Source organism: Cricetulus griseus (genome assembly GCF_003668045.3).
Source record: "Cricetulus griseus strain 17A/GY chromosome 1 unlocalized genomic scaffold, alternate assembly CriGri-PICRH-1.0 chr1_1, whole genome shotgun sequence".
Classification (NCBI taxonomy): Eukaryota; Metazoa; Chordata; class Mammalia; order Rodentia; family Cricetidae; genus Cricetulus; species Cricetulus griseus.
In genome coordinates, this window is record NW_023276807.1 from 85,344,876 (window position 1) to 85,489,054 (window position 144,179).

Below are 144,179 nucleotides of genomic sequence, written 5' to 3' on the forward strand. Positions count from 1 at the left end.
CCATTTGGTTGTTTGGTGCCTTTCATGTGATGTATGATCTACAAGCAACCTCTATAGCCACTTTGTTCTCATTCTAGCATGGTCACTTTGGTGGTTAATCTGTCGATTTGCTTAGATTTGGAGTCACCTAGGAGCCACACCTCTAGGCATAGCTGTTAAAGGTGTTTCAAGGAATTTTAGTTGAGGGAAACCCTGCACTGAATGTGAGCAGTACCATCCATGGGCTGGAAGCCCAGGAGGAATAAAAGGGGGAAAGAGGAAGCCAGCTGAGCATCAGCTTTCATCTCTCTTTGCTTCCTGTGACATGCTGTGATCAGCCACCTCACCTTCTAACCATGCCTTCCTTGCCAAGACTGATTGTAGCCTCACAGACTTCGGGACTGAATAAACCCTTCCTTCTGTAATATACTTTTGTGAGACATCCTTTTTTTTTTATAGCAATGAGAGAAATAACTAATAAAGCCACCTTCCCCCAGAATTCCTTGTAATCTTTCTTCTTTCAGGCTCTGACCTGATGGCCTTTTGGCAATGCCTAGGACTCTATATGCTAGTCTTTCTTCCTGAAGTAGATGATGGGGACAATGAGAAAGGAATCAAAGCTCTGATGAATGGCTCTTCACTCCAGCCTATATGTTCCAGCCCAAGTGAATTAAACTCCTTGGAAATGGAGAAACTAGGTTATCAGGGTTTTGTTTATAGTTTATGTTTTCCAGGTGACTAAATTGATTGTGCAACATCACTGCTCAGACATTTTGCTTTTCGCCAAAACTGAAATGACAATGGTTCTCCACGATGTTAAGACATTAGAATCAGGTCTGGGGTTTTCTATGGCCCACCTATGGAGATTCTGATTTGGAAGAACCAGGCAAGGTCCAATACTTGCCTTTTTTAAACAAGACAATTAAACATACACAATTCTGAATCAAGGAGGTCAAAGAGCATGACAAACTCTAAAACAAGTTCCCAGAAGCCTGTGCATGCTAGGTAAGCATTGTACCAACTATATCCCCAAGCCTCGGGAATGGTTTAAATAAAATCTACTTGAAAACAGAGGTGGCTCTGAGTTGCTATGAATACTTAGCTTATATTTAAAACATTTCATAATGCATTAGACTTTTTTGAAATCTGGGCTATACTATTAAGAATGTTTTAATAGTATCAGACAAATTAAAGTTATAGAAGGCTGCTTGCTATCTATATATCATTTATTATTAGTAGTAGTAGTATTGTTGTGTGTGTGTGTGTGTGTGTGTGTGTGTGTGTGTGTGTGTGTGTGTGTACACCTGAGGAAGTCAAATGACAACTTTTGGGAGTTGGGCAACCAGGGCTGGAACTCAGGTCATCAGGAGTGTGTGGCAAGCACTTTTATCAGCAGAGCCATCTCACTGGCTCTGCATATCATCTTTATATTCATGTTTTAAAAATTTGCATTGGAGACTGGAGAGATGACTCAGAGGCTAAGAACTCTGACTGCTCTTCAAGAGGTCCTGAGTTCAATTCCCAGCACCCATGTGGTGACTCACAACCATCTGTAATGGGGTTCCGTGCCCTCTTCGGGCCTGCAGGCATACATACAGACAGAACACCATACATAATAAATAAATACATCTTAAAAAAATTCAATATAGGGTTTTAAAAAATTGCGTTGGGCTTCATTCCTGGCAACAGCAGTTTCACTGTCTACAGCATTGCTTTTCAATGTGCCTAAAAATTACCTGGAGCTCTTGATAAAATGTAGATTTTGTTTCAGCAAATCTGGGATGAAGCCTCGGATTCTCATTTCTTGGGAACTCTCTGGGGAAGCGAGGACAACTGTCTGGGGGCAGCTGAAATGCTGCCTCCTGTGTTTACTCCTCTTCAGCCCACCTTTTGCCTTATGTCCTACTTCCGTATTTTAGCCTAAAATAGACAAGTCAAGACTTGGGTGGTTAACTGATCTCCTCAAGTTAGAACGAGGACTTAGAGAAATGAAAATTTAAACAGAGTCAAGTGTAGACTTTGAAAACAACTAAAAACATGACCCAGACTTTCCATGACCTTTCATTTCTACAACATTGTCACATCTTCAGCTCTTGTTAATTAACAAGATGTAAAAACATGTTATCACTGGAAAAGATGTGTTATCTGACGTGGCACATAAGTAAAATTCCCTTCCAACGCTATTTAGTAATCTGCATCACTAGATAGCTTACTTATACCAGACTTGTTCTAATGTTTAATCTATAATATAGTTCTTGATAACTGATTATAAATAACTTAGATGTTTTGTATAATATTTGTTAAAGGAGCCATGGGTCCCTCACTATAAAGGATAATAAATTACTGAAGGGAGAGGTGCTTGCTACAAAGACGTCTATTAACTGTTAGCTAAAATGAACAGCTAAGAAATTAAATTTTTATCAGCGGGGTAAGTTTTGACATAATAAAAACATAGTTCAAGGTACTAAAAATACTGAGTGGATTATAACATTGTGTGTAAAACAAATACAATGGAAAATCACAGAGGCAGAAAATGAAATAGAAGTGGAATTCTAAATGTTCAGTGTTACTACATGATATTTTGACCAATAAAATGTTGATGGATAGAATGGTGGTACATGTTGCAATCCCAACATCATGAGGAGAATTCAGAGGTTGAGGTTAGCCTGAACTACACGATCAGACTGTGTCTCAAAAGCAAAGCAAACAACTGAAAAAAAATCACACACACACACACACACACACACACACACACACACACACACACACACACACACACGCTCACACGCACGCACGAGATGTACTGTTAGACCAGACCCCCTGAGGGTTCACTTTGTTTCTTTGCTATAGAGGACACTCTAAAAAGCCTTCCTTACCCCAAGCCCATCTTGTCCTCTGCTGCCTGTGTGACTTACTTTACTTCCTGTCCCTGCACCTGCAAGTGGAGGATGGTGAGCAGCAATCTACAGCTGTTTTCAGAGATGAAACTAACGCAGTTTCCTCCAGAGGCTGCCAAATACCACATTCGGAATAAAAGTGTCAGTCATGTTGTTGTCCCAAACTCAGAAAGATTAAAACCAGGCATCAGGGTATTTAAAAAATATATTGGGGGGAGGGGGTTGGAGAGATGGCTCAGTGATTAAGAGCACTTCCCAAGGACCCAGGTTAAATTCCCAGCACCTGCTTGGCAGCTCACACCTCTCTGTTCCAGAGGATCTGGCACCCTCACACAGATGCAATGCAGGCAAAACACCAATGCACATAAAATAAAATAAAAAAATCTTTAAAAAAGATTTTTATTTATTATGCATACAATGTTCTGCCTGCATGTATGCCTGCAGGCCGGAATAGGGCACCAGATCTCATTATAGATGGTTGTGAGCCACCATGTAGTTGCTGGGAATTGAACTCAGGACCTCTGGAAGAGCAGTCAGTGCTCTTAACCTCTGAGCCATTTCTCCAGCCCAAAATAAAAAATCTTAAAAGAAAAGAAAACAACCAAAACCCTTTTCTTTTTGAGAATATAATTTAATTACATCATTCCCCCTTCCCATTACTCCTCCAAACCCTCCCATGTACCCTCCTTTGTTGTCTTTCAAACTCATGGCCTCCTTTTCATTACTTGTTATTGAATGCATATTGTTGTTTTTGTTTGTTTGGTTGGGTGATTGGTTTTGTTTGTTTGTTTGGTTGGTTGATTTTTTTTGTTTGATTTTTTTTTTTTTTTGAGGCAGGGTTTCTCTATATAGTCTTAGCTATCCCAGAACTCACTCTGTAGACCAGGCTGGCCTTGAACTCACAGAGATCCATCTGCCTCTGCCTCCCAAGTGCTGGTATTAAAGGTGTGTGCCACCACACCAGGTTACATATATCCCTAAATACAGCCTTCCCTGTTTGTATCATGTTACTTGTATGTATGTTTTCAGGGCTGACCGCTGACCATTTGGTGTTGGAAGACTATTTCCCCCACTTTAACACTTCCTTTTTAAAGCTGTTTTTTTTTTTTTTTTGAAGTTTTGGTATTTATTCCTAGGGTTTTTTTTTTTTTTCTTTTTTTGGTTTTTTGAGACAGGGTTTCTCTGTGGCTTTGGAGGCTGTCCTGGAACTAGCTCTTGTAGACCAGGCTGGGCTCGAACTCACAGAGATCCGCCTGCCTCTGCCTCCCAAGTGCTGGAATTAAAGGCATGCGCCACCAATGCCCGGCCTTTATTCCTAGTTTTTAATTGTAAAGTTATTTGGAAGCTTGATATTTCTTTGTAAACACCACTTCACTAATATTTGAGTCTACTCAACACTGACATCAATAAGTTCCTCAGTTTTCCAAGTTCCTAGAACTGTTGCTAAGTTAAGACAGAAGGGGGTTGGAGTGGGAAATGATGTGGACAAGAACTTGGTGAGACACACCTGTTCTTTACCTTTGTTGTGTGGCAGGAGGCCATGACACTGGCAGGTGATGAACTGACCCAGGATGGAGGTGGAGAGTGAAGAAGAGGGGAAGGGATTCTGGAGACCACGATGATGGATGCAGCACCCTGTTCCGACCTCTGTAAGAAGGACATGTTCTCTCTACCTGTCAAACTTTTTTTAAAAAGTGCCTTGCTGCCTGCTTTTAGTCTTTTTGTGTTTGGGTCAGCAACATGGATGGTCCTTTTATTAAATGCCCACATAGTATCTGGCAGCCTCTGGAGGAAACTGTGTTAGTTTCTTCTCTGAAAACAGCTAGGTCTGTGTAGTGGACTGTAGGTGGAGAACAGGAGAAAAGCCATTCAAGTGAATTGCGTGTATACAACTGTCAGATCAAAAGATAAACCATCGGATAGCCAATGAAAGGAGGCGGCGTTCACAGTCCATTGTCATGAGGAAGATCTGAGTAAGATGGATGAGTTATTGGAGAGTGAGCGATTTGGGGGAAAGATGAAGAGAACAGAGGAGAATGGTCTGTGACAACCTTTGTGTGGGTGTGGATACATGTCTTGTTTCCTTTCCGACAAGTATCAGTCTTTCCAAGTTGCTGAGATTCCCAAGAGGGACCTACTACCCCTGAATTCCTTTCAGAAGACTATCTTATGGCAGATATGGAAGTCTAGAGAAAGTCTTTCCCCGAATTTGCTGATTTTCAGATGATTTCACCTTAAGATCATTGGCATACCCAAACAGCATCTTTGGGGGGTGGCATGTTCTTAACTCCTTTACTTTTGCTCTTCTCAACCATGCAAACTTCCTTTTCTTGGACACACTGACCCCAGAAAACACTGGCAGCAAAATATTTATATAATGAGAAAGGCACTGTGCTAGGTCCGGCCTCCAAGGGGCAGCCTGGTATTCCTGTAGGAAGTCAGGATTAGGGCTTAGAGATGCCCTTCCCTCTAGTCATCAACCTTCATATTATCTTTCAGTTTTCTCACCCATCAAAACCTTGCTGGGGCTGTGGAGAGTAATGACACGCAGAACTAGAACAGCTAAGGAAGAAGAATCTGGTGAATATTTGCTCGGATGACTATGCACTAACGTGAGTTACACTGTAAAGAAGGGATGCTCTTGATTCAGTGTTCTGGAGGTGCTGATTTCTCCTGGGTACTATTCATATGGGTTGATTTCCCTTTTAAGGCTACTCAGTGCCTCCTCCTAACTTGCATTCCTGTTTCCACTCCTGGCCCAGGGATTGGAAGGCAGTGAGGTTGTGCATACATTAATTTCCAATGGAGGAAGTGGATGTTCAGTGATCTTGCTGGGAAAACTGAATGCTAATGTGTTACAGCAGGTGGCAGCCTTTCCCTGAGAGAGGGGAAGAGCTGACGCAAGATTGGCTTCTGCTTTAATACTTCAGTTTTGTGCTTTTTTTCTTTGATACAAGCATCCAGACTTGAAGTGATGGATTTATTACCGAAGGAAGGGGAGCAGACACCTGGACCCTGGCGTGGTGGGTGTGGGCATCTTCCAGTGATGGCCCCAGAGCTGCTGTCTCTAAGGAGTTTGTGGCTGCTGGGGCAACAGTGTCAGCATGAGGTTCCGAATGGGACTCTGAGCAGGAGTTCACAGGACAACACAGAATTGCCCCAGAGACACCAGTAGAACCTGAATCACTGGCTGGAGAGGCATTTGATGAGCGGCAGAACCCCCAGATCTTCAATGGCCTTTAAGCTAATCTCAAGTTGCATCAGGTTACGTGGGCACAAATCTGCAAGGTTCTTAGTGGAAAGGCAGACTTGGTGGAGAAACTTGACACTGGAATCCTGTCTGCTGTTTTCTTACTGTACTTACATTTGTGATGGTTGCTATTGTCAACGTGACAGGATCTCTAACCCCTAGGAGAGAAACTTCTGGGCATATCTGTGCTAGACTTTCTAGTTTGGTTTAATTTAAGTGGGAAGACCCTCCAACCCTTCACGTGGCAGCAACATGACATGGGTTTATATCCAAGATGGGATAAGCAGGAGAAAGTAAGCTGATCACCAGCGATTCTCTCTCCTGTTACCAGCTATGGATACATTGTGAGTAGCTGCCTTGAGACTTCTCTGCTATGCTGGACTGTATCTTCAACCAAGAGCCCAAAGGCATTCTCTCTCCCTCAAGTTGCTTGTGTCATGAATTTTGCTGCAACAATAAGAAAAACAATGTGTAGCTGTAAGCTTTTTTGCTATCCAGCCCGTCCCCCAGCTGCTTATAACACAATCAGTCAGAGGCTTAATATTAATTATAATTGTTTGGCCATTGGCACAGGCTTATTATTGCCTAGTTTATACATTTAAATTAACCCATTTCTACTATTAATCTGTGTATTACCACATGGCCATGGCACTACATGTCTTGCTTTCTCAGAGGCTGCTGGCATCTCTCGGCTCTGCCCTTCTCCTCCCTGTATCTCTGCTTGGATTTCCTGCCTGGCTCTATTCTGCCTGGCTATTGGCCAAAACAGCTTCTTTATTAACCAGTGGTAATATTCTGTATTCACAGCATACAGAAAGGCATCCCACATCAGTAATGAGTTTTCTATCTCTCTCTATATATATATATATAAAAAATGTGCTAGGTTGTGGTGGTGCACACCTTTAATCACAGCACTCAGGGGGCAGAGGCAAGTTGGTCTCTGTGAGTTTGAGGCCAGCCTGGTCTACAGAGTGAGTTGCAGGACAGCTAGAGCTACACAGAGAGCCCCTGACTCAAAAAACAAAAACAAAAAGGTAATGTTGTGACTAGATTAGAAAAGGAACTGAGCTGGGGGCTGGTGCAGATTAGTGAAATTTGTATGAATTAAAGAAAATTAAAACTAAAACTTCAGTTCCTCAGTTATGACAACCATACTTCAAAAGCTCAGTAATCACGTGTATCTGTCACATAGCGTAGAAAACCATTTCTGTCATCAAAGACAGTTCTACTGAATAGCAATGGCCTAGGATGGATGACCATAAAGTGTTGCTGAGTTAGTGAAAAGACAAAGTTGTTCAGAACAGCCCCTCTATACAGTACTGATCATTATAGTAAAAGTTCCCGAGCATGGCAGGAGATTCAAACAGGGCCTTGCACCAGCCCACACCACAGTAACACTGCAGACACAGAGAAAGCCTTCTGATACAGGCCAGACAAAGACTCTATTGCCACAGCTCACTGATGTTTGCATGGAAGCACCAAGAATGTTACTACTATTTCCTCTCCATTTATTAGATGAAGAAACCAAGGCAGAGAAGGGCTTTGGTGATATATCCATGGATACTTGGTTTACAAGAACAGCTGAAATACGAAGCTACATCATTCTGGGCTATAATAGAAAGAAGGCCCAGCTTGTTGCTTGTGAGAGAATTTTGCTTTTAAACCACTTTCCCTAAGGCAGGCCCAACTCTTAGGTTTTCTGACATCTGCCATGTTTCTGCCTGGAGGCTTCTTACCAATACTATAGGGTAACCACAATTTCCTCCTAGCCAGCTTGTGAGCCACTTCTGGCCCCACAGCTGACTGCTGTCTGCACTCCTCAGGGAAGTTGGCTTCTCAGAAGCTCAGCTTTGGAGAAACAAGTCTATTTATTGGGGTGAAAATTCCAAAGTAAAATATTCTTAAGGAGAAAATGAAGACAAAGTATATATGAAAACTGCCCTTTCTCTAGGAAGTAAAATTATGAGAAATATTTTCCTATTAGCATTTGTTTTAAAACTTTTATAAGGATAAAAAAATCTCAAAGCCAGACATTGTATCATTATAAAAATTGTGCATTGTTGTTTATCATTGAACTTTCAACAATAGAGTAAATGCTTTAATGCAAATCTCAAAAATTGCTCTGAGTACTAAATACTTTAATCCACTGCTAAGGAGCTATAGAATTTAATTATAAGGGACATCAATGGGGTGGGGCAGATGGTGGCTAAAGTGCTCACTATACAGTGTGAGGACCCAAGTTCTGATCCCCAACAACCCACAGAAAACAATCCCAGAGTGGTGGTGCATACCTATGGCTCTCTGATCAGCCAATGTCTACAAAGCAATGACCCCCAGGTCCAATGAACAGCCAGACCAAAAATGATGGTGGACAAGAAACTGAAGAAGACATTCTGACATCAATCTATACACACACACACACACACACACACACACACACACACACACACACACGGGGCAGGGCACCAAGCAACGTCTAGGAACTCAGATGTGAACTCTGCTGTTTTGTGCCCATGGCCCTGTGTTATATCATTACTTCAAAGATAAAAGAGGAGAAAGTCTGTGAATCACCCTATTATCATCAGTTAGCATGGTGCAGTCTCTAAACACAAATAAACCTGGCATGGAGATAAAGGGGGGGTACCTTTGGAGCTGTGACATGTCTATTCTTTCAAGATAAGACTCCTTAGACAGAAGCACTCACCGCTCTTGAGGATGCTTGCGCACTTGAATGTCATGGAAAATGTTCACACTCAAATTACCTGGTCTTTTTCTCCTATGAAATTCTAAGATTTTTCAAAACCCAAAATCAAAAGTCGAAACTGTGGTAGTTTTCCATTAGTAGTGTGCCTTCATATGCTTTTAGAAAGATACAAATTTCAGGGTATACATTTTTATTTTATGTTTGAGAGGAGTGCTCAATATTTGGTTGGGCTGGCCTCCAACTCTCCATCCTCCTGCCTCAACCTCTAGAGTTCTGGGATTACAGGTATGCCTAGCTCTTTTTGAAGTTCATATACATTTAAAGTTAGTTTTTCCATAGTTAAATTTGGTGTACTTTTAAAGAATTTCTTGATATTCTTCTAGTTAAGTCCTTAGGTGACTTCACCATAGCCAAACATTCTCAAACATCTAAGTACCCTGAGTACCATTTATAGAATCAGTCACTTTAATGTGCAAAGAAAGGGATTTTGAATACAAAAGGCAGCTCAAAGGAAGTAACAAAGATAATAGAACTCCAAAGAGCCAGGCTCCGCCCCTCACTCCCCAACCCTGCCTCTTAGACTTCCTTTTCAAACCACCGCTTCCTGTTTGGAGCCCTTGAGGTGAGGCTGCTATAGTCTTACAGCTGAGAAAAACAATAGGCATGTGACTTCCGGCAGCCTGGAGGTGAGGAAGAGCGAACTACATCAGGGCAGCACGCTCACACTACAGGTGGTGTGAGGACTGGGTCAAACAGGCCTTCTGAGAAACAAGGCCCGCAGCTTTGCTCATAGCACCTTTGCTGCTAGAGGGTAGGCAGGGCAGCCTCAAAAAGGAAGAGCCCTGTAATCAAACCTGACCCTTGTGCTTCTTGTTTGCCTGAGACTTAACTTGAAACAAGTAAATCCTAGATCAGTTCATTTGAAAGAAAGAAAGAGAGAGAGGGAGGGAGGGAGAGAGGAGAGAGAGAGAGAGAGAGAGAGAGAGAGAGAGAGAGCAACAAACCTGAGACCATGCCAACTAATGACCTCTGTATATGCTCTGGAGCTACCCATTTGTTTTCTGTATCTTTTTTTTCATAGTAAATATTATTTTAAATGACACTTACAAGCATTTCGATGGATCAGAAGGGATGGACAGGGAAAGATTCTGGCACTCGGGAGCCAAAGAATACTGGGTGTCACAGATGGGTATTTCAGCACTCGGGAGCCAAGGAATATCACATATCACACAGTAAGCATAGCAGCTCACAGCTCTGCTTCAGAGAAAGACTTCCCCAGTGTATCAGCTCTACTCCTGCAGGGGAGAGGGTTTCCCTGGCGAAGTTGTTACAGTTCCATCTCTCAGAGAATCAGTGTAACAACTTCAGTTAGCCAGGGGAAGGTTTCCCCAGTGAAAAGTGTTACACCCCTGCTCCCTCCGCTCAGTCCAGGGTCGTCTCTGCTCCAAAAAAAGAAGGTGTTACTCAAACCTCATTCAAGAGATTTATTGGGAGGGAAGAATCCAGGAGAATGGCAGAAGATGAACACACATGGGGCTTCTTAGGGGGTGGAGTTTCTCCAGGAAGAATTCCAGAGTGGGGATTGGTCAGATTTCAATCCCGGATTTCAGAATGGCTTGATCTCATGCTCAGGGATTGGTTGGTTTCCTGCACAGGTTTAGGGTCAGGTTTGGCTCTGCTTTCAGGGTCAAAGTGTGTTTCTTTCACTGGTCCTTTTTAGCCTTTTGGCTCTAGTTTTAGAGCCAGGGTGTATTTCTTACACTGGCTCTGATTCCAGCTACAAAGTGTGTTTCTTTGGCATTGGTTTCAGGGTCACCGTGCATTTCTTTGGTTCTTGTTGCAGGGCCAAAGTGTGTTTCTTTGGCTCTGCTCAGGGTGTGTTTCTTTAGCTGTCCCTTTTTCCTTACATTCCCTCCTTTTTCATTTTTAATAAAACTACTGGGGGTTGGAAAAGGGATGGCATTATCATTTAGACTACTTCCTATCCTGAAACTCAGTAAGTGCGGATCACGAAGGAGTCAGAGCAAGTTTGATGAGCAGATGTTTATTAGGAAAATACTCATGTGACAGAGTCAGTCTTGCACCACCAGGCAGGTCAGGGAACAGAGCGAGCCGCCATGTGTGCAACCCTCGTATTTAAAGTCTTGCTATATCACTCTGACCACACCCAAGTGTGCATGGTCTGTGTCACCTGTGCCAACCTCCAAGTGGGCATGGCCGACATTTCCTCCTACAATTCCCCTTTTTCTCTAAAAGAGGATTAAAACTTAACAGTGTAAATTATCTATCATTAACAATCATAAGGGTGAATTACAAGAAGTTATAATAATCTACTAACGTCACACCTTAACTATAACTATTCCAACTAAATCCAAAGATGGATGCCCCAACATTACAGAGGAACTTTGAGTGACTGTCCAAGTAGCAAGATGTCTCTGTCAATTCTAGAGCTTATATATTATCCTTCTGTGGTCTTTGATGGAGTTGAAGACAGATAGTTATGGTTATAGTTTTCTTCAGTTATTATAAAAGATAAGTTACCCTTCTTTTTCTTTAGTCAGAAAAGAGGAGATGATGGGGGACATTCTTCTGTGTATATGTTTGTCTTATTGGTTGGTAAACAAAGTACTGTTGGCCATTAGGAAACCAAAATAGGTGGGACTAGGAGTAAAGGAGGATTCTGGGAAATGTAGTAAAAGGATCCAGGCAGGAAGTGACATAGCAGGCAGACTCAGAATATAAGCAGGAAATCACTCTCTTGCTCTCTCTTCCTCCTGCTCTCTGCTCTGGAGCCTCCATGTGAGCCTGCCAGGAAGACAGGAAGCATTCCGCCAGCGTCCACCATAAGTCTTATGCTTATGGTTGATAATTAAGACTGAGCTAGTAGATGAGAAATCCTAGTCGTTGGCCAAGCAGCATTTGTAAACTAATATAAGACTCTGTGTTATTCTGGGTGCCCACATGGTGGCAGGGCTCCGGGGGATGGAGTGAAGACTTATATTTCTGTAATATATAAGTAGGGACAAACAGGAAGTCGTCCCTTTTCTCTTGCTCTTCCTCCTGGTCTCTGCTCTGGAGACGCCACGTGATCCGCCGTCAAGAGAGGGTGCTTACCACCAGCGTCCTCCATATGTCTTATAAGATATATAGATTTATGATAATTAAGACTGAGCTAGCATATAAGAAATCCTAGTTGATTGGCCAAGCAGCATTTGTACTTAATATAAGTCTCTGTGTGTTACTTGGGACCTTAACGTGGCAGTGGTAGGCAGAACTTGGGTGGCCTGGCAGAAAGCGCCCATGTGGCTTCAGCAGAAAGACTTATCACTACAACTTCCTGCTGAATTGGGACAATCGAGGTTCATGGGACAGTCTTCATCTTCATTGTCCAGTTGTGTCCAGGTGTTGCAGACCTCTGGTTCCTTAGCTAGGGACTGGTAATCCTGCAACAGCAACTGGTTGAAAGTCTGGTTAGAAACACTTTGAACTTATTGGAATCTAGACAAGAAGTTTGTAAGGCAGGGTGCCACTAGTAGGATTAAGAAAAGAGAGAGAAGAGGGGTCCAGTTCTATATTGGACTGTCAGTGATCCACTGGCCAGAGGCATCAAGCTGTTCCTTTTGCTTTTGAAGGTCTGTCTGATGTTGCTGAATCTTATCTTTTACTGTGCCTGATTGGTTAACATAGAAGCAACATTCTGGATAGACTGAAGGATGAGGATAGTCTGAGCTACTTGTTGGATGAAATCCTGGATGAATTGTGAGGAAAGCCTATGGTACACATTCAGGAAAAGTAGTCGGTCCTGCTGCTCCAGTGGCTATACCTGCAGCTATGCCCAGGGCTGCCAGAAAGGGGTATGACCTGGATTAATTGTTTGTCATGCTGTGCTGCTATAAATTCAGTGATGGGAATTGACAAGGGCTTTTCAACAGGTACCACCCCTAATTTAGGGAAAAGGAACACCAGGGTGTTACATCCCTGACCATCTAGCAGGTAGGCAGTGGTATACTTGTGTGCCACAGAGAACTGAAAAGTGTTGTGAATGTCTGAACATAGGGACTGTGTGGTAGTACTAAGTGTTATCATATCATTGCAGTCTGCAGAATCCAGAGTGCCCACAAGGTGTGTTCCTGAGGAGTTAAAGCAGTCTGTGATACTGAAGAGAGAGATGTGAGAGAGACAAGGGGTGGTAGTGATGGTTGGCTCAGAGCAGTTTATGAGTGGCAAGGTAGGGGAGTCTTATAAGACAATGGGTGAGGCTACAAATGGTGGTTGTGAGTTTGACTCAGGAGGGACACACAACCAGCTTTTTTCAAAGTCATCAGGCAAGGCATAACTCAATAGCTGATATGCAGAGATTAATGTGTAAAATAAGAGATGGTATGACAGGAAGGTGGAATCAGTATCATCAAAAAGAGGTGATATTAGGGAAGTAAGAACCTTTGAGGAGCTTCTACCGTGTCTATGCCTAGGGTTTGAAAGAGTGGGATATGCACCCTCTGTGTTTTGAGCATGCCTGATTTTGAGCTGTAATAATTGCTATAGTAAAGTTTACCAATGACCTGTCTCCCATTTGGGGTTCCATGAGTCTTCAACCAGAATACAAAAATTCCCCATTCTGCATAAAAGGTAGAGTGTGTTCCTGAATATGCATTGTGTCTCTTACAGGACCAATAAGGGCAACCTCAATAAATGTCTGGCCAGTGTTGACAGTAATCTCTAATCTGGTCATAGAGAAAACAAGCATATGGGGCAGGTGTTTCAGAAATGGATTTAGGAGCTCTAGGGATAAGTACCTCCTTTTTGCAACCAGCTAGTGGGCAGGCTTCAGATCCCACCATGTGAGTGGTCCGTTTGGACTGCTGGGTATAGGTTTCCTGAACCTCAAATCTCCATACAGAGAGTTCACTACTGATGGGGGTGAGCAAAGGGAGTATAAGAAAAGGCATGACCCAATAGGGTCGGCTTTGGGTCTTGGCAGATGTCTAATGTCTCATTCTTCTGAGACCGGAGGCAGGCTGATTGACCTTGGTATCTTCTGAAACTTAAGAGAACAGGGTCCTGTTGGGGTTGAAATGTAAGGAGAATTATTTTGAGCTGATAATATGGAAGGTTTGGGATGAGAAAGATGAATCAAGTGAGGGAGTCCCTTGAGCTCAGCAGCAGTTGGGGTGGTAAGGATGACCCTGAAAGGGCCTGTCCATTTGGAAGAAAGAGGAGGGGGATTGTGACCTGGAGGAGAGAGGAGAACTAAGCCTCCCATGTTGATTGGAGAGGGAAAGGGATTAGGATGGGACTGAGGCAGATGATGGTGGGAGAAGTTCCAAAGAAGAGTGAGAAGACAGTGTAACGGGGGGGGGGGGGGGTGTGAGAAGATGATCCGGGAGAGGTAACAGTTGAGACATGAGGCCAGGAGGCATAATTGGCCATCCATACATGAGCTCAAAACGGGAGACGAGTCGGTGCAGGGAGACACCCTAGCCCCGCCCAATAGTCCTGGGACAGGTGCCAGGTGGACCATAAGGGCGTGGTGAAAAAAAAGCCGGGGTGACGTGACGTGACGGCTGCACGTGGAGAGCCTAGCCCCTTCTTTCTGGCCGCGCTAGCTGGGTTCCTGTGACCTCGCTCTGGCCTGCGTTTTGCCCTGGTGCTTTCTTGAATAAAGAAATCTTACCATCACAGACTACAGTTCATCTTTGAGCGCACGCTGCACACTATAATCTTCAAGTCGGGGCTTCTTTGGAAGTGCCGTTAGTCACAGGAGAGCCAATGGCAGGAGTTTTATTCAATCTGTATGAAGTTCTTAGGAGAGTTTGATAAGAATATTTTTGAGAGAATGATTAGTTCATTCATTGTTGTCTGAAGACTGGGAATGGCGGGGGATATGGAAATGACATGGGATGTTAAGGGCTCTGGTTAAAGTTTTCAGAATTTGAAAGGTAAATTCAGAGTCATTATCTGATTGAAGAGAGGCTGGAACTCTGAAACAGGAGATGATCTCCCTAAAAAGGAGACCAGAAACCATCTGTGATCTTTTATTAGTGGTGAGAAAAGCTTCTACCCATCCTGAGAAGGTATCCACTATAGTATGAAATTACCAATATGGAGTCAGGTAGAAATATAAGGGTATTTAATAGGGAAAAGCCTTACTTACAGAGTGAACCAGCCAACCGGTGGTAGTCTGTACAGCAAGAAGCAGAGAGAAACCGAAACCGAAAACGCAGTCCCCCTACTCACTCTGACCACGCCCTCACAAGCCCTCAGGTACTCCTGTAGCCAGCCCCTAAGAAGGCGTGGCTACAGCTTCCCCTACATATCCACTAGGAAAAATGGTATCTGAAGTGTTAAACTGTAGGCATGTGGGAGAAGTTGAGTTGAGCTGCCAGTCTGATCTGGGGAGGGATCCCCTGGCTTGATGAGTGGGGAAAGGCTGACTCTGATGCCTGGAGGTGGGCTTAGAATTGACAAAATTTTATAAGAGACAGTTATAGTCTTTAGATAGGATAGATCCTCAGAAGTAGGCTGTAAATGGGTTTAATGAAATGGGACAAAGCCTGACTGTTAGGGTGAAAGATCTGGTGCAGATAGGATAAAGTTTATTGAGTATCTAGAGATGGTGATGGAGGCGTGGGTTGTGAAATGAAATGAGAGTGCCTTATGGTGTGTGTGAGAGGGACCCAGGTCCCCGAGAGTCACAGCTCTAGCTTCCTCATCAGTTTATTTTCCCTTGGAAACAGGACTGCCCAAGTGAGTTGGGTAAAAGTGTGTGTGTGTGTGTGTGTGTGTGTGTGTCCAAGTAAAGGTAGAGATACTCTGTGACTGGGGGTCCAGAGGAATAGAAAAGGCATCCTTGAGGTCACTGACAGAGAAATTAGAGGTTTCTGAGGGGATGGTGAAGAGGAGAGTTTAAGGATGAAGGGCAACTACTGCTGAGTTGATAAGTCAGAGATCCTGAACCAGGAAGTAGGCTCCACTGGTTTAACTGCATTAAAGGGGGAAGAGCCGGGGTGCAGAAGATTGTTTCTTAGAAAGTCAGAGCAGAGAGGTTTAAGTCCCCTGAGACTTTGGAGTGAAAGTGGGTATTGAGCCTTGGTTATACATGTGGGGGCGGGGTTTGTAGTCAAACGATGAGAGGGAAGTGCTGTTTGGCTATAGAGGGGTTTTGAGTGTCCCGTAGCTGAGGATCTACCTGAGAGGATGGTAAGGGAAGAAGTGTGTCAGATTCTGTGGTTTGGAGAAGGAGAAGGGGAACGGTTGGCGAGCTTGGGGTCAAGCAGATGGGGGGAGCAAAAGAAATAGAGGCTCCCATTTTGGCTAGAAGGTCCCTTCCCAGAAATGGTGTGGGACAGGTTGGTATCTCTAGGAAGGAATGAGTAAGGGGGATACCCTTAAAGATACAGCTAAGTGGTGGGGTTTGGTGAGCCTGATTAGGCTGTCCTCCTATTCTGACAATAGAGGAACAAGAAATGTAGGGGGAAATGCTGACCATACCTACTTGAGGGCTGGCACAGGTGACACTGACCATGCATACTTGGGTGTGGTCAGAGTGATATAGCAAGGCTTTAAATATGAGGGACACACACATGTGGCTCTCTGTTCCCTCTCTCACCTGGCTGTACAGGACTGGCTCTGTCATGTGAGTACTTCCTAATAAACCATCTGTTTTTCAAACTAGTTCGGACTCCATTGTGATCCGAATTAATTGGGTTCCACTTGAAGAAGGAGTGGTGGGGATCTCTGTGAGTTCGAGGCCAGCCTGGTCTCCAGAGCCAGTGCCAGGATAGGCTCCAAAGCTACAAAGAGAAACCCTGTCTCGAAAAACCAAAAAAAAAAAAAAAAAAAAAAAAAAAAAAAAAGGAGTGGTGGATCCTAAGAACTGCATCAGGACTGAAAAAGTGGCTCTGGTATCCAGAAGGAAGGAGATGAATTGCCCTGATATTGTGAAAATTACCTGAGGCTCCCTGTCAGAGATGGTGGTGGTCAGGCCAAGGGAGCCCAGGCCCCTTCAGTCATTAATGGCGAGACCAAAGAGGTCAGATGAAAGGTGATCTAGGGTTGATATCCTCATGCCACGAGGGACATGGGGGCAATCAACACTCCAGTCCCCTTCTTGATGGCACCTTGGACATGGTCTATGTGTTTTATGAAGGTTCTGACAGGCCTGGGCCCAGTGACCCTCTCAACCACACTGGAAACAAGGATACAGAGGTCCTTGGGCTTTAGGAGACCAGGGAGCCTGGTTTTTTGAATTAGCCAGCTGAGAGGCCTTAGCCATCATCAGGTATTTTTGTTTTGGGGGTTTTTCTCCTATGGTACACCTTGAAGGCCACAGCCAAGACAGACTTCTGCCTGTGGAGTCAGGGGCCCTTTTTCTAGACATTTAAGTTTGGCCCTGATATCAGTATAACTTTTGGAAAAAAGGTAAGTCATAAGGAGTTATTGTAAGAGGGCCTTTGTAAGGTGGTCTAGGAATTGAGATGGATTTTCATACTTTTTCTTGATGACCTCTGGGGCTTTTTCATAATTTACCACCTTAAGGGCAGTGTTGGAGAGACCAGCCAGGAAGTGAGTTAAAAATCACTTCCTAGCTAGGATTCCCTCTGGGGTATTATATTCCCATTCAGGGTCCTGGTCAGGGACTGCCATAGCCCCAACTGGGTAGGTATTGTCAGTTTGATGGATTTCGTCTGCATGGGCCCTCGCCTGATCCCAGACTCATCTGTGCTCCTCCAGGAGGAAATTGTTGTAAGAATCATATAAGATGAGGTTATATGATTGAGTAATATATTGGATACCTAATTGGTATTTATAGAGAAAGGCCTTATAGGTGACAGTGGAGTACTCTGCTTTAATGTTGTATACTCAGCCCTGTCTGAGTGAGCAGCCTGTTGCTGAGGAGGGAGAAATAGAAACCAGAGAGGCTGGAGAGAAAGAGAAGGGACTGCAGGTTGAGGCTGATGGGGGTGGGGGAGGGTTCACTAGTATGATAGAAAACAGTGGAGGAATCATCTGGTTTGGGCTTCATAGCTAGGAGTTGTTTCCTCCTTGGTAGGTTTATCCAAAAATGACATCATACCACATGGTTCCTTTAAGATACCTTAGCAAAAGGTTTAGAGAACAAAACCAAAAGCATATGACATGAGTAGCAATAGTCCCCATTGGGAATATTCTGTCCCTTTATTTTGTCTTACTCTCCTTTCTGTCACATAGTGGTGGCTCACCTGATACAGGTCAGAGATATTTGGAGGAAACCTTTTAAATAAGCATGCATGGGTCTAGAGGAGGGGGAGCCATACCCCAACTCCAGAAGGCGTCCTCCATAAGAGAAGTCTTATAAAAATATAGATTTATGATAATTAAGACTGAACTAGCAGATGAGAAATCCTAGTCTCGGGCCAAACAGCATTTGTACCTAATATAAGTATCTGTATGTTACTTGGGAACTTAATGTGGCAGCGGGCAGAACTTGGGTGGCCTGGCAGAAAGCACCCATGTGGAAGCAAGACTCGGGCAGCTTTGGCGGAGGTGGATGGAGGAAAGATTTATTGTTACAGGCCTTCTCCTTGTTTTGGGGACAGGATCTCTCACTTGGGACCTGGGGCTCCCCTCATAGGCTAAGCTAGCTAACTGTTGAGTCCCAGAGAACTGTTTGCTGCCTATCCAGTGTTGGAATTTTAAGTGTGCACCACTCTGCCCAACTTTTAGCATGTGTTCTGGGGAATGAACTCAGGTACTCCGTCCTCATGGTTGCATGTGGAGTACTTTACTTACTAAACTATTGCCCCAGTACTCTGTATTTTTTAAAAGTGTAGTGTTTATGAATGTAGATATTAAAATTATATGCCCTTCAATGGCTCCCATTTTATTCATTTATTTGAGATAATGAAATTACTCTGAGGCTAGGCAGGTTTGAAACTAAGAAGTCCATGCTGACCTTGAATTTATAGTGACTCCCCTGCTTCAGCCTCCTGAGTGCTGAGATTCTAGATGTGAGCCACCAGACCTGGCCCTGTTTCGTTCGTGTGTGTGTGTGTGTGTGTGTGTGTGTGTGTGTGTGTGTGTGTGTGTGTGCGCGCGCGTGTGTTCATGGTTCATGCTGTGCATTAGTCAAAGGCTGCTCAGAAAAACTTGCTTCAACTTCAGAATGATTTAGATCAGCTGACTGTCTTTGGCCATTTTGTGCCTACATGGTCCCATGAGCCCCATGCTGACCACAAAACACAGTCCGAGGTGCAGGTAGCTGGGGATTGATTTCCACACACCCTATGAAGTGTCCTGGAATTTTTTTAAAAAATTGGCTTCCCGATTTTACAGTAATTTCAGTGATTATTTTTCTTCTTGTCATGGAAGTTAAGTGTCCTGTATCTGTCCAGGTTGGGCCTGAAGACAGCAACAGAGACCTAAGGGTGTAGTTCCACAGTAGAGCCAGAAGATAGCAACAGAGACCTAGAGTGTAGTTCCACAATAGAGCACCCTCCCACATTAATTAGCAATCAAGGAATGTCCTGAAAGACACACCCACGGACCAGTCTCATGGAGGCAATTCTCAGTCAAGGTTTCCTCATGCCAAGCATGTCAAGTTGACCACCAAGATCTGCCATTTCAGATCCTGTTTCAAGCTAACTTAACAAACTGATAAAGTCCTTGTTGCCGTTTTGTCCATTATTTGGGACTTTTCAGTGTACCTATCAGTCATTCAAAATGTTAAATGACATATCAAGGAGAGCTCAGTTTCTAGACTTGAAAAAGCAAGAAATACCCAGAATTACCAGTGACTGTTCTGAGGTATCTAGATATCACTAATAATGCCAGTGTTTACTACTTGTTTCTCATCAGCTTTGCCTCCTCAGCATTGCTCAAAATGAAAGAAATCAAGCAATAAATTTCAGTAACTAGGGAACCTAAAAACCTTGTTTAGTCCACCAACAAACCACTCAGATTTTACCCGGGCAAAGAACGTTGACAGCTACAATGACCAACATCTACTTGATCTGCGCTGATTGTTAAAAAGCTGCCATATAGATTACTAGCTGTCTCCCAGCTAAGTCTCTTGCTAGAAGGAAGACATCATCCCCACGATCCCTTTACACAGAGATTAGTGTATCTGAACGTAGAAATGAAGGGACCAGTTCCCCATTTCAGCAGCCATAACAGCCAAACACGTACTTGCCTGACCTTGCCTTGGTCACTAGGAGGTCAGATGCCTACCTCGTGGCAAGGAACCAATCAGAAGTTAGCTGGTGGGGCTATGCTTTACGGCTCTGGGTGTGCTTTATGGACAACTGCACAGCAATGACACGCAGAGCATAGCAACAACCTTGGGAGGGCTTATGGGCCATAACAACCAGTTGACCAATCAACACAGGGCAAACCCTCCAAGCCTGGAGGCACACCAATCCTGAGCCTGTGCGTACCCCTAGATACTCCCCTTACGCTGCCCTATAAGATCTCTATGCAGATGCTTCACAGCATCTTTCCTAGCCATCCACCATGGTGGGTGGATGAAAGACCCAAGCTAACATGGGTTTAGCTCGTTAAACAACAGTAAAGCCTCATGCTGTTTGCATCAAGTTTCCGACTCTGCTTGGTGATTGGAGTGGCTGAGGTCCTGGGCTGAGATCCTGGGGGCCTGAGCCTCCTGGGGTCTTTTAGAAATAAAACACTGTGACACATGCCTTTGATCCCAGTACTCGGGAAGCAGAGACAGGTGGATCTCTGTGAGTTCAAGGCCAGTCTGGTCTAAAGAGCTAGTTCTGTTACAGAGAAACCCTGCCTCAAAAAACCAAAAAAAAAAAAAAAAAAAAAAAAAAATCAATCAGTTGCTGGCCATTTGTCTTATGGGATTGAAAAACATTGTCTTCTAGTAGGGCTATTACTCAGAGGTGGAGTTTTGGCATATACTAGGCCCTGGGTTCAATTTCTAGTACAATAGATAAATCTGTTGTCACCCTTCTCCACTGCTTGTAATTAGTGTCAGTTCAAAGCATTTACTGAGTGTTTACTATGTGCCAGGCTAGGAATACAGCATGGAAAAGACAGAGCCAAGGCCCCAAGAAGATTGCATTTCAAGTGCTTAAGTGACAGCCAACAAAAGCCTAAACAGATAAAGCAATCTAGTAACTAAGGGCTACCGAGGAGATAACATGGGACAAAATAGCAGATGGTACCTCTGGTAGGGTGTGGCTGACCAGTGACTTTGGAGTTGAGACCTGAAGCCTGATAAGGATATGGCAGGGTGACAATCTGAGGAAGTGCTTCATCGGTGCAGACACAGTGAGTGTAAAGGGCTTGGGGTAGAAATGAGTCTGGTGTTTGACAGGCTGTGTGGCTGCAGCAGAGTGAGAGGGAAAACTTGGCGGGTGACAGGGAGATGAGGAAATGAGGCTGAAAGGAATGAGAGGCAGAACCACACCAGAGGAAGAGGAGATGACTAGGGAGCAGGATGAAAGCAGGGAAACTTCAAAGTGACAGACATGGAATCGTGTTTTACAATGAGAACTTTGGTACTCTGTAGATTGTAGGAGGTCAAGCAAAGATGCAGAAGGTCAGAGAAGCAACTGGGGCAGAAGTCCATGTGACAGGTAGTCTGGCCTAGGGCTGCAGTAGCAAGGTTAACATTGGCCCCGATGGTGGCTTTGTGAAAATTAGAAAGGGCCCTTTAGCGGCACTGACAGCTAATAGGTGGGATGTGAAGGCAAGAGCCACGCAGCCTGACTAGCCTGTACCAGAGTAGCTGGGTTGAGAGAGGTAGACTCAGGGCCTGCATTCTCACCAAGTTCACATGGAGTCCACTTTGCCCTCGCAGTCAGTGTGGCTCTCTGTCCCTGAAAACAAAGCAGCAGTTACCATACCGATGCTGGCTTCCCCTCTTCTGGCACTGGAAATGCGCCTATGCATGGAGATAGCATGTGTGACATATTAAGCCAATGTGTTTACTTTCCCAGTAAACTCTTGTCCCCATGGTTCCCCGACTCACTGAGTCAGTGGTATGTACTGAGAGAAAACCAGCCAAGTGGTAAGTCATCACTTAGCTGGATTTCAAAACAGTACATTTTTTTTTTTTTTTTTTAAATTTAGGGGAAGACAATAGCTTGAAATCAAGTGATTTTGATCAACAAAAACCAGGCTGTTGAAACAAAGTGTTTTTCTATGCCCCAGCAAGGCAGAACTTGAAGGATTTTTCCCTGTATCACCATGGGTAGAGTCAAGACAGACAAGCTATGATGCTGGTACCAACCCCCACCCCTCTGCTGGAAAGAGATGAAAGTCTGAGCAACAGGCAGGAAGTCAGGGGATTAAGAATGAGTTACCCCCAGAGGAGGGGAGGAGGGGAGGGGGGGAAGAAGGAAGGAGAGGAGGAGGGGCCCTTGATCAGAGGACTGTGGAGTCCCCCTCCACAGAAGTAGGCAACTACAGAGCAACGGAAAGTTGTGAGTTGGCAACCAAGGCCTTGCATGGTGTTTCCAGTTCCTGGGGCCAGTCCTTAGTCTGAGAAGGCCCAGAGGGTGAAGGATGGAGACAGACAGGATACATGGGAGGAGAGTAAGCAAGACTCACACTCTACCACAGAAGTCTGTAACTGTGGTGGTTGCAGCTGGAAGGAACTGAACTCATGAAGGTCAAAAGCAAAGAGAGAACCATTTTCTCAATAAGGTCAGTGAGAGAAAGATCAGCAAATTTTTACTAATCCTGTATGACATTTTGGAAAAGAGAAGAGGAATGCTTTCCTAAAAGGAAATATTCCCCAGCTTCTTAAGAACCTAAGATCTTTAACTGGGCAGATCAAGCATTTCCAACTGCTTTCCAGAAGGAAGTCTTATAAGTCAGTTGTCTTCTATCTATCTATTTATCCACCTACCATGTATCTACCTATCTATCCATCTACCTATCATCTATCTATCTATCTATCTATCTATCTATCTATCTATCTATCTACCCATCCATCATCTACCTTTGCTTTTTAATGTGCATATTCAATCCTGATATGTATGTATGTATCATCTATCTTTGATTTTATTATGCATATTTCAATTCTGCTATATTAGGAAGGCCTACATTATTACTAGGCAGAGAGAGTTCAGCCTGAACTCCCTCTGTCTGTAACATGGTGAGAAGCAAAAAGTGAGAGCAGAGGGATAGATTTTGTCAACTGCAATCACCTCAAGAAAGGTAACTGGGGGACAGAGCATGGAGAACAGACTTGTTACTGTACGCCTTGCGTGTCTTTTATTCTACATGCATGCATGCATGAACTATCCAAAAAGCTAAAGTGGGAAAGGTAAATTTCTGCAATAAAAATAGGCAGATGAATGGAAACTGGCATCTGCTGTTGGACAAGGAACATTACATTCTTTCTATCTCACTAGAATCTTTGTCACTGCTCTGCAGTGTACCATTTGGTCATTCCGTTCCCCTGTGTCGGTAATTCTGTGAGCTATTTCTCCCTTCCAGCTAACTGTGACCCATCTGTGTTGGGTATTCTAACACAACTCCATCCAGCCTTCTCTAAAGGAAAACTTTCCTGCTGGCCCTTGCCTGCTGCAGTGGAAGAAGGTATGGGAGGGACTGATAAGGGTGCATGTCCCTACTCTGGTCATGTACACCCCTTTGATATCACAGAGTAATGGGGAGGTAGAGGAAAGAACTTAGGCCTGGGAGCCAAACTCAACAGGGTTTATGTCTGCAAACTACTCATTGTAGGACCAGAGTTTCAGGTTTCTTCTTTTGCACACTGAACTAATATAAACTTCACTGAGCTAGCCTAGAACAATGCTAGAGCTGTTCTGATTGCCCTGCCCCTAGTCCAAAAGAACAGAGACTAATTTTTGTGAAATGTTAGATCTGCTCATCTCAGCACACTTCTCCCTGATTTCATCAGAGACATATCCGCCTTCTTGCATCAATCAGACCTCTTGCTCTCACTTCCACACTTCCCTGTATGTATTTCACTCCTTTGATTCAACTTTGCCTCTTCTAGTAATTAACTATTAAACTCAAGTCCAACTGCTTTAAATATTAAGGTGGCTTATCAGCTTAAATAACTAACCCTTTTGTGGCAGTAGCTGTTTGGTATCTCTTATATAGGACTCCCTTGATAAAAGGGTCCAAAAACTTAAACTAGGAACATGGACATGTATAATAAAGACTAGATTTGCTGACTTCTGTAGTAGCATCTCTTTGTCAGCGAATGTTAGTAGCCACACCCCCCTTTGGGTGTGGCTTCAGGTGCGAGCGCAGAAGCATGGGGCTGGCTCTCGCTGGCTCTTGCTGTCTTCTTCGGAAGGGCAGAGACTGTGCTGTTTCTTTATTATTATCTGTGTAAGTTGTTCCTCAATAAAACACCATTTATCATTTATCTTGTGTCTAGTGAACTCATTACTACACTGCCTTCAGACTTCCCTTGTAGCTAGCTAGCTGTGGCACAGGACTAAGCTATGGCCAATCGATTCTAGACCCAGCCAAACCTCTTCTCTTGACGCTTCATTCTGCTTGCTAGAATGCAAACAAAATGGATGGGGCTAAAAAAAACACACTGAACCATCACATGTAAACCAAATCCTAAACATGGTTTAAAAAAAAAAAAGTGCTACAAAGAATTTGGGTTCCTGAGACCATGGAACTCTGTTATGGCCTTATTATCATCTACATAGACTTTGACTGAAGAGGGAAATTAACTTCTTTCATGTTTAAGCAATTGGTTTTTTTTGGGGGGGGTTCTTATTTTCAGGCAAAAATAACTGATGTAACATTATTAGACTAATCTACGTCCTGCTGATGGTCAAAGCACATGATAAAATGTCAGTACCAATATCCAGCTTTCTCTTCAACCTCCGTGGGCCTCATTCCTGCCCAACAGTCTCTCTCATCCTTCTCCATGCATGTCACTAGCCCTAACCCCTTCTCTCTCAACAGATGGACCCCTGTTAATCCCAGAAACCCTTAAATGCAACTCCCAACTCCACATCTCCAGGATTACTGTGTTGTCATCATTTCTCTCCTCTGCTTCAGGTTTAGTGGACATAGGCTAAGGTTAATTCCTCCTCTTGCTTCTCATCTATCTCCTGGGTCCTATTCAGGGGCGCTCCTTCCTTTTAGCCTTTACATTTCCTTAAATAGATCTAATCTGAAAAAGGCATGGCCAATATCACCTCTGCCGCCGCCTCCAACCTTGCATCTACCCCCACTCAACCTCACATCCATCCTTCCAACCTGTGTCTGTCCCCTTCCAACCTCCTGTTGTCTTTCAGCTCTTGTATACCCTCCTCTGTTTCCTCTCTATCCTCTCACCCTTCTTTTCATCACATTTCTTGGTTTGCTGAGTCTCCTTTCCTTGCCTAAAGGTCTTCTCAGAACCTCTGGGAAATGTCTTCTGTTTAACATCGTCACACCACTTCTCAACCCTCAACTTTGTCTGTTCCATAATATGATGTGGTTGCAGACCACATCCCCTCACTGTCTTCTCTTGGCCTCTCTGCCACTGATCTTGTCTAGTTTTTTTTTTTTTTTAACCCTGATTTTTCCTTCTGTATTTATTGGGGGGCTCTTACCTCCCATATCACCCTTCACATGCCAATGTTCTCAGTCCATTTAGAAGATGGCTGCCAGGAGCTTTTCCTTGTTTGCAGGACCTTAGGCTGGTGAACCCTTGTCCTAGATAGTTTCTTCTGAACACAGCCTGGAGTTACCAAGAAATTGAGGGATTGCTCAAGTCAGATGGGCCTGTGGGATTGCCTTAATTGATGCAGGAGGGCCTAGCTACTGTGGGCAGCACCATGTCACAGGCAGGTGGCCTTGGACTGTGTAAGAAACCTAGTTAAGCTTGAGCTTGTGAACCAGCCAGAAAATAGCGTTCCTTCCTGTTTTCAGGCTTCAGTTCCTGCCCTGCCCTCCCTCGAGGGTAGACTATGACCTGGAAGTCTAGGCCAAATAAATCCTTTCCTCTCCTAAGTTCACTTTTGGTCAGAGTGGGTTTTTTTTTGTTTGTTTGTTTTGTTTTGTTGTTTTTTTAATCACAACAGAAAGGAAACCAGAACATCCTAAATCCGTATCTCTAAGGTGGGCTCTTTTTGGGGGGGACTCCAGTCTTGGGTATCAGGTACCAGCAGAGTCCCATTCACCCTCTTCTCTCTTCCTGTGAACTTCCCACTGGTTGCCCAAGCCAGTTGTAGCTTCTTTACCACTCATTCACAAACCCCTGCCTTCAAGCTGTTAAAAGAAGCTTCAGATGCCCCACCTCCCTCGAGCCACTCAGACTAGACTACAACCTGCCATCTCTGCCTTCAGTCTGCCAGTGATTTCCTACAATGCCGTCAAAGTGAGCTTCCAAAAGCAGCAAGCTGATTGTTCCTAGGGCCATTGAGACAGGACTCAAATTCCTGCAGGTAGTAAGAACTGGTGTCTGCTGGGCCATAAACTCAGCCCTTAGCTCCTAACCACTTCCCTGATTGGATGAGTAGAACAGCTCTTGACAGGGCCAAGGGAATATGCGCTGGGCATGTGGGCCCTCACTGGCTCAAGAGCTCTGTTTAAAGGAACTGATTCTACTAAGATTCACCTCCATCTCCATATGGTTCCTGCCAAGACCCCTCTTTAAGACCCCTCCCTCTCTCAAGACCTTTCTGTTTGCTTGTTTTTGGTTTGGCACTTTTTTAAAAAAATGCTTTATTTTTATTTTATGTGCTTTGGTGTTTTTTCTGAATTCATGTCTCGTGAGGGTATTGGATCCCTTGGAACTGTAATTACAGACATCTGTGAGCTGCTATGTGGGTGCTGGGAATTGAACCCAGGTCCTCTGGAAGAACAGCCAGTGCTCTTAACCATTTTAACTGCGTTTTTTGAGACAGGGTCTAACTATATAGATCAGGCTGACCTTGAATTCAGAGATCCACCTGCCTCTGTCTTCCAAGTGTTGGGATCACCGTCTTGCATCACCATGGCTTTCTCAACCTAGATCTCTCTGCTCACCTTTTGTACACATTATCTTATTCTTCTTGGGTGTGTGTGACACAGTATGAGACACTGACTTTGGAAGCTCCTGGAATTTAGCTCACTAAGAGCTAAGAAAGGCTCTATCGATCTCAGGAACCCACATCCTTTAGGACAAGTTCAAAATTTTGCACATGGCTATCAGAAGCCACATCTGATGTCTTTTGCTTGTATCTTTGGAATCTTCTCCTGCCACCTTACTTTCATTCTTTGCTTAACCTCATTCAATTTGATTCCCAAATAAGTGGGGCTGTTGAGGCACAAAACCTCTGCAGGGCTATGTAGGCTGTTGAGGCAGGAAGCTTCTGTCCGGCTATGCTGGTGCTTCTTCAGTTGGGATGCTCTTGGGCTCTCCTCTTGGCCACCTCTTCCTTTGGGTCCCTGACTCCTGCTAATTCTGTCAGTGTCTTCTCTGATCTCCACAGTCCAGCCTAGTGCTCAGGTATGTGCTTCCAAAGGATGTTTACTTCTGTCTGGCCCTTACAGAATATTGTATCTACTAATTGACCCCTCCCATGTTGTCAGCACTATGGGGGTGCTGGCAATTCTATTTTACTAACTTTCCCATCTCCAGGGCTTTTCACTAGCTCTATGTTATTTTTATTGAATCTGTGTTTGATGCATCCACTTTCTTTCTCGGGACTCAACATGTCTGACCAGTCAGGCAATGAGGGATGTTCAGTGAGCAAGCACTTCCTGGTGGATGAAAGATGAGAGACCTCATCTAGATAACTTGGCCGTTTAAGTCAGTAATCTCCACAGAGCACTCTAAATTGTCATACTCAGAAAAAGAATGAAAATGAACTCTTGCTTTCTGGGTTAAGTTGAAAAAGCTCCTTGCTTGAGGTTTGCCCAAGTAAAGGAGAGAGAACTGGTCCGGAATGTCTGTGGAGACATGGCTTCCTTCTTTTCTGCTGTCTCCTTTGACCTCAAGGTTGCTAGGAAATTAAAAACAGTTCAACACACCAAGGATGAAAGGTTCAGTTCTTATCTTTTCTGCTCAAGTATTTGATGAATATTTAACTGCAGGCTAATAAGCAAGATACCCTCTTTCCATTATCCCTTTGTATCCCCCTACCCACCCCCCCAACCCATGTGTGTGTGTGTTCATGTATGAGGGTGAGTATGTATCATGGTGCTCACGTGGAGGTCACAGGTCATTTTTGGCTGTTGTTACTCACTTCCGCTTTTAGACAGGCCTCTGTCACTGCATATGCTGGCTAGCTGGCCTGCAGGGCCTTGGCAGTTTTCCTGTGTCTCCCATGAGTACTGGATTACAGCTGCATAGTTCAGTACCTAGATTGTCAGGGCTCTGGGGACTGAAACTCAGGTCCCCACCCTGAGTCTTAACCCGCTACCCACTGATCCATCTCCCTAGACTGTGGCTTACTTCTGCACAGACCTCTCCTCAAGAAACAAGAAACCTTTACTCTCTTGCTAAAGGCTCAGAGCCTTTAAGTGTCATAATAAAATTAAACTGTTTCCGTTCTAGTTTTATAGGATCAGATCACATTCCTGAGATCCCAAAGGGACTTTGCTCTGAGCTGTCATAACTGTGTAGTACTGATAGACATACAGCACACCAATCCCACTGTCTTAACCTTTCCATGTATCTGAGTCCCTGAACACGCCTGCGAGACTGCAGGTCATAGAGAAAATAACTGGCCAAGGAACAGCATCAAATCTTAATGTTATGACAGACCAACAAAATAACTTTCAACTCTATTTATCATCTAGATATTAAAAAAACCCCATGAGATCATGTCATAGGCATTCAAGATGAGTTGTTTGCTTAGATACAACAGTTGGAAACAAGAAGGAAATACTGGTATTTCAGAAATGCTGTCTTAGCTAGAAATAAACCAGCCAGAGGAGCACACAATCAGGCCCTTACAGACTGACTCGCTCTCTACACCCAGGAGGATGCTGGGGCTGCTTTGTAAAAGCCTCCAATTACACTTCTCTACAGTCTCCATCACCAGTCCATAGAAAGAGAAGCTTTTAATTTATTTTACTTGGAGACAAGATCTCACTCTATAGTTCAGTCTGGCTTAAAACAAATCACACATACAGACTTTTTCTTACTTGTAAATGCCTGGCCTTAGTTTGGTTTGTTTCTAGTCAGCTTTTCTTAAATTATCCATCTATCTTTTGACTCTGGGCTTTAACCTTTCTCTATTTCTGGATACCTTCTTTTACCTTACTCCATGGCTTGCGGTGTGGCTGTGTGACTGGCCCCTGGAGTCCTCCTCTCCTCCTTTCTTTCATACCTGAATCTTTTCTTCCCAGATTTCCCACCTATTTATTCTGCTGCCTGCCAGCCCTGCCTATTCTTTCTCCTGCCTTGCTATTGGCTGTTCAGTTCTTTATTAGACCAATCAGATGTTTTAGATAGGCAAAGTAACATAGCTTCACACAGTTAAACAAATACAACGTAAAAGAATGCAACACATCTTTGCATCATTAAGCAAATGTTCCACAGCATAAACAAATGTAATGCATCTTAAACTAATATTCTACAATCATCTGTAGGAGCCTCCTGCATGCTGGGATTACAGGTGTGAACCACTATAAAGAGAAGAAAAATTAGAGAAACAAAATGGGTTTCTGGCTTGTGCTTGCCCTATTGTCACTCAGAGGTGAGAACTTCTTGTTTATGTGCACACTTTCCCTTGGAGATATTAACTAACTCAGGCTCCAGGTATTTGGGAATCCATGTTAACTGGAGGCCTCAAATGCTGGTGATAGTGACGTACGATAATGACCAAGGTCAGCTTACTAATATTCTCAAGTGCAAGAACACTCTGCATTTATATCTTATTTTACTCATGACTCTTCCATTTCATGGTGTGTCTGCTTGGTATGTAGGCTTAATTCACCACAACAAAGTCATTCACAGGAATGTGAGGAACAATTTTGCCTAAGTATAAAACCTTTTTTTTTTTTTTTTTTTTAAGATCAAGAAACTATTCAAGGCCTGACTCACAGATAAAGTGCCTGCCACAAAGGTGTAAGGCTCCACATAAAGGCTGAGCAGGCCTGGCAGCCCACCTGCAATCTCAGCATTGGGAATCAGAGATGATTCTCAGAGCAAGCTGGCTAGCTACATTAGCCAAATAGGCCAGCTCTAGGCTCAGAGAAAATACTCAGTGTCAATCTCTGGTTTACACACACACACACACACACACACCCCTCTGCACATATGTACACTTACACACATGTGAACACACATACACATGCATGCGCATCTCACACACAAAGATACAAAGATGTTCATACTGGTACAATACAAGCTATTAGGGGTGGGTACTTGACTTAGGTACTAGGGTCACTGCTCTGTGCTGTCCCCCCAAACTTTCTTGTACTCTTTCCCATTAACCATTAAATGATTCAAAGATTCAATAGATTAAGGACACAGTTGTAACACATTTAAAATACTCTGACTTTGCTGTATCAAAGAGATGCTGGAACACCTGAAATAAAAAGCTGTAAAGGTGTTAGCTGGGGACCATCTGCTGCACTTTGAAAAAAATCACTAATTGTACAGTAATGTAATAGAAGTTCAGGTACATCTAAAATGATACAATCTTAATTTTTCTTACAAGCATTGGTTGCTTTCTGTGCTTTTCCTCATCTGGGCACGAAACATCTTAGTTACATTTCTGGTTTGCTCTCCGGTTGCTGTTGTAAAACCTTAGGTAGGAATGTGCAGTTCAGCTTACTGGTTACAGCCCATTACAGAGGGAAGTCAGGGCGGGAGAGCTCAAGGCAGGATACTGGAGACAGGAACTAAAGTGGAGACCACGAAGACCACGAAGGCTCACTCTCCCTGGCTCGCTCACAGAGGACTGGGTCTCCTACATCAACAAGCAATTAAGAAAATGCTTCACAGACATGGCCACAGGCCAATATTATCTGGTTAAATCTTCAGCAGAAGTTCCCCTTTCCCAGGTGACTCTAGGTTTGTGTCAAGTTGACAGCTGAGGCCGAGTATCCATGACACTTGGTGTTCTTTTCCCCAGGCTATAGTTCTCTTGAAGCACTCCTCATGGGTTTTCTCTTGTTATCCTGCCAAACTTCAAGTCAGTGCCATGCTGTCTAGGTAGCCTGTTCAGCCAAGGTAAACAGGTTTTCTGATAGAATCAATGGCTTCTGTAGCCTTCATGATTTTGGTTATTTTTATTAGTGTTTTTTACAAGTATGTGACAATAGCTTAAGAGGTATTAGTTTTCTCTGATTGAGATAGTTTTTGAACATTTACCTTGTGTCCTAAATGTACTGTGACCATAATTACTTAGTTCATCAACTTGCATTGATAAATAAGAATAAATGTGTTCTCACTAAAATTGGGAAACACTTGCAAACTGAGAAGTTCAAGTTGTGAATCCTTCAGTTAAACCATGTGAACCTTGGGCAAGTTGCTGTGATGGGTTTCCAAATTATAGTTCCTGCCATGTATGGTGGATTTGAGCAGTAATATTTTCTCAATACTGTGCTTGTAATGACGACTGGCAGACAGCAAACACTCTGTAGCTTGCCTCGGACCACACAGCTTTTACAATCTGACACAAGAACCTGGTTTGCCCATCACTGCGTCCAGACCAGTGTCCCCACACTGGGCTCTCTGACAGTTACTGGGAAAGCTCTTTTGATTTTATACTTACTCGACTTTCTGTGGACAATTACAAGAGAGATCCATACTTCCTTCAGGGAGGCAGATTTTAAAATCTAGATTCATGAAAGAAGCTTCAGGTCTTTGCTCTCCAAATGTGTCACTTGAGTGAAATTTTTAAGCTTTATGGAAAATGAAATGATAGGAAGCAGACAATTTTTGCTAACACGTAAGAAAATGGCATTTTTTAAACTTAAAAGTACAATTTACTTACTGTGTCCTTGTGTGTTGGGAGTGCGTGTGCTATGTTACATGATGTGCCTGTGAAGGTCAGAAGACAACTTATGGGAGTTGGTTCTGTTTCTAACCTTGGGGATCTTGGGGGACCAGCTCAGGTCATCAGGCTTCATAGTATATGTATGCCTTTACTCGATAATCCACCTAGCTGACCTCTGAGGACTTTTTTTTTTTTTTTTTCTTTTTTTCTTAAGCACCAAGTTTAAAAAAAAGTGTATGAGTTGGGTAAGAAAATTCTTAAGAACAGGAAGTCATTACCATCGAAAAAAACGAATTTCCTCAGAGGGTAGCCAAAGCAGACACACCAAGAGCTGAGCCAACTCTACTTCAGTAAAAGGAAGTCCATATTCATGAAGAGGAATACTTTTTCTCTCAGTTTGTTTCTAAGTTAGTGTGGGATGAGCAGACAACACTGGTTATAATGGTTGAGAACTTCAGTGGCAATATAAAAAAAAAGCTGGAAAGCTGGGTGTGGTGGCACATGCCCATGATCCCACCCTGGGAGGGAGAGATAGGAGGACCATGAATTCAAGGCCAGCCTGGACTACAAAGTGAGCTCCTGATGAAAATACAGAACTGTTTGCCTAGCATCAGTGAGATTGCACACACGATTCCCAGTACCATGAGCAAAGTGGAAACATCCATCTTCGACAAAAATCTTATCTAGACTGACTTAATGCCCAGGCTTAAGAGTCCTTCTCTACTATCAGCATGCCTTTCTAAGCCCCATAATATCTGGTTTTTGATTAATAGCAACTCCATCCCTCCAGGGACTGGGGCTGATGGAATCGAGCCATTTTGTGCACATGAGCATGTGTGTGCACTCGCATGCATGCCCACATGCTAGGGACTGAGCCCATGACATCTCTACCACCCAGCAACTCACTCTCTGCAGCAGTTACTCTTCATACCCCCTTCCATTCATTCTATATCATCCAGCAAGTTGTCAGCTGTGCCTTCAAAACCATACCCAAGCCATCTTCACTACAACCACAGACACCAACCTCCCTGCTCTCCCTTCTGTCTGTTCAGGTGTTTAAGGACCAGATTTCTTTACTCCCATCTCACAGAGAATTGAGCCCCTAGGTCAGGAGCCATTCATGGTCTAGTTTTAACCTCTTACCCCTAAATATCTGGCTTTGTTCTCTTACCGACTGCTCTCCTCTTTCTCATACCATGTAGGGATACTGACCTCCTTTACTTTCACAGATGATCCAGGCACACTCCCATTTTCAGGGCCCTTGAAAACTGTATTTTCTGTTCATTCTGCACAGTACCAACAGCTTCCAGCTCCTTCAAGCCCTCCTTTCCAGCAGGACTTCCTCTACTCCCAGAGCACATCCGACACTCTCTACCTCTTCTCTGCTGCTTTGTCCTGTCAGTATGGTTCGCTTCACAATGCTGCAATCCACACTGCTGCAGCTTTTACTTTTTCTCGCTCACATCTGCCTCTCCTACTAGATTACAAATCCCACCAAGGTAGGGAATCTTGTTTCTTTGCTACATCACTCAACATTTAGAATACAGCTTATGTTTACAGGCATTCAAGTATATGTTCTGCAATAATGAGCGATGGGAGTGGAAAAAGACTTAGAGCATGCTCACTCCAGGGACTCTGAAAGAGTGTGGGAGGTACAGGGATGCAGTGTGGATATACAGAGTCCTGCCAGTCTGATTTGCCACAGGGCTAATGCTTCAAGCATAAAGAAAAAGCAACGGGAAATGACCAGTGGTCTCTAAAGTTGGCAGCACAAGATGTACCAAGGTGAAGTGACACAGTTCTAAATGTTGTTTATAAATTTAAAGGGAAATTGAACAGATACCTACTGGTGCCCTCCGTCTTTGTCAGAAAGTCATTATCACTCATGGGTCCCAAGATATCCTGAGGGGAACATTCAAATGTTAGATACAATTATTTATTTGCATAATTATTTGTTTACCCTGTTCTAAAAGATTTTTCTAAGAGCAAAGCAAGTAATTGTAGCTTCAAAAGGAGTTGGTAAGATACAAGTTCTGATAGAATGCTTGTCAGGCACATGTAGGCCTTAACTTTTGATCTCCAGTTTCACCTGGAATAGGGAGGACGGGGTAACCTGGCATGGGGAGGATGGGGTAACCTGGAATGGGGAGGATGGGGTAATCTGGAATGGGGAGGATGGGGTAACCTGGAATGGGGAGGATGGGGTAACCTGGAATAGGCAGGACGGGGTAACCTGGAATAGGCAGGATGGGGTAACCTGGTATGTGGAGGATGGGGTAACCTGGAATGGGGAGGATGGGGTAACCTGGAATGGGGAGGATGGGGTAACCTGGAATAGGCAGGACGGGGTAACCTGGAATAGGCAGGACTGGGTAACCTAGCATGTGGAGGATGGGGTAACCTGGAATGTGGAGGATGGGGTAACCTGGAATGGGGAGGATGGGGTAACCTGGAATAGGCAGGACGGGGTAACCTGGAATAGGCAGGACTGGGTAACCTAGCATGTGGAGGATGGGGTAACCTGGAATGTGGAGGATGGGGTAACCTGGTTTGGGGAGGAATGGGGTAACCTGGTGTGGGTAGGATGGGGTAACCTGGTCTGGGGAGGACAGGGTGACCTGATACTGGCAGGATGAGTGAATCTGGAACAGGTAGGACAAGGTAATGTGGCATAGATACTTATGACTGTCTGACTGCCTTCATGACTCAGAGCATGTGGCATGAATAGGAATGGAATTCCTTTCAGATCAAGGGCCTTCTAAATATGGAGGTCAGTTTGATGTAAAAAGGACGTACAGATTACCCTCCTTGAGAGTTCATTTAGGAAAAGTACATATAACTTTTTTCCTTGCCCAAAATATGGACATTTCTTTACTTCTTCTTCTTCTTCTTCTTCATCATCATCATCATCATCATCATCATCATCATCATCATCATCATCATTATGACACGGTTTCTCTGTGTAGCCTTGGCTGTCCTGGAACTTGCTCTGTAGATCAGGCTGGCCTCAAACTCAGAGAACCGCCTGTCTCTGCCTCCTGTCTGCTGGCCAGATTTATTTTTATGTGTCTGCACATGTGCAAGCGTCTGCACATGTACAGGTGCAGGCCACAAAGGTCAGAAGAGGCAGTCAAAGGCAGTGAAAGCCACTTGCCGTGGAGGCTGGATGAAACTCCCTTCCTCTGCAAGAGCAGCAAGCACTCTTAACTGCTGAGCCACCTGTCCAGTCCCTGAAATTCCTTTAATACAGACCAGTAAGTATAAAACAGAACTACCTCTCAATGTACTTACACAAAAACACCTGACTAATGATTTTTATCTCTTGAGTCTAAAAACTTGAGTTTCATAGAAAATGAGCCATGTTTTATTTCTTAGCTGATAGGAGAGAAAATTCAGGGCTTCTGGGAACATAGAACCTTTATCATCATAAGCATGATTCAGGTAGCTCAGTTGCCAGCTCTCTAACAGGCCTAATTTAGAGGACCAGAGACATTAGTGTTCCATTAAATGCAAACTCCTATGTATTTAACATGATGACTACGTCAGCAGAGTGAGGCAGATCTAGTTAGTCTGGGGTAGAATTATCACTTCTGGCTTCCCATTCTCAATTGTGCAAAAAGGAACCCACAGAGACAAATTCAAATATCTATTTTGAAAAGTATTTACTTAGTTTGAATAAATTAATTGCAAATAAAAATTAAGCTACAATATATAGCCTCAACAGAAATGACAAGAACAAACACAACACAGGACTCGATTTCCTTGCATTAGTCACAAATCATGTGACCAGAAAACTTCAAAATCAACTAAATCTCTTTGAAAAAAGGGTAATAACCAGCAGTTACTGATACATCACAGCTAACTTATAATACAAATTTCTTGACATGCATTTCCTGAGTGAACCCAAATGATCATTTTCAAAACAAAGAATTTGACAATCAAGTAAAATAAAATAGTTCATGGCTTCTAAGTGACTTTTTTGTTTTACTTAAAAAAAAATCAAAACACTGATGTAGTAAGATGAAGTAAAGCTATACTACCACATATAAGAATTTGACAACAGTCGATTAAGTATTATACAGTTTTTCAAACTAAAGGAAAGGAAACCAAAGATTGAAAGATGACTCTATCTAATCTAAATGTATGCTGATTTCTAGAAGTGTTAAAAGGGTTTGGTGTAGTGCAACTGTTTGTATGTCTGGTGCATTTTAAAAAAGGCTAGGGTGAGAAGAAACTGTCTTGCAAAGCACATACTGGAATTAGAGAACTAAGAGACCCTGCGGTGTGTCCTCCTCTGCTGTCACTCCCCTCCATCCGCCAACCAGACATTTCACAAGTCACACTGAGGCCACTGTCCTTAGGAGTCAAGACCACAGTTAAGGCTGGTCTGCTGGATTAAAAGGGAGGTACTACTGTCATTCAACCCTTTGTAGTTTTAGATTTCTACTGCTTGGAATAACCCAAATACAGAATAATTTACAAAACGCTTTTTATTTCTTTTTTTCTAAAAGCAAATCAAGTAATTTTCTTTTATTGTTAATTTCTTGTTAATTTATGTACTTTCTCATAGGATTTTTTTCTTTTTTCTTTTTCTTTTTTTTAGAAACAGTGAACAGATGAACCACAGTTTATATCCAAAAAAATAAACTTGCCAAATGTCGCTGGCACTAAAAACAGATCAGTTACCATGGGAGAAAAATAGATCATCTAGATTAGATTGCATATTCAAAGGAGCATATAAAATGTCTCTTAGCATTAGCTTTTGTTATAGTACTACACTTGAGAGAAACATTAAGGAAAAAAATGTTTTCCGATTAACTTCAATGTGGTTAAAAAACAAACACCTCTTAGACAATGGTAATTAATGTGAATCTGGTTTTATGAAATACTCTAATTCATCAAATTCCCTACTTATACAGGCCTGGGGGAAGGAAGATCTCTTGTCTTTCTCCTTAACTTTGCAAATCCTTGAGCTATGTGCCCACTAAACTACCATTCACACCCAAAGTGTGTGACACCATCATTACCATGCTACTCTATCACGACATTCTAAGGTATTTTCTATGATAAAGATAAATAGAAAAAAATTAATATACATGTTGCTATATTTTACAATGTTTGCAACAAATTGTAAACTAACGTAGTTTGAACCAACAAACCCTCAGTTATACAGAACAACTCAACACTGAGTATGGGTGGTGATTCAAAACACTAAAACGAAGGCATCAAATTAGACTATGTCTTTTTCTCCTCAAAATATATTTTCAAAACTCAGAATTCAGAAGTCTGGAACTTTCAAAATTTCCTTTGCTTGATTTTCTCAGATTTTTTTCAGAAATTGCTATTATAAATATTTAAAAAATTCTTCATCTTAATGCAATGACCAGAGCAGAGAAACTTACGTGGACAACTGGTTGGAATACCCAACTCACTTAGCTTATAAACTTATAATGCAGTCCTAGAGACAGCTGTTAGTCTAGAGGTCCTTGGAAAATAAGTCTGATATAGCCTTGTTCACCAGCCAACTGATGTGCACAAAAGGGACAGGCTGCGTGAAAAGTGTGAGTACCATGAGGAAGTGGGATCTGTGACCAATAGGCCGTTGTCTTTTCTGAACACACGTGCCCACAAGGGCTAAAGGCATGGGTGGGAGGGCCGGCGTCCACATAAAATCCAGCTTCACATCCAAGCCACAGAGGGACATAGGGACCAACAGACCTACACATAGGACATTCACGATCTTTTCCGTCACGTTCTTCTTTGTTTCCCCAGTTATGATAACCATGAACATGGCCGCAGTTTAGATATACCCACGGTTGTTTTTCATCTACAACGTCTTTCCTCTTCATACTGGGAAAGGCTAGTGTGTTGAACCCTACAGGGCACTGAGGTCGGGCTGCATTGATTTCCTGTCTTAAAGCTTCTAAGTGCTTCACAGTAGGAGTGTGGGAAAGGCCTTCCGCAGTACGCCAAAGCAAGGTTGCACCACAAAGGTCAATTAAGGAGCCATCTTGTAGCTGATTGGTTTCGATTTCCACCTGAAGGAGAAAAGAATCAAAACCGTATTTACCATTGTGTTTACACTAGGTCTTCAGTGAGTCCTAATAAGACAGAGAACCTTCCAGGATTACCTGCTAGACTTAAGGAAGTTTCTATTTGTGTGTAATGTGGAAGTAGAAATTTTAGAAGTTTGAAAAATGCTAAATTTGAAAATCAACAATAACACATTGAATAGCAACTTCTGTCTTTCAAGCCAAAAGACAACTTATGATTTAATTATCTGGCTAATCAACAAACTTAGTTATTTTTAATTAGTTAAGTATAGTCAAAGATATGTACAAAAAAATAGATGCTTAACCTTTTCTAGCTGAAACAAACACCATCCTCTAGAATTAGTGTTTGGAGGTCAGTGTTTGATGGTCTTAGTTTTTGTGTGTCAGGAATATGTCTAAGAGCTGCAAAAACCAATCAACTGACAATCTCTCTCTCTCTCTCTCTCTCTCTCTCTCTCTCTCTCTCTCTCTCTCTCTACTTCTCTCTCTCTCTCTCTCCAGTTCAACTTACCCTATGTTTATTGTTGTAAAAAGAAGCTACACAGTACTTACCATCTTTCCTCTCTGTTGAGCTGATCTGGTTTCTCGAAGACTGAACACATTCCCACAAACTGATATTTCTCTCCATATTCCAGGCTTGGAGTCTTCTGTGAACCCATTTCGTGGATGCATCACAAGAACACCATTAGTGGTCAAGCCATCCATCTGCCCATCAGATGTCTTCCATTTGGCAGCTTTTTCCTATAAAAATAGTGAGTTTCTACTTATGTGCAATTTGGAAATAGAAATTGTATAAAAGAATACATTAGGAAAAAAGGCTTTTTACCCCAAGAAAGATGTTTTTTGATGAATCAAATCCTGCAGCATAAATCCGAGCTGTAAAGGGGGGATTGCGCTCACATATGATCCTACAGGCAAATCTTGAGATAGTGCTTTGTACTGACTGTGTGTCAGAATTACTCTGACTTCCAGGAACTGTGTCAGTTACTACAAAATCAATAGGACTTTCAGTTGACCGACCAATCTAAAGGGGAAAAAAAGAACATATGACTTCATTCAAAGACCACAGTAGAATCCATTAAGAAAGAGATACGGTAAAAGTATTAGGCCTCTGAAATTTCTAAATCTCACACTTAACAATACTTAACTATCTCCATCTACACCTTTGAAACCTAATCTGTCACACTGATACAGCAGTCACTTGGAGCATAGAATTAAGTGGGAACTACAATGGAATTTCCAAGATCCTTAGGGAATAAAGACTCTAATGTGATGAGGTTCTTAGATGGCCTTAGGCTTTAACCCTTTTAAGGTAGAAATATATCTACCATATACTACCCCACCTTAACAGAATACACTGAAGGTGAGTAAATCTTTTATGACAACTCTAGAACATCATTGAAATAAAGCTAACCTGCTGCTGTGTTCCCAAGCTGTACACAAACACTGATCCTCACTGATGGCTGTAGATACAGCCTTGCTCTGAGTCTCTGAAACAGATCTCCACCTCTTTGCATTAGGTTATTAGCAGCTGTCAGTTTTTGCTTTTGGTTGTGCTTGTTTTTAGCAACAAGCCTCTCCTCCAACCACTTACTCTGATAAGGATTGAGACATCAAATAACTAAACTTCAAAGAACAGTACTTCAAAGGTACTTTGTTCCAGGGTCCCCAAGGAAGCACAGAAAAAGAATTCTCTATGTAGGCTGTAGGATTTGTCATACACCTTGGTATTTTTTTTTCATTTCTGAGCAGTAAGGTTTCTAGCTGGAGTCCTTGGTGAGGCAGGTATCAGGGTAAACTATCTTTAAAGTACTAGCTAGTAAGAAAGTTTCTTGCATCTTGAAAGTTGAAGGGGGAAAAAAGAAATGAAACAGACGACAAAAGTGACATGTGTCACTGGTTTTAGTGGAAACGTTTAGAAATCATAGGTTCTATAACATATTAATGATGGCACATAGAAAATATCAACTCTCTACAAACAGGATTCCTTTGGGGGGGGATGTCTAGCTATATAGTCCAAGATGGCCTAGAATTCTACCTCCTTCTGCCTCAGTTTAACCAAGTAGCTGGAAACACAACTTTGTGCCTCGGTGCATGGTTTTTACTTTTCCAGAGGAGACAGAAGTGAACCCAAGGGCTGCCTTAAAAAAAGTCAACCTAAACCAATTTTCTGTTACTTCTATGTACCATGTTCTAGCTATAAGTAGAATTGTCAATTTTCTACCATACTTTATACTATTTCTGACATCCTTTATTTTAGAATCCCTTTCACTGGCTATTGTCAGAAGTCCTATTAAATCTGGTTAGTAGGTATAGATTTGTTTTGTCTCTCTGAGACAGGGTTTCTCTGTGCAGCCCTGGTTGTCCTGGAACTTGTTCTGTAGACAAGTCTGGCCACAAACTCACAGAAATTTGCCTGCCTCTGCCTCCCAAGTGCTAGGATTAAAGGCCTGAAGGTACAGATTAAAAAAAAAAAAAAAAAAGACTATGACGTCTTTTACCTGTCCTTCCTCCCCATCAGAAGTCTGCACTTCTCACTGAGACACTGGAGAGCACCTCCACATGTTAACTGGACTGGAATCTGAATTTTTACCTGACAGACTCAGCATGAATGTTCTTACTCAGTTTGGAATGCAGATAAATCATCCTTCAATAATGAAGTAATTTACTAGACTGGTTTCTGATTTTTCCTAGACTTTATAGTACAGATATCTTTAATTTTCCACAGGGATAATGCCCACAGAAAATTAACTTAGGAAAACAAAGCCAACTACAAAGGACAAGATAAACATATAAATACAAGTTTTATTTTTTGAAGTTAAATTTCAAATATGTGAGCAAACAGCTACTTGTCATTTTGACTTTTAAAAAACTAATCACATTTATTTTAAATATTGCTTGTTGATAAGGATGTGGGAAAACACTGTTACTATTATGTTTTATCGTGATCCAATCTTTCATCACTAAGGATGTTGTTTATTTAGTTTAGCAAAAACAAGGAAGAGAAACAAACATCCATACTCTAATAATAACTGTGAAGATACAATTCTTAAGAAATAATCATACATCTTACAGAGCTAGATGAGAGATCAGCCTCAAACATATTTTGCTAATGATCAAAATTAAATAGATCTCTCAGTCCTTTCATTTAGCATTATAAAAAAGATGAAAACACTAATTGGACAATAATTTTAATTGACTGATAACAGTCAATTCTAGTTAAGTTTCTTTAGAAAACCAAATATTAAGAGAGAAAATATTAAGAATTTCATGTCTCTGGGCTTAACTGCTCTATAATCTATCAGCATATAAAAATAAGTATCAGCATCAGATTGATGCAGAGAATGGGAACCAGAGGGAGAGATTTTTATTATACCAGTAGCCTTGACCAGTTGTGTGCTGAAAACCAAATTCCTCTAACTGATGTAAATAGTTAGAAACTGCCTGTACTCTTTGTTGCTTAGAGAGGAAGGTAGGAGGTGGGTAACAAGAAGTCTAAACTATGTGTAGAATGTTTCTGGTTTTCTGTTTGGAATAGCAACAACCACTATTTACTATGAGTTTACTCTCAGCTGGCTCGGATCTGCATCTGCTCCATGCACGCACCCCCTTAAGCCTCTAACAGTCCTGAGGGAGAGACTATTCTCTGCACTTTACAGAGGAGGAGGAGGCACAGAGTAGCTAAGACATGTTTACCAGGCCAGAAGAGACACTAGATCCCCTGGAACCGGAGTTACAGGCTGTTATGAGCCACTTTAAGGTGGGGCTAGGAATCAAACCTGGGTCCTCTGCAAGAGTAGCAAGTGCTCTTAACCCTCAAGTCAACTCTCTAGCTTCAGAGCCCATCTTTAAACAATACTATGACGACTTTTAAATATGAGGCTTCAAAAATCAACACATATTTTAAACAGATACAATATGAAAGTATATTTAATCTGATCATAGCAAAGTCACTGACAATAGATTTTTAAACCTTTTCATTTTTAAAGAAAAAATTTATGTTATAATACCTGAAACATATCAGTGTTGCTGTCATGAGTATATTCAACCACCACTGTCTGGGCTCGAGATAATGTGTATGATATGCTATGCTGGTCCTTGTTGCTTATTGCCTATGAATGAAAAGGTTAACAGCAAAAATTAGCAGTCAATCAAATCAGACAATCTCTTCAACTAAAGGAAGGTAAAATATTTGTCACATACATGTATACATGATATATCACATACATGATATATCAAAAATTTAAAAAATTGACACTCATCAATTTTTAATCCCTGAGATTTTTCTTGCTTAAAAAGGAGCTATCAATGAAAGCATGAAGGGCAGGATAATGAGAAAGTAGGGCTGGGAGGTATATCAGTGCTAGGGACACAAAGACAGGACGACACCTCGAGCTCACTGGCCAGCCAGCCCACAGTGATTAAAGACCTCCAGGTTCAGTGAGACCCTGACTCAAAAAACAAGATGGAGAATGACTGAGGAAGCCACCAGATGTTGACCTCTGGCCTTCACAGGCACACACACAAACATGCTTCCATATACATACAAGCATGCACATACACAAAATGAGAAAGTAGATTATATGCATTTCCCTTGACAGTGGTCCCTCAACCAGAGGTATTATATAGTTAAGAGGCATCTGAAAATATTTAAATGCTTTTGGCTGTCACAATGATGTTAGTGATTAAATGACTTTTAGTGCACATGGAACCAAGGACTTAAATATCTTGTAACACATGGGATAGTCCTCATAATGAAGAACTGGTAAATTCCAAATTCCGAGACACTTCCATGGGTAAACATTACAAAGAGCACCTCAGAATGAGCTGCCACCATCTACTAAACACATTCCTTCTCTACAAAGAAGCAAGAGGAAACACTGTAGGAAGACAGTCCTCCCACACACTCATCGGCTCTTAAACAGTGAGCAAGGAGAGGCCAAATCAAGGCTTGATATCCAAGCTGCATATAAAACAAGGCTGAAATATAAATAACTTCAGGGACCAAACACCTAAAACAAGCAATATATACCAACTGTAATGTGCCTCATTTATTTAATCATACATTTAAGCACAGACTCTCTAATGTTCATGCACACCCTAAGGCTACTTAGCTCCTGATACCTCTAAAAGTCAAGGAACTCTGTAATGGCTTTTATCTGGATACCACATTACTGAATTCAGTTTGTTTTATAAACTGGAAAAACAGGAATTCCAAGGCAAAATGAAGATTCAAAACTTCCTCCACTTTCACCAGTCTAAAAAGGCACAAGGAAATAAAAGGGGCTCGGAGGATGAACATGGCCTGGAGGGTGAGAAGTGTTAGGTCCAGCTGAGAACCTGCTTCCACTGTTTTCATTCCATCCAGTAATTGTTCAGGTCTAGTGTGAGCAAGGGACTGGGGCAGAATCTATGGATGGCATAAGCCAAGAACCAAATCAAAACCAGAGGACCCACAGAGCTTAGGGACTTGGAAATAGTTTCTTCTAATTTCTACCTGCCCCTGTCATTATGGGCAGTTGGGGTGGGGGTGGGGGTTCCATTCAACAGCCTTTCAAATAGCATGTTTCCATAGTCTCCTCCTCAATCCAAACAAAAGGAGAAATATGAAACAGAAATGCAAAGCACTAGAGAATATAGACCACACATAAGAATAGTTCAATTTTCCAATTAACTTCTTTGGAACTTTATCTTACCTTGGCAGCCTGAGGAGTACATGCAATATGCACAGTGCTGGGCTTCACCCCATTTGCCTTAGGTCTTTTAAACAAAGCAAACCTACTTTTCCTCCTTCCTCTATCACCGTTTGGGAGAGACCCATTATACCTGGTAGGAAAGAAAAGCAGTTTAGTTGATCTCTTTTAAGGATTACACAATCATGAAACAAAAGTTATAGTTTGCCTTACATGTATATTGAATTCTCAATTAATTACCTCAAATTCCTTTCTAGCACCTGCTGATTTTCAGTCCAGCTGCTTGGGGTGAAACAAAATGAGACTCTTTCTGGCTAAGTTTTGAGCTACAGAGAAGTATCATACACCACTTTGAGTTATCCATATGAGCAAGAACTGAGTAACGGGGTACCAGATTCCTTGTGACTATACTTTTTAAGGTAAAATTTTTGCAGCAGTAATTGAAACTCTAAGTGTGAACCCAACACTTTAAAAGCTCAACTTTTGCAATAAGGAGTGTCTGCACTTGATAAATCCTAGCTACCTGAATAGAACAGTGATGTGTTGCCATCTCTGTCCAACTAAGTTTTCCCAATTAGTGCTTAAACCTACTTCTGCTGCTTCAATCTTCCAACCACTTCTCTACAACACATGTAAACCTCAAGGGCAAGCAAGCAACAAATATAAATAAAACAACTTGGAAAAAAATGAAAAATAAGCATATCTGGGTATATACCACAATCAGGCACTACTGAATACATTTTAATCTTATACTCAAAAACAAAAAAAAATCTGGTAGATTAAACAGGCCTAAAGCAGTCCATTTTTTAAAAGTTGTAATACTGTGGCTACTATATGAACTTTATGCTGGGTTGCTGGCATGTGCCATCACATCCCACATTAAGTTTGGTTTGGGCTTGGTCAGTACAGCTGACTTGCTCTCAGCAATCTCACTAGCACTGCTGGGAGAAACAACGGAGCCTAGAACCTATGACCTCCAGTCAGAAGCCACAGATTGGAGATGTGAGGTTGTTCAGCAGTTAAGAGCACTGGTTATTTTTCCCCGAGAACTCAGGTTTGCTCGATTCCTACCACTCACATGGTGGCTCACAACTTTCTGTAACTCCAGTCCTAAGGAACCCAAAGATGCCTTCAGGCCTCTATGAGCCTCAGGAATAAGGTTAACTGTGATGCAAATGGATACTTACATGCTGTGTTTGAGATCATTTGACTACTCCCATAGGTCTGTAAACCTGGTCCTTATGCACAAATTTACACTACCCCAGAAGGCAAAGGAACAAATAAATGCGTACTAAGGTGCACAAATGATCTAAAGCAGGAAAGGGGAAGGGGACTTTTGGTAAAGTTGACCAAGTAGCTAAAGTAAAATTTTCAAAAGGATAGGACAGAAAATACAAACTCCTTTTCTAGGGTAGAACAAGGTAAAGTTTACTCGGTATTTTAATGATAGATTTTATAGTGTGGCTGCTTGCAGGCCAGAGAGGGTGTTGGATCGTTTGGATCTGGAGTTACAGGCCACTGTGGGCTTTTTGATGTGGTTGCTAGAAGCTGAATTCAGATTCACTAGAAGTTAAGAGCAGCAAGTGCTGTGACTGTTAGTCTCTGAGCCATCTCTCTAGCCCCTTATTTAGTATTTCAACACTTACAAAAGTGGCATAAACATGGGCATTAAGAATTTCTTACACTGGTATCAAACAGTATTAGCTTTAAATTCTTCTGCAAGTGTTAAGGCACAAATTCTTAAACACAAATTAATAACAATTCTAACCTAGAGACCAAAATCACCACATCATGCTGTTTTATGTCTTACCACACAGAGATCTTACCCTAAGACAATGAGTTCACCATATTTCACTGGGGCTTTGGAAGGATGGTTTTCTTGATCAGGAGAAAACATGAGCTTGGCTGTCTTTCTCAAATCTTTGTTCACTGCTCAGGAGCCTTGAGACACCTTTTGCATTATTTCCTAGAGAGAAATAGCTTTTGTTAATAACATGAACAAAGATTCCAGCTTAAATAAAGACATTATTTTCCAACAGTCTTTGTGAGCACATTATGGAAATCATATGAAATACACAGTATGTAATGTTTCCTCTGATAATGGTTCTGTATTTGATACCAACAGATCAAATGTACATCTGGCTACCTGCCACTTTACAGAAAGCACTTGTATATTTCCCTATATTTCTACAAAGTATAATTAAAGACCCTGGATATAGTAATATTTAAGGGAGTGGGCTCATAAGATAGCTTAGCTGGTAAAGGTGCTTGCCAGCAAGCCTGAACGACCTGCGTTTGATCTAGGACCTCATATGGTAAAGGGAAAGAAGCAACTGCTGCAAACTGTCCTTTGACCTCTACGTGCACACCATGGCACATGCAAGCACATGATAAAAAAAACAAAACCTATCATCCATCCATCCATCTATCTATGAAGATATGAAAAGCCAAGAGAGGCAGAACAACAAGGACTTTGGGATCCAAAGAACAATATGATAGTGAATTCCCTGTGTTCTCTTTGGCTGATATATGCCAGATGTGGAACCGAGGAAGTCAGCAACCTGGAAATATGAACTAGTATAGACAAAACAAACAAAAGTTTGTTTTCTGTTTAAAGGAACAATAAAGTGGCAGCTTGGTAAGATAGAAAGCTTTGATCATAACTGTTCTACTTTAGCCAAATCCTACTGAAACTTCTCTATTCTCACTGGCCAGTGCTCAGTGTGGAGCCTTGACAACCACTGTAACCACAAAAGAGACAGAAAGTCCCAGGAGGATAGTGTTAATGCAGGCTTAGGAAGACAAGACTCTTACTATGGTGGACAAGCACCCTCTCACTCAATCCCTGTGACAACAGTGGAGACTACAAGGATGAAGCTCAGAAGCACTCAGCAGTAAGAAGCGTCCTTCCCCCGACCTGCCAACAGAGACAGAGTAGGGAACCTAGACTTTATCTGCTGTCAGTAACAGGAAGACACCCACCGCCCTGACAAAGCAGTGCCAGGAAATGGCAGTACAAACAGAAGGTTTAGATAATATACAGTTTCAAAACACAATTTGAAAATGTCCAGGTTTCAACATATCAAGAACCAAAAGATTTAAAAAATAGAAGAGGTGACAAAACTGAGATAACAAACCCAAGACTTACCCAACAAAAAGTTAGATGCAGCCATGATAAAATACTCCAAAATAAGCAATTACAAGCATATCTGGGACAGCGGGCATAAAGCATGAAGTCTTGGTGAACAAACAGAAGGTACAAAGTGGAACTTTAAACACATTAAATCACAATAAAAAAGCTTATTAGGCAGGCTGGACAAGAGTGGGACAGTGCCTTCTGTGTCTGTAGATTACAGCAAAAGGCCTTATATTTGCATCACTGGAACTCAAGAAGAAAAAGCGCAGACCTGACACAATACTCAAAGAAGCAATGTCTGAAGACACAACAAGTTTGAGGTGAAAAATAAACTACAGATTCAAGAAACTAAACAATCCTGTCTCAAGATAGTCCAGATATCCACACCAAGATAAAATTTCTAAAGCCTGAAGTCTAAGAAAAGATCTTTAAAACAAACAAAAAGAAACTTTTATCTACAGCGAAGAAACTATTAGAATGATAGTGTACGTGTCACCAGAAACCACACGATCCATAAAAAGTGACTTAATATATTTTTAAAAATTATTTATTGGGTTTATAATATAATAGATCATTTTCCCTCCTTCCCTTTCTCCCCTCTAATTCTTCCCACACACCCCCTTGCAGCTCTCAAATTCATGGGCTCTATTTCTCTAATTCTTGATATCTGTATCTATATATATATATACATCACACACACATAAAAATATTACATACACAACATAATCCTAAACATAAATAATAAAAAAGCAACCTGTTCAGTCTATAAAATGCTGTTTGTACGTATAGTAAGAAATGTCAACTTAAAAATCTGTATCCAATAGAATCAGAGGGAAATAGTCAAGACATTCTCAGTGGAGAAAAACTGAAAAAGAATTTGCTGGTGGCATATCACAAAGAAATGATTAGAGAGAGTTCTTTCAACAGAAAGAACAGCTAACAGGGTAGCAAAAATATAGGTAAATTAAAAAAATAAACACCTCTCCCTTTATATTTTCCAAATTATAGTATTAGTAATGCATGGCTACTCCTAAAGTCTGAAACTATTATTTGAATGCCCGTATTTGACTGACATTAGTGTGTCACAGAGCTAGCAAGTGTTAGCCTGTGTTCTAGTTGCAGCTCTTTAAACAAGCAATCTGTTTTCTCTATCTCTAAAAATGAAAGGACTAAAGTAGAATGAAGGGAATTTTGGAGCTGGAAAAATTATAAGCAGCCATCTGGCCTGAGAATTTACAATTAATGTATATATACTATATTATTCAGGAAAACTCTGCAGCAGTGCTTCTCAGCCTTCCTAATGCTGTGGTGACCTTTTAATACAGTTCCTATGTTGTGGTGACACCCAACCATGACATTATTTTCATTTCTACTTCATAACTGTCAAGTTTGCTACTGTTATGAGTTGTAATGTAAATATCTGATATGCAATGTGACCCCTTGAAAGGGTCATTGGATTCCCAAAGGGGTCAATACCCACAGGTTGAGAACCACTGGTCTACAGACAGCTTAGACAGAAATTCAGGAATAAAAGCAAGCCTAGCATATGTCTCCCACTTTACATTTTTTAGGATCATTGGACAAATTAGATGGGGAAAAAAGTTTTTTTCAATCATACATATTCTTAAATCTGCTTTTGACCCCTTAGAAGTCCTGATTTTGCGAATTTTTTTACCAGTGACAGTAAAGCTGCAGTCACAGGAAGAAGCTCAAACTCAACCTCTACTCCTATTTCTAATGTTCTAAAGCCCAAAACAATTCAGTACCATCAGCTATTTACATACTTAAATGATCCAAAATTAAGTTTTCTGAAATATAGCCAACCGACATGGCATTAGCATTATTAAGATACAAATAAAATGTGGCATGGCAGCTATTTCTCTTTCCCTGCATTCTCACACATATTGAGTGATGGTTGTAATAGAAGTTGCTAGAATCTTTACACGAAGGCCATTGTCTATACAATGGATCAGCATTTTTTAACACAAGTCCAGTTGCTAGACAGTATTTTTGTATCCACTTCCTTCAAATATTATCTATGTATTCTTAAATCTGAGTAAGATATATAATTCTTCAAAATAAATTCCTGAGTTAAACATTTGAATATCTGAAATGGATACCTATACAAAAATGTTTGAACGTCTCAATTATCAGTTCTATCCCAATGTGATCTAGCACTAAGGATCTGAAACAGCACCATTAATTCCAAGTCAGGAAAACAATGCTAAAAATCTTGCTAAGATAATAAAGCTCTTTGCTGCATCAGCTGTTATACTAAGCTCTGCTTAACTGTTGGAAATCATGCATGTGGCTCTCAATGGGAGGAACTAACCTTCCAGAGAAAATGACCCCACCCCAAAACCCCATACTCTAGCATGGTATCATTTTTTGGGTGTGGTTGGGAGAAAATTAAAATAAAGCCATAAATAAATTAAATTATAGTTTGACTGCTAAAAGTCTATAGCCATTTGTTCTATAAAATGCAATAAAGGACATTTGCTTTCATATTAAGTCTTCCAAAAGACAGACTTTTTTTGTAATGTGAAGCTGTTGGGTATCTACTAAAGAGAAATTGGAAAAATGATCTTTGTCCTTTAATATTTCAGTTATTTTTCCATTCACATTGGGTACAACCCTTTGCTCATCACCTACTAAACAGCTACAAATCCTGTTCTGAAAGAGAAGTAGGACAAACACTAAGTCAGGAACAAAACAAGCGTGGCTGTTTTTACAGTTTTTTGATCACTTCTATTTTAGCAGGCAAATAGGCATTAAAGTGGTGCTGAGACAAAGCATGCTTTAAAACATGAAAACATCATAATTCTTTATAATGAAAGATTGTGGGTTGAATATATTACCTCTGATGGGACAGATTTCTATTCTTCACTATTGCTCCACTGTGCGTGATTCCAGCAGGATGGCTCAAAAAAACTGTTTAGGTAGATGTGTGGTGGAGCCATCTTAGGAAACCAGTGTAGCTGATAACCCAAAAGTGTACTTTCAATCACCTCTGCTCTTATATCAGGGTTACTAAGCAGCTTTTTTACACCAAAGAGAGGAGGTTAGGATCTCTGCTTTTTCAGCTTATTGTAGCAGTAGAGGAAAAGAAAAGTCCACAGTTCCCTTCCCAAAATAAAGGGCACCACCATGCACACTTCCACTCCCTTCTAGATTAGCCAAATGACGTGCTGAGTCTTATCACAAGGGTCACTTATTTCATCCTGACAGAAAAGCAGTTAACATTTTCCCCAAAGATGTCATTTATTTCTCACAACCAGGTTTTTTTTTTTTTTTTTTAGCCTCGGTACCACCAACACATTGATACTGTAGTAGCCTGGCCTGTATCTTAGGAATTTCAGGAGCATCCCTAGATGTCAGTAATACACATAATTATGATAATCAAAAAAATCTCTACGGTTCTGGGCATGGTGGTTAGAGAGCGAAGGGCAGAAGGATGACTAGTTGGGAGCTATACTGGGTTTCATGAGTGCCAAAACACAGAAAACCAACCAACCAACGTCTCATATTTCACTTCATCCACATGAGAATTACCTCTCAAATCTTGAACTAGGAGTAAGAGAATTTATCCTAACAAAGGAACTTTCCCTATTTTGGTATGTATTTTTTAGAACACAGAAAGGTATTAAAGAAAGACATTTGCTTATTAATACAGAGATAACCACTGTCCTTAAAGTTTTTATATTAAGCCTTGTGCTAATAAAGAGAATGGTTTTGAAGGTAGCTGTGTTTCAATGTTTGACTAGAACTGATGGCTGAGTGAGAATGGGAGAATCTCTTGTCTTGATAGAAATTAATCATCATTTCTATGCATTTGGAATATTTTGACAGTGTCTCTTCAAATGTTTGAAACAAAGGAAGTAGAGTTCAGTGACCACAAAAGGAGTTCAACGAAATGCTTCAGGCAGATAAGGAGGGATCCTCTGGACCTAGACTCACATTTGTAAAAATTTGAAGCAAACTTTGTTAAAAACATGAAAACCCTTTTAAGTAAAAACAAATATCAATTTGAATCAGCTATGGGTTAAGGTCTATTTGCACTTGCACAGAGTACTAATGAACAAAATCCTTTTACATAACATCATTTCATTTGACCCTTAAAACAGCTATCTGAAAAGAATATAAAAATCTTACTAATTTCCATTTCCTAGGAAAGGAACTGAGTGGGTCAGCAAGGTGATGGGGGCCATTTACGTTCAAACAGCTCTGGAAGAGCATGGATTAAAATCTACACACTAACTCAAGATACATCAACTTGGCTAATTTCTACCAGAACTATGTAAGAGCAGTCATTCCCATTTTATGAATGGAGAAAGGGAGGCTCCCAGAGGGAAGGCAGTCTTACACTTTCTAATACCACTGTTAAGGTTGAATGGACTAGTTCTCACCTGAGAACCAAGACAACCCATTATGGTGTCACCTGGGAAACTAGAATGCATACTGTGTAAAACAAACCCCAAACAATTACAATTCAGTGTGAACTAGTGATGGACATACAACCATAACTAGTGCTTTTTGAGACCATCTGAACCTTTGTCACTTCCTCAATTTTCAGTATATTTGCCAACCCTATTTCCTGGTAGTGACCACCAATAAGAACTTCAGTAAATGAATGGACTTTGTTATTTTTTAAACAATGGAGGGAAGAAAGGAACCCAAGGGAAAAGCAGGGTATCACAAAAAGCAAATTTTTGGTAGAAAGAAAAACATGTATTAGAAAATGAGTCCAGACAGCTTAGGAAGAAAGTTCAAGTCAAGAAGAAACTGCAAGGCAGTCTTCCTGACTGGGGGGAGCAGGGTCTGCTTAAATGTTCATCATACTGACTCCAAATCACAGTTTTTCTCGTGTTACTGGAATAAGTATTTTTAAAACTTGGAACTCAAATATGTTTATTATTCTGTCTTCATTTCTAGCCTGTATTCAACAATTTTGGATTACCTAAATTGCTGAAATGAGTATGTTTCTAAGAAGCAAGTTGGAAATTCCCCTAATAACCATTAAAGTAACAAAATTTTACAGAAAGCAGCAAGTTCGGTGGGACTTAGCTGCTATACAGAACACAAGCATAGGAAAAGTGCAGGGAATTCTAGCTCCTAAGTCAACACACAACACCATTAGCCCTCCACCACCACCCTTCATAATGGCTGATAGTGGGTTCTGTCTCTGTGCCAACTACTGTTCTAAGTGTTTTGCATGTATGAGATTTAGATTTCACAGTAGCTACCACGACGTTCAATTAATAGGTAATAACATTGAATGACAGCTCACATTCCACCAACTGCTGAAATATGATGTATTGAAGGACACGAGGAGGTTACACTTGGAAAATAATTTAAGCATTAAGCCAGAAACATCCCAACTCTGTACTATGGAGCACACACAAGAGAGCCTGTGTAACTGGTTCCATCGTCCTACCAGGCACAATCTAAAGAATACATTTCTATAACAAGAAATCATTTGAATTTTCTCAGTAAAGTGATCAATTGCTTAAAGCTGAGTTTTACTGTACCAGTAATAAAATTCAAACTTGGGGAAATGAATAAAATGGATTTCTCCCCAACTACTTCAAAGCATTATCAACTTAAGAAATTTAAAAAGCGGAATACCAAGTAACGGTCATTGTTGTGCTTCTAGGAGTAAGGAATATCAATTTTAAATGGGCCATGATAGAAAGTACTACTAAATGATAATGCTGTGCAGTTAAATTATTCCTAGAAATAGAATATTCTCTAGTCTTATTAAAACACTGAACAAAATTACATACATTTGCTTAGAAAAGCAACAACAGCCAAATTATGTAAGTGAACAGAGAAATAAGGAAAACATTACATAGGCACAATGCAGTTTCTCTCAGTTATAATGAAGAATGAAGTTATATCATCTACAGGATAATGGATGGCTCTGGAGATCATGCTACATGAAATAAGCCACCCTTTCTCTCATATATGGAACCTAGATTAAAAAGACACAAATGTGAAAGTAGAAGGGAGAACTGGAGAGATGGCTCAGAGGTTAAGAGCACTGCTGCTCTTCCAGAGGGCCTGGGTTTGATTCCCAGCACCCACATGGTGGCTCACAACCATCTGTAGTGAGATCGGGTGCCCTCTTCCGGCCTGCAGGAATACATGCAGGCAGAACACTGTATGCATAATAAGTTAATAAATCTTTAAAAAAAAGTAGAAGGGGTACTATTGGGGGAAAGATAGAAAAGAGGGACATGGGAAGGGGTAGATACGAGCAAAGTACAGGACTATACATGCATGAAAAGCCATAACAAAACCATTATTTTGCACAAAGAAGATGTGCTAACAATAAAACAAATTAAGATTTGTGAGATAGCTCAGCAGAGAAAGGTGCTTGTGGCACAGGCCTGGCAACCTGAATTCAATCCCTGAAACCCACTTAAATGTCTAAGGAGAGAACTGACTTACAAATTGTCCTTTACAAACATGCCCCCCCACACCATACACAAAAGAGTAGAACTATGTAAAATGCATACTTTTCTTCTTCTAATTCCTTACTAAAAATTTCCTAAGATATGCTTAACTGCTCTCCATCTTCAGCAACAGTACTGGTGAATCAAGTGTCTTCTCATCTAAAAGATAAAATGTTCTATTTGCCTGTGAAGTGCATAAAATATTTATCAGGCATTCTCAATGTATGTATATAAGCTGTTCAACAAAGCAAGCATGCCACATAATTAAAAAAGGGGGGGGGGCAACAGCAGTGTCAAAATATCTCTTGAGGACCTTTACTAATTACACATGGGAAAATACTAAGTACAAAGAGGGAGAAACCAATTGTTACTCCATGAACCAACTGACCAAGTTTAACACTGCCCATAAAAAGACATTTTGTCATCACTCATCATGATGATGCAATGAGGTATGTTGTAAAGAACCGCAACCCAACTACAAGAAACCAACAAGGAAACCAGAACTGACAGACCAACAAAATAACTGAAAGTTTGTTAAAAGTCTCCCAGTCACAAAAGGAAAGAAAGAACTCAGGGACTGGAGATTATTAAGATGCCACAAGTATATGCAACATGGGATCATGAGTTGGATTCTGTGCCAGAAGAGGGATACTGGAGGAAAGACTGGTGAAACAGTATGGTTTAGCTAAGCAAATAGTACTGCACCAACATGAAGTTCCTGGTTTTGACAAATACATCTGGTTGTAGGTGTTGCTAACATTAGAGGGTTGCACGAAGGGTATGTGAATGAGTCTGTATTATTTTCTAAACTATTTCAAAATAGAAAAAAAAAAGAAAATAAAGTAAGTTCCTTAAATACAAGGCATTTTAAAAACTGAATTCAAGGGCCAGTGAAACTCTGCAGTAAGATTTCTTTCGATGTTTGGCCATGTGCTGGATTCACTCATCCAATACACTTTCCTCCTCTCACAAAGCAACTTAATACAGGACCTGATTCAAATTTGAACTTCAGTAAGATTACCAATAACTAAAAGCCATAGAGTTTGGAGTATCATAAAATTATTCCAACTGGAATACTATTCAGCTATTAAGAAAAAATGAAATTCACACATAAATGGGTGGAGCTAGAAAAAAATCATCCTGATCCCAAAAGGCAAATATTGCATGTTTTTCTCTTATATGCAGATGTGAGCTTTTTAAGTTTTAGATGTGTGGCTATAATTAGAAAAACCACAGAGGAGCCGGGCAGTGGTGGTTCAAACCTTTAATCCCAGCACTGGGGAGGCAGAGGCAGACAGATCTCTGTGAGTTCCAGGCCAGCCTGGTCTACAAAGCTACACGGAGAAACCCTGTCTCAAACACACACACACACACACACACACCACCACCACCACCACCACCACCACCACCACCACCACCACCACCACCACCACCACCAAAAAACCAAAAAACCAAAACCACAAAATCAGGTACCTAGCACATTAGACAGGAGGAACGGACATTCCAAGGAAGGGGAAATAGAATATAGTGTTATACAGAGATAAAGTGGAAAACAGAATAGGAACATTAAATAGGGGTGGGGATGGGAAAATGGAAAAGCAGAGTATATGGGGAGGGACAACTAACACTAAAAACCTTTGAAAAAACCATACAGTAGAAGCTTCCTAAAATATACACATATATGAAAAGAGCCTAAATGAAGTCACCATAACATGGGAGACAATGCCCCAACTAGTCATCTTATGCCACCAGGTAAAACCACCAGTGCCAAGAATGAGTTACATCTTGAGTCATTAGCCAAAGGGCTCTCTCAAAACATCACAGGCTATTGCCAAGGCTATTGGTTGCTCCCCACAATCTGAGGTGAGGCCCTATTTCGAAAGATAACACTAACTTATGTCATTGAACACGAAAGTTGAGCTGGTGCCCAATTAGAAGCTTCACCCCTACTGGTGACTAGCATTTGGTGTTAGAAGGTACTCTGAAAGCTACCAGAGGAGAAAGGTAATCTACCCATTATCCAGCTACAAATCATGTGACCTACAACAGAGATCTGTCTGTAACATAAACTGGTACAATGGTGTTATGGGAATAACCAATCACTTTTTGATTGGATTTAAGGCCCAATGCTGAGATGGAACCCATGCCTGACACTGCTGAAGTACCCAAATACCTGAGACTAGATAGGTCATGAGCCAAGGGGAAAACCTACTATTGTTCTGTTAAAGGAAGATAGCAATAAAATAACTTCTAATGACATATTGCTATACCCATAGATCGGTGCCTTGCTCAACCCTTACCAGAGAAGCTGCATCTTGCAGTAGATGGGAGCTCTTAGACCTAAATGGATATCTTCATTAAACCTTCCCCTCAAGGTTCAGGGATCTGTGTGGAGGAGGCAAAAGAGCGAAAGAACCAGGGCCAAAAGATGAGTCCAAGGAAACTGTCTTCAAGATACAACAGGACTGAGGAACAAACAAATTAACAGGGACTGTGGCAGCATACACAAGATCTGTATAGGTTCAAGCCAGACAGGCCCCAGCCACGACATGGGGTCCCAAATCTAACCAAGAAGCTATTTGCAACGGTTATCTGTTGGCAAAGGGAAAATCAGTTTTCTCATTGGATATATCAATCACTCCAGGGCAGGCCCCATGGCCAGGAGTACTTGGCCAATGAACTCTGTGGTTTTTTTGTTTGTCTGTGGGCTCTTTGTTTTGACTTTTTTTTTTTTTTTGTCTTACTGGTTTTTGGTTTGCTTTGATTTTCATTTTGTGAAATTTATTTATTTAAAGAGAGTGCACACACATAAAATTGGATGGGTAAGGAAGTGGGAAGGATATGGAAGGAGTCAGGGGAAAGGAAAAACATGATCAAAATGTATTGGATGAAAAATACAGTAAATTTTTTTCAACTACAAGAGTTCAAACAGTGATTTACAATGACAATGAAATGTAAAAAAACAAAACAAAACAAAAAACCAAATACTTGTTAAGGCCTACTAAATCTTTAATGAAATACTAAGTAGGGTTTAATAAATACTTGGTTAACTTATGATGGTGCTGCCCCATCACTTAAGATCTAACCATTTTCTCAGATTTAACTGTGTTTCTTGGTACCTAAGCTAATGTTTATAATTAACTCTTTGTAGATAACTTTGATACCATATGAAAGTTCTAGTTTTCTAATACTCTTAATATTTAATAATGATTAAAACCATAATACATAAAGACAAAAATTTTTTAAATCTCAAAATCTACTACAATTAGTTTTATATGTATATATAGGTTTGATCTTTTTTCAATAGAGGAAAATAAGATGAGTTTGCACATGTTTTGACTATTCTTACAGAAGTTAACTTTTTAGGTATTTGTTTTTTCAAAATGTCTTAGTATGCTTCATTCAAAAGAATGAGAAGAAAATTTTAGTTGAATTTCTAACTACAAATGAAATAACTTTTTTTCAGAGAAAATAGTGCTCAATAAAGAGAAGCCATTACTAATACAATTATTGCCACACTCAACAATGACAGTTTAATCCTACTTCATTTCCTTCTTGGTTCTTGCAAAGTGCTCAGGAGTAGCAGGTGATCTTTCTCTGGCAAATCATACTGTGTTCTCTAGAAACTTTTAACAGTAATTTAGAAACACTGTGTGGGAGGTTAAGAACATCTATTTTTTTTTAAAGCAAAGTGAATATTTTAAATTACTTAGTGTAATATTCCTATTTAACTCTCTTCATTAGGAAAATAAATACACATATCTAGGTTATTTAGGTGAATTTCCTTTTTTCTTTCACCTGGTTATTATTACATTATCACGTTACATATATCCCAAATGACTAAATTATGATTAATTTTCCAATTTCTGTCATAGCCATTTTTTAATGTACAAGAGATTACTTCTTCACATCTAGAAAACTGGAAAAAATGATCATATATACCAATATCTAGATCAGACCTAGTTTTTTTTTGATTATACTATAAAAACCCCTTTTCAATTATTTTTCTTTGGGTAAAAACAGAACACTGTTAGGAAACGATAAATGCTACTTTTTAGTGGAAAGAGTCCCTATAATTAATAATCAGCTCCAGCATTATTCAATATCTTCTTACCCTAATCCTAAGAACAATTAAAATATTCTAGTAGAAACACCACTTATAATCCCGCTAAAGCACAGCTAACCAATGTACAATGACAGCAGCACCATTCTAGCTACTAAGTCATTTTCTTCAGAGAACAACATAATTCTCAAACTCAAAAGGAAAACAGATTAATAACGTTAGGTTCTACAACATGTAAAAAAGGAAGAACAGAGATTACCCTACAAACATTAAAAATAAGAACAGCTTTGCATTTTCTGTGGGTGTATAATCAACAGGCCATAAACACCTGTAGTTAGTTTACCATTTAAATCCTAAGAACACAGAAACTTTGGATTTAAGATTTATCCAACCTTTGTCCTAAGACAGAAAGAATTTAATCATATACAACACAATTCTAAAGCTAAATATGAAAAAATGCAAAATAAAAGCAGTCCGATTATACCTCAGATTATTAACTTTTGCAGGTTTACCTTTACCCAAAGCCACAGAGCACCCACCTTTTTATTCCATCGCTATCAGGACACACTAGCCCACCTTCTCACCAGAGGGTCAAAGCCAGACAGCACCGGGAGCCACACACTGCAGTGCCGTCTGCTCAGTGTTCTTTCACTGAAGTGCCTCAGAATGTGTGTGGGTGGGCCTGCGTTACGCAAAGTAGGTAAACATTCTACACAAGTCGAGCTTCTATTGGCTAAATTGAGAACTCTCTTCTCTACCTCCTCCCTAAGACAGTATGTGGCCCAAAAGGGAAGAATCGGAAGAGGAAGCAGGGAAGAATTTTTAACACAGGCTTAACAGCAAATTATAGAATAAGGCACTTTGAAAGAAAAGTATCCTACGTCTTAAAAAGCCACTCAAATTAACTATGTAACTGCTCTGTAAATGCTAAAAATATAACTAAGGTATTGAATTATTAGTTCATGGTAGTAAAATAGACTATTTTAATAGACTTAATATAATAATCAGTTAAAGACTCCATTAAAAAAACAAAATAAAATGTACAAAGTATTCATTAGGTATTATGAAATTAATTTGATCCCCACCCCCAAAATCTAGTCATACAACAGTATAAATTATCCTGAACATAAAATCAAGTGAACATTTAATCATATTCTCAACTGATATAACTCCAGTTCCAGGGTATCTAATACCCTGCTCTGGCTTCTGAGGACACCAGGCATGTATGTGGTGCAGACATACATGCAGACAAAACAGCCACATGCGTAAAAGAAAAATAATAAAAGTTGTTTAGTGGCATCCAAGTGTCTAGCCCTACTAATTCTACCAATGCCCCCAAATTGACGCTTTTACTCATGGTTAACAGCCATTATGGAAATGGCTCACTAATTTAACAACTTAAGACATAAATTATGCTATACTGAATAGCAGTACCACTACTAATGATACTTGATCCCAAAGTCAGTAAGTGCTCTTATTGGTATTAATTAGAATCAAAGTCCTGCCAACAAATAGTTTATCTTTCTTGAAAACTCATATAAATAATTTTGATGTCCCTACGTTTATCCGAGAAGCCTTCCCTCACCATGTGCCCACAGGACACAGCTCTGATGCCTATCATATTTCAGACTGTACTGTTATAGTCACTAGTGCCTTGGCATACAATGAGCCACCCTTCTCTTAGAGCTGACAAGTTTCTATCTATTCTTCCCAGCATTCCATAACTGTGTCAACATGTCCCGAAACTGCCCTTCAGTAAATGTTCTTAACATTTCTTCTGCTCCTTCTGCTGGCAGCAGGACCACTTAGGACACAGTGATGTAAATCTACTCAGGGATCTTGTTTATGTCTAGTATAGATATACCCAGGCCCCAAAATTCACTGAAGACAATCTGAATACATTCTAGAATCTTGCTATCTGAGGACCCTATCTTGTCATGTTATTCTAGGCTGAGGATTGCTCAAGAAACCGGACATGACAGGTTTAACACTCATACCAAACAGAATGTAGTTGTAGCTGTCTATGCCTAATGCCATAACAAAACCCAAGGACCTGCCTGTCACTCTTTGGACCAATATATCAACTCTCTTAATGTTTGGAAGTATATTTCTTGCTCATTCCTAGGGCAACCACCTTATCAAATACCTATATATGTCATCATTCCTACTTTAATGAATAGAAACAAAAGAATAAAAATTTCTTATGTTTCAGGCTACTTTTATATCAAGTGACCTCAGGAAATACATTTTTCTTAAAGAGCTCTGAGAAAATATTAAAGACAAAAATTTCCATGTTCTAAGTGATTACAACAAGCTGTTTTTAGAATAGGCCAAAGAACATATCCATAACAGAGAGAATGGTTACAATAAATTTCTAGACTTTTCTTCCGTAGTTTAAGTTCTGACTGCTTAAACAAAACATCTTTGTTTTTGACATGTGCCTTTATTTATAATGATGCTTGATTAATAATGTCATGAAAGCCAGCCAAACATAAAAACAAAACATAACCAAACCTTTAAGTAGCTTTCTTGGCTGGTGAGAATTGGTTACTAAGCATTGGCAAATGGACCTAAATCCCAACAATCTTTCTTCTGTTCTTAAATATCTGGCTCGGATTATGGGAACTTCCATTTCCTTGCCTCACTCCTCACTATGACTACAATTATTTTAGTTGAACTCAAGAACCAACGATAAACTTTCAACCCCCTAATCTTTAAAATCATGATCCTTCACAAGTTAACGAAAACAAAGTGCACTTACCTCACAATTTCTAGGTCAGTTTCAGATGTTTCTTTCCTTAACTGTTCTTTTTCTTATGTGCTGTAGCCTAGGCTTTGGCTTCACCTTTGGACACAGCTGTCCTTTGAGAACTTGCTTCTCTAATGATCTATGCATACTTGCAAGGTTATAGTCAAGGGCTCATTCCTTATAGTCCCTGTAGCTCTAGCCACACCCTAAGCAGGTGTGTAAATTATTCCTTTAGTCTCACCTTCCTGGTGATGCTTTGGTCATGTTCCTCAACTAGTCATAATACAATTCATTTAGATGGCATCTGCTATTCTACAGCAAGGTGTTTTTTTTTTTTTTTTAGAAAACATGGATATGCCCAGTTTTTTTATTTGCCAGTAACTCCAGTCTGAAAAAAAGAGGTCCAAGTTGTTAACAAAGCATAATTCTTCCTGATTAAGAATAAAAAGAAAAAAATCACTAGTGAAATTGTATTTTGAAGCTGAAAAGAACTTTAATGAATATACTGTTCCATTTGTTCCTTTCAAGTCGGCTCTTTTATGGATGAGTCAAGTCTGAGTGCGTATGTAACAAGCTCAAGTTAATCTGGTGAAGGTTGGAGAGCTAAGAACTGAATCTAACCAACAGAACTCGTGATTCTCATGTCAGAACTTATTTGGAGGCAATATCCCAAACAGTAAAGAACAAAGCCATCAGCCAACAAGCAGCTATAATGTACTATGTGCACAGGACAGTGAAATCTTCAGCACTATTCTTTACTATATTTGTTATATTTAGCTTTTATTTTATGTGTTTGCCTGCATTTATGTATGCATGTGCACTATCTGCATGCCTGGTGCCCAAAGAGGCTAGAAGAGGGTTTCAGATGCCCCAGGAAGTGGAGTGACAGACTGTTGTGAGCCACCATATGGCTACTGGGAAACAAACACAGGTGCTCTGCAAGAGCAGTAGGTATTCTTAGTTGACAAGCTACTTTCTAGTCTAATTTGTTTTAATCTTATATCATAAAGGGAAAATGAAAAATTAGACAAAACCTTGATGACAGGCACCATGGAGACTTTTTTTTTTCTTTATAAGGACATGTAGGGGTTGGGGTGGGGGGTGTGCTTGCAAAGGTCAATGATGGGAGGATGTCCTTCTGTGTATATGTTTCTCTTATTGGTTGATGAATAATACTGGCCAATAGAGTCAGGGAGATAGGCGGGACTAGGAGATGAGAATTCTGGGAAACATGGGCAGAGGAGTCGCCATGTGAGCTGCCAAAGGAGTTAGAGGTCTGGACCCTTCTCCAGTAAGATAAGACCGTGTAGAAATACTTAGATGAATAGAAATGAGTTAATAATTAAGACAGAGCTAGCCAATAAGAAGCCCAAGTCACCAGCCAACAGTTTTATAATTAATACAGCGTCCATGTGTTTATTTGGGGCTCAAGGGCTGCAGGACCAGCAGGGACAAGAGAAAAAGATCTCATTACAGGTCAATATCAGATGTCTTCCTCTATAGCCCACCCCCACACTTTATTTTTTGAATCAGGGTCTCTCACAGAACTGGAGCTAGCTGTTTCTGGCTTGCCAGCAAGCCCTCAGGATTTGCCTCTCTCTGCCCCAACCTCCCCAGAACTGGAGTAACAAGTATGTGTTGCCATGCCCAGCTTTGACGTGCATGCTAGGGGTCTAAGTTTGAGTTACCATGTCTGTACAGCAAGCATTTTACCCTCTGAGCCACCTCCCCAGCCCAGAGAGTTTTTGTTTGTTTGTTTGTTTGTTTTGTACACCAGGGGACATGCTTCTCTAAACTAGCTGTTCAGACAACTACTTTGTGGGCTCTGCTTACTTACAAGTCTCCTCAAACAAACACAAGAAATCTAGGTATGGAGAGTAGCTAATCCACAGAATGGGAAAAATAAATTTTTAAATCATGAATCTGATAAAAGACTTATAAGATGAATATATAAAATACTTTAAAACTGAAGAATAATACAATAACCCAGATTTAAAAAATGGTAAAGTGAAAACATGTTTCTTCAGAGAACATATACAAAAAAAAATGCAGAAATAGAACTCAAATCCATGAGATGTCATTTTTCCCATATATATTATAGGACAGAATTAATCATAGTAACAGTAATAATAAAAGCCAGGTAAGGCTATTAAAAAGTGAAAACTGCTAGTTGGAAAAGAAATGGGATAGTCACTTTCCTCAAGATTAACTATAATCATATGAATAAACAATCCAATTTCTAGGTTTAAACACAAGAGAAATGAAAACCTAAGTCTACACAAAATTGTATTAATGTTTACAGCATTACCCCAAGTTGGAAACATTCAAAATGACCCCAAAGTGGAAACATCCCAAGTGTCTATCAATTTATAAATAAATAAATAAAATGTATATACTCATATAATGAAGCATTTGTGGCCAGTGAAAAGAGGTAAGTCCTGGATATGCTACAACATGGATGAACTTACAAAACAATTAGCTAAGTGAAAGGAGTCAGTCACAAAAAACACAGATTTTCTGATGATTGTCCTTACATGAAATGTCCAGAGCTGGCAAATCAAGAGGGGAGGGGACAGGGGAAGGAAAGGGAGAAGGGATGGTAAGTGGATTGTCTGAATGTGTGTGTATCTCCCTCTCCGTATGATGCAAATAGAAGATGGGAATGATAGTTAAAGGGTTGTTTCACATAATGCAAATGTTCTAAAATTTCAGTGATAGTTTACACAAATCTATGAAACCACTTAAGACTACACTCTAAGTAGGTGAATTGGAAGGTATGTAAGTTATACCTCAATACAGCTGTGAGAATGAATGGGTTAACAAGTAAAACACTAGAATAAAAGATGCTGGCAGCACTCACCTGGAATTTAAAATTGGATCTTATACAACTTTAGATCTTACATAAACTTAAATTCTAGACAATACTCAGTAGAATGGAGGGAAACTAATCATATGAACACCAACATAGGTTTAAGTTTTCACAGATGAAGCTGAATTCCCCAATTCTACTTTTTTTTCTAAGACAGGGTTTCTCTGTGTAGCCCTGGCTGGCCTCAAACTCAGAGATCCATCTGCCTTTGTGTCCCTGAGTGGTAGGATTAAAGGCATGCACCATCACAACCTGGTTTCAATTCTACTTTTTATGTCAAAAAGCATGAAACTCACAATTTGGCTTGGAATTTTAAATCTTACATCTTTTTCCATGTAGCTTTCATTGCAGAGATGGATTTGTATTACATGTTTTTGCTGACATCTTTTATAACCTTTATAATTTTGTTTGCCATCAACCAATTCTTGATAATAATTGGGTATTCAACAATCTTAAGTTAATTTTAACACTATGTATACCCAATGAAGCACAAGTTAAAGGGCTCAGTCTTGTAATACTATTCCCAATTCTGTCACCTAGACTCTATGATACAAACTGTAACCCCAGCATGGAAGTAAGTTGGGGAAGCAGGTTTAAAGCTCTAGGTCTGTCTTCGGTATACAGTGAGATTGTCACAAACAGGCAAGCTGTAGTTCTGACCTATGGATATAAAGAAGGGGGTCTTTTATCCCTTTCTTGGGTTCCATAATTTATTAGTACAGTTTATAGAAGAACTCACAAGGCAAAACAAAAGAAAAATACTTCATGTATGTTTTCTAGTCTACTATAAAGGACATAAGTCAGGGGCAGCTACTTGGGAGCCTGAAGCAGGTAGATTACTTGAACCCAGAAGCCTATCTCAAAGTGGGGGTGTGTGTGAAAAAAATAGTATCACTTACATACAGTCAAATGGAAGGGCAAGGCATTTAAAATAATAGTATGCAGGGGAGCTTTCCTGCCCTCTCCAGGCATGGCACTTGTGGTTTGAATAGGAATGGCCCCAATAGACTCATGTGTTTGAATTCTTGGCACTATTGGGTGTGGCCTTGTTGGAGGAAGTCCATCACTGCTGGGGCAGGCTTTGAGGCCTCATATACTCAAGACATGCCAACTTGGGACTCAGTTCACTTTCTGTTGCCTGTGGTTCAAGATGTAGAATTCTCAACTACCTCTCTAGAACCATGTCTGCCTAAATGCTATTCTGACATGATGATAATGGACTAAACCTCTGAAACTGTAAGCTGTCCTCAATTAAATGTTTTCCTGTATGAGTATTGCTGTGGTCATTGTGTCTCTTCACAGCAATAGAAACCCTAACTAAAACAGCACTCCCAGTGCCCAGATATATTCACTAGTCAAAAAAACCAACCTTGCCCTGCTCTTTTCATGTGAGTCAGTAATGAGACAATATTCTACTTTGTAGTCACTTGGTGACCAGTCCCATCTTGAGGCTATCCTGAGACAGTCAAGTGCATATACTCAAGAATGATCTAAAAGGGACTCATATAATGAATAACAAAAGCGACTATCAAGAATTACAGGGGTTTTGGCTTATTCCTGCGTGACATAAGCATTAAATATAATTCTGAAGCAATCTATATTAATAGTATCAAATTAGGTTTAATATTCAAATAAATAGCTCAATATAAAACCATGGTCAATATTATTTGACTTAATCCCCATCCCTCTTTTAAACTCCTGGGTTTGGAAGAGTTGCCAAGGAAGGGATAGCACCAATCAGACTTTTAAAAGATTATATCAAACCATAGATGAGATATATCAACTACTTACCTTACTAATAGGCTTATTTGGCTAAATCACTAAAAGTCAAAGTCCTCTGATAACTAGTATTTCTAGGTCACTAGATGAAGGTTCACCACTGGAAGAAATAAACTAGCCTTCTAACATTCCAGGTTAGCACTTTCCAATAAACTCTTATTATGATTTCTATTAACAATTCTGGCTTCTCTGTCCACTTTAATTAGCCTGGGTGTTAGAGCAATGTCCAAATTACAGAACGTAGCACCTAGAGTTTCCATTAATGCATTTATTAACCCCCAAAATACTATTTACTGTAAGACTAGAAGCTACAAGAATATTCAAACTGAAGCAAAAAAAAAAAAAAAGTTGACATGGTTATGAAAAAGAGTGTGTTATCAATCAGCCCAAGCCAAACCAGTACAAGACCTACAGTATTTAAACAATTTATTATATAATTTATTTATTTATTTGTAGAGGGGTACCTGTGTAATAGAGCATGTGTGGAGGTCAGAGAACAACTTGGAAGAGTCAATGCTTTCCCTTCTATGTGGGTCCTGGGGATAGAACTCAAATCTTGAGGCTTAGTAGAAAGCACCTTTATCCACTAAGCCATCTTGCCCAGCCCCAGATCAACATTTCTTAATATTAAATACTATATGATATCAAAGAAAACTGTTATAATTTAGCTGGAAGAAGTTTCAGGGAAAGCTTAGGAGACAGACTAGATTCATCTAAGTGGGGAAAAGAACTTTTAAGTGGAAGAAACAACTCCATCAAGACAGAGAAGACACAGGGAAAGAAAAAACATTTTTGTGTGTTCAGGCAAGGGTAAATCATTAGGTTCCCTGGAGTGAAGATTTGGTTAGACCAATGAAAACCAAGGAGTAGGCCGGGCGTTGGTGGCGCACGCCTTTAATTCCAACACTCAGGAGGTAGAGGCAGGGGAATCTCTGTGAGTTCGAGGCCAGCCTGGTCTCTAGAGCGAGTGCCAGGATAGGCTCCAAAGCTACACAGAGAAACTCTGTCTCGAAAAACCAAAAAGAAAGAAAGAAAGAAAGAAAGAAAGAAAGAAAGAAAGAAAGAAAGAGAAAACCAAGCAGAAATCGGGGACCATGTTTTTTGTATGCTTGGAGATGATCAGAAAGCACACACACAGAAAAGTGTAGTAAGTAAGTGAGATACATCTGGAAGGTGAAAAGCGGCTTCTATTGTGAGCTCTAGGAATCGGAACAAAGATAGAATGTCACCAAATCAAAAGCCTTTAACTAAGGTTTCAGAAAGAAAACATACATAGCAGGTATTAAAAACTCCGTATGTTAAAATTAATCTTTACAGTTGTCATGGCAGATAAGGAAATTGGGCTAATAATTTACTCAAATTAATTTAGAAAAGTAGGTGGCAAAAGTTAAAGACTAGATTCAAGCATACTCTGTACCATTCTACACTGCATGAATTAATAAACCTATCAAGCTACCAAGACAAAAAAAATGACGTAAAGTAACAATATCTCAAAAAAAAAGAAAGAAAGAAAGAAAGAAAGAAAGAAAGAAAGAAACCCATATATTGATTGTGGCAAACTGGTTTTTGCGTTTTGAGAGCAGCTATCTGAAAAATCTACCTTTAGAATGGGTTAAACAAGTTAAGAGAATCTACTGATGGAGAGAAAAGCATGTTATATGTGCAGTCACACAGAATGGGTGATAGAAGCTGTAAGCTAAGTCACAAAAGGCAGTTCATAATTCTAGGTACTGAGAACCAGAAGAAATTGATCAAGCATGAGCTTACTTACAGAGATGGGAAGGAGGAAGTAGTTTGGAACAAAACTAAATTAACATCAACAATTAATCAATTTTAAAATCTTCAAAACAAAATATAAAACCTTATTTGAAAAAATTCAAGCACAAGCAACATGTATAACAATTACTGATTCTCCTTTATAACCTGACAACAAAGACCTAAAAAAAAAAATATACCCTTAAAAGTGTATTAATTCCTGAAAGCCTGCTTAGTATTTTTGCTGTTGTTTATTAAATAACAAAAGGAAAATGGGAAGAAAGCATCAAATTCATCACATTCTAAGCCATTAAGACCTAATTTGAAAACTTTTCAGAGGCATGGTTCTACACAAAACTTGGGCCACTGTACTGCAGAGAAGATCACAGCAGTGTTTATAACAATTATGATCCAGGCTTTTAATACCAATGAATGTGACTTAAAATAGAATGTCTTCTGAGAAATACTGTTATATTTATTAAGTTGGGTGTGATGGCACATGCCTTTAATCTCAGCACTTACGAGGCTCAGAAGCAGTGAGGCTCAGAAGCAGAGGGAGGTGGATCTCTCAGTTTGAGGCCAACCTGGTCTACAAAGTGAATTTCAGGACTACACAGAGAAATCCTGCCTCACCAGCCCCCACAGGGGGGAGAGAGAGAGAGAGAGAGAGAGAGAGAGAGAGAGAGAGAGAGAGAGAGAGAGAGAGAGAGAGAGAGAGAGAGAGAGTGTGTGTGTGTGTGTGTGTGTGTGTGTGTGTGTGTGTGTGTGTGTATAGCCTTGCTTCAGGTAACATCTGAAAGGTGAAATTCAGCTTTAACTGTACAGTTAGGAATGACCACTAAACAGCAGTATCATTTCTTGTTTACAAAGTTTTTCCACCTTACCTTGTAACTTGGGCACGAATTACATGAATTTCATTCATACAATTTACAGTTGTTATTTATAGTTTAGATATCTGAAAAGGATAAACTCTTTAGTTCCCTCTTAGTAATTTTTGCTCAAACCAAGATTTGATAAATAATATCAACCAGCTTTCTTCACTCCCAAATCAAATAATATATTTATATCAAAATTGAGATACAAGGACTTGGGCAGAGTGATATTTAAAGCCCAGAAAAGCCATGCTATCTATTCTAAGATTCAGGTTATTAGCTCTGTAAATATTCCCAGAGTGCCTACTATGCTTTCAGTACTTTTGACAGATTAATGTGAAATGCACTTACAGTGTATGAGCTACCAAAATTAAGTAAAACAGTTTTCCTTATAGAATTTTTCTGTGATTTCCTGTTTTTAGCCATACGATGGCCTTAAAAGTGAACAGTCTTTAAGCAATCAGATTTGAAAACATACTTTTAAAAGTATAATGGTTTTATTTGCCCATCAATATTTGTTTCTGCTATCATTTCAGCACCACAGTCAATTCTTTTTCTCACTGGCTCTCAAATTCTTTCTTAAAAATCTTATATTTTAACCTGAATTGAAGATTTAGTTGATCTACTGTGAATTGATCTGTGTTTACCTACTTTTTGCATTAATTATGCATTCTTGGCCTTTTTACTAGAATTTTATATGCAGAATATATAATAGTATGTTTAAACTTTAATTTTAAAGTATGTTTAAAATTTTAATTTCATACATCTTACCATCTTCAGCAGCAATCTTTTAATATTTTCAAAACTCATCAAAACACTGAGTTTAAATAAGTTTACCTGATTATTTTCCTAACAGAATACAAGATCCTAATTACCACATTGCCCTCCCTCTCTGAAGGAAAGATACAAAGATACAAAACTGCATAGAACCGATGAATTTGCATCTATGAGTATTTTTTTTTAACTTTTCATCACAGGTTAGTTGATCTCTCACTATTGTATGCTTACTGAACCAAGAATCTACAAGGACAATTAGCAAAGCTTCCTATTTATTCCATTGAAATCAATTAGGTTATTCACACATTTAGTGAACACTTGCCAAAGCCTTCCCTTTTTTGGTATCAATAAAAAGCAGTCTTGTTGCTCCAGACCCCTGAACATGGATGTCAATAAGGAGGCCTCTGCACTCCATGGAGCCTCTGGTGGTGGATTAGTATTTTTCCCTGGTTCAAGAAGGAACTTTGAGAGCCCATCCCATGTGAAGGGTTACACTCTGGCCTTGGACACATGGGGAAGGGCACAGGACCAGCACAGAAGATTTGGTGGACGTTGCAGAGCCCCTGTTAAGGGCCCTACCCTGCCTGGGGAGTGGTGGGTGGATGGGGTGGGGGGTAGGCTGGGGGTGGGGGATAAGGGTGAGGGGAGGGAGAGGGAGGAGAGACTTACATGTGAAACAAGCTTGTTCCCTAACTAGAACTAATAAATAAATAAATTTTTAAAAAAAGCAGTCTTGCTTTTTAAAAAAGTTAGCTTGTTTTGAAAAAAAGCCAGGGTTCTCAAATTGTGTCACTTCAAAACTCTTGCTTCACTTTATGTGGGTGGAGGAAAGAAACCAAGACATCTAGAACAAAATGTGAAGTCAAGGGAAATTTTTAGATAGCAATGAATTGTAAAAATCATTAACTTATAGTCAGAACAATATTCTGCAAAGAAATATAAATGGAAAACTTTTATATGTCCTGGCAATGCAAAAATACTAGGTGCAGAATGTCATAAATGTAGAGAGATCTTACTTGTTTAAATCAATTTGGTTCTTTCCAACTCAGTAAGTTACAACTGAAACATATTTAGACAGTTTTTATCTAACTGTTCTTAATGACTATAAAAATGGTTGTCTCTGGAGACTTGAATTTTTAACACTTGGATGAAATATATATTTTTATGGTAGTAGTAAAAGTGCTCTTCATCAATGTCTATAAAATTTCCAACACCAAGCACTTAAGAATTTATAAGGACTATTTCAGAAAGCCTACTTCAAAGAAACCATCCAAACTTTGTAAAAATGCAAGACCTATACAAACACTAACAGACTCATGACCCTACACAGGACAGTGGCTGTTAATATTGCTGACCCACACACAGCAGAGGGAATTTCATGAATCAGAGTTTCTACAACTTACCATACATGTATAATCACTTTTCATCTGAGAAATTTTAATATGACTAGTAAATGGGCATACAAATCAAGTATTTACTAATAATAAATAATTTTAAAACAATTTTTGGTATATATAATTTATCATTCATTAATAATGAAAATCTGAATATAATAAGTTGGTTGCACTTATGTTACCACAGAATTGTTAGCTAAATATCTGACTGAGATGCAAAGCAGCTCCAGTGTTCCCAGAGTTGATGACATTTTTTTAATCACCAATGCTGAGAATACCTCTGTATAAACACAAAGGACAAAATGGCAAAAGTCTATTTAGGCCCTTTCAGAAACTGTTAGATAATTCTCAGTTATAATTTCCTTGAATAAGTTATGTAAGGTATTTGTTTTTACTGAATATCCTTCTATCCCATGCACTATGTTCATTTAACCTAGCCAACCACAAGTTTTAGGCTCATTTAGCAGTACTGGAGCAGGCCTTTTTGGTTTTGGTTGTTTTTTGTTTTTGGTTTTCAAGACAGCATCTCACTATGTAGCCCTGGATGTAGCCTTGAACTCATGGAGATCTGCCTATCTCTACCTCCCAAGTGATGGGAATAAAAGGCATGGATCACTATGCCTGGCTCATGAAGCAGGCTTTAAATCCAACCAGAAAGTGGCTGGTTACTCCCATAACAACTCTGCCACTATTGCATCTATCTTACCAGGTCAGTTACTATTGTAGCTCACAGAAGACTTTTCTCCCTTTGTAGCATGCAGAGAAACCTTCTAGCACCATGAAAGCTAGCCAGTGGGGAGTGAAGCTTCCAGGTTAGTACTAGCTTGTATTCTGCATGCTCTGACTCATTTCTCCAGCAATAGGGTCTTTACATCAACTTCTGGGGAGTAACAGAACAATAGCGGTAGCCTGTTATGTCTGAGGGCAATATGAGACACCATTAGGTTTTTTTCATTTGACAGCCTATAATGTCAGCAGAGGCATTTTCTTTTTGCAGTAGATAGCAATTAGCACAGAAACCCTCAACAGTTAATATGCAGAGAATAAGAAACTGGAGTGCTCAGCTCTATATGGGACAATGGAGCTATATCTGCAGGGAAACAGTATTTCCCAGACATGATAGGACCACTGCAAACATGAACTTACTGTGCCTATGACTCATGTATAAGGCCTGCACAAGATCAAGCCAGCCGAAATCCCACACAGATTGGGGAATTCCCAACCCTACCTGAGGAGCTACTGACAACAGATGGCTGTTGCGGGTAGGGAGTCAGTTTTTTTTCGGGGATTCAGGCATGCTCCTATAAATGGTCTCAGTGGATAGTTGAGAGAGTGACAGACACACATACAAACATACATGTGAAGCTGGTAGGAAAAAGTAGTGGGGAATAAGGGTAGATTTTAGTCAGAACACATTATATAAAACATTTTAATATGGTTACAGTGTTGGTAGCCTTATCTGAGCCTTGGGTAGAGCAGAATGATGCTACTCCAATTTATACAAATCAATGCACTTCTGTCTCCCTTGATCCTGTTGTAAGCTGAGTTTTCTATTACAATGGCCTTAACTAATACAAAAACTATTTCAAGTGTTTATTTTCCTTAGAGTAAATATATTAGGTCATAGAATTCAGTTCCAAGAAAGATGAAAACATTTTTTCCTCACAGATGATTCTGGGTTTTCCATGTCTGTCCTCCTCTCAAAGCCATGGGGCTTTGTATTTTATGCCTCATGTTATCAATAAAAAGGTTTTTTTTTTTTTTTTTTTTTTTTTTCCCTACAGAGGGATAAAAAACTGAGAATGAAAAAAAAAAAAGAAAGTAACAAGTAATAGGAGGAGATGGGGTAAACCATCTAGCTATGTTGTAAACAGTAAACAGATATGCTTTTACTTATGGTTTAAACAAGAGCCAGTGACTAAAGCTTATAAAATTAAGTAAATTCAATAATACACAAAGGCATCAAAGTACTAACATCAAAGTTCCACTTAAAAAGTGGCTGGTAAAAACTGGGATTCACAAAAAACCCCTCAAAAATTAAAATGTCTTAGACAAAAAAGGAAAAAATACAAACAAAAACCCCCAACAACCAGGCAAATCATTGCATAACTTCAAGAGATAACAGTTAATCATAAAACAAAATCCTTGATTAAATGCACACTGTGATTATGACTTGCCACTGAGTGGCCAAGATGTCCTGAAAATGGACAGCAAAAAGCTCAACAAAGTAAATCACAACTGAAGTCACTGTGGTGATACTGGGAAACTATGCAGTTACACTTTCTGGGCACTTGGTGATTTAAACTCAGAAGAGAAAAGGCAAACAATGCACACAGAATAAGATGGGATTGTGGAGTCATATTGTGTTTCCCAAATCACACCAAAGTGAGATTTCACATGTCCATTTTAGAGCTGCTACATCTTAAAGCACTAGGTGTGCATCTCTGAGCCAATCACAGCATTTCTCAACACAGTGAGGCCATTAATATGGAAGCTGATGAGATAAGTTATTACTTGAGATGAAAAAAAAAAGTGATATTAAAGAAGCCCTGGAGCCAGGCTGGCTGTTTGACTGCTGACACCAACATCTAATTTCTGTAAGACTTGGATTTGCTTCCACTGAGGATCAAGTTCCTTACTTGTAAACTTGAGATAATAACTGGTATATTTGCAGCCTATATCATAAATGCCAAGTATCAGAACTTTATATGTTAATTCTTTCATTCTTAATAATGTTCTTAGCAGATGAATAAAAAAAAGTAGTACCACTGGTTATTCTGTAGAAGAAACCAAGGCCCAAATATCAGCTCACTTAATTGCCTGAGATCACAAAGCTAAAAAATGACATTTAGGAAAGTTGGGAGAGAGTTCACTGGTTGCTCTTCCTGAGGACCTAGGTTCTTTTCCTAGTATCCACATGGCAGCTCACAACTGTCTTGAACTCTAGCTCACGAAGACTTGATTCCATCTTCTGATTTCTGTGGGTAATGCATGCATATGGTACACAGACACATGCAGGCAAAACACACATGAACATAATTTTTTTAAGTGACATTTAGGACTTAATCATGAGAAGTTTTGGTTGAGAACCTATATATGCAACCATTACATACTACAGTATTACTTTTCAAAGTATTGTTATAAGATATTAAACACCTAGAATACAGTAGAGCACAACACAGCTTAATAATTAGTGTTTTGATAGCTTCTATTTACTAGAATATTTATACTGCCAGTTTTTAAAAAATAATTAATATGGAAAGAATTTTCTGCTGAAAAGAATTACTTGAAGAGGGAGAAATGCTGGAAATTCTTATGGGTCCTAAGCATGGGAACTTAAGATGCTTTTCAAATACCCATGGGAGGAATTAGAAACAAATACATATGTAACTCTGGAGACTAGGGGAGAGTGATGGGCTAGAACATAAAACCAAAAATCTTCACAATAAGCCAGTTGGTGGTGGTGCTCTTCTTTTTAATTCCAGCATGTGGGAGGCAGAGGCAGGTGGATCTCTATGAGTTCGAGGCCAGTCTGGTCTAAAAAAGCTACAGAGTTCTGGGACAGGCTCCAAAGCTATAGAGAAACCCTATCTTGAAACCCGCCCCCCCCAAAAAAAACAACCCACAAACAAAACAAAAACCTTCACAATACACTTGGAATATTACCTTAACTAGGGAAATAGCATAAAGAGGACAGGAGCAAGAAAGAGAGAGAACCTAAAACTAAGGTGGCTGAAGGTCATTAACAATGAAACATTGTTAATATTTAACAACAGGAAAGTGATGAAGTATGACAGTCACAGCTATTTCAAAGGATTACTGAGATTTCTTTGGTGATATATTATTTGTGATTTATTAAAGTTTGCCTCAGGATTCAGAAAGCAAAGTCAGCCACAAGCCATAGAAGCCAGGTACACACCTTTAATCCTAGGACTCAGGATTAAGAGGTAGACAGATCTCTGTGAGTCCATGGCCACCTAGATCTAAACAAGCTTGATCCAGTCCTAAAGAGAAACAGTTCACACAAAGATGATCACAGGCTTTTAACCCCAGCCATTAGGGATGTATATAGGACAGGAGCAAGGTCTCAGTATCAGGCATTCATTCTCCAGCCACATTGAGGACAGTTAGACATTCAGTCTTAGGATTTTCCAGCCAAGCTGAGGAGAGACAGCAGGATCAGCCCCTTCAGCCTGAGGTAGTGGTGAGAGTTAGTGGCCCACTACTTTGCTTTTCTGATCTTCAGCTTGAAATTTGAACCCCAATATCAGTGTCTGGGTCTTTTATTTATCGTGTTACAGATTTCAGTTATTATTAGCAAAATTATATACCTTATAACCAAGTTTAGAAAGAAAGTGATTGAAGAGAAGGCTCTGTGGATAAGAGAGCTTGTTGTTCTCTTTTGCTCTTGCAAAAGACCTGGGGGGTTCAGTTCCTTGAACCTACATGGAGGCTCACAACCATCTATGGCTTCAGTTCCGGAGTGCAAACTTATACAGCCACTTTGGAAATCCGTATGGCGGTTCCTTGGGAAAATGGGAATCAGCCCACCACAAGATCCAGCAATTCCACTCTTAGGCATATACCCAAAAGATGCACATTCATATAACAAGGACATCTGTTCAACTATGCTCATAGCAGCATTATTTGTAATAGCCAGAACCTGAAAGCAACCTCAGCTGAAGAATGGATAAAGAAAATGTGGTACATTTACACAATGGAGTACCACTCAGAAAAAAAAAAAAAAAAAAAAAAACAATGGAACCTTAAAATTCGCAGGCAAATGGGTGGAACTAGAAAAAACCATCCTGAGTGAGGTAACCCGGTCACAAAAAGACAAACATGGTATGTACTCATTCATATATGGAGTTTAGACATAGAGCAATGATTACCAGCCTACAATCCACACTGCCAGAGAAGCTAAGAAACAAGGAGGACCCTAAGAGTGACATACATGGTCTCACGGAGAAGGGCAAAGGGACAAAGATCTCCTGAGCTAATTGGGAGCATGGGGTAGAGGGAAGGAGTTAGGAGAAAGAGAAGGGGAGAAGAGGAGGGGAGAGGAGGGCAAGAGAGAGCAGGAAGATTGAATCAGGGGAAGAATAGAGGAGAGCAAGAAAAGAGATACCATAATAGAGGGAGCCATTGTAGGTTTCAAGAGAAATCTAGCACTAGGGAAATGTCCAGAGATCTACTAGGATGACCCCAATTAACAATCTAAGCAATAGTGGAGAGGCTACCTTAAATGCCTTTCCCGGATAATGAAATTGATGACTACCTTATATGCCATCCTAGAGCTTTCATCCAGTAGAAGATGGAAGCAGAGAGGAAGGAGTGATGAGCAAAGCGGTCAAGACCAGGCTGGAGAAACCCACAGAAAAAGCTGACCTGAACAAGGGGGAGCTCATGGATCCCACACTGATAGCTGGGAAACCAGCATAGGACCGACCCAGACCCCCTGAACATAGGTGTCAGTTAGGAGGCCTGGGCAATCTATGGGACCTCTGGCAGTAGATCAGTATTTATCCCTATTATATGAATGGACTTTGGGAGCCCACTCCACATAGAGGGATACTATCTCAGCCTAGATACACTGGGGAGGGCCTAGGCCTGTCTCCAAATGACATGATAGACTTTTAAGATCCCCCATGGAAGGCCTCACCCTCCCTGGGGAGCAGAAAGGGGATGGGATAAGGGGTTGGTGCAGGGTGGTGGTGGTGGGGAGCAGGGGAAGAGGGAACTGGGATTGACATGTAAAACAAGCTTGTTTCTAATTTAAATAAAAGAAAAAAGAAAAAAAGATAAGAATGTCTCTGTGGCAGTGTGAATGAGAAATGTCCCCCATAAGTTGACATATTTGAACAATCGGTCCCCAGGTGATGGCACTGTTTGAGCAGGTTAGGAAATTTTCAGGAGGTAGAGCTTTGCTAGAAGAAATATATCAGTGGGGGCAGGCTTTGAGAGTTTATAGTTCACTCTACTGCCTGTTCTTTGTGTTTCCTATGTGCTGATAAAACGCGACCAGCATGCTTTCTGCTCCTGCTAATGTGCCATGTTGCCCCCACCATGATGGACTCTATTCCTCTGGAACAATAAGCCAAAATAAACCCTTTCTTCTTTAAGTTGCTTTTGGTCAGTGTTTTATCATGGCAACAGTAAAGCAACTAATACAAGCATGATAATGAAGGGGAGATGATAGCAAAGCTAGGAAGCCAAGAAAGATAACACATTTGGGCAGACACGACAAGAAATGGGAACACAGTGCAGGGGACTGACAAAACTTAAGTTTACTTGGTCAGATTCTCAACTTGACAAGCTCAAGGGGTTCCATCCCCTGGCCCTACCTGGCTTACCCCAGTCTTCAACCAGTAAATGGTACCACTATCCTACTAACCCAGTAAGAGCTTACACCAGGAAACTAAAGTCTTCAGTGTTTCCTTCTTCATAATCCATTAGATACCATCTCACTACTATGGCAACATTTCATCTCTAAAGGGGACTAACACACTACCTGGTCTTTGCTCATGATGTGCTCTATCCTCAACAATACTGTCCTAGCTCTTTAAATAACTGATGTCTTTCTGGCTCCTGGCAGCTTACAGATTAAATTCTGCAGAAAGCTCTCTCTTATAATCCAATAGAACAAGGTCCCTTCTGCTGCTCTCTCATAGCACCTTGTTCTCCACTGATGTACACATTTAATTGATTTTAGTATCTCCTTCCCTATTGTGTGATTTTCATTCACATAACTGCCTCAGTTTGTTTTTTCACTGTATACCCAGTGCTTGCACGGGCACTTTCTCAATACACAGGAAAATAACCCTGATAGCAACATGGAGGATGCATGAGAAGTGTGGTAAGCAGAACCAGGGACAGCAAATAAAAATAATCACAGCAGGATGCTAATAATAATAAAAAATAGTTACTAATTTCTGAGTATCTACCTTATGTGTCTACTATATGAACTGAAGAGAGTATCTTTATCCCTTTCAATGCTGGTAGAAAGGTATTTAGATCACTAAATTAAGTAAAAAAGTCAACTGCCGAAGTCAACAGAGCTGTCAATCCCATGAAGGAGGGACCTGAATCCAGTTTTCTTCTAATTAAAGTTTCTTTTTGTTGTAAATAACACCCAGAGTGGGGAAAAAAAAAAACAAAAATTAAAGGTGTTCTTAGACTGAAATATGGGAAGTTCAAAAATGAGGGACTTCCAAAGAACAGTTTAGTGGTGATAGAAGAACTAGACAGAAACAAGAGTACCCGTAAGACCCCCTAAATCAAAGAGACTTGAAATCACTACTTGTTTTGTAAGTAAAATGTGATGCATGGCTCACAGTAGTAGCACACCTATAATTTTAATATTCGGAAAGTTGATTTCAAAGCCAGTTAGACTATATAGAGAGTTCAAGGCCAAAGTGAGATACCAAATAGTAACAATGTGTTTCAAAACTCCTAAGTAAACAAATAAGACCCTGGGCTCTAGCCAGACATGTTGAATGAAAATGTGCATTTTAATATGATCCCCTGGTTTCATGAAATAATATTTGAGAAGTAATAGTATGGTTCCATGAAGTAGATGAAGAAGACAAACATCAAAAGTCAGTCCACAGCTAAAACAATGGCTTTTAATCTCTGCTTTCATGGTTTGTCTACAAACATCATTTTGAACTTCATTTACATGAGATTTATGCTAGAGAATCTTTAGAACTTGAAATGATTTTAAGTAAGATTATTGCTAAGTATTTTAATTTGTTTCTATCCCTTTTGGAATTTGAAAGGTCCCTGTAAATTTTCTTCAATCTTTCAATACCTTTAATAAAACATCAAAATGCTATCCCTGAAAATAAAGAATTCTTAAGTTCATGTAGTGTCCAGAGTGAGTCATTAATATAAAGAGACATTAGTACAGACTGTCTCTACAGAAGCAAATCAGTACAGAAGTGAGACTTCTTATAGGCAAACAATTTGAAGTCCCAATGGAATCTTGAAGCTGGATGAGACTTTAAGGCTGAGATGACAAATAGATGTCATCTAAAGTACCAACTATATATTAAATGCTGTATCAAGAGAGGAGTCTGGTTGAGTGTTGTTGTGCATATCTATAATGCCAGCACAGCACAGCACCCAGAAGCTGAGGCAGGATGATCATAAAGCCAGCCCAGGTAACACAAAGATCCAGATTCAAAAGGCCAAAAGTCATCTGAAGCTGGTTTGTGATCAACATGTAGCACGAGGGGTTCCAAAGAGAACTACAGAGCATGTGACTTTGTAAAGACGAGGAAACCAAGGTTAAGGTGGGTTAAATGAAATACACACAACTACAAAATAAACAAATCAAAACTCTAGGTTCCTCAACTTTAGGGACTGGGATTTTTAGCCTGCACATAATGCCTCTCCTCTTTGGTGTATTTATACTACAATAAAAACGTTCTTTTATGTAACAGATAATAAAGGCCAAACCAATTAAAATTTAACAAGGAGGGAATACACACCTTTGAAGGTTTTATTAGGCTATTACAGGGTTTGCAATCCTATAATAAAGACATGTTCATGTAAGTACATTCAAAGATTTTAATGAAGCCCACAACTTTTAGGTTCTATCATTGTAATCAATGAATCTCTGACTCAAACTGTTTCCTGATAATTTCACTTTATGGTGAATTTTTCCATATGACAATTCTTTAGAGTTTAGCTGTTATGACTCAGGGCACCTTGATGCTATGAAGGAGCTTTCAATATAAGGGGTAGGAGGAGAATGAGTGGGCCTACTGAATCATTAACAGCCTACACAGTTATGAAACCCAGCAAATCCTTTTGGAAACCATTTTCAAAGTAGCTTTATGAGACAAATTCTGGTGAAAGCCTACTAACAGACTGGCCTTTTAAGAGGTGGTCTACATACAAGAAAATCAACTTCTTATTAAAGACATACAACTAGGAAACCTCAGCAGAAACATTTTCTTTTTTAATGTCAGTGATACATAGTTTTTGATTTTGGTATCACTAAGTCAGTGTGTGCCCTATGTTCAACAGTTTAAGAGCCTCCTCAACATGTGTCACAGCTCTCAGGTAAACTTCGAGAACTAATTCAGATACTGAATCACCCTACTTTATGTGAAAATTAAAGAAAGGCAGTGAGTACATGTAAAGAGTGTTCTGATGCAGTAAGTCTACACATAGACAAGGTTGTGATTTCTAATTAAAAACAGCTGCTCCCTTACAAAGACATAGCAACACATTTTCTCATGAATAATAATCTTAATTAGGTTTGTAATTTGGATGTTCTTGTCCTTTTATGGTGAATGTACAGAATGGTAATGAGAACAATCTGAAGAAAATTCATCATGCTACCCATAGCCTGAAATGAAGAAAACTACCTTTCAGTACTCACAGTTCATTAAATCTGGCATAAACCCAGAGGAACTGAAATACTAAGGATAGTTATCTGCCAGGAATCAGGAACACAGCATTGAGGTTTGCAACAACCAATAAAGCAGCTCCTAATGTTTCCACTTCTGTTAAAAAAATAAAACTAAACTTAATTGAGCCTTTAAAAAATTAGTCCCACTTACATGTTGAAAACTATAATAAACAAGAAGGAAAAAATAAGGCCAATCACTTTGTATTTCATTCTTTAGGAAGAAAGGTATAACCTTATCATCACGTTACCCTTCTTCTCCTGTTTTCTGCTTGAAAATGGGGGAAAAACTCAACAGAAATCAGGACAATTCTCTCCTAAGGTCATGTGCAACTATATTATTATAGTGCCTTAATTAAGGCTCCAATTGTTTCACATTTTTGGAAGAGACAACAAACACTAAGAGCAGAAAATACCCTTTGAAATCCACTCAGCTATTAATTCTGCTACCAAATGGTGCTCTAACAGCATATAGTTCCACCTGAATGTAGTATTAATTTATGAAGCTTTCAATTCAGTATGCCTATTTCTATTTCCTATATTGATCTAAAAATATATATCCCACAGGTCAAATGGTGGTAATCCTGTTTAACTGACAGAATACACCACCATCACCAGATACACATTTTTAAAAAATTAAAACAAGGCAAAGACAAAGATAAGGAGTTAGAAAGAAGCAGGTAATGCAGAAACAGGAAATTGCTACATGGTTACCCTTTACTTCTTAGGCCCTTCCCTCATTTCAAGTTCATTTTATAAGTACAAAAATGGTCGACTGGGTAGAAAGTTCTACACAACAGCAATAGGCACAAATAAAGTCAGCAAAGGAGGATAAAGAAAGCAAGAAGAGGAGCTGGGAAGATAGCTTAGAGGTTAAGAGTGCTTGCTGCTCTTGCATAGCACCTAGGTTCAATTCCCAGCGCTCACACGATGACTTACACTTCTACAACTCCAGAGGACTGGACCTCTTCTGGCTTCCATGAGCACCAGGCATACACCTGGTATACATACATACATGGAGGCAAACATATACATAAAATAAATCCTAAAAAAAGAAAGAAAGGCAGAGGCAGAGTAATGGAAAGATGAAAGTGAAAGAGGCAGGATTGTGAAATTAGGAGTACTTTGCAAGCTGAGAATAACAACCTAGAATCTATTTCTGCAAAAATTTACAGAGCTTAAGTAGTACCCTGAATTTTTAAAATGCATTATTATTGTGTTTATATGTATTCATGGTGCATTGAGGGAGAGTGCATGTGTGGGGGGTCAGAGGACAATTCTGTGGAGTCAGTCCTCTCCTTTTACCAGTATATGGTGACCAAATTCAGGTTTTCAAGTTTGCACAGCAAGCATCTTCACCAGATGAGCCATCTTGTCATCTGTAGGCTGAATTTTCAAATATCCTTAATTATTGCTGACCACTATTTCCAAAATTAAGTACAAGTTTTACTATGGTTACAGTGTTAATGTGATATATTTCCTGTACAGCAATTTTTTTAATGGAAACTACACTTTTTATTTATTACTTAGTTTATAAATTTCTATCTTGGATCTCTAGGTCATGACAGTTAAACAGTGCCAAAGTACAAGAGCTTTTCCTGGCCATGCTGTCTCATAATAACCACTTCTTTTTCTTTCTTGACCTCTTTTGCTCTCTGGACATTCTATTTCTTCCTACATTATTTATTCGACAAAAATAAGAATGAAGATTTATAATCCTGTCACCATATCAATGTGCAAAACATTATTTCTTTTTCTCTTAAAAAAAAAAAAAAAGGTATTGCTAAGCCGGGCAGTGGTGGTGCACACCTTTAATCCCAGCACTCGGGAGGCAGAGGCAGGCGGATCTCTGTGAGTTCGAGACCAGCCTGGTCTTCAAGAGCTAGTTCCAGGACAGTCCAAAGCCACAGAGAAACCCTGTCTTGAAAAACCCAAAAAGAAAAAAAAAAAAAAATGTCTTTCTAAACACGTTTATAATGGTGTTTTTGTTTTTTTTTTTTAAACTGCCATTTTTTATAGGTGAATCAAAGACAGCTTTTACAACTTTCAGAGTTAACATAAAGTTCAAGCACTAAACATAGGGTGCTCTGTATTTCATGCTAGCAGAGTAGTGGTTAAAATACAGTAAGTGATCCATTTCAGTACCTCCATCCTGATAGTATGTTTACATAAGGACTGTATCCGTATGTTTATACACACATTCTAACAGCTGGGCATGGTGGTACATGCCTTTAGCATCCAGAGGCAGAGGCAGAGGCAGAGGCAGAGGGGCAGAGGGGCAGAGAGAGAGGCAGAGAGGCAGAGAGAGAGGCAGAGAGAGAGGCAGAGAGGCAGAGAGGCAGAGAGGCAGAGAGGCAGAGAGGCAGAGAGGCAGAGAGGCAGAGAGGCAGAGGCAGAGGCAGGCAGATTATCTGAGTTCAAGGCCAGCCTGGTTTATATAGTGAGTTCCAGGACAGCCAGAGCTATATAGAGAGATCCTATTTCAATCAATTCAACCAACCAACCAACCAACCAACCAACTAACCAACCAACCATAAGCAATAACACATTCTTTTTTTTTTAATTTGACAGTATTTTATTAAGATAGCAGTCTCAATACACATGGTTCAAGAACATTCAAGTAAGAACTCAAATAAAATCAAATGTTAAAGATCAGTCTTCAAACATCATAGCTAATGATGCCACATTTGTTTATGATCTCTCTGATATAAAACCATGTCCACATCTGTGTGGCCACCAAACCATGTACACAGTTTCCTTAACTGTATGTGCTGTTTGAAGCTACCAGTTTTAGCACTTTGAATTATTTTTTCACACTCTGAATAGTCATAAGAAGTTCAGCAGAGGTTGGAGGAACCAGCTCAATCTTGGCATAGTGCCAAAATGTGGCCAATCAAGGCTTTGAGGAAGTCATGGCAGTGTTTGCCAGCACCCGAGCCTTGTCCAAGAAGTTACTGATGAACTTGGCCATGGTCTAAGATGGAAAGTCCATCTCCCTGAGCCCATAAAGTATTCTTAGTACAGAATATAGTCGTTATGGCCATAATTAAGTTCACAAATTCTATTACTGCCATTAAATTCTAAAAATATGAATGAAAAAGTTGTACTTCCTCCATCACTAGACATAACTAGAAAAAGTGTGGTCTTTATTAAATCATCTAAACAAGTTTCATTTCTCAGGTTGGAAACATTACTATAGGAAGTACAAAGTAACATTAATTTTAACGTCTACATATACATTGTCCTATAGACAAATTTCTAAAAATCTCTAATGAAGTGCTTCTGGGCTTTAAAAATTTGGGCCAGATTCATTTTTTTTTTACCCATGGTTGGAGTGCTCATAAAGTCCAGGGCAAACCCGATACTATTATTCTGCTAAAATGGCATAGGATCAAATGGCCCTCTAAATTCTTAACGCTACATTGACAGATTAGGGTGGCTCTTAGACCTCATCAGAGAAGTTTCTTTGTGCAGTTACAGCAGTTAATACAGAAATTCACAACTTGTTGAAGTGCAAAGAATAAATGTCAATGGAGTACTCAGCCACAAATGGAACACCTGTATCACATATCTCCTCCAGGTTCAAGGGACCATTGCAGAAGAGGGGGCAGAAAGACTGTAAGAGCCAGAGGTCAGAAGGACTAGAGTGAAACTGTCTTTGGACTTGACAGGTCAGATGCACTCATCAAATCACAGCAGCTACATCTGTCTGCAAAAGATCAAACCAGTCAACATTCTAACATGGGGCTCATGATCCCCTCAAGTCTAGGCTTCTAGGAAAGAGTGAGTTTTCTTTAAGAGTGTGGCCCCTAGTATGTCAACAAGGCTCCAGTGAATGGGCCCTCACCTAAGAATGTATGGGCAAGCTGGACTCGATTTTTTTAAGACAAGTTGAGGATTGGGTGAGGTAGATGTGGGAGGGGTGAGAATGAATAATGATCAAAATGCACTGTAGGTGTCTTCTTCAAGAACCTGAGCCCACTGTCTCAGCAAACCTGCTAGCCAGTGAGCTATAGAGCCTCCCCTTTCTACCTCTACAGTGCTAGGTTACAGGTACACAGGTTGTGTTACATGGATGCCAGGGATTGATCCACACTTAGGTCTTCATGCTTTTAAGTCTGACTGAATCATCTCCCAAGCCTCACATTCGTCTCGACATTATTACACTTGTTAGTTTTCCAGTTCCCTAGTTGTATGCCATGGCAACAACACACTTCTACAATTTTGCTATACTTTCAAATTCAGTCTTTTGTTAATAAATGTATTTTATTTTACCTTTTACTAACTGGTCACCATTAAAAGTACTGTTTAGCCCTAAATACACGAATATATATATATATGAAACTTACCTGCAACAACTGTTTTTGAGTACTTAAGCATTAAGAAATGGACATGGTCATGTGTGCACATGTTTTAATATTTAGAACATAAATATCCAAACAAACTTATTGCCTCTTACACAGTCACATTCAGAGTGATACTCATTTCAAATGCTGTAACTATTCAGAACATTACTAAAACTCCTCAGATCATGGGTGGATCTAATTTTTAGAAATAGTATCTGCATTCTCAGAGTGGATATTATTTTTAGAAATAGCCTCATGTTACTTCCTATTTTTTCCTGTCAAAATCCGTATCTGAAAAATTAAAATGAAGTAAGCTGTAGCTAATAGCCTCCTTTCCTTAAAAACAAGGAGTCAAAGAATTAATACAAAATAATGAACTATTTTCATGTGTGGCTGTTAGATTGACTTTTAAGGCTATTTTTAAAAAGCTTCTAAAACTATTCTGAGCAATCTTAATGTTAAACAATATGGTTTTCATAATGGCTAAAGACTTCCATGTACACACACACACACACACACACACACACACACTCACTCACTCACACACACTCAAAACAAGGATGGACAGCCAGCCTTATATTCCTTTCCGTTCTGACATCATCTCCTGATACTGCGTTTTATGTGTATGTTTGTGCACAGCCATATTCACATACATGCAGGTACATGTTGAGGCCAGAGACTGACATCAGCAATCTTCCTCAATTACTTCCTTCTACCTTATACACTCAGAAAGGGTCTTTTACTTGAACCCAGAGCTTGTTGACTCAACTAGTCCAGCTCACTCTGGGGATCCAGTCTCTACCTCAAAAGTGCTAACATTAAAGACAGGCCAACATGTTTGTCCAGCATTGACATGGGTGCCAGAGATAGTAATCTAGTCTTCTTGCTTACACAGTAAGCACCAAAACCACTGAGCCCACTCCAGGCCTTTCATACTCATAGTCTCTCAGCAGTCCAGGGCCATTGCACCTCAGGGTCAATATCTACTGCTTCCCCTTTATCAGGCATGCCTTACAAGATTAACTACAAGGCTTGCTCTCTAACATACATCCCACAAGCCTTCACTCAAACATGTATCATCTTATCAATAAAGTCTTTCCTTTTCTAACATTATTCTTTCATAATTCTATCCATTTCGTGAATACACATACATATATATTTATGTATTATGCATATAACTACTTAGATCATTCTACCCTTCTCCCCTCCCACTGAACCTCTTCTTGCAAAGAAGTACCTCTCCTACTTTCATGTCTTTTGTTTGTTTTGGCATAGTGGACTCCACTGTATATAGTTAAATTACTTGGATAAACACGGGTAGAGGGTAATTACTTACCTGACCAAGAGCTACACCACTGAGAAATGATTCTTCCCTCCCCCAGCAATCATTAACTGCTTATATAGTTCCTCCAGGAGGGTGAGACCTTACAAGTCCCATTCCCCAACCATGATGGAACACTAATGGGCTCAACTTTGTGCAGAGAGCTATTGTTGCTATGAGTTCATGGTGCAACAACCATGCTAGAAGACAGTTTATTTTAAATTTTATTTATTTGTATTTATGCACACTGGTGTTTTGTCTGCATGTATGTCTATGTGAGGGTGTCAGATGCCCTGGAACAAAAGTTACAGACAGTTGTGAGCTGCCATGTGAGTACTAGGAATTGAACCTAGGTCCTCTGGAAGAGCAGGAAGTGCTCTTAACCACAGAGCCATCTCTCCAGCCCTTAGAAGGCAGCTTTTAATAGCAATGCTTTCCATCTCCCAGCACTCATATTCTTTGCACCCCCTGTTTAATGATACTCCCTAAGCCTTATAGGAAGTAATACAGTAATACTATTTAGGGCTGAACATTTAAAAGTCATTTATTTTCAAGCACTTTAATCAGCTATTAGTCTCTACATTATAGATAGATACTTCTTCGGCCAAGGCTGACAGCAGCACTAATCTATGGGTATAAACAATTTAGAAGGTAAGTTGACACTATACCCATTTAACAATAGTATATTCTCCCCTAGGGCCTATAGCTTCCTTATCCAGGACTTTTGTCCAGGTTCAGAGTACCTGATATGAACTATTTCTGTACAGTAGGCTTACAGAACAACCTGAAAGTGGTTGGTTACCACTGAAACAGTCATACCACTATTGTTCCAATGGGCACATCTTAGCTAGCAGGTTGGAATTGTAGATCATCATATGTTTCACAGTTGCTTTAAGATCATTAGGAACTTTTCTTCACTAGAAGCCTACATAACACTTTCTAGCCTGTGAAAGCTGGTCAGCAGGGAGGAAGCTTTGAGCTCAGCTCCAGCATGACTCCTCCATGTCGTGCAACCAAGGTATGTGGTTAATCCCAGTAATAGGATCTTATCTAGTTTTGGAGGGCAACCAAGAGCAACTGCCCATAGCCTGTATTGTTTTAGGGTCCTTTGGGACCTCCAAGACCAATAACTCATAAGGTGATGTCCCACACCTGGCACTGGGATTTTTATTTAATAATGTAAGTCCTCTGGGAGGAGGAGCATTAGCAGCCTATGCAGAATAACTCCCTAAATGAAGTCTTTCCTAATAATGATCCTTTATTGTCCTCTTTCTCCATAGTACCTCTACTACTTCCCTGATATATTTCCAATGTATACAAAAATATTACACAAAAGTAGAAAGAACATATAAAGTTTCTTATATTTATCTGTATGGCATCTATACCCAAACATTTTCAATCTAAGCAAATTATATACCAGCTATGTTTTCCCCTTTCAAATAATTTAAAACCAAAAAATTACAGACAACCTATGTTTGGTATGTGCACATTTGTATACAGGTGTGTGAACCTATGCTAGGAGGCCAGAGGTTGACATATAATGGGGGCTTTCCTCAAAGGCGCTCCACCTCCTCTTTCTGTTGTTTTGTTTCTGGGTTCCACCTAATCTTTTTGGATACTCTCCCACTGCATCTTTGATTCAGCTAGACTGGCTGGCCAGTAAGCCCCAGAAATCATTCTGTTTATACTACCCAGGGTTTATAGAAGGCATGTGACACCACACCAGGCTTTTCACATGAATGCAAGGACCAAACTCAGGTTTCCTGCAAAACAAGAAGCACTTTACTGACTGTGCCATCTCAACAGGCCCTAGAAACTATATTTTACTAACTATCCCTACAGGGTAAAGATTTATATTATCACACCTTAAACGAAAAACTGACAATTCCTCTTCACTAAATACCCAGAGTCTAAACTGTCCATATTTTCCAGATATCATTTTACAGTTAACCTGCTCAAAGCACCATTCAACTAATGTCCAATTATTACATTTCATAGAGATCCCTCTTAAGGCAATTTTAAATCTTACAGTTTCTTCTTCCTCTCTTACTTTCTGTCATTTATTTTTGAAAGAACCATGGTCATTACTCTCTTGAAATGTGAAATACATTTAAATTTTTAATTTTGGTGGTGCTGGTGTTTGAACCCATGGCCTCATTGATACTAGCAACTGCTAGTCAAGACGGTCTGTGTGTTTATTCATTTTACTGTTTGGGACTTGTGATTAGAATGTAAAACAGCAGTAAGCACTTGGTGTGATGTCAACAACTAGACAGAACCCAACATAAAAAAATACCCAGTATTTACCGAATAATTTATTTGGCATTCATGTCAAAGTCTAGTAGCAGTAAGTGGAACCTAGAACCCCTGTTTTCTAAACACAGTAGTATACCAAGCAGTCACTATTGAGCAATCAGAATTTGGTAGACAGCATGGTATTTATTTGCTATTGCTTGATTTAATGCCCTCAGACGTATACTTCTACTTCCAAAACAAGAGTTGACCATACTTTGTATGTTGAAACTCAGCTGGAATTTAGTATAATAAGTTAAACTGTTTAAGAATATTTAAATATTTCTTTGTTTATTCTAGATAGTTGGGCAGGGGAGAACAAACTAGCAAAAAAAAAAAAGTAGGAGACAAAATTATGGGAAACAAGAGACACTACATATTTTTACAGTTAGCCATATCCCAAGAGGTTCATTACAAAATAAAAGCAACAACAAATGCTTTGAAAAGGAAGTAAATTCCATGTGTGCTGAATTAATTTTTAACCACACAAATGGTCAAGACTAACTGGCTGATGTCAGGATTTTCTCATTTACAGGCATTAGTAACATTCTATTTTTCTACAAATGGTTAGGTGTAACATTACAGGATACAAGAGGTACAAGAGGCCCAGCCAAGCCTAATGATCTGAATTTAATCTCTGGACCCACACAGTGAAAGGAAGAGAACCAATTTCTACAGTTGTCCTCTGGCATCTACCTGTATGGAAAAACTTCTGTAGGAGGATAACAAACATGCACCTTCCTCACACACACACAAATAAGTAACATGCAAAACCCTGTTTGTCTGCAGTAGTTTACTGTGCAAAATCAACATCATCATCTAAAACATCCCGTGTAACATTTTGGGGAAAAATTTTTGTTCTGAGAATCGTGTGCAATTCATTTCTCGTAAATCATCCAATGGAGCTCTTTCTCTCTAAACTTATTTCTGAGAGTAGCTACTTATTTCACCAAACGATTCCAATCTTCCAGGGATGGAGCATTCCTAGTTAGGCTAAGGAAGGAGGATTTTCAGTTCAAGGTGAGGGTGGGCTATGAGGCAAAATTTTATCTTGGGGGGGCTCTTAAAAAAAACAAACAAACCTGTAAATTCCCTGATATTCACTCAAGAAAATTCATGCTTTCTCTTTACCATAAATTCATTTCACCAGAAAAAAATTACTTAGAATTTACTAAGTATACTGTTAGCCAGTATTTCCAACCACTGATCTATTTAAAATAATACAGAAAGACTAATAGATAACTTGAAAGCATATCCAGATCTTTGAACGACCCGTATTTCTTGTTTTAAGGTCCCACACATTAGTGTGGGCTGAGAGAAACTTTGTCTAGCAGAGGTCAAACTTTAAAGAAGAAAAACTACAAAGCATAAAAACTCTATCACAAAGTCTAATAATAAACAACCCACATCATTTGAAAGAGAGCTTTTATTTATTTTTCTGTAATATATGTAGAGGGATTCTAAGAAAGATGGCTACAAATCCATAAACTTAAAGTGCTATGTGTAATTCACTGTCTGGGAAAATTTCCAGGAATCTTTAATATTGTACTTATTAAAATCTTTGTCAGTTTTCCTTATCTATTAATTTTTCCCTCTTTCAATGGGTTTTTTAAAATATGCTTTATATTTCTGTTAAAATTAGTAACTGGAATAGAACATTTTTTTCCAAAATAAATCCCCAAGCCACCTCAATGGCCATCATATATTGCGCATTTTTTTTTTTGTGTGTGTGTGTGTGGTTGTGTGTGTGTGTGTGTGACCTCTGCAAGTCTGACTAAGTGATAGGCCTATATTATTGTTCCATGGGAAAATGTATATAGATGCTCACATGCTGGCCAGTTTCCAATTCTAAGTGTTGACTTAAAACATCTATCACCTACAGAAGCTTCTATCTGAAAAACTGTTCACAAAGCAGAACTCTAGCCCTTACACCCATTCACTGTCCAACCATGATGGAGCACATTCTAAATCAAGGGACTCAAAATACAACTGACATTCTGAAAGGGAAAGGAAGCCGGAACTAAGGTAAATGGAAACATTCCAGGCTTCCCCCTGAAACTTGCCTCAGTAGCACCATTTCCTGCCCTATTTCTCAGCCATTTGTTTTAAAGGGTCCCAAAGAGCTCAGGAAACAGGCAAAGCTGAAACTCACTTCCTCCTCTGGACTACTGGAATTGGACTGAGCAAAGGCACTGTTAATAGTTTCCTACAAGTACAAATGGCCCTGGTAAATCTGGTTGGTAAGTAGCATGGAAAAAAGTCCAACATGAGGGTACTTAAATGCCAATTTTAAGATGCACATAAATAACCCAATATGCAACTAAGGCAGATTTCCAGTTTACTGTTTTCCAGTCAAGAAACAGAGCTACACTTTCATTACACTAAAAATCTGAGTGCTAAGTTTCCTCTTTAAAAGACTGAAATTTATTAGGTGAGGCACATAACATACACTCTTCCACACACTTAACCATACCATTTTCAAAGCATTAAACCTATGACCTGTCAACAAACTTCAGAAAAGGGATACGTTGCAGAACAGGGAAGAAAATAAAGTCTCACTTTCATTTTCTGACACACCCACCAGATGTAAAATCCGGGGGCAGCTATACATTACAAAATTAAATGATTTAAGTAAAAATATTCCTATTACAGTTCTGAATCATTACAGTTCTGAATCTCATACATCTTAGGAAAAGAACTTGTAGAAGTAACACTTGATTTAAACTTTTCAAACCTTCTATTTGGTACCAAAAATTTTAAAAAGTACTGGGATTAATTGCCCTCTAAGAATTTACTACAGATGTGAAAAGAAAACAAGCAAGCAAAAAATAATTGATATGCTGTATTCAGACATTCAGGAGGTGTCAAGCATGCGTATCTGAGTATTCTGAGAAAATATTTTCGGTTATCTGCAAAAGCGTATCATAAACCGAAACCGAAGAATTTGAGGAACTGCACCCTTTCTATAATTCAAAAACTTTAAATTCACACTACTAGGCAAACTCGTCCATGTGGAGAAAAGACATTGTCTTGTCTGGCACAAAAGATCACCCGCTCCGAAGACAAAGTCACATTCCACTGAGTAAGAGAAAGTTAAAGGGCCTCTGAACCAAAACAGACAACTTATTGATACACAAAAGCTTCAAGTCTGGGTATAATTGAGCGTCCTATGGATGAGATGCTCAGTAACATTTGTTGATGGGATGTGCCGGGGCTCAAACCACGAGAGCAAATCGTTGTTTAGTGACTAAACATCTTAAATGTAGGTTAACTAGAAACTACCCCTCCCCTCATCATTGCTGTCTGACTTCGTTAAGAGACTTGCACATATAAACATAATAGATGGCGAAGTGAGTTTATGACTTACACTATCTTCACCACTCGGAACATTTTCCAGAAAGTCCTTTGAGGTTTTAAGATTCAAACACTATTTTAAAAGAATTATTGTCTCAACTACCTAACAATTACCCAGGCTTCTTTCAGACTTCGTTTAGCCTGTAAGTAAAATGAGCATCTTTAACTTTTCCACAGGGCATTTGGAGAATGAGTTATTACTCATAAACGCTTTCCGAGCCTCAGACACCAGGGGCGGTACATCAAGCGTATCCATCAATTTGAGGGCTTTCTGGACCTCAGTTTACCCACTTACGGAAACGGGCTTGGCAAGGGCCCGGGAGGTGAAATTAATTAGTATTTTTAAAATGCTCTGAGATCCGAAGATGAAAGGAAATGTGAGAGGCACGCAGAGATGATGACAATAATCATAACAATAAAAAGAATGACTAACTTGGAAGTCTGCGTTATGTAAGGAAGCAGAGAAGTTACCAGAGTCACACAAACAAAAGAAAAGCCCACCGCCCCTTTGTTCCCCTTCCACTTGGCCTGCCTGCAACCCGGCCGCGGGACCGAGAACCGGGCAGCCAGCCGGGCCGGGGCTCGCAGCCGCCGCGCGCCCGCTCCAGCCGTGGGGGAGGGCGTTCCGGGCAGCTCCTCACAAAGAAGCTTCCTCCCACAGCGCGGGATGCGGCGCCGCAAACTCCGCTCCCCGCCGCCTCCCCGAGAGCAGGCGGGCGCGCGCATAGCCGCGCCGCCACCGGCACAGCCTCGGAGGAAGTTCCGCGCCGCCGGCCCCCGCGCCCCCTTCCCGGAGCCGCACTCACCGGACGACTGCTGGAGTCCGGAACGCCAGCTCGGCCGCCGCGAGGGCCCGGAGCGCGGACACCCGGGGCGCGGGGGCAGCGAGAGCACCGGTGGAACGCAGGCACCCGCGGAGCCCGCCGCCTTCCCGCCAGCCGCCGAGCCCCGCGAGGCCGAATGGAACGCGGAGCCGTGCGCCGAGGAGCGCGGAGCGGAGAGAGGCGCGGGCCCGCTTTGTGGTGAGCCTCCCCCGGCTGCAGGCAAATCCGGTGGCGCCGAACGGCCGCTGCAGCCGCTGCTCCTGCTGCTGTTGCTGTTGCTGGTGCTGGCGCTGGAGAGGAGGCGGCGGCGGCGCCCCCGATGGTCCCTCCGCCTCGAACCGCCTTTGGGTCACTGACACACACTGGGAGGGAGGGGAGGAGACTAGCGGGAGGGCGGGGCCTAAGGGGACGGGGCAGGGCCACATCAGAAGGCGGTGTCGAGGGGGCTCTCGGGAACTGTAGTTCTTTGAGAGAAAAAGCATCTATTGTGGAGGCGCCTACTGGTCGCTCTGCGCCTGCGTAGCGCAGAGCGATTGGGGGCGGGAACTGTTGCCATGGTCACTGATTCACTAAACCTGAAGGTTCAGTACTGTAGTTGACTAAACAAGGCTGGTCTTGTCTTTGGTGCCTTTGGGTTCCGGCCCATAGCCAGTCTCTTCTGCTTCACCCCACCCCCAACAACTAGCCTTACCACTTTCAAGTGCCCAGTGAAATCTCACTTCCTCCCAACATGGCAGTCTCCCTGGCTGCTCAAATTTCTTCTACAAATCATAAATATCCCTTTCCTTTGCCTCCTTCAAGTGAATTATCCAAGACACTAAATCTAGTTGTTCTTAGCATTTTAACAATTAAGTTATAAAACTGTTAGGAGCATGACCATTAACAAAATCCCATAATTTCTTTGCACAGTTAGTAACATCTAACTTTAGTACAGGCAAAGGTAAAGTTCAGCACTAATAACACCGTTTGATCACTGTAATGCAATTTGCACATCTTAAAAATCTGTTATTCTTCAGACATCCAAATTCCAAAATATAAGTTCAGAAGATAAGTAGACAGTTCAAAGCTGTTCAGTGTACATATTAGCTGATTTTCATTTAGTAATGAGAACCCTGAACCATGGTTTGGGTATGTTGTTGGGCTACTCAGCTAAGTCTACACCCATTCTAGTTACCCAGGTATGTATATGTGGTGGTGGTGACAAGTGTGGAGACATCCAGGACAATGTCTGGCTCTCCAGAAGACTTAGAGGTCACCTGCCTCAATTTCTCTCAATAGACTACCTAGAGCCCTACAATCTGGAGGGAAAAGGTTAACGGCCAAGAATCAGGCATATATTTTAAGAAGAGAAACTCGAGTTTTTCAAATGGTCTCAAGATCAGAAAGCTGTGATGCCCACAGACCACATAATTTTTGCTCATTCAAGAAACAAGTGCACAGGGCCTGGAGAATGGCTCAGCAGTGAAGAGCACTAGCTACTCTTCCAAAGGAGCTGGGTTCAATTCCCAGCACACACTTGGTGACTCACAACCATCTGTAACTTCAGCTCTAGGGAATCCAGTGCCATCTCCTGGCATCATCAGCACATAGACATATATGCAGGCAAAACACCTATATTCAAAATATTTTAAAATATATAATGTATATAATAAAATATTTAAAAAACAAGTGAACATATATACTATGTGCCAGGCACTTCATTTATCCTCAAAAATAGAGCTATAAAAATATAAAAGAAGCATACTTTGTATTCAAAGTCCTTACTCTGCCAAGGAAGAGAGATAATGGACTCAGTGTGAGCTATGCTGTCATAGGAAAATGCATACTACCTCAGACTTGGGCAGGGTCAGGAAATGCTTCACAGATCATTTGAATGTGGGGATGACTCACGGTTTTTTTGTTTGTGTATTTTAGTGGCAAAGAGGAAAGAGAGAAGTAAGGGAGAACATAAAATGCAAAGATACAAAGGCTAGTGAACATTTTGGCTAGCAGTGGTAGAATGGCATTGAGGAGAGAGGCAAGAGGAAACATCAAAAAACTAAAGGAGACAGCTAAGTCCATGGAGGTCTTGGGTGATATATTAAAGAATGCCATTTTTTTTTCTTGTGGAAGCAATAGACTATAAACAGATGAAATTTCTAAAAGATATATGCTTTAGAAAAACCAGTCTGTGAGATATAGTATGTATGACGTTGTCTTAGTTAGGGTTACTATTGTTGTGAAGAGACACCATGACCACAGGAACTCTTGTAACAGTTTCAGAGGTTTAGTTCATTATTGTCGAGACAGTGCCTAAGTAGACATGGTACTGGATGGAGAAGGAGGCAAAAGTTCTACATCTGGATCTGGAGGCAGAGAGAGAGAGAGAGAGAGAGAGAGAGAGAGAGAGAGAGAGAGAGAGAGACAGAGAGAGAGACAGAGAGACAGAGAGAGACAGAGAGAGACAGAGAGAGACAGAGAGAGAGACTGGGCTTGGCTTGAGCATCTGAAACCTCAAAGCCCACCCCCTAGTGACACATATCCTCCAACAAAGCCACACCTCTCAATAGTGCCACTTCCTGGTGACCAAGCATTCAAATCTATGAGTCTGTGGGGGCCTTTGTTATTCAAACTGCCACAGAAGTCTATTACAGTATTATTGAGGGATAGCTAGAGACTCAAATGAGGCACAGACAATACCATTGAGACAAAATTGAGTATAATTAGGCCCTACTTAGATAATAAAATTCTCTGGTGCTTAAGTGCCTGTGTTGGGGCGGTGGTAAATGGTGACAGGAAGTTATGGGTGGGGGTGCTTTGGTTGCAAGCAGCAGAAACCAAATTCTAACTGATTTAGGCAATAAAGGAGAATTTTTGACCCATTTACAAAAAACAAATCCAGGTAAGGCATGGCTATAGGAGTGATTGATTCGTCTTTAAAGATCTGTTTCTTTCTCATTTTCATGATTTTTCTTTCCTTAGTATTAATTTTCTGGTCAAGTGACAATTACCAACAACCCCTGTTTTACCATCTGTGTCTAGAAAGATATAAGAAGAAAGTCTCTTTTGAAAGCTCTTTTTAGAAAGGACTGAAAACTCTTTAGAACCTCAAGCAATCGATTCCCATGCCTTTATATAACTTAATATTGTGGCCAGTAAATTGCACAAGGTTATCTGATGAAGACACATGAGTACTAGAGCAAAAATAGTGAGTTTCCCAAAGTTGTGGTGAACAGGTGTGGTTATCCCCCCAAAATTGTGGTGATTTCCTAAATAAGCAGAATGGAGGTGGAGAAGGACATCACAATATCTACTGCAAGAGAGAAGCCAAGGATGGCTCCCATACTTCCAGTTTCCAGGTTTACAAGCTAGTGATACCATTCCTTAAATGAGGGAATAAAGGAGAGTCGACTGCTCTTGAGAGTGGTTTGGTGTCGTGTCCTTTGGATACATTGTGTTTCAGACGCCTCTGGAACATCTAGATGGAAGGGGTGCGGTGATGGGTCAGGTATGGCTCTCAGGCTCTGGAAAGAAGACACAAGTGGGATAGCCATCATAATTTATAGGGATGGATAACGCTGTGGTGGGTGGAACCTGGGAGAACACCCAGCAGCACCCAGCAACATGGAGAAAATTCCCGGGAAGTAACAAGGGAACTGGTATGGGGGGTGGGGGGGGGAGAGAACTGAATCTATTACCAGGTATGAAGTCAGTCTATAACAAGCCATAAGAACTGACACGAGAGGATTAGCAGTCAACAGTAAAGTACCTATGGTAAACTTCTTCCCATATACTTCCCATATTCTAAAGAGAAATTAGAGATTAAAAAAAATAGAACCTAAAGTCTAAATTTACAGTTTCTAAAATACAAGTGAATAGGATGAGAACTCAAGGACTATTAGCCACTGAGAAAATTAAGTCAGTTAAAAGAAAATAAAAATGGTTGCTTGAAGAGAAAGTAATAGAATCTCTCCAAAATAAAGCACATTCAACACCCCCCCCCCAGCCACACACACACAGAGGAAAAAGTCCCCAAACACTAAAGAAAAAGTCCCTCAAATGCAGTGTGGCTTATGAGATAATACCAAATATTCTAATATTTGTGAGATTGCAGCCCCTGATAAGAGAAGGGCCAACAGCAGATGACACAAAAGTTATTTGAAATAACATGTCTGACAGTAATTTAATAGATGGGGGAAATTATAAACCCACATATTTAAGAACCTGAATGAACCTTAACCAGGGTAAATGCACACACATATGAAAACTACCACAGGACTTGTAAAATGGTTCAGTGGAGTAAATGTGCTTGCTCCTAAGCCTAGTGACATGAGTGCCAAAAATTGTAACTATATGACTAAATATAAAAGAGTTCCCTCATTAAAAAAGTTTAAAGATAATTTAAAGCAAAACAACACTGTATGATAAGACCATAACATATGCAGAAGTAAAATGTTTTGCAACAAGTAACCCAACTGGTTGAAGGAGAAAATGGAATTATACTGTTTAGATTGAATTGTGGTAAATTAGAAGCCAGGGCAGGAACTCAAACAGAGCAGGAACCTAGAGGCAGGAGCTGATGTAGAGGCCATGGAGGGGTGCTGCTTACTGGCTTGCTTCCCTGGCTTGCTCAGCCTACTTTCTTCTAGAACCCAGGACCAACAGCCCAGGGTTTTGGTGTTTTCGGTCTGTGATCCACTGGCCTAGTTGCTTCTCAGGCTGTGTGAAGCCACACATTATATTATGGTGCACAGCCAAACTGCTCTCTTGAAGCCTGAAAAGTGCTGGTAGCCCTGCCTCTCAACGTCATCCCCCACCTCCACCCCCATAGCGCCCCTCTGGGAAGTAAGAATTTGCTACATGGGCCTTGAGGAGACACTTGAGAGTCAAACCACTCTAAAACAACTTGCAATGAATAGAGAAGTTCCTGGTAAACGGTCTAGGGTAACTGCACATACCAATCTTCTCTTGCAACTTGGGGAAATAATTGTGAACCTTCCTTCTTTTATGGCAATGTTTCATGTGCTGCAAATCAACACATCTTTGTATCTTCTCAGGTTTACAATTTTAAAGAACTCCCAGTGGACTTCTTCCTTTTGGGACCAGGAAGATCCAAGACTACATACTGCATTGTGCTGAATTTGTTGGACTTCTGAGAGACTATTTTGTGTGCCTGTGTTCATCTGATGTTCAAACCACAAGTAGTTTATCTCTCAGAACTCCAGTCTTACAACGTTGCTTCTCAAAATAAAACTATTCTCTCCTAATATTCTCAAAGTCTCCAAATAGCTCATAGTCAGCATAGGACATGCTCCTATTTTAAACCTGTGAATGGCACACAATTTGAAGGCTTGGGCTTTCACTCAAAAGATTTGTAGGCCCCAAATGCTGGCTATGACATTTTAGATATAATTGGAAAATGTCAAAGACAAGCTAGTTAAGATGTTAATGTTTTAAAGGGATATTCTTTTACAACAAGAAATACAGCCTAGTCTCACTCAGTATTAGAGAAAGTAACACATGCAGGAGCAGTTGTTTTAGGACATCAAAAGCTAGTATGAAGCTGGGCCTGATGGCACACATCCATAATCCTAATGCTTGGGAAGCAAAGGCAAGAGCATTGCAAACTCGAGGCAGGTTTGACTATGTAGTTAGACCCTGTCTCAAAGAACAAAACAAGCCAAACTAGGAAATGAGAAATGGAATACTCATGAAGAAAAGATTAGATATTTCCCCATCCTTAAAGCTGACTTTTTTTTTTTTGCCAATGAACTGATTGATTTTTTTTCCTTTTTTGAGACATTGTCTCATGTACCCTAAGCAGTCCTTGTGTATCTGAAGATAATTTTGAACTTCTGCTCCTCTAGCTTCTACTTCCAAAGTAATAGCATCAATTACTACCATACCTGTTCTGTTTTGCTTTAATTGCATAAACTATGGTTACAGACTATGGATACAAAAATTGGTTCGTTATCATCTCCCCCCCCAAAAAAATCCCTTTAATCAAGAAAATAATGTTTTATGGACATCTTTAAAGAAACATGCTTAGGGAATAGCAGGAATGTGGGAAGGAAATAATCAGTTTTACCTGAGAATGCAGCCAGAGCACTATATCAGAGAGAAGGCGCATGTCTGGACCCTAGAAAACAGACAGGTGCTAACCAAAAGACTAGCAAGAAGGTTTAGCACAGCCTGGAATGTTAGAAAGCTCAAAAGCAAGAAAGAGCTGGACCATTTAGGGTGTGGAAGTGAGAGTGAAAAATCTAGGACCAGAGCACAGAAGTCCTTGTATGTCTTCTTATCCCAAGATGTTTAGTAATAGGATCTGTTGAAAGATTTCTGACAGAGGAGATACCAAATCATATTTGTGTTTGAGTAGAGTGGCTAGCTAAGAATTTGTATCAGAAGACTCCTGTGGTGACGCATGCCTTTAATCTCGGACTCAGGAGGCAGAGTCAGGAGGATTTCCATGAGTTTGAGTCCAGCCTGGTCTACAGAGTGAGTTCCAGGACATCAGAGCTATATAGAGAAACCCTGTGTGTGTGTGTGTGTGTATCAGTGCAGGTGAGAGATGGTGAGCAAACAAGGTATGTTTGTCCATACCATCACCAGTCTTCATTATTTACCATTGCTTTCATTTTCCTATTCCAGTGACTATCCATCATCCTATTATAATTGTAATTTACACATTTTTTATGATTGAGGAAACCAAATAGCTTCAGAAAGAATAGTGACTATTTGGAAACCCTTCCTTTGAAGGATCTAAGTTAAAGTTTTGTCTATTTTGTTGTCTACTTTCTTACTAATGGATGTTCTTTATATAGTCTGGTTATTTATCTAATTGTAGATTTCCGTGTGCCTGTGTGCGTGTTTGTGTTTGTGTGTGATACAATGTATTGATATATATTTTATTCTAGTTCAGTTTTCTCAGACCAGAAAGGTAGCATAAATGCAATCTCTACATTCAATTATGGAACTTTGTGTTTTGGGCTCTTAGGGAATTTTTTCTCTACCCACAGTTCAGGACAGAAAACAAATTATTTGCTGCTGGTTCAGTCTGATGGTTGACTCTTTTCTAGCTCCTTTCACAGACTGCATGGCTATTTGGAAGTCCAGGCTTTAGCACAAATCCCAACCTAAGCTCCAAACTTCAGGGGTAAGGGCACATTTTTCTTTCCCCATAGAATCGTTAAAACCCCTGAGCCCTATTTCATGCTGTTGACTTTGAATGTCCCTCACATATTCCAGCCCCCAACCAGGGTGTCTCTTTAATTTCACTCTTGTTTTGTTGTTCCATGTACTATCTGTGTGTTTATATCAGGTTAGTTTCCCCTGACTGTCATGCTGCAGGACCCTCTTTTACCCCAGGGCTGGAGAATGAGCCCAGCCCCTGAGGAATGGTAGGTGTCCACTGTGCCAGTGTGTCATACCCATAGCCAATGCAAACATCTATTTGTCATTCATTTTTAAAAACTATGTCAAACATTTTGCTACAACTCCCTATTTTATTCTTCCCAAATAATTTGCTAACACTTTCAAGCATACACCTGACTTTGTAAAGTGCAATTTTATAGTACTAGGGCAAAAAAGAAATATATGGCCTGCTATGGAGAGTTAGTACATTGTTGGGGCAATTTCGGTGGCTGCTTTTTTTGTCATCTTGACACAGGTTAGTGTCATCTGAGGGGGGAACCCCAGTTGCCTCCCTAAGATTGGGCTGTAGATGAGCCTGTAGAGCAGTGGTTCCCAGCCTGTAGGTGGCAACCCCTTCCAGTAGTATATCAGATATCCTGCATATCAGATATTTACGTTACGATTCATAGCAGTAGTAAAATTACAGTTATGAAGTAACAACGAAATAGTCTTATGACTGGTGGGCACCACCACATAGGAACTGTATTAAAGGGTCACAGCATCAGGAAGGTTGAGAACTACTGTTGTAAGGCATTTTCATAGTTAGTGATCCATGAGGGAGGGCCCAGCCCATTTTGGGCCGGTGGTCCTGGATTCTATAAGAAGCAGGCTGAGCAAGCCTTGAGGAGCAAGCCAGTAAGCAGCATCCCTCCATGGCCTCTGCACCAGCTCCTGCTTCCAGGTTCCTGCCCTGTTTGAGTTCCTGCCCTGGCTTCCTTCAGTGATGGACTATGGATGTGGAAGTGTAAGCTAAATAAACTCTTTCTTCCCCAACCTGTTTTTGGTCACGGTGTTTCACCATAGCAATAATAACCCGAACTAAGCCATGAATGCTAGATGGGGAAGCTGGGGAGAATTTAGGGTGGCATCCTTACTTCAATTTGATGAATTAAAGGAATATAAGTTCATGACACTCAGTTTGACTCTGCTTCATCCCTTCAGCTAAGTGGTGATCCAAATAACCTTTTTCTTCCTGTTAATTTCCTCTAGTTCCTTGTTCCTTTAGTAATTCAAGTAGAGAGCTATTCCTTAACCGTTTTCTTTGTTTCTTTTTAATCTCTTCATAGACTTGAGGAGCGACTGGCAGGTTGAGGACCTCGGTGTTCTGGAACTCCAGTTTTGCAGTTCCCTGCAGGGAGGAGCAAGCAGTTTCGTTTCACTTCCTGCCTTACTCATCTGCCTCTCTTACTAGAGCTGCCTCCACAGTTACCGCTGGCATGAGTTGCTGCACAACTCCACCCACCATGCCACGTAGAAAGCTCTCAGCCTCCCCACCGACCTGAGTCACCACACGCCCCCTTCTGCTGTTTCAGGCCAGGGCTCCTGTCATAGGCCTATCTCTAATCGGATAAAATCAGTATCTAGATGAGCACACAGCCGGTGCCACCTGAGACTGAACAACAGGTGGGAGGTTGTCTTTAAAACAAACAAAGCCAAAGTGTTCTTGTAAAAACCTTTTCATTATTGAAAATTTCAACATATACAGTAAGAACGAGCATCGACCAATGACCCACGAGAACTCCTCACCTCCAACCGTTCCCAATAGTGGTCAGTCCTGTTCTGTCTCTGCTTTTACCACACCCACTTTTTATGGAAGAACAAACTTCAAACACTGTATAATTTCTTTTCTATCTGTATATGCCACTCTTAAAAAGGAAACAGCCTTTTAAAGTATAATATCATTATCACATCTAAAAAATAAAAGCCCTGACTAATTTCCCTACTATTCTCAAAAATCCAGGGTTTTTACTTGGTCTAAGTAAGGAATATATACATATATAAAAGAATATATGCATACAATATTACATCACATTTTTCTTCATAACAAACAAGCCTAGTGGTGCAGGTGTGTAATCCTATGAAGGGGACTGAGGCAAGAGGTCCCCCTCCCAGGCTACAGAGTGAATTCAAGGCCAACTTGGTCAACTTCCTGAGACCTTATCTCACATTAAAAGCTGTGAAGGGGGAGAGGATGTAGCTTATGGGAGAGTGTTGGCCTGGCATGTGTGAGGCCCTCACCCTCAGTACCTCAAAAAAGACATACACAGAAAAACTTCAGCCACAATAAAAGTGATATATAAGACAAATACCATGATCTCTGTGCATCAGTGGAACAATTATTGTTGCCTACTTCTCACTCCCATTATTGCCTTTTAGTGTGTGTGATTCCTATAAAATGGTATCAAAATCGAGCATCTGGCTGGATTTGACTCACAGGCTGTAGTTTACTTGAAAACTACTTGTAGTTTATTTAAAAATTACATTTTATTTCTTTTGTGTTCATATGTGTGTGTGTGTGTGTGTGTGTGTGTGTGTTCTCCCTTGTTACCATGATATATGTGTAGAAGTCAGAGGGCAATTTATCGGAGTCCATATTCCTCTTCTACTGTATGGGTCCTGGGGAACTGAACTCAGGACATTAGGCTTGGTAGTGGGTTCTCATACATACTGAGCTGTCTTGCCAGATGTTGTTATTATTAAAAATATTATTATTATTAAAAATAAAAATCAAGGTCTGATGATATAGCCCAGTTGGTAAGTACTTGCTTTGCAAGCATAAGGACTTGAACTTGAACTCCAGAACTCATATTTTTTGGCTGGGGGTTGGGGGGAGGGGAATCAGTTGTGGTGGCATAGCCTTGTAATCTCAGTGCTGAAGAGGCTGAATTCTAGGACTGCCTGGTCAGCCAATCTAGCCTACTTGGTAAGCTTCAATCCAATAAGACCTCCTTGGTAAGTGTCAATCCAATAAGACCTCCTTGGTAAGCTTCAATCCAATTAGAGCTCACACACACACACACACACACACACACACACACACACACACACACACACCGACACATACCATTTGTACATATTTATTGGGTATGGAGCAATCATTTGAATATACACAATGTACAATGATGAAGTCAGAACAATTAGCATTTTCATCCCCTCCCACGTTCATCATCTCTCTGTATTAGATCTACTACTGTTATTTTGGGTAATGACGGCAACAGCCAATAAATCAATAGACCTTTGTTTCACTTTCGCCCTTAAACTTGCCATTCAGATCAGATACAGTATCCTCAGACACTTGTTGGAGTGAAAATATCTTAGTGGAAGCTTCATATCTTTATTCCAAACACCTTTACCCCATGCTGAGTTGCAGCCAGGATGCCCATGAAAGTCCACTAGATTTCCTTCCTTCAGTGCTGACTGTTCAATAGAAACCTTAGCAGCACACCCTAAATCATAAACTGGGTTGCACCTTTTTCCTGGACTCACTGTGTGTTTGCTTCGTTTTCTATTTGTGAGAATTTCAAAGACTATGTAGAGACAGTGACAAAAGTTAATAATAAAGAGATAGGGCCAGGGAGGTGGTGGCTCACATCTTTAATCCCAACACTTGGAAGGCAGAGGCGGGAGAGTTTAAGTCCAGCCTGGTCTACAGAGCTAGTTCCAAGACAGCCAGGGCTATACAGAGAAACCCCATCTCTAAAAACCAGAGAGAGACAGAGACAGAGACAGACACACACAGAAAGAGAGATGGGAGAGGTGCTGAAAAGCATACTCTCCAAAAGAAAGCACTTATCTAAGGTGACCATTGCAAACAGACATCGACATTTTTATTTCTGACTGCCATATTTAACAATAAATAACAAACTGTGGGAAGGAATGCCTACCTCTCAGAAAATAAAATCCAAGAAAGCCCTGTCAATTACAAATAGTTTTACTAATCAATAATAATAAAACAGAATTAAAGGAAAACCTTGTTCTGTTAAAAGTAGCAGGTTGCTGTAAAATAAAAGCAAACATAATTTCAGAACCATCATTTATGCAGTTTTATATTTCATTGTCCTAATTGTTGAATACACAACCTTTGAGACTATTTCTGGCTATTGCAAGCAACTGGTTGCTGTTCAGTATTCAACCATAACTATCTATTTACTCTCTTATTCCCCAGTTCCAGATTCCAACAGACCTTTCCACTGTGGGATTAGACAGGTCGAGGGGTTATGGATAAGCAGGTGGTACTTAAGTAGTCAAATCAGAACATGTCTAGTTATTCTGAAGACAGATCCTGTGTATGCCTTCAAGAGGTAACAAAGGGTTAGATGAGTGATTTGTGTAATGTTAAATTTAGAATCAGATCTGAGCCTTGGGAATGGTCCTTATCTGGCAGTCACCGTTGCCTCTCAGCCCTTGAAAAAATGTCTGCTGTGTTGTAATCACTGAGCAAATGCCAAATGCCTCCTGGGATTTTCTGATCTTGCCAACTCTACCCTCTTCTCCAACCTCTTATCTCCTCTGTGGGAAAGCTTTTGAATTTCCAAGTCTCTAGTAGGCCACACCTAAATCCTGGCCATCTAAACCTGGCAAATGCCTGTGCCTCAAACAGCCTCTTAGGTTGTTTTGGGGGAAATGCCAAAGGGAAGGAGATGATTAGAAGAGATGGTTTGTGTGCCTATCTTTTATATGGGACCCAGAAATTACTGTTAGAATTCTACTGACATGAGAATCAATAGGCATAGTAGGTCTTGATAAATATGTGTAAGTGCAATACAATAAGAACCTTGTTCTATGGCTATTGAGCAATGAGACTGATATGACATAAAATAAGCTCTTTCATAACTTGTAGCCCAGCTAAACTTTTGTTTATGCAATTTCTAGATTTAATTGTTCAATACAGCCACAAATAGGTACTGCTTAATGAGATTATTTCATTGTCTCAAACAATTTGTTGCTACTCATTTCTTCAGCCATAACTATTCACTCTCATTTTTCTCTCTCCATTTCTAAATTCCAATAAGTTATTCAACTGGAGGATTAGACTTGTGCTAATGGCTGAAGACAAATAGATGATATTTGAACACAAAGAAATGGAATGTACAATGCAAATACTTTATAATATTATCCAAGTATGAAATGAGTAAGGTGCTAAGCTTTATAAACATAACCACTGGGAACTTTTACTGATAACATGGTGAGGTTGGGACTTGGCTGTTGACATATTGGCCACTCGTGAATAAAAAGCAAACATTTGTACATGATAATGCTGGCAAACTGGTTGGCTTAGAGAAAAACCTTTGAATCTATCTTGTAGATGAAATGGAGAAAAATGGAGCCAAATCACATACTAAGAAAAACAGAAAGGGAAATATAAGTTATTTCCAGTTCTACAAGGTAAAAACATTAAATGTCTTTAGGCCGTCTACCCAGTAGTCCAGCAGGAGTAAATTGGAGCAAGAGTATAATTGCATAAGCAAGTATATAAGAGTATAATCCCATAAGCAAGAGTAAATTGGAGTTGTCAACAATGAATGAGAGGAGGAAGGGCTAGGACAAAGAGGAAGGACAGGAAGGGAAAGAAGGGGAGGAGGAGATGCAGCAGCAAAGGGTATAAGAAGTGATGTGACTAAGCGCACAGACTTCATTGATACACACTTTTAATTTTCAGCTTACTTCAGTACGTATGATTTTGTCATTCCCCTAGAAGCAACAAAATGCTTTCCCAATCTTCTTCATAGACCCTAACTTTGTGCATTAGCTGCGTGAGAGGGATTGTTTCGTGAATTGGTACCTTAAATATCTGAGGCAAATATCATGGCCCACCTCATTTTCTAGGTGAGAAAACTAAGACAGAGAAGTTGAATAATTTGTCTCAGGTCACACAGTAGAAGGTGTTAGAAACTGGAGTGAATGCAAATGTTTCACCAGAACCCACACTTCTAGTGAAGAAGAGCATACTCCAAGGTACAGCATGCTTGGAAGGTGATAGAGAGATGTGGTCCATGGCCTTTCCTGAACAGGAGGAGGAGTGGATTGGTGGTGAAGACGGGGTAGGCGAGTAGGGAGGGACTGGGAGAAGATGAGGGAGGGGAAACTTCGGCACAGATGTAATATTAATTAATTTTTTAAAAGTTGACTAACTTTCCATGTATGTACAATTAGTAAACAGTGGCTCTGGAGTTGGATTCCAAGTCTGTCTTCTGGCTTACCTCTTTCTCCAGGAGCTCAGTAACAGCCCTCCTCCCCCAAACACAGCCCCTTAGCATTTTCCTCACAGAAGGCAGCAGCCCTGAATACACCACACTAGAACTCACTGGCTCCTTTGTGGTTGAACACAGGGAAAGCAGAGCAATAGTGAATGTGTGAAATAAATGCCCCCCTCAGTCATCAAGAAATGGGCATGTGTCTTTTGACTCTTTATTTAAGAAAGCAGGGCAATGTATAAGCACGTTTTTAAAACCAATTTAAGTTTAGAGGAATGAGCTTAACATCTTGGAGATTGTCCTGTGTGGAATCCCTCTTTTCTAAAGTCTTAGATAAAGATTCCTATGCTGGAAAATCACACAAATAGACATGCTAATTACAGGTTACCATTGTTTTGTGTCACAGAAACCAACAAAAAGTCCTCACACTTTAATAAAAACTTGGATTATGTGTTAGCTCTGAATAAAACGACATATTTAAGTAACTTAAAATTGTTTAAAATAGCCGGGTGGTGGTGGTACATGCCTTTAATTCCAGCACTTGGGAGGCAGAGGCAGGCAGACCTCTGTGAGTTCCAGACCAGCCTGGTCTGCAAGAGCTAGTTCCAGGACAGCCTCCAAAGCCACAGAGAAACCCTGTCCTGAAAAACCAAAAGAAAAAAATTGTTTAAAATATAATTTATCATGAACTCATGATAAAAAAACAGCAATTGATTTTCCCTGATTATAATTTTGTGACAAATAACAAGTATTCTTCAGAGAACCCCTTTGAACTGAAAGTTCTCATAGTCACACTAAGTAAGCAAAGGATGTTCTGAAAAGAATGATGTATTTAGTATGTCTTTGTGTTAGTTTTTGAGACAGGGTCTCACTATATAGCTCTGGCCGTTCTGAAACTCTCTGTGTAGAACAGACTGGCCTCACTCTCACAGAGGTCTGCCTGCTTCTGCCTTCCAAGTGCTGGGATTAAAGGCATGCACCATCACGCCTGGCCTCCAACTCTATTTTGCATAGTTTTCTTTCTGTGATGGCCAATATCACAGTGGTCATCATGATCCGTAATCAGAGATTTGAAAAGAGAAAAAGATAATCTGTGTTCAGTGCAACTTGAGAGTGATGTGTTTGATTTCTATCATTTAAAAACGATCAAGAATATTTAGTAACAGCCAGGCGTTGATGGCACACGACTTTAATCCCAGCACTCGGGAGGCAGAGGCAGGCAGATCTCTGTGAGTTCGAGGCCAGCCTGGTCTACAGAGTAAGTGCCAGGACAGACTCCAAAGCTACACAGAGAAACCCTGTCTTGAAAAACCAAAAAAAAAAAAAAAAAAAAAAAAGAATATTTAGTAACTTTCATATGACATTACTATATAAATTAGAAAATGTCTATGTAAGACAACACACTTTCACCTATTGTACATTACTTTTATAGATGTTTAATGCCCCCTGCCATGGTTAGAGAGTTGATATAGTTTTAATGAAAATTTTTAATAATTTAAAAACAGCAATAATTTTTCAAGTGCTTAAGTGATTCTAGACAGATAACATTCAAACAAACATAATTAATTGTAGCATTTTGCTTACACTGAAGGAACTTTGTGGAGGTGGTAATTAATTTAGACCTATAGATGTGTGCCTCTGGAATTGGTAATAATTAGGCCTAAGCCTTGGTAAAGTGTTTTGGTAAAGGCATTTTGCTAACTGTAGAAACTGTTGGAAACCGAAGCTGGGTGAGGTAACAGGCACTTCAGAGCTCAGCATTCAGGAGGCTGAGACTTTTTAGGATTATGGGTTCAAGGCTGACCTGGGCTACACAAAGACACCCACTTTTAAAAACAGAGAAAAGAAAGCACGGTTCCGGATAAGTGACCCTGCTCAGAAGCATCTGACACCAGGGGTCTTCTCACTGGATCCGAACTCAGTGGCGGGATCCAATACACCCAGACTGCGAAGGCCCTGCTAACAATGCCACCTCCATCCATGACAAGAGGACAGACATCAGAGTATTGGAACTGTTTGCATCTACCAGAAGGGAACCTTGGTACCCACCAGGAGAGGAAGAGACTCCTGTTACATCCACCAGAAGAAAGGCTGAGAAGAGGACAATGTAAAAGCACATTCAACAACAGAAAACACAATATGACACCACCGGAGACTAGGAACCATACAACAGCAATACCTGAACATCATGATGCAGATGAAGCAGAAGAGAATGACCTTAAAAACATCTTCATGACAGTGATAGAGGACCTCAAAGAGGACATGAGAAAAATCCCTCAAAGAAATGGAAGAAAAAACAAACCAAAAAATACAAGGGATCAACAAATCTCTCAAGGAAACAGTTCAAGAGCTAAAAACTGAAATAGAGACAATAAAGAAAGCACAATCTGAGGGAATGATGGAAATAGAAAAACTTGGTAAAAGATCAGGAACTATGGACGCAAGCATAACCAACAGACTACAAGAGATGGAAGAGAGAATCTCAGGAGTTGAAGATACACTAGGAGAAATAGACTCATCAACCAAAGAAAATCTTAAGTCCAACAAATCCCTAACAAAAAATATCCAGAAAATATGGGATACTGTGAAAAGACCAAACCTAAAAATAATAGGTATAGAAGAAGGTGAAGAAATCCAACTTAAAGGAGCAGAAAGCATATTCAAAAAAGTCATAGAAGAAAACTTTCCCAACCTAAAGAAAGACATGCCAATGAAAATACAAGAAGCCTACAGAACACCAAATAGACTGAACCAAAAAAAAATCTCCTCGCAACATAATAATCAAAACATCAAACATACAGAATAAAGAGAAAATATTAAGAGCAGAAAAGGAAAAAGGTCAAGTAACATATAAAGGCAAACCTATCAGAATTACACCTGACTTTTCCATGGAAACTCTGAAAGCCAGAAGGTCCTGGATAGACATTCTAGCTACACTAAGAGACCACGGATGCCAGCCCAGACTACTATACCCAGCAAAGCTTTCAATATAGATGGAGAAAACAAGATGTTCCATTTCAAAACCAGATTCAAACAATGTAAATCCACCAATCCAGCCCTACAGAAAGTTCTGGAAGGAAAACTGCAACCCAAGGAAGTTAACTACAACCAGAAAAATATAGGCAATAGATAATCCCACTTTACCAACAGCCAAAAGGAAAAAGGGATAGAATCCCATACATAATTTTGCCACCATCACCAAACCAAAAACAAACAAGAATGAACAATCAATGATCATTAATAACCCTCAACATTAATGGTCTTAACTAGCCTATAAAAAGACACAGATTAGCACAATGGATAAGAAGACAGAATCCATCCTTCTGCTGCATACAAGAAACACACATCAACTTCAAAAGACAGTCTGTACCTAAGAATTAAAGGTTGAGAAAAGATTTTCCAATCAAATGGACCTAAGAAACAAATGGGGGCAGCAATCCTAATATCCAACAAATTGGTCTTTAAACTAAAATCAATCAAAAGAGAAGAAGGAGGTCACTTCCTACTCATCACAGGAGAAATTCATCAAGATGAAGTCTCAATTCTGAACATTTATTCCCCCAAATACAAAGGCATCCATGTTTGTAAAAGAAACATTACTAAAACTCAAATAACACATAAAACTGCACACACTTATAGTGGGAGACTTCAACACCCCACTCTCACCACTGGACAGGAACACTAGACAGAAACTTAACAAAGAAAAGAAGGAACTAATAGAAGTTATGGTGCAATTGGACTTAACAGATATCTATAGAACATTTCATCCAAATACAAAACAATTTACCTTCTTCTCAGCTCCACATGGTACCTTCTCTAAAATTGACCACATACTTGCAACATAAAAAACCTCAACAGGTATGAAAAAATTGAAATAACCCCCTCTATCTTATCAGACCACCATGCTTTAAAGTTAGAATTCAACAACAACACAAATTACAGAAAACCTACAAACTCACAGAAATTAAGTAACACCCAATTGCACAGTTCTTGGGTCGAGGGCAAAATAAAAAATGAAATTAAAGATTTCCTAGAATTCAATGAGAATGCGGACACAACATACCCAAACCTATGGGACACTTTGAAAGCAGTGCTAAGAGGAAAGTTCATAGCCCTAAGTGCCCACATGAAGAAACAGGAGAATAATCACACTAGAGAATTAACAGCACAACTGAAAACTTTAAAACACAAAGAAGCCAATACACCCTGGAGAAGCAGATGCCAGGAAATAATCAAATGGAGGGCTTAAATCAATAAAATGGAAACTAGGAGAACAATACAAAGAATCAATATGACGAAGAGTTGATTCTTCGAGAAAATCAACAAGATAGACAACCCTTTATCCAAACTTACCAAACAGCAGAGAGTGAACATGCAAATTAATAAAATCAGGAATGAAAAGGGGGACATAACAACAGACACAGAGGAAATCTAGAGAATCATCAGGTCATACTTCCAAAACCTATATTCCTCAAAATTCAAAAATCTAAAGGAAATGAACAATTTTCTGGAAAGATTTCACTTACCAAAATTAAATCAAGAACAGATAAGCAACTTAAAGAGACCTATAATCCCCAATGAAATAGAAGCAGTCATCAGAAGTCTCCCAACCAAAAAAACCCCCAGGGCCAGTTGGCTTCAGTGCAGAATTCTACCAGAAATTCAAGGAACAGCTAATACCAATTCTCCTCAAAGTATTCCACACAATACAAGCATAGGGTCATTGCCAAACACTTTTTATGAGGCTTCAATATCCTTGATAACCAAGCCACACAAAGGCACAACTAAGAAAGAGAACTTCAGACCAATATCCCTCATGATCATTGATGCAAAAATTCTCAATAAAATAGTGGCAAATCGAATCCAGGATCCACCATGATCAAGTAGGCTTCATCCCAGGGATGCAAGGATGGTTCAACTTACGAAAATCCATCAATGTAATCCACCATATTAACAGACTTATTAACACCATATTAACAGAGGAAAATAAAAAACCACATGATCATCTCACTAGATGCCAAAAAAGCCTTTGACAAAATCCAACACCCCTTCATAATAAAGGTCTTGGAGAAATCAGGCATAACAGGAACATAACTCAGCATAATAAAAGCAATATATAGCAAGCCAACAGCCAATATCAAATTAAATGGAGAGAAACTCAGTGCAATTTTTCTAAAATCGGGTCAAGACAAGGCTGTCCACTCTCTCCATACCTCTTCAATATTGTCCTTGAAGTTCTAGCTAGAGCAATAAGACAACAAAAGGAGATCAAGGAAATACAAATCGGAAAGGAAGAAGTCAAACTCTCACTATTTGCAGATGATATGATAGTCTACATAAGTGACCCGAAAAACTCTACTAGGGAACTCCTACAGCTGATAAACACCTTCAGCAAAGTGGCAGGATACAAGATTAACTAAAAAAAAAAATCTGTAGCCCTACTATATGCTGATGACACGTTGGTGGAGAAAGAAATCAGAGAAACATCACCCTTTAGAATTGCCACAAACAACATAAAATACTTTGGGGTAACACTAACCAAAAAAGTGAAAGGCCTGTACCATAAGAATTTTCAGTCTCTAAAGAAAGAAATTAAAGAAGACACTAGAAAATGGAAAGATCTCCCATGCTCTTGGATAGGTAGGATCAACATAGTAAAAATGGCAATCTTGCCAAAAGCAATATACATATTCAATGCAATCCCCATCAAAATCCCAACACAATTCTTCACAGACCTTGAAAGAACAATTCTCAACTTTATCTGGAGAAACAAAAGACCCAGGATAGCCAAAACAGCTGTGTACAATAAAGGAACTTCTGGAGGCATCACCATGCCTGACTTCAAGCTCTATTACAGAGCTATACTCGTGAAAACAGCTTGGTATTAGCACAAAAATAGATGGGTAGACCAATGGAATAGGGTTGAAAATCCTGAGATTAACCCCCACACACCTATGAACACCTGATTTTTGACAAACAATCCAAATTTATATGAGGGAACAAAGAGAACATCTTCAGCAAATGGTCCTGGCATAACTGGATGCAGACATGTAGAAGACTACAGATAGACCCAAGCCTATCGCACATTCATACAACAAGGACATCTGTTCAACGATGTTCATAGCAGCACTATTTGTAATAGCCAGAACCTGGAAGCAGCCTAGATGTCCCTCAACAGGAAGAATGGATAGAGAAAATGTGGTACATTTACACAATGGAGTACTACTCAGCAGAAAAAAACAATGGAATCTTGAAACTTGCAGGAAAATGGATGGAACTAGAAGAAACCATTCTGAGTGAGGTAACCCAATCACAAAAAGACAAACATGGTATGTACTCACTCATATGTGGATTTTAGACATAGGCTAAAGGATTACCAGCCTACAATCCACATTGCCAGAGAAGCTAGTAAACAAGGTGGACCCTAAGAGAGACATACATGGTCCCCTGGAGAAGGAGAAAGGGTAAGATCTCCTGAGCAAATTGGGAGCATGGGAAGAGGAGGGAGGGAGCTAGGTGAATGAGAAGGGGAGAAGAGGAGGGTGTGTATGTGTGCCTGCATGAATTTATGTGCATCATGTGTGTGCAGGTGCCCTCAAAGGCCAGAAGAGGGCATGGGCTCTCTGGAACTGGAGTTATAGGCTGTTGTGAGTCACCACATGGGTACTTGAATGGAAACCGGATCCTTTAGAAGAGTGGAAAGTCCTTTCAATCACTGATCCGTCTCTCCAGCTCCAAGAGTTGTTCTTTTTAATATTTCATTTAACATCATATTAAAGCATTAATTTGACATTAATATTTTAAAATTACTTTAGAGGGCAATAAATCTGACTTTTTAGGAAAATCTTCTTTTTTTCTCTCATTCTAAATGATTTCAGCATTATCAGAGAATTTCCAGAAGTGTGGTCTATATAGACTGAAGGCCTAAAGCGGTAGCTGGGGAGGTGACTCATCAAAGTACACAAGCTTGGGGACCCAACCTTGGTCACCAAGACCACATAAAAAGCTAAGCATATGGCATGTACCTGTAGTCTCCTGCTGGGACAGTGGAGACAGGAGGATGCCTGGCTTGCCTAATTAAAAAAACAAGGTGGAAAGGTGAGAAATGACATCTGAGGTTGACCTCTAACCTCTATGTGCACGTGTACACATGAGACATTTGTGCACTCAGGATCTAGAGCATTTCATTAATATAGAGCACTTGATTCTTTTTCTTTTTTGAGCATTTGATTCTTGAATAGGTCTTCTAATTGTTTTTGGAAATATTCTGAACTAGGTGGTGGTGGCACATGCTTTTAATCCCAGCACTTGAGAGGGAAAGGCTGTACGATCTCTGAGTTCAAGTTTAGCCTGATCTATAGGGTGAGTTCTAGGACAGCTAGGGTTACACAGCAAAATCTTGTCTCAGAAAAACAAAAACAAAAACCCCTGAAATATTGTCTAGGATTCCAGCTTAGGCTGTCATCTAACAAACTGATTAATATTCAAGTTAGGGGGAAGTCCATCATCTACTAGGATAGAATTTCTATGATGTAAAAGAATGTTTCTCTTCTTTTGAAAACATGGACTCTAATTATATTTTCTAAAGAATTATCTAAATATTGAATCAGTAATAGACTTTGTCAAAGCAATAATTGCATTATTGGCCTAAAATAATACCTCGTACATCTAAGACGAATAAAAGCACACGACGGCCTGTCTCCTTCCTCAGCAGAGGAAGTGTTTTCAGTAGTGACAGTGTAATGGCAGAACATAGTGTTTTCCTGCTTGCCTATGAAAATGTTGGCAGGTGATTTGATTTAGTTTGCTTGCCATCTTCTCAAAAAAGATCAATCTTTTGGTTTCTTCTCTTTTTCCTCTTTATAACTATTAGTTGGTTCATGTAATTCAGACCTCGGGGGAAAAAAGCCATCTTTCCTTTCCTAGGACATACAACAATACTTATGTTATTCTAGAACCCTGATATTTGTAATGATAAGTTCTGTCTTAGTTATTGTTCTATTTCTCTGAAGAGACACTATGACCAAGGCAACTTATAGAAGGAGGCATATGTTTTGGGGCTTGCTAACAGTTTCAGAGGGTGAGTCCATGACAGGAAGGCACGATGTTGGAGCAGTAACTAAGAGCTTACATTTGACCCATAGCAAGAGGCAGAGAGAGATGGGGTTGGGAGAAGACTGGTCCTGGCATGGGCTTTTGAAACCATGAAGCCTCCCTCCCCATCCGCCCCCCCCCCCCAGTGAGACACCTTCTCCAACAAGGTCACATCTCCTAACCCTTTATAAACAGTTCCACCAACTGAGAGCCAAACATTCAAATATATGAGCCCATGGGGACCATCCTCATTCAAACAACCACAAGATCATCCACATATACCCAAAAGAAAGGCTTTTATGACCATCTATGTATATATAGATTGGATTTTGTTCTAGTGTGGTTTCTCTGCTGTGACAACACCATAATGAAAAGCAACTTGGGAAAGAAAGAGTTTATTTCATCTTACAGGTCGGCCTGTCTTTGAAGAAAATCAGGGAGGAACTCAAAGCTGGAGCCTGGAGGCAAGAACCATGGGAGAATGATGCTTACTGGCTTGCTCTCTGGCTCATATTCAGCTACTGTTTTTATGCAGGCTAGGCTCACTCGCCTAGGAATGGTACCACCCACAGTGAACTAGGTCCTCCTACATCAATTAGCAATTAAGAAAATATGCCATAGATATGCCCATAGGCCAACATGATAGAGGCAAGTTTTCAATTGAGGTTCCCTCTTTCCAAGTATATAAAATTGACAACCAAGATTAGCCATCAGTGATTTAGAGCTTGTTATAGAATGCTCCAAATACAATTCATGTCAAGGTCCCAGAACTAAGAATATTAGTGTTTATGTTTATGTCTTATACTTTTATAAAACTAATTATGGTAGTTTGAATATAATTGACCCCCATAATCTCATAGGGTGAGGTACTATTGGAAGGTGTGGCTTTGTTGGAGTGGGTATGGCCTTGTTAGAGGAAGTGTGTTACTGTGGGGGCTTTGAGGTTGCCTATGCTCATGACACTTACTGCCCAGTGTCTCAATTGACTCCCTATTGCCTGCAAGTTGTAGGACTCTCAGCTACTACTCCAGTACCACGTCTGCCTGCACACCACCATGCTCCCCATCATGAGGATAACTGACTGAACCTCTGAAACCATAAGTAAGCCATCCCAATTAAATGTTTTCTTCATAAGAGTTGCCATGGTCATGGTATCTCTTCACAGCAATAGAAAACCTAACTAAGACACTAGGAAATGATGCAAACTCACATAATCAGGGCCAACAGCCAAAGCTTCCTCAAAGACTATTGAGTATATGTTGTGTAGTCATAAACACATCTATCACAGATTCCTATCTTTGTAGTTCATAAACTTTAATGTCTAGACAAGAAAAAAATACAGTGCAATGTTTGAATTCTCTGTTAATTTTCAGTGACTGTTTAGGTAGATCTAGAACACATAACTTAGATACAGTGTTTCTAAAGAGAAATCACTCTTCCCCACACCTTTTTTAGTTCTTGAAAAGCTAACTTTTTTTATTTAACCACTTTTCCCTATGACCCGATTACATTTTTTATGAGGTCTTTTACATAATGTTTCATTGAATTATCCATAGTAAATTTAAACTTAACTAGAGAAATATTCAAGATTATAAATTTTATTTTATTTTGTTTTTATGAGACAGGATTTCACTGTGTAGCCCTGGCTGTCTTGGAACTCACTTTGTAGGCTCACAGAGATCCACCTGACTCTGTCTCCTGAGTGCTAGGATTAAAGGCATGCACTACCACTGCCTGGCAAGAATACAAATTTTAGGCAATAGTCTTTTCCTGAAACTTGGTAGTAGTCTTTAAGGTTCACAAATATTAAAAAATATTTTATTACTTCTTTGAGAATTTCAGGCACTGTTTTGATCAAATTCACTCCCCACTCCTCCAAATCTTCCCAGATACTCTCGTCCATACCTCCCCAACTTTGTATTTTGTTTTTATTTTTAATAACTCATTTGAATCAAATTTGTGCTACCCATGTACTCCTGGGTACAGGGCCATCCACTGGAGTATAGTTGGCCATACTAGATCCTTAAAAAAAAAGAAAGAAAAAGAAACCTGAGTGTCTTTCTTCCAGCAGTCATCAGCTGTCCATAGTGCCTCAGTTAGGGATGGGAGCCTGTAAACCCCTTCCCCATCCATTCTAAAATGTTGACTGCCTTGATGTTCACAAATGATTTTTCTTCCTTATATAAACACTACCTAACACAATTGGAAGATAAAAATTTACCTATCAGGGGCTGGAGAGATGGCTCAGAGGTTAAGAGCCCCGACTGCTCTTCCAGAAGTCCTGAGGTCAATTCCCAGCAACTACATGGTGACTCATAACCATCCATTATGAGATCTGGTGCCCTCTTCTGATGTGCAGATACACATGGAAGCAGAATGTTGTATACATAATAAATAAATAAAATCTTAAAAAAATTACCTATCAAAATATTATCATTGCATCTACTCAGTGTGCTTGTTGTACTAATTTTGCATGGTTGACTAATTCACTCTGTAGGCAATTGTGCAGACCACGATGGTGTGTTCTAAATGCCCACAATGAGCTAGAGGCAGGCAGAGCAAGACCTTCTGCCATCCATATGGTCACCATCCATGCTTCTGTACTGTCATCCTGCCTCCCTCAGTGTTCACTGCAATGAAGCAGCCCTCAAAGTGTCCATTTCACCATCATTTCTTGTGCTCAGCTAACAGTATTGCATCTCACCTTTGCTATGTCATTGACCCCACCCCCTCTACTGTCTGTTCTAAAAAATGCATTCTACATCCAGCTTCCTTCTTTGACTATTACTCTAAATCTCTCCTTTCATTAGAGCTTCTTGAAGAGGGATACATCGTCCTTCCATTTTCATACCATCCTTTTATTCTCTTTCTCTTTTTTGTTAAGATAAATAGATACAAGTGTGTATTACACAATACTTGCCATTTAAATCGATTTTTAAGTGTTCAGTTCTGTAGTTTTAAGTACATTTACACGATTGTGCAACAACCACTTCTACCCGTCTCTAGAACTTTTTCAGCTTCTCAAATGAAAATGGTATCTATTAAACTTTAATTCCCTTCTCCTGATCCTTGACAACTCCTGCTTTATGTTTTGTCTCTATGAATCTGACAATCCTAGATTCCTTATGTAGCAGAATCATGAAATGTTTGTCATTCCTACTTTTTTATTTGAAGACATCTTCAGAGCTCATTTATGTTTACTACTTCTCTTCATTATTTCTTGCTGATATTATCCACTCCCTTGGCTTAGCTCTTCTACCTGAGTTGAGTCTGACTCTATGTCCAACTCAGATTTAGTTTCTGTGCTCTGGGAAAGTACTAACACCTGTAACTAGAAATCTCTACATGAATATTTCAAAGAACATATGCTAAAGACAAGACTTAACCTCTGTCCCTCCAGAATTGCCATACCTATACCATTTAATTGATTTTCTTAAGTGTTCTCAGTCTTTTTACTTAATACACCATGGTGCTACATGTCAGTTTGAGTTTTGGACTAATTCTTCATTACAGGATCACTGTCCAGGTCTCCTACCAAGTCTGCATCATTTCCTTCAGATTCATCCTCATCTAATAGTCCCTGCCTGCTTCCTTTCTTTCTTTAACTGCTAAGCATGTTGGTACGTGACTTCAGCTACAATTCAATCTAGAGATTGTGCTTGTTGAAGAGAGCTGAAGGTCATGATTACTCAAGGTCGTGCTTTCTTGGAGCAGCCCAATACAATGACCAGCTGCTAAAGAGCCTGATCACATGTCCCCGATCCATGACAGGTCCACAGACTATCCTAGCTCTATAATTCTCCCAAGAAGGGCTGCGTTGTTTATCATATCTGGCTACATCAAGGCAGCTACAACCCAGCTTGACTTTCTGCTCCATTTCTGCTTCTCTCCTTCATCCTACAGGTGTAGACCCTGAAAGCAAGCCTCATGCACACAGATTGGCAGCTGAGTTTGTGCACCCCAGGACACTGCATAGCAACACATGCTCTCAACACCACTTGTTTATTTCTATCACATCTCTATGTTGCTACCCCATAATTACCTGTTTACTCAAGCATCTACGCCTAAATATAGTCAGCAACCCGAGAACAGGATTTCAGTCTTATCTTTTATCTTTGTTTGCTTTTTATCCTAATGAAGTCCTTCTGGATAAATGAGTGTGCAGATAAAAGCAAGAGAGATTGCCATCTTTGAGCATCATGGTGGGGTGGGGGCATTCCTAAAACCAGTTCAGTCCTTTCTGAACCATATTTCTTTTTTGGAATAGCCCCACAAAATCTGGATTATCTTTCCTCAGATATATTTTAGGTTTGTGGCTTTTCATGCTTCGTGAAATTGTAAGAAGTATGGATTCAAAGGTCTGGACTTGGAAGAGTGGATTAAATTCTCACAGCATTGTATACTAACTAGTTGTGTGATTTGGGACGATAACTCTTCATGCCTCAGTTCATTAGGATAATGTAATCCATAGGTACTGCTAGGTAGTTAATAAATGAGGTAATACTGTATAAATCGATGGTGTATAGTAGATATTTAGTAAATTTTCATTCTCCTTCTCTTCTGTTTCTCTTTAGATTGAATTCACCCTTCATAAGAACTAGCAAAGGAATAATTGATAATAATTCATTCATGCTGAGACGATCTCATTAGCTCTTGTTATCTTTTTTTCTCCTTACATGCCCAAATCCATCATTCTCTGCCACTGTGCTTATTTTAGAAGGGAAAACTGAAGGCATCTACTCAGCCATGCAAGCCCTTGCTTGCTACAGGCTTTGTTATTCATTTGTGAGACAGCAAATATGCCAGTGGCAAGGGGTGTGGTTAGGTGTGTCTGAGAGTGAATCAAAGGTGAGTGTATGAAATGAATGTAATATTGCCTGCTGGGTTTCAGTGAGGTGGGGGGAGGGGCTAAAACAATTAACATGAGCCCCAGTGAAAAGTTAAAGTGTTGATAGCAAGGTACTTCAAATCTGGGTACCAATTCATCCGTATTTCTGGTTTTCTCCCTGTCAATATTTGAAAAGAAACCCTCTCTCTCTCTTTCTCTTCCTCTCTTTCTCTCTCTCTCTCTCTCTCTCTCTCTCTCTCTCTTTCTCTCTCTCTCTCTCTCTGCATAGCCTTGGCTGTGCTGGGACTTATCCTGTAGACAAGGCTGGCCTTGAACTCACAGACATGCGCCTTCTTCTGCCCCTCAGGTACTGGGAATAAAGGTGTGAACCATCACTGCCTTGCTATTTTTTAAGGTTTCTTTATTTTTATTTAATGTGTATGAATATTTTGCCTATGTGTTTGTGTACCATATGCATGCCATGCCCTTGGAGGCCAGAAGAGGATTCACGTCCATTGGAACTGGAGTTGCAAACAGTTGTGAGCTGCCATGTGGGTGCTGGGAATTGAACCTAGATTCTCTGAAAGAACTATTGAACCATCTCTCCAGCCCACAGTACCCTCTTTGAGATTAAGTGGGCTATGTGATGACCTCTGTTACAAGTAGGAGGAAGTATTTAAAGCATAAGTTCTTAAAAACAGTCTGAAATGCCCTGAACATCTCCCAGGCCTGGAACAGATTAAGAGAGGAAGAGAGAGGGAGAAAGGCGAGGGGTGTGGGGAGAGACACACGAAGTAACAAGAAGGAAGGATGGAAGAAAAAAAGAAGTAACTTTTTGTTGTTTTAAACTGTAAATTTTAGCCTTTTCTGGCTAATAACATCGTAGCTGAGGTAATCCAAGTAAATAAGCATCTCAGGGATCAGGGCTAGTTGGCTGTCTCAGGAAGCCGAGCTGGAAGGTTCTTCAGATCCCTTGTTGTCCATCAGTCCATCTCTATTGCTCCATGTTGGACAGACTTAGCTCCTCTCTCCCAGTCTCTCAGCTGGGTCTGCCTACATCAGCTCCCACTTCCAGTTGCTAGGTGACTTTCACAATTCTGTATCCCTACACTTCTACATCCTTGTAAAGAGATAGGACCTAATTAGCCCGTTTTGAACACACACTAAAAGTACTCTTGACCCAGATTGCTTCAAAGGCTTAAAAGAACTTAAAATTTGCTTTTGGGGGTCAGGAATACCCTCTCTATGGACCCATTAACAGTAATAATGGGGTTGGGCATGAAATATAAAACATGGCCACTGATTCTTAATGAAGTTGGGAGCCTCTTCTATCTGACAGGAGCTATAGGTTGGAGTCCTGTGAGACATTGCCTGTCCATGTGCTATGCACCACATTGGCTTGTCCAGTAAACTAAGATGCAAACTCTCTAGGTCAGTAAGAGACAATCATTCCTCTGTGTACTGTTGCACATAAAATTGATTAAATAGATGTCTTTGTCTTAATGGGCAAATTGATCAGCGGCTTCTGAGTTGAGTCAATTTTGTTGTTGTTGTTGTTGAGCTAAATAAGACAGGAAAACTGGACACCATGACTCATGGTCAAAATCATAGCTTAATCTGTTAGATTCAGCTTTGGCAGGAACCACTCAACTGTGAGAACACTTGGGGGTGACAATATTCACAAAGGCAACAATTGCTTTACAGCAGTTGAATAATCAGTAAGTTAAGACTGTTTTGATGTTAAAGCATACATTGCAAACTACTTCACTTCCCTTGGTCATTGGCTAATATAAATGTGAAGTAAGAATGTGGTGGTTTGAATGTAATTGGCCCCTATAGTCTCATAGGGAGTGGCACTATTAGGAGGTGTGGCTTTGTTGGAGTTGGTATGGCCTTGTTGGAGGAAGTGTGTCACTGTGAGGGTGACCTTTGAGGTTTTCTATGCTCAGGATACCACCTAGTGTATCAGTCAACTTCCTGTTGCTTGTAAGATGTAGTGCTCTTAGCTCCAGCATGCCACCATGCTCCCTACCATGATGATACGATAATGGACTGAACTTCCAAACTGTAAGCCACCACCCCAATTAAATGTTTTCTTTTATAAGAGTTGCTGTGGTCATGGTGTCTCTTCACAACAATAGAAACCATAACTAAGAAAAAGAGTTTCATTTGGCTTTTAGGATCACCATTCTACTAGCAATGGTCCCAAGAATAATCTTTTAATGTATGGACATCTGTTTGGGGTATGCTAATTTTACTTTCCTCCTAAAACGTTTATTTCCATGTTAAACTCCTCTGTAACACTGTGCCTTCTTGATTTACCTTTCTCAGAGACAAGTTTTAATTTTCTTCCCAAGTACCCCACTGCCTTCTCAAACCTCTACTTTGTTTCTATTACCTCAGTTTGGGATTAAGAAGAAATAATCTAATTAAATAACTATAAATTTATCTATCAATCAGAGTAAACTAAAAAAAATATAGAATTCTGAAAATCAGGTATTTTCATACACTTCTTTAAATGTCTCATGTTGTCTGACTCTGCTGACATGATCAGCAGAGTGGAAGGCTCCACACTCGTTCCTGACCAGAGGTGATGAGATCTAGAACAGGGATGCTGACTCTAATATCTGTTTGAGGAAACCATTACCAATTTTATGTAATTTAAGATTCTGTCATTTGTAAAAAGTCAACCCTATTTCAGGGAAGTTCAAAATGGAGTGTTATGAATTCTCCTGGAACGTGGTGCATTCTTAGGTGGTGGACCATGCAGAAGGAGGGCTGACAGAGTGGAATGAGTGTTGAGTTTTGACAACAAATTTAGCTTCGGCTGCTGGAGCTTGGGGTTGACATGGCAATGCTGAGAGGTGGCAGAATCTTCTAAGAGCTGAGGCTTCATGGGAAGAAGTTGAATCTTAGAGGGCACGGCCCTCTGAAGGGATTGATGTCATCTTTTCATATGAGTATGGATGGCTATAATGTAGGACCACACTCTTTCTTGCCCTATTCTTCACTCAGCTGTTTCTTCTCTTACTTCTCCAGTGTGTGATGGCTTTGACTCAAAGGGGTCCTCAACAGAAGATAAAATGATGATCTTGGACTTTTGTTTTCCAAAACAGTGAGTTAATATTGCTTTATAAATGACTCCACTGAAGAGTTTTGTACAGCAAATATAAATACACTAAGATGGCTTCCAGTCTCATTCATGGCTACAGAACCTTGGGTTTATTTTATGTAAGTGAGGAGAACGCTATGTCTTATATAAGATTTTTTACAAATGCCTAACAGGTAGTAAGTGCTCAAGGGCTGCTAGCCAAATTTGAATCTACTTTCTTTAAAGCACCATTTGATAATTTTAGGGAAAAGACTCCTGTCCTGTTAAAGAAATTGATTATAGAATAAAGAGCCAGGTATGTCAGCATACCCTGTAACCAGGCCCTCAGGAGGCTAAGGTAGGAGGATCACCAGTTTAAGGCCAACCTGGGTCACCAACCAACTGTACACATAAAAAAACCTAAAAGAATCTGGACTGGACGAGCATCTGCCCTCCTTCCCACCACTACTGATATGGTTGGCCTTTGTTTCTCCTCGGGCTCTTCTTAAATTATTTTATCGTTAGTCTTCAACTCTGTCAGGCACTGGCAATGGGAAATGAAATCAGGCATGGCAGCATCCATGGATTGCAGCTAAACAGTGAGGAAAGAGATACAAGCAAATCATTGTGAGAGCTAGCTTTTTTAAAGGTAGATTCCTGATGTCTTCTGCAATTTGTAAAGTGTTGTGGATGTGTGAGTGACTTAAAACTACCATACCAGAAATAAAATTTCCCCTTTTAACGTCTCCTTCCTGCTCAAGTTAATCTTGACTTGGCATCAAGACACATTTTGTCTTTCTTCTGTTCTTGCTCTCTGCATCTGCTTCATTCTTTGTTAAGCATGTAGAGAAAGTGAATCATTAAGCAAGAAACAATAAGTGTGGATGTAGCATCTGAGTCAAAATTAGTAGGCATAATTTTAGATCTACCTGTTTTTGTGGCACCTTTGCCTGTGAAATACCTATCTTTAGAAGGCTCAGTTTTCTATGTGAAGCAGCATGGTAACGTGGGGGAAACTCAGCCTGAGAGATCAGAATAAACTTAAATTTTGTCTTTAATCTAGGTAAGACACTTAACCATACTGAGCTTCAATTTCCAATGACGATGAGATTAATGAATATATGTGGCTACATGTGGTGAACCTTTAATAAATATTATTGTTTTCCAAACCTAACTCAACTCTTGGATAACTGTACGAATGCCTCAATATAAGGTACGGAGCATATATTAGGGGCAGAACTGATCTGACCATATTAAGCAAGAAAATAGTTATTAAAATTAGCTTGACCTGGGTTACCTACTGGATACAAGTAATTCTAGGCTGTTATTATTCAGATGGTATAGTCAACTCAACTCTGAGAACCAAGATGGTTTGAGCCTCATGAGTGCATAATGTTGAAACCTGCTTTACAATGTGCAAGTGAAGTTTGCAATTCTGTGGGATCAGGCATTGTGCCAAAGTAGGATATTTCATATCTGATTAGAGTGACATAGTGGTTTTTTATTTTAGTACCAATATCTGAACACTTTTTGGTTTGGGAAAACTCCATTAATCGACGGATGTAGGACCCACTTCCTACCAATGAAATGCAAGGCCAGTTTCTATGTTCCTAGGAATAAAGGGGTGTCCATGTGATCAACTGTAGAAGCAAAGGTAAGAAACAATTTATTTTGAAAGAGGGATTATGGGCCTTACCTGCCTAAGGCACCTGATAGGTTTAATAAAGAGCTGAATGGCCAATAGCTAGGCAGGACTTCTGGGAAGAAAGAGGAACTCAGGGTTAGAACCTGGTACTGGAGAAGATGCCAGAAAGACACAGAGGGAGTCAAACATACATCATGGTGGAGAGGTAAAGAGCCACATGGCAGAACATAGATTACTAGACACAGGTTAATTTAAGTTATAAGAGCTAGCTGGGGACAAGCTTAAGCTAAAGGCCAAGCTTTCATAATTAATAATAAGTCTCCATGCCATTATTGGGGAGCTGGCAGTTCTGAAAGAAAATCTAACTACAGTAAGGGGTTCCCAGAAGTGGTGTTTATGTCCTGTGAAATACAGAAAATAGTAATGACAGTGATCCAGAAAAAACAGGCATGTTTGGCTGTTCCAATCTCTTGGCCTTCCTTGGTTCTGGTTTATTTCTTTATTTTTCTTTTCCTTGCTCTTTTCTCCTTCCTTGCTTTGTTCCTTCCCTTCTTCCTTCTATTCCCATCCCTTATTTCTATTCTTCTTCCCCCTCCTCTTTTATATAGAGTCTCACTTTGTAGCCCAGCCTGACTTCAAACACACAGTTCTGCCTCCCAAGTGCTGGGATTATAGTTGTGCATGCTCAGCTCTCTGGCTCATTTTTTTCTTTCCTTTAGTTTTTTAAAAAAGTATTGTTTTATGTGTATGAATGTTTTGCCTTTGTATATATCTGTGTATCATGTGCATTTCTGGTGCCCAGGGAGACCTGAAGTGGAGTAACAGATGGCTGTGAGCAGCCTTGTAGATGCTGGGAAGCAAGCAAGCCACCTGCAAGAGCACCAAGTACTCAAAACCACTTAGCCTGCTCTGGAGCCCCTCTGGCTCAATTTCTTGAACCCGGTTCTTTGGACTTCTCACCAACCCTAGAAGCTGTCTATTAGTGTACCAGCATACCTGTTGTCTGTTGAAGAGGAAATCCATCTCAATCATTTGCCTCTAACTCTTGACTACATTAGGACAAACGGAAGAATCACAGTGTTTGGGCAAAGTGGAGGCTAAAGCTACCACTTTACAAGGAGACAAAGGAAGAGAGCTCAGAGACAATGTTGGTGGTCCAGATGGGAATGGATAACAGCTATTTGTTAGTGGGGACCTCCTACATGAATATACTCCCTAACCGGAGCCTCTCTCAAGAAACAAGATCTCAGCTGGTAATGAGGAGGCAGATTCTGTTAAGGAATGCTTCCTTAGGGAATAATCCAAGGCAGCAAAAATATCCAGACTCCAGATACGGAGGGCAGAGCTGAACTAACATAATACTTTCAGGTAACTCCCACCTTCAGATTCCTTTCAAGGACAGAGTCATCCAGAGAAGCAGCGAACGGTGCCATGTTTCATGTCTGCCAAACAGTTTCTGGGATTTGTCCACAGCTTGAGCAGCCTTCATTCCTCTGGGGATAGGACATAGGAATCCTCACTGGGTTCATGAAGAGTCTTGACTGACTACAGCCTTAACTAATAAGACACTGCTCCCCAGAAAAGGACAGTGGGAGACAAGAGCTCTGGAACTGGTAACCAGGTCCTGATTGGGGTTAACACAGGTCAATAACCAGGAGACCAGAGTCTAGATGACAGGAGACAGGGAAGGGAAGAGACAAAGAGGTATGAGACAAGGCTGAATGCTCTGTTACATGTGCTCAGTTACATTTGTGTTCAAATACTACATGTGCTCATTACATGTGCTCAGTTACATGTGCTTGTTGTGTGTGCTCATTATGTGTGCTCAAATGTTACATATGCTCATTGCATGTACTCAGTTACATGTGCTTGGTTGCTACATGTGCTTGTTGCTATGTATTCAATCACGTGTGCTCAGTTGTTTCATGTACTCTGTTGTTACATGTGCTCAATTACATATGGTGTTGGCTGCACTGGGATGGGCTGCTTCCAAAGCCTCTGAAGTCTCCAGAACCTAACATTGTCTCTTCTTAGTCACAGTGATGATAAATAATTGTCAATTATTTATTATAATATAGCTACAGTATAATTAGTAACTATGTGTTATTTAATAATAATAATAATAATAATAATAATAATAATAATAATAATAATAAATATAGTTTTGCTTTCAGGTGCCATGCCAGGAATGTACTAGCCTTTAAGAGGGAAAACCTACTGCAGTCTAGTGAAATGCATCTATATGAGAAGTAACCTTTCCAAATAACTGCATAGAAGACAATGTATTGAAACAAGCATTCATCTCAGCTCTGTCTTGAGACAGAAGGAAGGTGATCAGCTTGTAAAAACAAGCTGGGTGCCCCTTTATCCCTTTCCATCCTGGACAAGGAACTGAAGAGTCAGAACTTAGGGGGACCAGCCCTTCAGGAAGGACACAGTGATTTGGGGCTTGATGCTCACATCTATTGCCATCTCTTCACAAACCTGCTCTCCTGGCATGCTTGCTGAAAGCATGCTGACCAGCTCTTACCATGGAGTGGAAAGCAGTGCAAGGACAGTCATGTGGGATGATGGTGTGGGTGAGGTGCTTTGTCCTGAGAGTCCTTCAGCCTCCGTGCACACTAGAACAATTGAAGAGCACTTTCTGTACCCAGCATGGGATATTTTTAGAGCCTTAGCTGCCTCAAAGTAGAAAATAAAACTCAACAGGATTTTTAGCTTGTTTTTCATTTCTATGTTTCCTTGGCAGCCGTAATATTATACATAGTAAATATCTAGGGTAAACCAAGCGGTCACATGGAGGAATGATATTTCACACCTCTATTTCAGAATTATGTGCAAAATTTTCCACATCCCTCATGTTGAACATCACATAGTTAAATTGCTAATCGGTTCAGCATGGTGAACTACAATTAAATTATTAGTCATTGTCCTATTGCATAGAAATACTTGATTTCTCAACTCAGATAAAATACATAGAAAAGGTTGCTGCTGTACAAGCATTTTATCACAGACTTATGCAAAGTTGTGAAAACCAGATTAACAATGGCTTCAAACAGAGCGAGTAACTAGAGAAATTAGGTCCCTTGTCTGAATCAACAAAACTAAACTTATGAAAATTAAAAGTTTCTAATAGAAGAATAAAACTAAAAGGCTCCTGCTTCTCAGTGACTGGGCACTAGAATTCTGGAGCCCTGGCAAATGTCAGCTATGCCTAAAATTTCCCCTTGGAGCTAAAAGGCAGCACTGACTGAACCAGATGAGTGGCTTTGGGGCGCCCCTCCTCCCTTTGGCTTTGGCTTCTCCTTACTTTTCTTCTTTCCTCATTGCTTATTATCTTGTTTCATGCTTCTTCCCTGCTTCCTTCTCACTCCCCTTGGCTTTTCATCTCCTGTTTCCTCCATCTTCTGTTGCAGTCTTCAAGCCTGATTGCCTCTCTTTCCTACCTATCTCATTCTTCCTCATTCTTCATAGTGGTTATTAACAGCGTATCCTCTAAAAAGTAGATTAAGGCTTCCAATTCTGGCTTTCCATGTGCTAGCTAAGCTACTTACCTTTACCTGATGCATTACTGTGTACTTAGATCAAGGCTCAGATGGAGAAACAGAACACTCTTTGTGGGAGACACTGGGAATGAAGGTCTAAAGAGGGTACTGCGTGATGGGCCGAGGCACCCATTAGTCCCCTGAGAAGGCAGATATGTCCAACTAGTGAAATGGGACTGCAGTTAGGGAACTGGTGGGGAATCAGTGGAGGGTTTCACATTCAAGCATTAAGTGATTCTGTTTTTGAACATTGGGGCTTGAGATCTTAAAAACATATCAGGATTTGGACCAAGGGAAGCAGACAGCCAGAACCTGATGGCCCCTCTCTCTGACTAATACTGTATTTAACCAGATGATATGAAGAAAGCAATGATTGAGCTTTCCTTTTCCTTTCCATATCTCATGCAAGTTCCACTTTGGGTTAAATCAAATCCAGAATCATAAAGAAGATTCTGGAGACCCTTAGGTCTGGCTCAACTAAATTTGTGGAGTAAAACCAAATCACCATATGAGTAATTTTCAAAATACAGTTATCAGTGTTTCATAAATGATGCTCTGAAAAATTAAATGAGGTCTGATACCTGTGAAGAAAGCACTTTACACAGTGACACACAACGAGCCTGCAGCAGATGTCATTCATGATTTCCTCTCTGCCTCACCCCTTCCTGGGAACTCTTTCACTGAACACCATCACCAAGTTTCTCAGCATCGTTACTGTGTGGCCAGTGTGCAGGATGGTGGGGAAAGTGGAACAGAGAGATATTACATATTGTTTTCTAGGTGTTTGTACTGAATCTCTTTAGGCATCAACAGTTTGATGCTTTTAACAACCTATGAACTAGGTAGCATCACCGTTCACATTAAAAGATAATGAAATCGAAGCAGAGAGAATACATATCCCTGACCTAAATTCAAACTGTCTTCTAAAGCAAAACCCCACATCTTCAACTCCAAATGTTGTGCTCAGTGGGCCTGGGCAGTTCAATACTTTCAAAAGTAGTAAATGGTTTCAAATGACACCTACCACAGTCTCCATTCATCTTTCCATAGTATCTGTCTCCCAGCCTTGCTTCATTCATCATTATCTGCCACATTCTAGAAGGCAGATGGGTTTCTAATGCCTGATCTTTAGGGGGACAAATTAAAAAGAGGTGGTCTGGCCTTGATATCCACATGAGAATCGGTGGACAAGGAGTACGGACTTCCAGTTCTCTCATTTTTTACTCATCTGGCCTCTGCTCTCCCAGCCCTTACCTGAAGTCTTTTACAGATAAACTTGGTCCTAGCTTTATCCTCTGTGAAGAACGACCTGAAGTGTTCACAAGGCCAAGTGGGCAAATGACACAATCTTATCATTGTCAGATGTGACACCTATTTTGCAAAAGGAAAATCCTGAGACATAAAGGATTATTAAACACAGGAAAATCAAAGACTTGCTCCTCAGTAGGCACAGGTGCAATCCCTGCAAATGCACTTCCTATGGGTTAACAGTGTGCTTTTCAGTTTGTAGACCTCAAGGTTGTGCTCTTAGGGAAACACTTGCTTTCCTACAGTTTGGAAGATGTGTGATATGAAGGGTTACAGACACCAGAAAAGGATTAGTTATGGTGTTTTGATATGATGGGAATCACTTTTAGCTTATGGAGGTTACTTGCCAACAATAATGCAGGCAGAGCTGGGTGTAATGGTTTACCTGCAGCCCCAACCTCAGGAGGCCAAGACAAGATGGGGAATCCAAGGCCAGCCTAGGTGCCAGAGCAACACTTATCTCAGTGTAAATAATTAACTTAAAGTAGTGCTGTGTTCAATGTTTAACAAAACCGAAACCAGAAAGTGCAATAAAATGACCTGTTCGAAAGCTGGATTTGGTATTTTATAATAAAACTGGCAAGATTTGCAGCATATCATTTAAAATGAATATATTTGCTGGAATCTTCCTTTTTCTGTAGTGCTATGGAGATAAATGGGATTAGATTCTTACCTGCTGAAAAGTGACATGGAGTTGTGGGACAGAAGCTTGCAGGTGTCTCCTGGGGTGCCGTTCCTGGATTGTGTACCAATATAGACTCTTTACATCGTCTCTGGTCTTTTCTGCTTCTCTGAATGTCTATAGCACTAAAGAATTTTTTCTAGGGATCAGGGATGATTGACAATTGAGCAAATGGCTAGCATGCACAAAGACCTAGGTTGGATCCCTAGCACAAGGAGCTGGGGGTGGGGGGTTTCTTGCTTGATATTTCAATAAAATGATCACTTTTAGTTAAGTATAAATTTACAATTTTATTTTCTTATGCTTTGTTCTCAAAAACAAAATATCTGTTTGTAATTTGAAGAATAAATTTAAATAAAATAATTGTTTTAATTTTTTACATTTATTTATCTGTGTGTGCGGGGGGTGTACACATACCACTGTGTATGAAGTCAGAGGACAATTTTGCAGGACCAAATATGAGCCAAATCTGGTCATCTTGGGGGCTTTAGCTGTACCTATTTGTAAAGATCAGATGCATCAAATTTATCGATCATTTATATACCCTCATAGAAGGGTGGGCAGGGTCATGAGACCCTCTCATGAGTATCCAGCTCCTCCCTGCCACCTGTTGTATACAACTCAACCCTAACTGATTGTGACCTGGAGCAGGAGCTGGAATATATATATTGATCCTTGAAGACTAGGGGAGGGGTACTTTCAATCTCAAGAATTCTTCTGAGTGTTCAGGGAAGTATACAGACTAATAGACCCTTAGACCTTTATAAACCAAAGTAGCCAAATGATTTGATGGACATTTTAGAGAAATAAGAAGTGTTTGGATCAAGTTCAATCAATGAGTAGGAAATAGTTTTGTGAAAATGTCTAAGTCGGGGCTGGAGAGATGGCTCAGAGGTTAAGAGGACTGGCTGTTCTTCTAGAGGTCCTGAGCTCAATTCCCAGCAACCACATGGTGGCTCACAACCATCTGTAATGAGATATGGTGCCTTTTCTGGCATGCAGGCATATATGGAGGCAGAATGTTGTATACACAATAAATAAATAAATAAATCTTAAAAAAGAAAAGAAAATGTCTAAGTCACACAGTTAATATTTAAAATGAAAGCAACAATAATGATATGACTGAACATATAAAAATAATATCCTCTTGGGACAAAATTTTAGACTGACTTGAACTGCACTGTCCAATAGAAATATCTACAATGATAGAAATACTCTCTAATCTGCATTATCAAGTATAGCTAAGCCATGTGTGACTACTAAGCATCTCAAATGTGGATAGTACAACTGAAGAGCTAAAGTTTCATTTTCAATTGCTTAAGGCTAAGTTTCAACAGCTGTCTGAGGCAGGAGCTGCTGTATTAAGCCATGCAGTCCTACAGTGTTATTGCTGAAACCTCTTGGAGAAATTCCTTTATACTACTCATTTCTTCATGCATGTAAATATGTTTGCCTTAATTTATTATTTCTACAAATATTTGCTGAATGTGTTCTTTGTTCTAATCACTGAAAATATAGTGTTAGTGGCACAGCTTGGAACCCCAAACTTCATGGAAGTTATATAGTCTTGTGGATTAGATAAATGCCAATCAAACAATCACACAGCTGGTGGGAATTAGATCTGAATGCAGTATGATTAGTCCTTGTGGCTGATTTCTTTGAAGAAAGCTAGGCTTTACAACCTCTTTAATGTCTTTTGATTTCTCCCATGGAAAGACCCGTGACCTAGGATCTGAAAGATGTTTGACCCTAGGAAAGGATGGACTTTATCAACTGACACTACAGAGATTAAACGGGGTCAGTACACATAAAATTGGACGTTTTTTTCATACTGAATACAGATGTAAACAAAACCACTAGTTCTCTTTAGAATGAAGGTCATCAGAAGCATTAAAGCTGTCAGAACTGAAAATAGAAGAACAAGCCCAAGTGTACCCAGGAATTTCCCAAGTCATTTTGACTCACTGTGCAAAGCAGAGGCCTCTTTAAGAGCCTCTTTGTTAAGTATGGAAAGCATGCATGCATTGATTATAATCAGGAGGTCAGAAGTTGGGTGAGTTATATTTCTTTAAAGAAATGTTTTTTGAGATGTTCCTGGAAAAACACATCCCTACTGAATACTAGCTAGAGTTTGGATATAGACAAATTGTGTCTCTTGACAATGTGCCATGTAAAACAACAGTGATCTCTTCTGTTTAAATTTTCCCACTGCCCTAAGAGGATAATCTGGGAAACAGTTGATCCCAGGGTCCAGGAAACAAAAGTATCTGAGAGGTTAATAAGTAGAAATTAAAATCTTGTTTTCATGTAGAATTCCAATCTCCCTGGAAGTTTTAACTCATAATCAAGCTTAATTGTGAAATGATATATGATAATTTGAAAATAATTATGCACTCTCAAATGAGACACCACTAAAATATGGTAGCATTGAATTAAAGTAGCATGTGACACTCTAATTTTACCTGCTGTAACTTTAATTTGGGTTTTATCTTAGGATGGTACTGCCTCCTCAAAGCATCCTGGGTCTGAGAAAACATCCAGGCAGAATTTCTGAGAGACTAACTTCCTCCTTCAAAGAGTACAAATGTGTGTGCATGTAGGGAGAAATCCTGTTTAGAGGTACTGCTGACCACGCCCGCTTGGGCATGGTCAGAACGACATAACAAGGGTTTAAGTAAGAGGTAGGCACACACTAGGGCTCTCTCTTTTCTCTTTTCCCACCTGGCTGAGTGGAGTAGGAGGCATCTTGTGCAAACCTGGTCACTGGCTACCTTGCATGAGTGCCATTACTTAATAAACTACCTGTTGTCAATCTAGTCTGAGACTCCACATTGCATTCGGCATGTGCAGAAGTCCACCTGGGCAGTGGCTTGTGAATCTGCCCAGACTGATGGAATGTTGCCAGCTGCCAGACTTTCTCTTCCCCTCTAAGTGCCTTGGAAACTCTGAGTTAAGTAACACACATAAATGTAGGGTCTTATTGCTCTGCCATCATATTTTCAAGTCTCTTGTTGAATAGGTGTCTGTGAATGGAAAGTCTGGGAGGAGAATTTCAGTTCATCTGACTGGTCACTGATGGCCTTTCTGCCTACTTACGTTATGGGATGCATACTATATCTCACATGTAGTTTAACATATATGCAAATTGTCTTGTAGAACATCTTAAACATGTACAATGTTAAATTTTAAAGAGGACCTAAAGTACTTCAGTCCCAGAGTCCTACGTACTTCCACCTTTAAGTTCCATGGGATCAACTCATGGCCAGGAGCTTTTACTTACTCTACCACCTCCTTGGCCCTTGTATTGGTCCTTTAAGAAGGTGGAGGAGTAGGTTTCAGCTGGGTGGAGCAAAGACGAGGCCACTCCCCCTGGAGCTTTCTTGATCCTCTCTCTCCAGTAGGAAGTAACTGCTGCTTTTGGGACTCCCTAGATTTGTATCTCTGCTTTTTTTTTTTTCCTAGCACCTGCCATATCTTGGACTTTTCATGTATTTCCCTTGCACATCAAATCTTGGAAGGTAGGATCCATGAGTAATGCACCCACAATTCAATAAATATTTGTTGAATGAGTGAAAGGATATATAAAGATAGGTAATGGTGACTAAAGCCAAATCAAATTTAGATAAAAATAGACCCACACCTGGATTCCAAACACTGGGAATGAACCTCTCTCTGTCTCTCTGTCTCTCTCTCTGTCTCTCTCTGTCTCTCTCTGTCTCTGTGTCTCTGTCTCTCTCTCTCTCTCTCTCTCTCTCTCTCTCTCACACACACACACACACACACACACACACAGACACACACACACCCCTATCTGCACATATAACAAGAGTTGCACTGTGTATGTAGCCCTGACTGGTCTAGAACGCATTGTGCACCACAGGATGGCCTTGAACTTGCGACTCTCTTACATCAGCCTCCAGAGAGGCAGGACTATAGACATGCACCACCATACCTGGTTCTACATATCTGTATTTTTACTCTGTGATTTTATCTGGCTTCTGTTTATAGATCTAAAGTACAGACCTTAGTTTCTTCCAAGGCCAAGATAAGCTTAGGACAAAATTGATATATCTTGTGTAGGATGATGAATGTATTAGCCACTTTGTGTCACCGTGACCAAAACACTTGACAGAAACAGCTAAGGGAGATGTTTGTTTCCATTCATGGTCTAGAGGATACAGTTCACTGTGGAGAGGAGAGCATGGTCGAGCAGAGTAGTGGGTACCATGGTGGGCTGAGAAGCAGAGTAAAGTGAGAAGCAGAGTGAACTGGCTTTACCCGGGGGCCAAGAAGAGAGAGACAGAGACAGAGACAGAGAGAGAGAGAGAGAGAGAGAGAGAGAGAGAGAGAGAGAGAGAGATAGAACGAGCCATTCCTCATTAATCTCCTAACTGATTCTAAATCTAGTCCAAACTGGTTTACATGTTTGTGGAGGACTAAACAAAAGAGCATGTGTGAGGTCTCCTACCTGTCATGTGATTGGCACTCCCATGCATCAGTAATTCTGCAGCCACTTACAGAGAGCTTACTATGTGTTGACACTGGACTAAACAGGATACAAGTTGTGGTCGTCTTTCTTCTCCCAGCTGTGATAGCAGAGTGTCCAGTGCTACTAAGGAAAAGAGATTTATTTGGGCTCCTGTTTCTGGGAATCCAAGTATATGGTGCTGATCACATTCTGCATTGTAATATGATAGGAAAACAAGAAGGCAAATGGACGTTTATGGATGAGAAGAGAGGTGGCCAACACCCCTGCAGTTGCTAACTAGCCCACTTCCATGAGAAAACCAAATCATCCCTCATGACCTTGTACCTTGTAAAGGCTCCATCACCTCTCAACCCAGTTACTTTAGGGACCAAGCTTCCATGTGAGATTTATAAGTGATGGACTCTATTCAAGCCGTGGTGCAAACATTATTTTAATTAATCCTCACTGTAATTGAAGATGATCTAGAAAATGTATTCAAGGTCACAAAGCCAGTAAGAGGTGGAGTTGGAATTTGGGATTTGAAGATTTGACCCTGAAACTTCCTGACCCTGAAAAGGAATTCTTTATCATTATTCTTCTGCCTAGCTTCATTTTCATTTCTTTGAAATTTTGCATAGACAAGTAATTTTCTTGAAAAATTAAAGCAAATGATTTTTCTTTTAATCACTTATTGAGAAATATGCAATGTTGAATAACAAGGTATTTTTATCAAGGTGGGAGAGTTAATAAAAGAGTAGACAATGGAGACCATATTTGTTTTTATCTTAAAAAACTTTTGCACAGTGATAGAATACACTGGTAGGGAATTAGTAGATCCCAGGAACACAGGATGCACAGAGACTTTTTGTAACACTAATTGTAGTGGTATACTGAGAAAATATTCCTAAATGCACAGAAATAGTAACATCCAAAAGATATAAAATTCAAGCCAGGCCTGATGTGAGTGCTTGTCTCCCCCCACCCCCCACCCCCCACCCCCGCCCCCAATTAGGGGAAGAAGTAAGGGAATGATGAAGCAAGAGAATTGTAAGTTTAGGAGCAACCTGGGTAAGTTTTTTTGAGAAGGCCAATACTGATAAAGTTTTCAGGACACTGTCTAGGACGGAATGGGTGTTTTCTGGAAGCAAGGGATGTAGCATGAAATACTTCATAAATGAAGTCACTCAGAATGTGGGACAGTGTTTAACTCTTGTTTAAACTTTAGGAAAACATTCTAGCCAAACTTCTAAATGAGGTTTCTGTTTTCTCTCTCTCCTTATTAGGAGTTCTGGCACTTTCTAAATCTATTAGTCACTATTGGAAAACTCCCACTAAAATACTCAAGTTGACTATCAAAGTTGGTTGTTAGTGTTCTCTTCAAATAAAAATGTTTAGATATGAACTTCAAAAAAATGTAACACGGCCTGGCAAGAAGACTTAAAGTTGGGCTAGCATGACTAGTCCCTTTGAGCTTCCGGTTCCAGATGCAGACTTACTGTAGTAAAGTGAAATCTGAATCAAGCACTTGAAGAACACGGTGTGATTTAGCAACATTGCCAGTTCTATTACAGCGTGTTTGGAGAAGTTGCCCCCGGACCAGCTGTCATGGGTTTTCTTAAGTGTCGTCTCCCAATAAAAGCTTCTTCGAGGTCTTATGAGGACAGGGTCTTTGTCTGTGGCTCTCACCTCTGGCTCAGAATACTCAGAACAGACACCATGAATTCTCACTGACTGGAAGGAGGAGAAATGGTTTATGCTATAGTTTGGTTTTTCTAGGAGTCCATCTGTGTCATTATCATCATGGTTAAAGCTGCCCCTAAACAAACTTCTAGACTCCTGGATGATGTGTGAAACACTTTTCGAATAAGTCAGGGCTAACAACCTTGATGGTTATTATTCAAGTTGAATATGGTGACTAAAAGCCTGTTCCAGTATTGTAACAAACTAAACCTCTATGGTTATGTCCCCTGGCAGAGATAAAGTAGGCCCCTAAGGGGACAAAATGTGGGACAGAACAATTGCTCCCTCCAGTTGCTCCTGACACAAATGTTTGTTTGGGTGAAAAGGAGCGTGTATTTGCTGCTCGCAGACCAGCTCTCTTCTCTTTGCAGACTGTAGACTTTATTGCTCAGCTAATAATAATTGATCAATAGTGTGGAGTCTTCAAGGCTGAGCATGTGGGTGCCTGGACTTCCGATAATCTCTGAGCAGAGGACAGAGGAAAAGCAGTAGCCACCTGCCTCTGGCTGGATTGTTGCTTGGTATTCTGGCAGGGCTCTCTTAGTCTGTTCTCGTTTGGATATGTGTGTTGTGGGGAGGAAGGCACACTTTCCCAGAAGGCCTTAGGGACAGGGACAGTGTTGGCAGGCGAGCCGCCATGTGGAGGCACCAGCCCCAAATATATCCATCCTTGGCCTCTTCTCCAAAGGCAAGCAGCTGAAGAATGAAATTACTTCCCCAGTGTTTAAAGTGCCTCAATTTCCCAAAATTTAGCCAGGGGCTGAAAGTGTACTTATATTTTGGGGCCATGCCTGCAGCAGGAAATAGTGCTGCTGCGTGCATACCATGTGCTCAGTGTGTAATGGTCCCCAGCAAGAAGAGGAACGACCAAGGAGCTTTAGATGTTGGGACCTTTGTGACTGCAGCCAGAGCTGCTAGCTAGAGACAGACAGATGGTGCTGGGAAAACAAAGGCGATGAAGGCAACTGGGTTATCAACCTAACCGTTTGCAGGAGTGAAATGCATGGGAAGCACTGTGACTGGGACAAAGTAAGATAAATAAACGAGGGAGGGAGAGCTCTTTCTATGCCACCTAAGAGCCCCAGCTAACTGGCCTGGCTACTCACCAGCACTTTCTCTGGGCCTCAAGTTCCCCATTTGCAAAATGAAAACAAGATTACCTATGCCCTGAGGTTGTTATGAGGTCCAAATGTTAAGTACAAGTAAAACATAAAGGTGTGGCCCTGACCAAGAGCAGAGCTCACTTATCCTTAGACCTTACCATGTGCAGCTCAGGCTTCCATTCATGATGCGATGGGACTGGCTTGTCTGCAGCCTCTCTAGCAGGGGCCCACTTTGGAGCATGGATTTCTGTCAGAGAGCACATCATAGAAACTCACACATGTGCAGGGAAGGCTTGTGGTTCTTTCAGAAATGTTCTGAAGAAGGGTCATATCTGTCACCAAGTATGAGTTATTTGGCAAATTTAGTATCACAAATAACAAATAGCTTTTCTTATCTGCCCTTACTTGGCAATAAGACATTAATTAATATGTCTCACTCTTACCTATTCACAATATTTGGCAGTTTAAAAACTTCACACAACCATGCTTTAAAAAACATGAAACTTAGACCATCTGAAGACCAGTTCTTTTCTTACATAAGAAACTTGTTTTTAGATCTCAGGGTGGTCTGTATGGTCGGGGGTGGGAGATGGGGTGGGAAAGGCTGCATTCTGTATAACCTATAAAGAGACCTGACTTAAAAGCTCATAGGCAGAAGAATTTCCTGAACTTCCAGACAACCTCTTGATCAAGAACTCTTAGGACCTGGACCTGACATGTCACCAAGGCCAGCACATACTGTTGAGAAGAGGATGATGTTATAATAAATAATCAGCCGCTCTGGCTAGAAAGGGAGGTGATAATGAACATAGATTTCTTCCGTTTGATTATTGAATCAGAGTGGGGAGAGAACTCAGCAATCTTCCAGTTCAGTGGTTCTCAACCTGTGGGGTCACAACCCTTTGGAGTCAAAAGACCCTTTCATAGGGGTCACCTAAGACCATTGGAAAACACAGATATTTACATTACAATTTATAATAGTTATGAAGTAGCAACAAAAACAATGTTATGGGCTCTTTCCCACTGTTCTCCTGGGGCAAACAGGACTTTTCCTGTCTCCCTCTTCTCTTCTGTCCTCTCTGTCTCTGTGTCTCTTTACGTTATTTCCTTACTTCCCCCTCAATAAAACTTTCAATATGAAAAAAATAATAATGTTATGATTGGGGTCACCACAACATGAGGAACTGTACTAAAGCAGTGTTAGGAAGAGTGAGAACCACTGCTCTAGCCAGTCAATGTCAAAATACCTAATGTAAACCTATTTAGAAGTTAGCTGGGCAGTAGTGGAGCATGCCTTTAATCCCAGCACTAGGGAGGCAGAGGCAGGTGGATCTCTAAGTTTGAGGCCATCCTGGTCTCTCTCTCTCTCTCTCTCTCTCTCTCTCTCTCTCTCTCCTCTCTCTCTCCCTCTTCTCTCTTCCCCCCCCCCCTCTCTCTCTCTCTCTCTCTCTCTCTCACACACACACACACACACACACACACACACACACACACACGGAGAAGAGAAGAAGAAGAAGAAGAGGAAGAGGAAGAGGAAGAAGAAGAAGAAGAAGAAGAAGAAGAAGAAGAAGAAGAACAAGAAGAAGAAGAAGAAGAAGAACAAGAAGAAGAAGAACAAGAAGAAGAGGCTACATAGAAATACCAGGACATATGTTTTCTATTTTCAGCACATAAATCTCAGCTAACAAGTGTTTTCTAGAGAGTTGGATGGTTTAGGTCAGGAAAGAAACCATTGCTGTATTTTCACTGAAGTCTAGATTTATGTTTTACCCAAGAGCTAGAATTCCCCCACCTAATCCCCCTTAATGGAAAGTTCCTAGAAGCCATTGTGACAGTTTCTTTTGTAATTGGTTTATAATAATATGTCTCAGAAAATCACCCTGGGAAGTCTATGCTCATCTTTTCAAGGGTGGAGGATGTAGCCCAGGCTAGCCCGTTTCCCAAGTGCTGGCATTAGGGGTGTCTGTACCTCATTGGAAATTGTAGTCCCTGCTCTAGGGTTTTATCCATTCATACCCTTGGCCTGTGGAGAAAGTGCAAACTCAAGTGAGATTTTACCACTCTGTTTGCTGCCAGTCTGATTTCTTCTTACTTGAAAGAGAAAATATTTCAGTGCAAATCATTGTGAATAGTTCATAAATAGAAAATAGTGAGTCCTAAATAAAAAATACCATAGTTCATAAGGAAGTAAAAAATTAAAAAGAAAAAAAAAGGACTTGATAATTGGAAAGAAGCTTGGTGTTTGGGTCTCGACTTTCAGCCACAGTGGGATCCTCAGTTTAACTTGCTTTCTTTGGTTAGGGCATGGATAAATCATTTAATCTTTTAGGTCTGATAGGACAACCTTACAGACAGTTCTCCTTGGTTGATAGTTTGGCATTCCACTATCTCACCATGATCTGCTTCTCCTTGCCTTGCCTGCCTCCATTGCTCTCATGGCCTTAAAGAGCCAGCTTAAGGCCTGCTTCCCTTTTCTTTGTGCCCAGCACATTTGATTGTTTTCTTCCCCTGTGAAAACAGCAATTTAGAGATTACTCAAGTCTAGAAGAAAATTTCAAAGATGTTTTAAAACTAGAGTAGTCAAACATTTTCGTGTATTGAGCCTCCACTTCCTATTATATCTACCCTTGAAGTTTGGTTTCCTGTACCCTTGAATCATCTGCCTCTTAACCAGAGGCTCTGAAACCAGAAGGGGTGAATTAAACCGGGTGGCTGCTCATACCTGCAGAGTTTCTGTTTCAGCAGGTCTGGGGTAGGACCTGAGAATTTGTATTTCTCACAAGTTCCAGGTCATGAACTTGTTAAGGAGCTGCAATGGAAACCAGCCTCTGATCAGTTCTGCTCCCTGGTAGAGGGTGGGTTTGTCCTGTCCTCCGTCTCTCTCCTTCCCCAGCTCCCGAGAGGTCCTCCTGCTGCTTTCAAAAATGGCCCCTGACTGGGAGCAATATGGAAGCCTGACTTCCCCACACACTACCTAATATAAAAGGGTTGGTTAGAAGAGAGAATTGGAAACAGGGGCTAGTAATGGGAAACTGAAGCTAAATCTGATTATTTGGTACAGTGTCCTTCAACTTGGATTTTTTTGTTTTGGTTTGTTTTTTTTCTTCATTACCTTCTTTAATGAAATTGTTTTAAAACATTGTTTTTCTTAACCGTGTCTGACCTCAAACCCCACTCCTGCCTAAGGAATTTAAACACCACAGACAGATTGTTTGTTAATTTACTGTGGTCTTTTCAAGAGTCATGAGACATTATATCTTTATTCCCTCACTGGTAGAACTAATTTTTATCCCTTTGAGGCTAATATTGTCCCCACTGAAGAGTTCATATATCAGGGTCATTAAGACAATTTAGACTGTGTGTGTTCCTTCCTGTGTGGTCACCCTTCTCTTCTAACCTTGTCAAGTGTTTCCAAAAACTGTCCTGGGCCTTCAGTGTTAGTGCTTGCATGGTTGCATGGTGTTCCTCTCTCTCTCTCTCTCTCTCTCTCTCTCTCTCTCTCTCTCTCTCTCTCTCTCTCTCTCTTCACACACACACACACACACACACACACACACACCCCACACACACACAGTGGGGGGTGGGAAATTCTCAGAGACTGACTAGTTTAAATTAAGTGCAACCTCTACCTTTTAACTCCAGCATATTCCTGCAGCCACAGGGAGCTGGGCTTTTCCATTTGATTCTTCTCTCCTCTAGCTCCTACTGTGAGAATCAGATTAGAACATCTTGGCAAACAGCAGAATTCCCCCCCCAAAAAAATCCCCCCCCCAGATTTTAAAGCTTCCTTTATTGAGCTCAAGGTGGAAGGGAGGCCTAGGCCTATATATCCACTCATCAAGGCAAACACTGGGGAGATATGACAGGTAGTAATTCTGGGAAAGTATTGTTCTACTAGTCACATATTTGTAAAAAGTGGAACTCTGATTTATTAGGACAGGATATGTATTTTTGTAGTTTTTTTCTAAATATAAAAAAAAAAATAGAGTGACTTTCACTTAATCCTTGGGTTAAGGTTTTATATCACACTCAGGTTGGTGGTAGCCAAGTTTCAAGAAGACTACCCTCTGAGAGACTACAAGCACAGGATCCATGGAATGACTGCTTCTGGGCCTAGGAAAGACATTGGAGTTGTCATCTTGTATCAAGGAGTGTGGTCCAGATCTCAGCTTGGTCAGGGTCTGCCAGATAAAAAGGAAAAGAGCAGAGCTCACACCCAAGGCCCTGTGACTTCAACAGCATGGGATTTCCCTTGAGTCCTTCCTCTTTCTTTATTGTAAAGCTGGGATTCTGCTTTTTTTATATCTACTACTGAGATGTGTGAAATCTAACAACAGAGAAACTTAAAAGGTCTGTCTAGGTTTAGGCTCCAATTTCCTAAAGAACTAAAGAGGGTGGAATGTATTCTGGGGCTCCCGAATGTGATCGGGGGCAGGAGAGGCTGTAAGGAGGCCTAGCCACTTAGGAAAACTTTTGTAGCTTTCCATAAGCCTTCAAGTAAGAACTGTAAAGCATCTTCCCAGGGCTGCCACATGACCAACATGGAAACCAAGAAAGGAAACAAGGAAGCTAAGCATGAAGGCAAGGCAAAGTTTCCCTTTCCTTCTCAAGTTCCTCTTCTAGCACAGGAGGCAGGAGAAGCATGACTGAGTGACATCAGCCTCTCTGGTTTAAAGGGAGACAGAAATGGAGGGTATACGAGGCAGAAAGTGGCAGTCTGGGTGGGCTGGACCCAGTAGAAGTTAACAGGGCATCCTATCAGAAACCAGAGGAAGCACTATTTGAATATGACCTCAGTTGAAAAGTTGGACCCCAAATTCGTCTGTACTTGACCTAATTCAAATAAAAATGTTAAGCATTAATTATATGCCAGATGAATACTGTGAGACTCAGTAACACCGTACAGATCTTATTTTCAAGTGCTTTATCACCAAGGAAAGATGTTCAGGAGTCTACAAATTATTAAAGTAGAATGTAACTGTGCTACTTAAGAGAGAAAAACAAAATTCTCAGGGGATCCTGGGGCTATGAGTTCTTGGCTAACACTGGAGCTGCCACAGAAGATTTAGAGAAAGCAGAATATTATGCTAAGGAGTGGGTGGGATTGAGTAGCGGTGGAGGTGGGTGAGAAAGGCATTGTCAACTGACCTTGGAAGCAGCTACTTCTAACTAGTTTTTCTAACTAGATCACTTTTCAAGTTTGGTCTGTGTAGTTGTGCTCCTAGTTTTCATGAGCTTTCCCTCCTACTCTTAGACCTGTACTTAAAGATGACAAATCATTTTTCTCACTTGGGTAGTTGAGGAAAAAAGCAAGGATTGCATGTGCAAGTTCAAGGTTTTGAAGACAAGTGCAACTGTGTTAGTGATTGCAGAGCCCCAAACTGGAAATGGAAAACTAACAGGTAACGCTGCAATTAATGTTCCTTTTTAACTACCAAGAATTAAAACTTGGTCTTTGAAACATCATAACTGTGGCAAGTTTCTAAGTACCTGATGCCTTGATATCAAGTCCCTAGAATCTCTGAAGAACATGGAAAACATCAACACAACTGAAACCACAAGCTTATGGAATTTTTCTGTTACTCTGCTCCTGATAAGTGGGTCTAGAAATAATTTCTGAACACCTTCAAAACAGAGATTTGTCTGGAAGAAATAGCTAGTAGATCATTAAAGACCTATTTTCTTCTATCACAGAGTTGTGGCTGCGAGATAGCTTCTAAGACAGAGGTACAGTCTCCAGCATGGGACACCTCTCCAACCCCTGTAGCCAGGTGATCACAAAAACACAACAGGGGGAATGCTGTGAGATAATCTTTTGTACACTGTGAAGATGTGTCTCTGCTAAGGCACCTTCTGATTGGTTTAATAAAGAGCTGAACAGCCAATAGCTGGGCAGGAGAGAACAGGCAGGACTTCCAGGGAGAGAGAGGAAATCAGGGGACGAATCTGAGAGGTGGGGAATTGGCCAGCCAGATATGGAGGAAGTGGGATGCACAGTACTGAAGAGAGATAACAAGCCATATGACAGAATGTAGATTAATATAAATGGGTTAATTTAAGTTTTGAGATCTAGTTGGGAATAAGCCTAAGCTAAGGCCAAATTTTCATACTTGATAAGTCTCCATGTTATTATTTGGGAGCTGGTGGTCCAAAGAAAGTCCGAATACTTTTGGTGCCCAATGTGAGGTTTGAACCCATGACCCTGGGATTAAGGGTCCCATGATCTACCAGATGAGTTGCAATTTAAGGTTATTTTTGTTACAATATAACTGTAAGGTATTGTACCCATGCATCTCATTTAAAAATGTAATATAAAGTTCTAGTCTTTGAAACTGTTTAGGACAATTAAGAAATGCAGGTTAGTAGTTAGTCATCTATAACAATCAAACTTGTAGTCTTATGAGGTGTGATTTCAAGGTAAAACAGATATATAGGTGGTCTTCAAACACTTCAGCAATCTACAGAATATGACATTTAAGGTGTTTTAATAACATAAGGCTTTTCATGACAGAAAGATGCTCTCTTTCTGAGACACAGGCAAAGAGGGGTCAGTTAGTTACTCCTCAACCTCTCTGAGCTATCAAGTTTTCACCCCAGCCTTTGACTCCTGAGTCTTATTGATAAACAGGAAGACAGTTAGTTAAAACTACATTTGGTGACAGAAGCAGAAGTCTGATCCGGTGCGATGAAAAAGTCCCACAGAGCTGCTACCAGAAAAGTGGGCAAGTAACTTCGGAGCCACAATTATTGGCTGAAACAGCAGTAGATTCAGGAGCAGTTCCTGTGCTGGAGATAAAACAGCAGAGAAATATGTTTCTTCTAGGCCCTGACTTCTTAGATGAAAGTGGGAGATTTTCATTTACTCTTCCCTGTCTGCTGCCTGGCTACAGATGCAGAACTACTCAGTGGAAACAGCATAGGTCTTCAAGTGAGCATAAGGATGAAGGTTTCTTAGCCACCAGAAGCAAAGACACAGAACTATGAGTGAGAAGCAAAACTACATGGTTTGGTAGATCCTCTTCTTCTAAGCCACCTGCTCCCTGAGTAGGCACAGGGCTACTGTGCCTGAAAGAAGAATATACTTCCTGCCCACTGATAGGACTTGAAATACATTCAAGAAGTCTTAAGGGTGATCACACAATTCCACCATTATTCTTTTCCTTGTTCTGAAGGAAGGTAGTCTGTTCAGGTGCAGGTGTTCTTCTTCAGCTTGGCTATCATGGATAGAATGGATGAGGAAATCACTTGGAGCAGAGGTGTAGCTGACCCCTAGGACAGCATAGATGATGAAGAAAAGCATAGCTGTTAATGGAAGATCAGTAACAAAAACAAACACATTGTGCTAATCTACTGACTTTTTTAAAAAAAGGCAGGTTCTTACTATATAGTCCAAGCTAGTTTTAAACTTGCTGTGTGGCCCAGAATGGGCTAGAACGCATGATCTCGAAGCTTCCACTTCTCAAGTGTCAGGATTGCAGCCATGCATTATTATATATGGTTTTGATATTTTGATCATTAACTGAGATAGCAAATGATGTTACCCTGATTACAACACTATGAAATTGGAAGCATTGTGTGTGGAACTGTAGAGTGGGAAACAGCGAATCAGAGATCATAAGATTTTTTTAAAAGTAGAGTTAAACACAAAATATAGAAATTATGTCTTATTAAATATAAGTTAAAATCATACACTGATGAAGATGTAAACCAATAAATTAGATAATAAATCATTAAGTTAATGGGTTCCCTGTGGCTGCTCTTGGCCACCACTAAGTGAGAGTGGGCGAAAGCCTGGAGATTTGGATGAACCACAAGAGATGCCTGGTCCTTTTCTGAGAGAATGTTTTTCATCTTTATTGTGGAGCAGTCTTATATACAAACTTACAAAAATCACAGGTCAAACGATTCACAGCAGGATATTGATCCTAGTGGGGTGAGGTCAGGAAAACAGGAGGTACCTGTGGTTGTGCTAGAAAACAACTCTTAGAGACCCCATGGGTGCTGGGTCCCAAAAGCTCTCCTCTGCCCCATTGAGACACTGGGTTCCTTCTGTCAGCTGAGAATTCCTGGAAGATACTAAAGAAAGGAATTAAAGCTGGAGCTAGAGTGAATTCTATAATAATTCCTGTATTACTTACTCTTCTTATTCTGGCTGATAGTTTGAGGAAATATACCATGGTGGAGCAACTCATGGCAGTGGGCAGCTCCACGGCAGCATGAACATGCGTACTTGTTTATATTTCCATCAACCAGTAGCAGAGGAAGATACTTCTGCCCCTGTGGTCCCATGAGCCTACATCTGTCAGCTAGTTCTAATGTTACACACACACACACACACACACACACACACACACACACACACACACACACAGAGAGAGAGAGAGAGAGAGAGAGAGAGAGAGAGAGAGAGAGAGAGAGAGCAGTACCGACAGCTGAAGACCAAGTGTTCAAACATGAATCTTCGTGAATCTGTGATGGACATTTCACATCCAAACTGTAGCAATTCCTATGTTCCTACAACCCCAGAGCAACCTACCCTGCCTACTGCATCTTCCTCCTGGAATGTCAGGAGAGTGGGATATGAAAAAGGATGCAGACAGGCCAAACACAAAAACAAATAGTGGAAATTCTCATTTTTGGAGGAGGCTAAATGCTATGTAACCTTTGAAGAAAGGGATAAGGATATTCTGGAGTCTACGGCCCTTTGAGATGGTATACCTGGTGGGAGCCTGGGGAAAGGTTGTGTGATGTGGTAGAAAGGAAAACCTGTGAGGACTTTCCCAAGACTGTAATCAACTGGACATCTCATGTTTTTCTTGCTCACACGGGACAGTGATGTGCAAGGAATGAGAAACTGAAAATACAAAGTGTCATAAGAAAAAAAATTGAAGATATGCTCTAGTAGGTTAAAAAACAAGACCTCATATTTCTCTTTACTTCATTACAATCAGGGGATTTATATCTACAAACAATAACTTTGTGGAAAATGTTATTTAATTAGTTAATTTTCATAAACTAAAGAATAAAAAGGTCCTTGGTGACATCTGACAGAGTTACAGAAGACGTTAGGTGGCAACCATTATTAGTTCTATCATTCTGCAAGCTCTCTACTACAGGGATGGAGATTCTTGTCTTCTAGGCTTTGGGACTCTCATCTTTAAACAACAACAACATCTAGTTGGCTTTACCACAGTATACTTTTACTGTAGTCCCACTTGGGTGACACTGATCATGCCTTCAACATACTCCATTGAGCAGACATTCTCTCTCTCTCTCTCTCTCTCTCTCTCTCTCTCTCTCTCTCTCTCTCTCTCTCTCTCATTATACTAGTCCCTTGTTATCTGGAATTTTACTTTTTAAGATTTCAGTTACCAGGGTCAATCATGTTCTGAAAATATTAAATGGAAATTTCTAGATGCTAGTAAATCATAAGTTTCACGTTGCATGCTATTCC

At 40.4% G+C, this 144,179-nt stretch overlaps 1 protein-coding gene and 1 pseudogene across 1 annotated transcript; both read right to left on the reverse strand.

Moving 5' to 3' along the window:
- Positions 1–35,347: 35,347 nt before the first annotated feature.
- Positions 35,348–91,212, reverse strand: Peli1 (pellino E3 ubiquitin protein ligase 1). The gene is made up of 7 exons (XM_027388057.2): positions 90,837–91,212; positions 45,277–45,416; positions 43,454–43,583; positions 41,768–41,869; positions 38,584–38,781; positions 38,310–38,498; positions 35,348–37,742 (listed from the first exon to the last, which is right to left on the reverse strand). Exons 2-7 carry the CDS (start codon positions 45,345–45,347, stop codon positions 37,176–37,178), a joined length of 1,257 nt encoding a protein of 418 aa, XP_027243858.1. The 5' UTR covers positions 45,348–45,416; positions 90,837–91,212; the 3' UTR covers positions 35,348–37,175.
- Positions 81,249–90,729, reverse strand: LOC113832386 (annotated as a pseudogene).
- Positions 91,213–144,179: the final 52,967 nt, after the last annotated feature.

Coding starts and splice junctions, on each gene's coding strand:
- Peli1 (XM_027388057.2), bottom strand. CDS start 45,347: ATGTTTTCTCCTGATCAAGAAAACCATCCTTCCAAAGCCCCAGTGAAA. Junction 43,584..45,276: donor GGTGAACTCATTGTCTTAGG/GTAAGATCTCTG, acceptor CTTTCCTACCAG/GTATAATGGGTCTCTCCCAA. Junction 37,743..38,309: donor CTCAACAGAGAGGAAAGATG/GTAAGTACTGTG, acceptor TTTCTCCTTCAG/GTGGAAATCGAAACCAATCA.